Genomic DNA, 121,896 nt, shown 5'->3' on the forward strand with positions numbered 1-121,896 from the left:
AACAGGAGCAAAGGCTGTGATGCATGCTGGGATATGTGCATGCTCCCAGTCCTAATTGGGCTAATTTGATGCGGCCGAATGCGTATACTCATGACTTTTTAATATGAGCGCCATAAAACTTGGGAAAGGTGGGGGTTGGAATAACTTTGTGGGTCAGATGAAGCCGCTTGAAGATTGTGGACTCTAGAACTTTACTGTGATTAGTAATACAGACTCGCTGAAAACAAAGTGCCGTGGTTCGATGGTTCTCACCGTCCATGTGATTGCATTATATTTAATTGCATATAAATAATTGGGTTGACGTGGCTGTTGACATTCTGTGGTTTATGTAAAAAATGCTAATTCGAGGGCTCGTTTGCTTAGGACGCGCTCATGCGCTCTAAACTGCTAGCTGTAGTGCAATATTTTTTATGACATGCCCAATTAAATAGTTCAGCTTTGAAAATATTATGTGACTTTGGTGTCTTGTAAGTTCTGCCCCGTCTGGCTGTTTCTCAAGAACTTGCAATCGTGTATTAGCGTGGCAAAGATTCAAACCTCTAAAAATCACAAATATTTCAGCCCGATCTTACGAGAAAACGTAACTAAATTACAAGGTGCCAATTTTGTATAAATTCGTATAATCATACAAAAACATACAATTATTATTAGAGAAAACTAAAAATGAAGTGCCAATGCTAACCAGACCCCTTAACCCTTATGTATTGTTGGGGATGTTTTCATCCACTATGTGTTTTTTTAGTCTTAATTTGGTCACAACTTTCTCTGTGTTTCAGCAAATGGAATGATTTTTGGTGATATAATTTATATTGACACATATTTTGGAAAAATAAACTTGAAATTGTTCAAAAACGTAATAATACACCGTGGGCAAATTTACTAACCTTTCGTGTTGTTCGTGGATAAACAGCCACTAAATTAAACGTCTGTAAAAATGTATAAGATTCATATATATATATATATATATATATATATTTTTTTTTTTTGGGATAAATCTGTTAAAAACTACCAAATCTTTACAAAAAAAATCCAGGATTTTAACTCTTTAAAAGTTCATAAATTATGTCACTGTGGACTGTGGACACATTGTGGACTGGATTTTTTTAAATAACTTTTTTCAGTCTTGGGCATGTCAAAGAGTGGTAAAAACATTTGCTTTCTTGAATTTTTAGTTTTTGTGCAGAATCAGTTTTTTTCTCCCTCATTTACTGTTCGTGGCTGTTTTTGTCCCATTGACTTCCAGTATAACGAATTTTTTTTAATTGCAAAGCCATGACACCATATAATCAAGCATTCTTGATTGTTGGTGGTTTTTCCTTTTGTAAAGAAGTAAAATTAATAATTTTTACTGTTGATCACCATGTAACACCATTAACCCTTTAGTTGGCCTGTGCAAAAAAAAGCTTAATTTCTGGCTTATGCATTGAGTTATATGGAGTATAACAATATATTATTGTGTGTGTGTGTGTGTGTGTGTGTGTGTGTGTTTGAGTAAATGGAATGATTTTTGGTGACAAAACTTATATTGACACACATTTTGGAAAAATGAACTTGAAATTGTTTAAAAACTCAACAATACACCATGGGCAAATTTACTTACCTTTCATGTTGTTCATGGATAAAAACATCCACTAAATTAAATGGCTGTAAAAATATTTCGGATTAATATTTTTTTCAATTTTTTTGGGGATAAATCTGTTAATCAACCTCAGTACTTATCAAAACTATCAAATGTTTATAAAAAAATCCAGGATTTTAACTCTTTAATTGTCAAGTTCAGAAATTATGTCACTCATTTGAGAAAAAACACACAAAATGACAGATTTTCAACATAAAAAGTGATTGATTTTTTAACCTTTTTCACAGTCTTGGGCATGTCAAAGATTAGTAAAAACATTGGCTTTGATGCGTTGTTGGTTTTTGTGCAGCATCGGTTTTAAAAAAAACTTTTCTCCCTTATCTGCTGTTCGTGGCTGTTTTTGGCCCATTGACTTCCATTGTAACGAAATTTTTTGATTGCAAAGCCATGACATCAATAATCATGCATTCTAGACTGTTGGTGGTTTTTCCTTTTGTAAAGAAGTAAAATTAGTCATTTTTATTGTTGATCACCATGTAGCATGATTAACCCTTTAGTAGGCCTGTGCAAAAAAAGCTTAATTTCTGGCTTGTACATTGAGTTATATGAAGTATAACAACATATTATTGTGTGTGTGTTTCAGCAAATTGAATGAATTTTGGTGACAAAACTTATATTGACACATATTTTGGAAAAATGAACTTGAAATTGTTCAAAAACTCAACAGTATACCGTGGGCAAATTCATAACCTTTCATGTTGCTTGTGGTTAAAAATATCCACTAAATTAAACAGCTGTAAAAATGTATCGGATGAATATTAAAAAAAAAAAAATGGGGAAACTTCTGTTAATCAACATCAGTACTGATTAAAACTACCAAATCTTTACAAAAAATTCCAGGATTTTAACTCTTTAATTGCCAAGTTCATAAATTATGTCACTCATTCGGGAAAAAACACACAAAATGACTGATTTTCAATATAAAAAGTGATTGTGGATTGGATTTTTTTTACCTTTTTCACAGTTTTGGGCATGTCAAAGATTGGTAAAAACATTGGCTTTGATGCATTGTTAGTTTTTATGCAGCATCAGTTTAAAAAAAACTTTTCTCCCTTATTTACTGTTCGTGGCTGTTTTTGTCCCATTGACTTCCATTGTAAGGACGTTTTTTGATTGCAAGGCCATGACACCATATAATGATGCATTCTTGATTGTTGGTGGTTTTTCCTTTTGTAAAGAGGTCAAATTTGTCATTTTTACTGTTGATCACCATGTAGCACCATTAACCCTTTAGTAAGCCTGTGCAAAAACAAAGCTTAATTTCTGGCTTATACATTGAGTTATATGGAGTATAACAGCATATTGTTGCGTGTGTGTTATGGCTTTGCAATCAAAATTTGTCTTTGTGGTGGAGGTCAGTGGGGCAAAGGCAGCCAGTTTACAGACGGTAAATGAGGAAGAAAAACAATCTGATGCTGCACATGAACTAGCAGTGCATTGGGGCAAATGTTTTTACTGATCGTTGACGTGCCCAGGAATGTGAAAAGGTAAAAAATAAATCCACTCCACAATTTTTGTATTAAAAGTTGGTAATTTTGTGTGTTTTTCCCAAATCAGTGACATGGTTTGTGAACTTGGCAATTGGGGAGTTGAAGTCCTGGAATTTTTGTAAACATTTGGTAGTTTTATGCACAAAAATAGTTATTAATTCATATACAGCCGTTTAATTTAGTGGATGTTTTCATCCATGAACAACACGAAAGGGTAGTAATTTGGACAATGCACAAAGGTTAACCAAATGCCATTTGGTGGGGTGGATCAAGCTAAAACGTACGAATACGCCATCTCAAATAATAGTTCCAAGTTGCCATGAGATAATTTTGGATACAACACTCTTTCTCTACATAATATTGCTTAATTGTGATGTTTCATCTGTAAACGAGCGAACGTTTCCATAAACATGCTGTAAATTTACGAGAGCTACCTGCAGCTGCTCTCCATAAATTCGACAGAATGCGTCTGTGAGTTATTATCGGCGAGATGTACAGTACCCGATGTGGGTGAACCATTTGAAATGAATGTCGATTCGCTCGAGGGCACAGTCTGAAACCTCCGTCTGCAGTTAGCCAGGCAGAAACGAGAGACCTCGCAGTCCCACGCAGAACACATTGAATCCAGTTATGTATGTTAAATAATGCAGAAACGCATGCGTTAAAGGTTATGATCTCCATTGCATGTTTGCATAATGTATACCGCTCAGCTTGTCTGAACAATGAGTCTCTGGCACCACGTAGCTCAATTCGGGTTCTTACCTAACACACTTTTGGCCCCACTGAACGTTTCCACTTTAAAAGGCAGCCGGTGAATGTGTTTGTGGATTTGGAGAAAACTGAGCAATGTGGAAAGGGAAAATAGAGGAAAGAGGGGTACGAGGAACAGGTCTTATGCCCGGGGACAATTCTTCACGGTGACACGAAACTAGGCCACCGCTAAAAATGAACACACTGAGCTTGATCTCGCTTACTCACAGATGTAAGGAAAATAAATGTTGGGGAAAATAAATGCTTGCTTGCTGTAGTAAATGGAAAACAGCCATCTGTTTTTGCAGGAAAGGTGCAAAACAGACACTTCAGTACTTAAAAGTACTTAAGGGGGTAAAAAGGGTATTACAAACCGAGCTGTTGCTTAAGTCAGGTTTTTAAACTTATTTACAGTTTATAAACAACTGAACTGATTCATATAATGATTAAAATAATTTTGCAATGTATTAAGATGTTATGATCTATACAGTAACAGACGCCTCGTAGGTGTGTGAAACGCAGAACCGGCTCTTACTTAGACCTTAAAGACTTGAAGTGAAAGATTTATTTGATAGTCACACCGTAAGCAAACTCCTCTAGAGATTTATACATCTCACATTAACACATCAGCAGAAGGCAGGAGTTTCTCTATTTCATGCACAGCATCCGCGTCCCATGTTTAATGCATGTTGCTGAGCACGGACGGCTTGTTATATTGCTTTCATGCTTTATTGCCTCTTTGATCGAATATGATAACACATCTGAATTTTACGGTACAAGGCAACGCTGGAATGTTAATATGTCAAGTTGAAGAATTGACCAGATATAATATCGCAACCATTTCCCCCCTAATTATTTCATTGGACAAAATTGGATTGAATATGCAAAATAACTTTCAACTTTTTGAATACGAGCCATTTGGTCGATTAAATATGCAACACTTTAAAAAATGCTGGGTTATATTTTTAACCCAGCGTTGGGTCAGAAAGATATACGAACCCAACCCACTGCACCGTATACATTTGTATGTTGCCTTAATTTTTTTTTCATTTCAACATTCTGTTTTTTATCTTAACGAGAGTTATAAAATGAAGTTGACTGATTTAATCCATATTTTAAGTTATAACAACTCATCTCTATTCAAGATAAATAAAAGTAAGTTGAAATTATTTGTAAATTTGAGTTGATTAAACAAAAAAAATGTAAATGTAATTTTTTTTTTTACAGTGGGGGTAGTGATTTAACATATGCTGTGTTGTTTTACATTAAATATAAATATTTTCTGCAGGTTAATTTAACCCTATACAGCTTGGTTTGTCCCTTTTGACCCAATGCTGGTTTGAAAATAGCCAAGCATTTTTGCAGAGTGAAAATTGTGACGTCTTGTTTCATACATTGTAAAAAAGTATATTATATTAGCATATACACTGTAAAAAATTTATTTTAATTTTTTACAAATTGTGTGTGTCATGCCATTTAACATGTTATTTCATGTTAAAATAAATGAAAGGGAAAACACAAGTTGTATTAAAAAGTGATTACAAAGTAATTCCGTTACTGTAATTCCACTACTTTTAGCGGTAATGAGCATGTAACGAAGTTTTTTTTAAATCAAGTAATGCAGTTTCAATTACTGAAATTTAAATGAGTTCATTACTCGCGTTACTCTATTTTGTGATAAATGAAAAGACAAGACATTTCTGATTACAGTAATGGAATTACTTTGTAACGCGTTACTCCCATCACTGTTTTTAACACAACTTGTGATGTCCCTTTCATTTATTTTAACATGAAATAATGCGTTAAATGGCATGACGCACACAATGTGTAAAAAAATCAACACATATTTTTTTACAGTGTATTTTTCTGTTATCTTAACTTTAAGTTAAACACTTGTTTTTCTATGTTATGTCAACTAATCACAAAATTCAATATAATAATTCAAACTTTAAAAAAGTAGGTTGAATTTGACTTGTTAAAACTTCATGCTGCATTTAGTTTACAACTTACGACAAAATGTTTTTAGGTTAATACTAAGGCTATCAATTGATTAAAATATTTAATCTGGATTAATCGCATGATTGTCATGAGTTAACTCGTGATTAATCGCAACTTAATCACACATTTTTACCTCTTCTATATTTACCTTAACTCTTTTCCCGCCAAGAAAAAAAAGCTTTCCTGCCAATGACGAGTTTTTCCGGCAATCCGTATTTCCGCTATTATCCACCAGGTGGCGCTTCTACCCAACTTATAAAACATGAAATCAACCGCTAAGGTCAAACTGTTCAAACTCTGTGTATGTTTTGATCATCACTCTGAATCTGATTCCAAAAACGCAATTATCTCAGCTTTTTGCTCAAAATTTGGTATTTTTGAAGAAACCTACCCATATTTGAGAGGTGATAAAAAGAGAACAAATAAATGTAAGATATGAAAGCAGAGGGTCTGTTCTTTCATTTGATATATTGTATGTTTATATCGTCGCTGTCCGATGAAAACCACGTATGTCCATTTTGCCGATTTTAAGATTTTTCGACGGATTGAATGTCCAGGTTCATTTCCGTATACAGTATGCTTCACATATCTTAATGGCCAATGAAAAGTTGTAAAATCATGTTATCTGATTTTTACGTATATCCATTTGATGTCAAAGCTGTCAATCATGCCGCGTATCTCCCGCCCTGTGTAAGCATCTCGCAAAGTTTCATCGAAGCTCATCACTGGATGTAGCCAAATAAACATAGCCTGGTAAGACAATATCTTTACGTCATCGAGGTAAACGTTCCCCCATCATATCTTAAAATCACTGGTAAAACTAATAGATTTGGCACAGGGGCGGACTGGCCATCGGGAGTTCCGGGAGCAATCCCGAACGGCCGGTCCATTTCAGGCCGAACCGGCCGGAGGTCAAAAAGTTTTTTTTTTTTTTTTAATGCCTGACCAGGCGCTCAGCTGCAGCGGAACGCTGTGTCTGTTTCAGACCGGGCCAAACCAATTCTTCAAATCTTGAGGGGGGATAAGAGCGGCCCCTCCCAACTTGGACTGATCCTCGTTTTTCCTCACATCCGATTGGCTCAAAGGCGCCGATCAAAAGAGGCAGCTAAATGCGCCAAATAACAGACCTTTTTCGCAGTTAAAAGGACGCTGTGGCAGGAAGTGCAGAAGAGGAAGGACCAGCAGCATGGACAGGACAGGTGCACAATTAGTGATGCATCTATTATACACTAAAATATTTTATATTTGCATTTAAATATAGGCATATATAAGCGCGAATACAACCCCGACAGGCTTATCAGGACCCCACGCAAAGCGGAGCTTGAATCAGCCACGGGGTTGTATTCGCTATAAGAACCGCCTCGCTCTACATTATCCCGCTTATGAAATTGATGAAATAGCCTGCGTGCACATTTTGGCAACAGAAGTGGTGTTGTTCCCCAGTGGTTTTAACGTGTTAGCAACTCAGTAAGTTTATCAAAACAGTTTCCCAGCATCAAAATGTCTGGTAATTGCGTTTGGTTGCACTAATAATATACTTTATATTTGGCCATCTGCTAACGTCTTCTATTCACTCCACTATAGTACACGGATCTGGTAGCTGTGTTGAAAAACTTGATAAAGCCAACTTTTAAATATAACTTTCTCTGTCTGTGTTGCTTCACTGCTGATTCTTGCCATACTTCCATTGCCAACATGCGCGTTCATACGTTTCCACGTCATCATTGTGTTCAAACAGTAAAATGGTCTAAGGAATCCCTGTATGTCTGTATATTAGCTGTTAAGGTCACTGATGGAGAGAGACAGGTTGATGATGACCCTTGCAGTCAAATTGATGAGGAAGAGGAAGGAAAGCAGAACAAGAGGAGGAGGAGAATGGAACCAGTACAAAAACAGTGATGGGTCAGTGTGCAGGGCTGGGTAGGCAATCATATTACCCTGCTGGAAAAACCAGCATACCAGCAAGACCAGCATATGTTGTGTTTTGGTGCTTTTATGCTGGTGACCACCAGCTAAACCAGCATCAAACCAGCATAGACCAGCATAATTCCCATGCTGGTTTGATGCTGTTTTTTCAGCAGGGTAGGCATATCAATCAACCAATCAATCAAAGGTTTATTAAGGACACACAAATAGAAAAACACAGCACAATATTACATATTTAGATATAGGATAAAATGCAATAGTTCCACTTACTAGATTATAACCTGACTAAAGCACAGATTGAATTAAAAAAAGGAATTATTCTTAGTCATATTTATGACTGATGTTCTTCTCATGCATATGTAGCTGTACAATCAGTAAGCAGAGGCAGGGTCCAGCACAGGGGAAGTGGAGCCAGGCAGAGTTGAAAGTGAGTACGTACACACACAATCTCTATTTTATGGGACTGTATTATAGTTTTTGATTGTCTGAGTGGGTATGTGTGAGTAATTGTAACAATTCTATCACTCCAACTGACTGTACACATGACATGCTGGTAGTTAGCAGTATACTGTGACTTATGTGTTCGAGATTGGGTTTTGCTGACCTGGTTGTGTTTAGTGCAGTGGTGACTTGCTTATACAACCTGAGGAGGCAGGTGTTATCCTAAAGTTTCTTTAAGGTCTTCAGCATAATCTGATTCTCTTCATACCATAAAAACACTACTAGAATTAAAATAACTGCAAAAAATCCTGCTCGTGCACCAAGGGCACTCGCGTAAAAGGCCTCTCCATCTTAAAGTCCCGGGCTGAATTTCAGTCCCACACTCAAAAAAACGATTCCTGGCAATATTTACTTTTAAGTATTTGGATCATTTAAATTTTATTTAAATACTCGTTTTTTAAAATATATGTAATCCGATTTATTAGAATATATATAAATCTGTTCAATGTAAAATCTATTAGATTTAATCAGTTAAAATGTATGAATATGAATTAAATAAAGCTAGACGTGAAACAAACCGCATAAATTCTATGAGATTGATTTACATACAAGTGTCAGGAAACTGACTTTAGTAGAAGCGGAAATGACGCCTTCCAGTCAGGAGGTGGCGCCAAAATCAAAAACAAACGCTACAGCACATGGACTTCGCCATTTTGTATTGGACTGGATCGTCATCTCACTAGTCTACGATCGCCAAATTGTAGGTGAGTAAAGTTAACAAGTTTGATGTGATTATCTTAAATATAATTGTCTGTTGTTTAATTACATGTGTGACGCGTTGCATGTTTCAGAGTAAAATACACCTCACTACACAGACGGTCTGTCTGAATGTAAGTTACCATGTCAGTGACTGTTGCTTTTATTGGTTATATTTTGTGGTTTAATGTTTGAAACCTAAGAAATAAATCAAGTCATAGGCTACTGTAGGCTAATCAGAATAAAATTATCATATAATCTCTGTGACTTTATTAACAAAAGAATGTTACAATTATACTATGTTGTTGAGTGCATTGTGTGTGTCTAACTAAAACTTTTTTTTTTTACAGATACAGCATCATTTCATCGTCTATATGGTGGGACAACCTGCTAGACAGGGTAAGTTATACTACAAATAAATTGATTTCTGTGATGCAAAGCTGGATTTTCATCATTCCAGTGTCACATGATTATTTAGAAATCATTTTAATATGATGATTTATTGTCAATATTGGAAACAGGTGTTTTTTTTTTTTTTTCAAATAAATGCAGGCATGATAAGCATAAGAGACTTCATTCCAAACATTTCACAGGTAGTGTACACACATGCTGGGACTCTTCGTCTGACAAAATCTTTATCTGTCTCTATAAAAACTATTACCGGTATCTACATAAAAAATAGTTAAAGAAAATCATTAAATAATGTGGGTTTTTTGTCTTGTTCTAGTTGAAGACATCTGTACCTACCTCAAAGAAGGCATGGAGAGACACATTAAAGAATATGTAGTAAGTGTATGCCAACCTACTCTATTTTTATATCTATCTATTTATATGTATGTGTATGTGTGTGTATATAAATATCTTATGGATAACTAGATGTTTAAACAAGGTGATTATCTGTTTTCAGGTCTTTTGATGGTTTTGTGACTAATGTTCTATTATTTTACACGTTTGAATTAGTCTACATATTTTAAATATCAGAGTTTGTAAAACAATTTGCCTGCACATATTTGAAAATTTCACTGTGTGACTGCTATTGGGACTGATTTTTTTTGTTGTTCTTCTCCAGAATTGTGAAATTGGTGAGTTGGGGATTGAACAGACAGTGGAAGTTTGGCAAAACCTACTTGGTGTCACACATTGGTGTGAAATTGTTTTTTGGACTTTAACACTTAAACTGAACTACCTGAAGAACCTCAAGTGCACCTTTGACCTTTCAAAAAATCCTAATGGAACTGGACTTGATACAACCAAGCAATCACTGAAAGATGCTTCAGTGAATACCTGACAGACACGCTGATACATCCCCCTCAAAGTGGGTACATTTTTGTACATTTATAAGTGACGTTTTTAACATTAAAGGAATATTGCACTTTCATTAAACAAAAATCCTGATAATTTACTGTCTGTCATCCAAGATGTTTGTCTTTTTTTGTTCAGTCGAGAAGAAATTAAGTTTTTTGGGAGAGGCATTCCAGGATTTTTCTTAATTTTAATAGACCTTATTGGACCTCAACAGTTTAGTTTCAATGCAGTTTAAAATTGCAGTTTCAAAGCAGCTTTAAGGGGCTCTAAACGGTCCCAACCGAGGCATCATTAGGCAGATTATCATTTTTGGCAAGAAAACTTTTAAAACACAACTTCTTGTCTTGCATTATCCATGTGACACACAGTGCGACATTGCGTACTATGTAATAACGTTGAATGGTTACACATCAAAAATGTGACACGCACATTTGTGGAACATTTTAAATAATAAATGGACCCAAAGACATTAATTAGTATCATTCCACATACAACACCATCTGAACGCTCCTCTTTCTCCTCACTTGTAAACACTAGAGCGGTAGTTTAAATTATGTCATGCTAGCGTGTCACACCGCTAGTGCAAAACGTTGTGATTTAAAAGTCCTCTTTTATTTTTATTTTTGAAAATGACAATCGTTTAGCTAGATAAGACCCTTATGCCTTATTTGGGATAATTTAGAGCCCTTTTAAATCTGCATTGAAACTGTAAACTTGAGGTCGAATAAAGTCCTAAATCGAGAAAAATCCTGGAATGTTTAACTCAAACTTCATTTCTTCTTGACTGAACAAAGTAAAACATAAACATATGGGGTTAGAAAATTATCGGGATTTTTTGTTTTATTAAATTGGATATTCCTTTAACAATTTTGAAAGTTGAAAAGTTTTTGAAAAATGTAATTGATGTATATCTAACATGTAATTAAAGATGCATGAAAATTGTTAATGGCACACAGCCACTAAAAACACTAAGCCATGTGCAATTTTTTCATTCTAAATTATTATTACATCATGTCACAGATTTCTGAAAATGTTAAAGTAATGTTGTTGTCCCTGATTTATGTCTACCTCAAGTTTTACAGGGTTTTTTGTATTTCTGCAGCCTGTTAAAATGTTTGCTCTTATTTGTGGATTGAGGTTGATTGTGGCTGAAATGTCTGAAACACACGTATTTATTTATTTTTGCACACAATACGAGGTGTATAAGCCATGGCTATCATGCTAGTTGTTAGCTGCTCTTTTTTGCTGCCTTATGAGTAATGCCTTGAAGTATTAAATAAATTGATAAAATGTAAAACCAAGTGGTCTGGCTATTCTTTTTTTTTGTGTTTTTTTGTTATAGCATATTGTGATTTAGGAGGGTGAATGGGGGAGGAATATATAAATGTATAAATGGTTTATTAGTAAGATACCTAAATGTAATGCATTTTAAGTGAATTGGGTTTATTAATAAAGAATACATAATCAATTTTTTTAATGCATTTAAAACACATTGTATTAAGTAAAACTATTACATAAATTTTATTGGTTTCATTTACATATATCTAAAAAGTATATATCATATAAAGTTTATTTGTTTATTTTAGATTAAAAGTATGTAATCCAAATGGATGGAAATGTTACATGTAATCAAAATACATAAATCTTATGAATTAGGCCTAAATATTTTTTTGAGTGCAGTACGTCCCTGATTTGGCAAAACCAAGTCAAAAACAATATCAATGGTAAACTGACTGCATTTATATAGCGCTTTCATAGACCCATGGCCATCCAAAGGGCTTTACAATTTGCCTCACATTTACCCATTCATACACCGACGGCGGTGTCAGCCATGCAAGGCGCCATCCAGCTCGTCGGGAGCAGCTGGGGTTAGGTGTTTTGCTCAAGGACACCTCAACACTTGGTCAGGTGGAACCGGTGATTGAACCACCAACTTTCCGATTTGTAGACAACCTACATGAACAACTGAACCACTGCCGCCCCTCAATATATGTTTAACTTTTTCTTTCTTTTATTGTTTGATTGACGTTGAGACACAGACAGTTTTAAAATCTACTGTAATGCAAGGATCTAATATAATGTTACACATTGGATATTTTCCCAAATAGTTAATCAAACATTTATTTAAGACATAACAGATTATATCTGCGTGAATTCCTTTGGCTGGGTGGTGGATGGGTTTAGCTAAGGGACCCCCATAATATTTGACATAATTTAAACACTGCATAAAATGTATAGAAACTTTCCCCATATCTTGCTGAAATGCAAATATATGATTTCTACCCATGACGTCATTTTTAAATCATTTATTAATGGTCATTTATGGCCATGTACCCATCTGAATCAGTGTCTCCTTGTGTTCGTGGATAGATGTTCTCTGTGACACTTCCATGGAACAAGCCACAATCTATCAGACGATTCATCGCTCTCGAACTGCTTTCTCTGGCACGCTCAGATTGATGGTCCACACTATTTAGGAAGGGCAGGATAAGTGATCAGACACATCCAATTAACAAAGACGCTAGACCGCCCTGGTACCGATCTCATTGTTGGAAATAATGGTCTCGGAGTTCTTGTCAATTATTCATGATCGTCTGACACTCGGGTAATCTGAGACAGACGGACATTTAAATGCACTTCATAATTATCAACAAAGGATCTGTGCATTTTTAATGCGTTGCTGTGATTTAGTCTGAATGGTTTATGTCTAATTATGTCACAACCACGCAGGCCTGTCACTTTCTATCTGGTTTTGCCAGGATGGGAGAACATACTTATGTTTTTGTTTCATTTTATATGAAATGATGGGAAGAGGGAGACGAAATGGGGTTTGAAAATGTTGCAAGCTAGATTCGACTCTCGTTCGACTGCAGTAAACATGAATTGAAAATGCACTCTGTTTACTTTAGTAGCCTACGATACATTTTATTGTAAGCAATTTATTTGTTTATCGATAAATGCCTACAGTCATCTGTCATATAGACTTCAATTTAATTTTCTGAGCGGTAAAGCCATGTCTTGCATATTTCTCTAGTGTTTTACTCGTACTGTACAGTCACATTATGGAAATAAAATTGTTATTCATATAGCAGATTCACATACACTACATTTAGATTGACATAAATCATACATTGCACAAACAAATAACATGACGTTTAACAAGTTAAATTAAGCGAGCGTTTTGGCAACACGGTAGAATACTAAAAATGTGAAAATGCTAAAAATAGTTCCTTGTTCAGAAAATATGAACTATACGTTAGTACTTTGTTTGAGTGTCTCTCTCTCTTTCACTCTCTCTCTCTCTCCTTCTCTCTCTCTCGCTCTCTCTCTCTCTCTCTTTCTCACACTCATCCATATAGGTTAAATATAGGCCTACTTTATAAAAGATGCACACATGAACGTTCTCAGAAATGTTAATATGCTATTAGGGTATTATGGTATTTTACCGCTTTTTTCTCTTATGTTTATTTCTGCTTATTTCTCTTGCTTTTCAACCCAAATATGGACCTTTTCTAGGTTAAGTTAAACCAATGGTTGGGTTTGTCACTATTTTTCCCAACCTTGGGTTTTAAACAACCCAGCATTTTTTACAATGTGTGAATTCAGCATGAGAAGTCAGAACCATGTAGGTGCGTCTCTCTCTCGCTCTCTCTCATCCATATAGGTTAAAATATAGGCCTACTTTATAAAAAATGCACACATAAACATTCTCAGAAATGTTAATATGCTATTAGGATATTACGGTATTTTACCGCTTTCTGCTTAATTTTTTTCTTATATTTATTTCTGCTTATTTCTCTTGCTTGTTTTAACCCAAATATGGAAATTTTCTAGGTTAAGTTAAACCAATGGTTGGGTTTGTCGCTATTTTTCCCAACCTTGGGTTTAAAACAACCCATTATATTTTACAGTGTGTGAATTCTGCATGAGAAGTCAGAACCATGTTTGTGCGTCTCTCTCTCTCTCTCTCTCTCTCTCTCTCTCTCTCTTATCCATATAGGTTAAAATATAGGCCTACTTTATAAAAATGCACACATAAACATTCTCAGCAATCTTAATTTATGCTATAAGGGTATTACAGTATTGTACCGCTTTCTGCTTTATTCTCTTAAGTTTATTTCTGCTTCTTTCTCCTGGTTGTTTTAACCCAAATATGGACATTTTCTAGATTAAGTTAAACCAATGGTTGGGTTTGTCGATATTTTTCCCAACCTTGGTTTTAAAACAACCCAGAATTTTTATAGTGTGTGAATTCTGCATGAGAAGTCAGAACCATGTTTGTACGTCTCTCTCGGTCTCTCTCATCCATATAGGTTAAAATATAGGCCTACTTTATAAAAATGCACACATAAACATTCTCAGAAATGTTAATATGCTATTAGGGTATTACGGTATTTTACCGCATTCTGCTTAATTTTTTTCTTATATTTATTCTGCTTATTTCTCTTGCTTGTTTTAACCCAAATATGGACATTTTCTAGGTTAAGTTAAACCAATAGGTGGGTTTTTTGCTATTTTTCCCAATCTTGGTTTTAATTGATCCCTTTATATTTTACAGTGTGTGAATTCTGCATGATAAGTCAGAACCATGTTTGTGTGTCTCTCATCCACACACATGAGTGAATACTACAGTCTACAGTAGCATTGCTCTGAGCGATTCCTTCAGTGTTGCATTACAGCGGTTGTATAATTTTCCCCTGGACCCAAGCATCATTCTGCTGTTTAAAAGCAAAACTTGTGAGAAACTGAAGGTCCAGCGAAAAAGAAAGGGAATTCCTAAGAGAGGTGCTGTATACAGCGGCAACTGGGAAGACGTTACAAGTTATGACAGCACAGAGAAGATCAAATAAGAGCTTCACCCAATCTTTATCTGTAGCGGTTGCCAAGCGTCCCTCTCTGACACCTATCTGACTGCGCATAAGAGTGCGCGAGCGAGCGAGCGAGAGAGAGAGAGAGAGAGAATGTAAAAGGGAAAAGCCACAGGCTGCACGCAGCACATTGCTCTGGAGTTTCAGAGGAAACCGGGATGAAATGAGAAAGATCTGAGGGCTGTTTCCAGTCAAGAGTATTCCTGCCAAGATCCCGGAAGGGAGGAGGAAACTTATTGACTTCTTTTGGCTTCGATCTCGATACGAAGGTGAGGTGAGAGTGATTTTCATCCAAAGGAGGTGCAGACTGTAACCTTTGTGGACTGCTTCTAATCCTTCAGCAAACAAAAGGTAATTTTCTTGTTGATAAACGTAATATGAATACTTTGAAATACTTACCATTTCAATCCACGTTAATTTGCTTCATCCCTAGGGAGACAGCTGCGGATGGATTGGGACCCTTGGGGTTTTAAGAGGTTTTTCTGCAGTTTGTTGTTTATGCATATGTAAACTGAACATCTGCAGATATATACGGATTACGGCTCAGCACAATCTGCTGTCATCGATTTGCGGCGACGGAGCACTCGGAGAAACACATCAGCTGTAGTCTCGTCCCTGACACTCTGAGAAATACTGCTGGGACCTGCAATTTCACTTCAGCTGTCAAATAAGAAATTTATCACAGCCTATCATTTCTGACACGCTGTGCCGTAAGACTCCTCCTTAGAAAATAACAGCCGACGGCTGTGCTTACAGTCCTGGGGATCTGAAATATTTAAAGCAGGGAACGATGCAATTAACGATTAATGAAAAATGAAGCAGCTGTTATCAGTATGCGAAGGCTGCCAGCATTCACTTGGAAAACTGCGGGATTGAGTTAAAAGAGATGTTTCTCAAACGATCGTGACTGACAGCACTACCCGGTTTGCCGTCTCACAAAGTGAATCCTGTGGATTACAGTGTTTGCTTTTGGTTGAATTGTTTCCTTTTTCCCATCTAATCAATTTCTCCTTGTTTCAAGAGCGGAATCCTAATGAATCAAAATTAGACCTTGGGGTCAAACTTCTCAGAATTCCCATTCCGGTGCATCCGATTGCTTTTATGGATCTTCGAAGCTCGGATAAATCCGCTGGCCTGTTTGATTGAACATTCTGTTGCATCCTTATTTTTTCGTCTCTGCTTATCAGTATGGTCCCACCTCCCCCTTCCAACAAGCCACACGTTTGCCTTTCGTGTGTGCTTATCATGAGCAGCATGGCACTGCTGGACGCCTATCTGGTGGAGCAGAATCAGGGTCCGAGGAAGGTCGGCGTCTGCATCATGGTGCTGGTAGGGGAAGTGTGTTTCCTCATCGTGCTCCGATACATAGCGGTCTGGGTGGGCGCGGAGGTTCGAACCGCCAAGCGAGGCTACGCCATGATCCTCTGGTTCTTCTACGTCTTCGTGCTGGAGATCAAAGTCTACTTCATTTACCAAAACTACAAGGCGGAGCGAGAAAGGGCGGACGCACTGACCTGCAAAGCTTTAACGGTTCTACTCTCAGTTTTCGTGCCAGGACTTTACGTCACGCTGGCGGCCATCGACCACATGGAATACGTTCGGCCAATCAAAAAGAGGGAGGAGCTCAGGAGTCGATTGTTTTGGGTTGTGGTGGATCTGTTGGATATTTTGGATATTCAAGCAAGCCTATGGGAACCTCAAAGGAAAGGGCTCCCTCTATGGGTGGAAGGTCTTACGTTTTTCTATTGCTACATATTGTTGCTCATACTTCCGTGCGTGTCGCTCAGCGAAATCAGCATGCAGGGTGTAAACATTGTGCCGCACAAGATGTTGCTGTATCCTATCCTCAGTTTGGTGGCTATTAACGTTATCACGCTGTTTATACGAGGAGGCAATATGGTGTTTTACAGAGACGTACGAGTGTCTGGAATACTCATGGGTAAGAACGTTCTTGCGATCGTCCTAAAGACCTGCAGCTTCGTGCAGTACCGCAGACATCTGCAAGAAGCGCCGGGGGGCGCTCTCGCACCGGAACTGCAGAGGGATGCGGTGCCGCAAAGTTCAAGAGGGGCGGTGCCGGTCGCAATGCCCATGCCTGTTACCATGACGACGCCACAGGTGGTCATACAAGATCTGACGACACTTCCAGAAGAACCTGAATTTGAGGACACATGACCACAAAGTCCAACTGGGAAAGTTGCGTAACGCACCCCGTGCACTACTTGGAGTTCTGCGTCGTGATGTTTGTGAGATGTGGCTAATGAGAAAAAAAAGCTTGATAAGATGATAACACATTTGTGTGATAATGAAACTGGAGTCATTCACAATTCAAAAGAATGCAGTGGATGGAACGGAAAACCATTAGTTGAATTAATTTGGAGAAAAATCACACTTCAGAGGAACTCAATGACCCTATGATTGTACAATCACAGATAACTGTGAATAATTCATCAAGGTGTTAAAAAATGTGTTTTTCATTACGTTCTGCATCTATTTTATTTGACTTCTCCAGTAAAAGTGGTGAAATGATGTATCAGAGAGACAACTCAGGCAGAAACGCCATTAATTTATAAAAGTGAATGTTTTATATTTAATGGATGTATGCCTTGTGTGTTCTTCGTTTTGATGTTTTATGAAAATTAGATAATATTTTGTTATTAAAATGAATTTTTGTTTATATCCGCAACAGTTTTTCTCTCTTGCTGTCTTTTGCTGTTTTTCTGTGGCTGGAATCAAAATTTCCAGACTATTGCTGAGGTTAAATGTTATTTTTGTCTGACGTGCAACTAGCGACATAAATAAAACCTTCAGCAACTCATGTTGTTTATAGAGACCCTAGCAACAGCTCAGCGGTGTGCTTATAACCACCCACAGCATCTTATTAACCTTACAGAAATGCCCTAGCAACCACCCGGCGAGTTTCTCACAGTTGCAGTTTTTCTCAGGAAAAATCTTTTATCTTCATTTGACGCAGTCATAAGCCTTTCTTCTTTGGGAGTAAACTTACCACAGTGCGCTAAAAGCAAAAGCGTGACACAAATCCAGATCGTGTTATTGGGTCTCATCATACTTTTGAGCCTCTGAGATACAGAAGAAACTTTAATCTCGTCTGGGCAAAGTGATGAAAGACAGCTTGTCTTGTTTCTGCTTTGCAAACTCGTCTGAGTAAGATTGTCAAAATCAAGCGACAAGTTCGTATATGTTCACGTGTCTTATAATGTAAGCCGCACACTTCAAATCTCCGGGCGCTTCGACATAAATTTGCAATTTTAGTATTTCAATAATAATGAGTAGAAAACGTCCGCCTAGGTTGAAATGAAAGACATGTTTTATGACATTGTATACCCAGAGCTATAATTTTAGCACGTTGCTAAGCTACCGTATTAGATTAGAGCCGTCAATAAATATAGCACAAAGGAAACGTACTGCTCACGATAAACACATCTGACAGATTATTATCGCTGAAATGACAGCATAAATCATATCGATTTATTTAACCAGTATAGTTATTTAAAAACAAATGGCATTCTTGGCAGTCATGAGTAAAATGACATGCACAATGTTTGGATCATAAAAGCGAGGCTTATTCTTAAGACTGTTTGTTTCCTGGACAGGGTTTAGATTAATCCAGGACTAGGCCTTGGTTATAGGACATTTTTACAAACATACCTAACAGAAAACAACTGGTGTGCATCTTGGGACAAAACAATGGCCATTATTTATGTTAAGATATGTCAGTGCGAGATGTTTTTAAAGGGGACATATCATGAAAATGTGACTTTTTTCATGTTTAAGTGCTATAATTGGGTCCTCAGGGCTTCTATCAACCTATAAAATGTGTAAAAGATCAACCCAGTAACTTAGTTTTGGTAAACCGTTCTCTGCAAGCATGTGAAAAAATAGGTTATTGAAATTTCGCTCCCCTTGTGATGTCAGAAAGGGTTAATAACCCCCTTAATCTGCACTATCCAACCACAGCACTGCCATTTAGTGCAGAGATCAACTCATTTGCATATCTATATGGTATTTTGAGCTAAAATTTCACATATGTACTCTGGGGACACCAAAGTTTTATTTGACATCTTAAAAAAGTCTTGTGAAATGTCCCCTTTAAATTAAGGGCCTATTTACACGAGAACGCTCGAGGGTGAAAACGTAAAAATATTTTATCGGATGTGCCTTTCGTTTACACGGTGATGGCGTTTTTAGGGCTTAAAAACGCAAAAAAGTGAAACCACCTCCAGAGTTAAAATCTTAAAAACGATCTACCCTCGCGTTCCCGTCTAAAGGATAAAAACGCAAAAGTCTGCTCACGGTGGCTCTCGTCGCGTACGCGTTTACGTCACAGGCATATGCCAGTTCATGAAAATAACAACGAACATGTCGGATTATTTCCATACGTCGCACCTTCAAGTTGCCATAACAGCTCTGATAAATATACAAGTCTTTCCAGCAGTTGTACGAAATATTCACAGCTAGTATTTCTAATCAGAGAATGCGCATTAATTACCTCCATCAAATTGTTGATGCGGCAGATCGTCGGAGGCAAACCAGATGGCTTTGGACGAGACCTGGGAAACAAGAAAGAGGGTTGTATGCAGGCGCGCACTTGGTGGTGTTGTGTGTCAGTGCTTCACATTGCCACCTAGCTGCCACATTGCCACATTGCCACCTACATCGAATATCACACACTTTTGGGTCACCATATGCATGCAGATTTCCTCCTCAAATGCTCATATAAATGTGGAACAAAAGTGATAACGCAACGCCACTTTTGCGTTTTCTTTTCAGATCGTTTTCATGTAAACGTAGCCTTAAGCCCGATTTATAGTCGTGCGTAAGTTTTACGCCGTAGCTACGGCATAGCTGACGTGCACCTTGCAAATTTTTTAACGGTGCGTCAGATCTACGCGGACCGCAAGCGCTGTGATTGGTCCACCAGAACACCTCCCGTCAGGTCAAAAAAACTGCATCATAGGTATTTCCGTTTGTGGCGGTAAAAACGAAGATGATCCAAGTTGTGGAGCAACTTAACTCAAACTGCAAGAAAAGTCACTGTTTATTTACTTCCATCAGTGCTGGTCATCTCAAATCATACACAACAAGTTGCTGTTTCTTCTTCGTTTGTGGGTTAACTTGCCAAGCTTCTTCTTCATTGACGCTCGTGTGTGGTTACTACGCCGTCGCTGCTACGCTGTAGGACATATGCACAACTATAACGAGCCCTTAAGACAGCACAAACATGAATTTTAGTCTAGGACTAAGATAAACCATGTCCGCAAAACTAAGGAAAAAACTGAAAAAGGTTGATGAGGATTTCTGCTTCCCAGAATGCTTTGCATGAGGATGTTATTTTATTGTTTTATTCTGTAAAGACGAATATTTGTAAATGTTTAATGTTTATTTAACTTTGAACAAACTGTTGCCAGTAAATAACATACATTTAAATCTACAGTAAGTTACTGGCAAACTACGGCATAGCTACGGCATAGCTACGGCATTTTTTTACTGTGATGTTATGCATAAATTACTTAAAAATCACAATAATAAGAATCACTACTAATGAGAATTACACCTTTTAGTGCATTACAGTAATGAGAATTTGGGAAATGTGCACATAGTGGTTCATAAATGCATTTTCTTTCAAATTTCTTTTGATATTTTGTAAGCCTCACCCAAACAGTTAATAATACAGTGACTTTGTGTATCTACTCTTGCATGTTATTCCCATCTCGATACAGAAATCCTTTGCGTTTGATGAATACAGTATCTGTGCATATGATGAATATCATCATCTTTGGTTTCTCCTTGGCCTCCTTCCCCATGCAGTTCTTTTAATATATCATGATATGCTGCTGATCAGGAAATGAGTTTTTATCAAGCTCATCATCACTGCCGTTTCGCTCACCACCTACTGTAGGATCCTGGATCGAAATCCTTCTTGGTCCTGGATTAAATACCTATCAGCTTTATGCTCGTAAGTAGGAGTTATCAAGATATCCCACATCTGATTTCAAATGAAACACAGCATGAAGTAGCATTTTGACTGGTTTTTATTCAAATCCCATAGCTCAATTGGTAGAGCATTGCACAAAGATCAGCGGTTTGATCCCAAGGGAGCACACATGGGGATAAAAATTGTATACCACTGTAAGTAAATTCGGATTAAAGCGTCTGCCAAATGCGTGAATGTAAAGTTATAGCATTGTCAACAAAAACATCTAGCAATGAAAGGTGAACCTATTGCTCTATAAGCAATCATTGGCTGACCATTGAAAAACCTCCAAATATGTGAAAAAAATATTCTCAAAAATCCAGACCTCATACCACAACGATAATGGTGCAATTACGGGAACACAATTGTGCGAGTAGTTATTTCGGACAGAGGGCTGTACGAGTTCACTGCTATTTGCCAAGAAAATGGAGGGCACTTTTGTACCAGGGGATTATCTGTCAGTCAGTCCTAATGTGGGGTAAAAATGAAAAAGTGGTCTGTAAAGACGCGAGGCCGCTGTCGGCTGTGCTCCATTGCGGTTTCATACTTACCCACAGTTGATAAATGCGTCCTGTGAGAGGCATGAAAGTCAAATTAGGAATAGGGGAACGCATAAAATATTGCACTCCATGCTTATTTTGGATTGGGATGTATTAGTGCATTACTGGGAGAATTTAAATGATCCCAAATCGGTTGGGGATATGAGGATGATAATTGGTATATTAATTGTGATGGTGGTTACTTGTATTTCAAATGCTCTCAACAGTAAAGGTGCTTAAAGGATAGAGAGGACTATTTTGGGTTTTCCAAAGAACCTTTCCGTTAAAAAAACATTTAAACTCCAGTATATGGGTGATTCTCACGAAACCATTGAAACACCACGGCACTAATGATTTTAGCTTTAAAATGTGTAATATAGTAACATTAAAAAGCATCAGAATTAACCCTATACTGTGTTCTACCTTGCACAATGTGTGATTTCAACATAATAATTTATAATTGGAAATTTTATCTAATTTTCTGCTGAAATTTTCATTACCGCAATGTGTCCGGCTGTGTTTGAACATGCGTTAGGTTGTAATTTAATCAAATTAAAACAAAAATATTAAGAAAAAAAAATAAATGGATGTTTTGCTAGACTACTTTAGATGACAGAAAAAATATTTACTGAATATTCATGTATAATAATAATGAAGAAAAATTAGGAAAATGATGTGTCCATGCCTGATGTTCTCATCCTCCGCAACACTTTTTGAGAACAGTTTAAGCACACATACAGAATTTTAATAAAGTTTGATTTTGAGCGACCAAGCACATGGACCAGTTACTTCAAGATGTCTACCAGGTAAGATCATTTTTTACAGTTAATTTGAAATATTGTCTTGTCAGAATGCTTACACGACATTTTGATTATCATTACCGCAACAGATGCTTATTAAATGTTAATTTAATTAATAGAAGCATAATACTTTGATTTTAAATGCATGTGCAGAATCTCCAAATTATGTTCTTTCAGGTTTGTCATGTCATTTTGAAAATATGTCAGTGTTGATGTTTTCTGACTGTTGCGGTAATGAGATTTTTTTAGGACGAATTATGTTACAAAAAGTGTTAAATGATAAGTAAAAGTTTTTAAATTAATGTTCCCATTTACTCCAGATTTTGTTTTTCAATGTCTGGTGGGAAAAAAAGTAAATTTAAGCAATTTTTACATTTTCATGCTTGACATTTTTAAAACCAAGTTTTCGTGAGAATCACCCATATAACAGTAGGACGCTCTTGCTTTATCATCATCAATACCGATCCTACCAAGTTCTCTGCATGATGTCTTTCTTTATCTTTGATCAAGACCTGGTTTTGATCTTCCAAATAAAAATACCAATACCACAACGTTTAAAATTCTGGACTAGCTTAACATCAAACATTATCCATATGTTCCCTCGCCGTCTTTTTAGCACCGTTAACTAAAACTGGACTGCTATTTTACCCAGAAAGTTGCGTAAGGTCTAAATAAATAATGAAACGCTAGCAGCACTCATTTTTCTATCGGACTTCAATTGACTGGAGAAAACAAAGCTCTTTAATCAATATTATATTGCATATTAATTTGAATCAAGCTAATTATTTGTGAAAATAAATAAATTAACAAAGTTATGGCTGATATTACAAACAAGCGCTACGCAATGGGGTTTTATTTGGATGCAGTTATCTAAATATTAAGAAAATCGCCTTTTATTTCCCTTCCGACCCTGCGTCCACTGGAATGGGCATCATATTGTGGTTTAAAACAAATAAAAATGCTGATAAACAGGTATAATATTTTTTTATATATATTTATGGTAGGAACTTTACAAATATCTTCTTGGAGCATGATCTTTACTTAATATCCTAATGATTTTTGGCATAACAATCGATAATTTGGATCCATACAGTGTATTATTGGCTATTGCTACAAATATACCTGTGCTACTTATGATTTTTATGAGCCTGATTCACAAACTTTCAAGGATTTCAAGGACCAGTGGGAACCCTGTAAAAGTTAAAAAAAAAAATATATATATATATATATATATATATATATATATATATATATATATATATATATATATATATATATATATATATATATATATATATATATATATATATATTCTGGGGGGAATAATTCAAGGCCATGGGAAGTTTGTGAAAATATACATACATAGATACAGGTCATTGAAAGTTCTTGAATCTATTTTATGCAAGAAGTTTTCTGGAAATTCATATTATTCTCTGTGTAGTGCAGGATAATAGCATAAAAATTCTAGATTTTTTAAGCACACGTGCCAAACTGTTGACTTTAAATGCTTATATCTTCTGTATGCGAATGTTGATTCGTACCAAAATGCTTTTTTGCATAGTTGTGTTTGACACATGAAAACGTCTTGGGTTACGTATTTAACTGTTGTTCCCTGAGAAGGGAACGAGACGCTGCGTCTCCCTTGCCATACTTCCTGCGTCTCTGTAACGCCATCTTTGGCAATATTTCAGAAAGGGAAAGGGAAACTGTAACAATGTATCTTAAAAGGTAACACAATGTAACCTTGCTCTCACTTGAAATGTGTCCCCACATTTCGTCCTTGAATTTGAGGGTATTGCACCTGGAAAGTCCTTGAAAGGTCCTTGAATTTGAAGTTAACTAAGGTGTGGGAACCCTGCTATTACTTTTACTTTTTACTATTATTATTATTATTATAAATAAAACAATAACGAAGCCCCACCCTAAACCCTGCCCGTAATCCCAAGATCACTAGGGTTAAAGCAGGTTGAACAAAAACAAATAAGATTGTATGCATTCATCAGCCTGATCTCACGAGAATTCATACGTATTTTTACGAGTTGGCTAATTCGTACATAGTGAATCGTACAAAATGTTTAAATTATTATTAAAAACAAATAACGAAACACCACTCCTAACCCCAACATCACAGGGGGAAATCGTACAAAAATGTATGAATGTGGTCGTACGAATTAGCCACCCTCGTAAAATACGTACGAATTGCCACGACATGGCATTGAATCATGGGCGTCCAAACATTTACTAGAGTAGATGCTATTTTCTTGTATTCTGGTGCCTTTTACTTAAACAATTGACTGTATAGCCTAAAAGCTATGTTTACCTTGTTTTTGTTGTGGTCGTTAAGCAGGAGAAAGTATTGAAAACACGAAAAGAAGTTTAATTTATGGACTCCAAATGAGCCAAGTGAAATGGATTTGACTGATGGTGCTCTGCCAAGTGAGTGGGTCCAAAAGTGGGTGGGTCCAGTATCATTGGCCTTAAAAAGTGGGTGGGCCTTGTCTTTATAATATATTTAATGGTTCCAATGCCCATGCATTAAGTTAGTCACCTTGTAAAATAGTTACAAACTCCTACGAGATCAAGCTAAAAACTTTTATCACACATGTCGCAATGTGAGAGTTTCGCTCTTTCGTCAAGTTTTTATTCCAGTGGACCTCTCCAGATCCGAAACGCGGTCGAACATCTATGTACCAACTTAACTTACAATCTGTAGAAAGGCTTTAACACGCATCTACCCGCTGTGATTCAGAGCCTTTGGCACCTGTTGACAGAACTCGTGGGTGGCAATTAATCTGTGTTTGGAGGAACCTGGCACTTCAACACATTTCTCTTGCAGTCACACTGGCACAGGCTCAGTTGCATTTAATTGGACACATCATTATCTGCTGGCCCCGCTGTTGGATTCGTGAATTATGTGATTGCATATTGTGCTCCCGGCTCTGAACTACAGAGATTTTCTGTTTTTACTTCAATTAGCTTAACAATGTATTCATATAACTGTCATTTCACGGCAAAGTCCTAAACTTCACACGGGACCGTAGCAGCACGAATGTGTCACACAATACTCCGGCTGTCTGTTCGTTAGTCTGGTTAATGACTAACCAAACTTTTTGATGTCAGACTCCCTCACAATATTTTGGATATTTAAAAAAAAATCTTGCATGTTTTATAATAAGTATTTTGGTAGTCAACCGTATATTCATTCCGTAGCAGTCGAGTTACTAAATTCCAGTTTTATTCCCAAATCCACCTAGCTTTGAGTTTATCCGTAATGTTTTATCTTTCTTTTATTAATCCGTTTTTTTTCAGTTTAAGATACCAAGAAGTTCTTTGCTGGAAGTTCATCTGAGAGCACCATCACCATCGCAACACTAAGACGGTTGTCACTGCTACCTCACACCTGAGACGGTTACTATGGAAACGTGTGCCACAGGTGATATCTCCGATGCTTAAAAAAGAAATGTAAAGAAGTCAACAAAAAACTACGAAACCATTGTCTCTATTCAAAATCCTTAAGTGTAATTCAAGGAGAAGCATTTTTCAAATAAAGCCCAAGGATCTGCTATTGTTATATTGCTATCATGCCGATTGTAAGATAATGTATCTCGTACTCAAGGTGAGTGGCTTAACAATTCAGTGATGTCATAATGACATCAGAGACAGTCACTTTGTATTGTTAGCATCTCCTCTTACAGAGTCTGTTTTACGGGTTATGAAACTAATTTAAAATGGCTTGAATCATTTCAATCGTGTATTTTCAAAAAGCTAGAGAATTACTTTCCTCCAGGTACAAAGGGCGAAATAAAATTTTAATGACATTTGGATATGCAGTTAAAACCGATTTGTTTAGCAACCTAATGAAATGTGAAACATTTCTTGCCTGTGAGAAAGTTAAAAGAGCAGCTGTATATAAATATATAAGCTCAAAGTATGTCACAGAGCTGTTTACGCTGTCGGTGCTTCTCACCCCCCGTTTTTGTTGTGTATAAGATGTATTTTACACTTGTCTGTCATAATCAACCCTGTTCTTCAAAACAAAACCGAGATGAGGCATTGTGGGAGATCTTTCTTAAGATTTTTTATAGCTGAGATGTCATTTGCTGTGTAGTAGTTGCTTTCACGCAAATCAAATCTTGAGTTTTTCTTTCAGACACAAACTCTGTTTTCTGCTTTTTTTAATCTGGAGAAGTGAAGTCTCGAGGCCGAATCCAAGAATCATTGAACCGATATTGACTGCATTTGGACTTGTTTTTAAGAAAGTGTCTCCCTTTTGTAGGACAGTTGAGGTGAACCTGCTTTGTACTGATATATATTCGATATCTATTCATTTATTGTTGGGAAGAAGGTCTGTTTTTAAATTAATGTAATATTAAAGCCACAATATGTAGGATTTTCACCACTAGAGGTCGATATTACAATAACACAATAACGGGCGAATCACACGGAACGCATTTATGGCAGTGAGAGGCGCCTTTTTTGAATCGTTTACTATTTTTGCCGCCGTTTTATCAGAGAATGTGAGCGGAGTTGAGCGGTGAGAATTCCGCTCCCCGCTCACGTGGGTGTTCGCTCAAAGTCGAACCAGACAGCTTTGTTTGATTATGCTCCGTGCTCACGTACAATTTCATCCTGCTCCAGTGAAATCGCTCCACGCTCGCTCAAATGTAAAATTCCATCTGCCGTCTTCAACCGAAGCCTTACGGCTGGGACACACTTATTGCGTGGCCGACGTGGAGCGGGTTTTTTGCTTGACTGCTGTGAAAAAAGCTTAACTTTTATTCTGTTGCGGGGCCGCGGTTGCTGTGTGGTTGGACCGCACCTTATACGCGTGTATTCCGCAGGCAGTGTGTCATAGCGATGCAATTGTGCTGCTGTTTGCGAGCTGAATGAACGTGTGCGCTGGACAGAACTGAGCGGATTACACACTTTTCAGTATGACGCCAACGGTAGGCTACTCTTTCTAGTTTTACATGATCTAAATCTCTATTCTGTGTCTGGGACTCCTTCACAATGAATGATCTTTGAAGTGTATGCTGGCGGTTTTGTTAATTGTTGAAGGCGCAGGTGAATTCTGGGTAGATTTGTGCATGCCCTAGACTCGTTGTGTGACTGGTATTAGAGCGGCTCCGGAGCAAGACAAAGCGATCAATCCCGCCTTTGGATAAATCCCGATCTGCGCTCCGACTATATTTTGCACGCTATGCTTTTCGCTCGCTCCCTGCTCCGCTCCGCTCACATGCTCTGGCCTGAAGCTGAAAAAAGTCAACTCTGAGCCCAATGTCATTCGCATAGAGAGGCGGGCCTTCCTTTGTGGTGATAGAGCGGTACCGGAGCGAGACAGAGTGATCGATCCGGCCTTTGGATAAATCCCGATCTGCGCTCCAACTATATTTTGCACGCTATGGTTTTCGCTCGCTCCCTGCTCGGCTCCGCTCACATGCTCTGGCCTGAAGCTGAAAAAGTCAACTTTGAGCCCAATGTCATTCGCGTAGAGAGGCAGGCCTTCCTTTGTGGTGACAGAGCAGTGCCAGAGTGAGACAGAGCGATTGATCCGGCCTATGGATAAAAACGTGCTCTCCGCTCCGACTATATTTTGCATGTTACGCTTTTCGCTCGCTTCCTACTACGTTCTGCTCACATGCTCTGGCCTGAACCTGAAAAAAGTCAACTCTGAGCCCAATGTCATTCGCATAGAGAGGCGGGCCTTCCTTTGTAGTATCAGAGCGGCACCAGAGCGAGACAGAGCGATCGATCCGGCCTTTGTATAAAAACACGCTCTCCGCTCCGACTATATTTCACAAGCTACGCTTTTCGCTCGCTCCCTGCTATGCTCTGCTCACATGCTTTGGCCTGAAGCTGAAAAAGTCAACTCGCGATGTCATTCGCATAGATCGGCAAGCCTTCCTTTGTGGAGACAGAGTGGCACCGGCGCGAGACAGAGCGATCGATCCTGCCTTTGAATAAAAACCCGCTCCGACTATATTTCGCAAGCTACGCTTTTCGCTCGCTCCTTGCTATGCTCCGCTGAAGCTGAAAAAAGTAAACTCTAAGCCCAATGTCATTCGTGTAGAGAGGCGGGCCTTCCTTTGTGGTGACAAAGCAGAACTGGAGCGAGATGGATCGATCGATCCGGCCTTAGGATAAATTCCGATCTGCGCTCCAAGTATATTTTGCACGCCAGCTTTTTACTCGCTCCCTGCTCCGCTCCGCTCACATGCTCTGGCCTGAAGCTGAAAAAAGTAATCTCTGAGCCCAATGTCATTTGTGTAGAGAGGCGGGCCTTTCTTTGTGGTGATAGTAGTTTACAGTGGCTTGGACTGCTCTCACTTACTGTCTCCCGTGTGCACCTCTCGCCCTCAATCAAGGTCAAAACAAGCGTCTTCTTTTTAAAGTTTCTGCTAATATGACAGTTAACAGCAAACCAAAGTTTAAGAGACAGGACAGCTGACTCTGTGATTGCCTAGCAATATAAAAAACGCAGCGCACTGCTCTTTTCTGGCAGTGTGGTCCGCCTGGCTTTTTTTAACCGTAAAAATTATTTTGGGTGATCGGCCGCTAACAAAGGCGAACTTTAATGACGTTATGAAGGAGAGTGGAACGACAGTAGATGTTGTTTTCACAATCCAGAGACGTATGGAATTCGCTAATAATGTTCACGGATGTGGTAATGAAATCAGTTTTATTATTAGTACTTTTAATTACATCATTTTATGTCATCGTATAATGAATTGGCTGCAAGGCACAACAGCTGCATGTTAGATGCTACGCATTTGTCCACTCCACAGTTTCTACAACCGAAAACTGAGGCATAGTTCACCCAAAAATGAAACTTCTGTCATTATTTACTCACTCTCATGTTGTTACAAACCTGTATACATTTCTTTGAACACGAAAGAAGATATTTTGAGGAATGTTTGTAACCAAACCATTCGTGAGCCTCATTCACTTCCATAGTATTCTTTTTTCCTACTATGGAAGTGAATAGGGCTCATGATTGATTTGAAACAATCCTCAAAATATCTTCCTTCGTGTTCACTATCAAAAACATTTATACAGGTTTGTAACAACATGATAGCGAGTAAATGAATTTTCATTTTTGGGTGAATCCATTTAAGTCACTAAAAGGGCAACAATTACAAGGAAGACAAGGAACGAGATATTATTTCAAACAGGAATTTCTCAGGATTTAACTTTTGGGATAATTTAAGTACGTAGCATTAAATATATCGCACTGTGCAAGTGGGTTTTGTATATTTCATTACATATTCAGACTGTGAACTGTGCTACAGACAGAAAATCAATTTTGCATCTGTGCCTAAATATTCATTTGATACGCTGACATTGCCATGACTTTTTCATGTGGTTTGATTGATGGGTGAAATAATTTAAAGTCATATCCCATCATGCAACATGTCTTTGTCTATGTCTGTTATAAGTATAAAATTCAATTTCACACTTTTGAGTGTGTTAATCAAACAAAGTGGAGGGAAAAGGTTTTCCTTCTAATTTCCTGAAAGTAATTTGGTTAAAGGTTGGAGTTTAATAAGACGTTTTGCGAAAACCCTTTGAACTATAAAATGGATTTTTTTTCAATGTTTAAATACGTTCTGCTCTCTCAGTTTAATGAACGGAGATAAGTAAACCATTCGTAGACGGGTTCCCTCGAAGACTGATTTTGTTATGCTTTCATTATATTGTTTTGAGCAGCCTGATATGTCAACTTGTTATAACACAATTTGGGGCAGTTTGACAAATAAAATACTGAGGGCACGACAAAAGTGTCAGGGTTTGAAAACATTGAATACTTTAGCAATTTCATTTGTGTGTGCTGACACAAATTACAAGCATCACCTTTGTAATTTGGTGCTTGGGGCCATTAAAATGACACAAAAATGCATTCACAGTCTATTTTTCTTTGTATGAATAGCTAAGTGAAACTGAATATTGAACAAGTCAAATATTTGGTGGATTGGGATTTATTTATCAGGACTTTAGGGCTGTTCGCATTATAACAATAACTATAAAAATATAGTTTTGAAAATCGTTTTTTATATTAAAGACAAAAGCGGAGTTCACACCACAACTTTAACGATAAAGATACAGTGAACGATATCGTTGGGATCCCTTTCCGAGCGATTTTCCCCGACCTGAGGAACGATAACCATTGACAGCCAATCAAATCGTAATGCTTTTTTCCTCCCACACTGACTATGCCAAAAGGTAAGATAGTAAGCTTGTTCGACTTTGTGAGGCGCCGCAAGAAGTGACAGAAGGATGACACCAAAATACAGCGAGAGCGATTCGAAATTAGACTTCTCCGTATGATTTCTTGAATTGCTCTCGCGGTACCTCAACGTCATCTGTCTGTCCGTTCTTGTGCCGCATGAATTCGAATACACCTTTTATAACACAAACTACAGATTCACTGTTACTGTGGGTTCACACCAGATGCGAGTTCAACGATTTGCGCGAGTAGATTACATTCTGTACAAAGTCAATGCAAAGACGCGATCAGACACGTCCTAGCGTGGGGCGATGCGAATGATGTGATATGGGCTGCGCATTTGCCGCTATTCGTCTCAAACGTGTCTTCACCCACGTTGAAAATATTTAACGCGAGTGAAAAATTTGCATGACACAAAGTTAAATCCGGCAAGTAATCTAGAGCGAGTAACAGCCCTGCTCTTGGTGTGACGTAGCATTAGAGTTAAGCAAAACACAGCGTGTTGAAGACATCTGCTGGTTATTCACTGTGTAAGTGCAACAAGAACAGCATATTTACATATTCAGTGACATATAAACAATTGCAAAAGTTTTTATTTCAAGAAATATCCAATATTAGTTAATGCTATAAAGGCAAGTGCTTTGCGCGTGAGCAAATTAGCAATGCTATGTACATACCAAACGCAGGGCATCGCGTTACTCACTCTAGATTACTCGCGGCGATTTAACTTCGTGTCATGCTAATTTTTCGCTCAAGTTAAATATTTTCAACGTTTGAGGCGAATAGCACGTGTTTTCGCGGCAAACGCGCAGCGCATATCACGTCATTCGCATTGGCCCACGCGAGGACACATCTGATCGCATCTTTGCATTGATTTTGTATGTACTCTACTTGCGCAAATCGTTGAACTCGCGTCTGGTGTGAACCCACAGATATGATCTAGACGTAATATATTTATCGTTATAAAAGTGGATGTTAAATGGTGATTTAGAGTTATTCGAATAAAAGATTACAAAGACAAACAAGGATCATTTTTAAAATAAAGATGTGTAGGCTATGATTGTAAACAGTAAAAATGTTATTATTAGCAAAGCAAATTGAGTCCATTAATATATTACTTTAAATAAAAATATATTAAATGTTGTTACAGAGCAACTTCTGCAATACTTTATATTAAAGTATAAACTTTATTTAATTATCTATTCACACAAATACAATACAAAATAAATACTAAGTATTTTATATCTAAGTTATATACAAAGAATGTAAGAATCACTCATTATAAATCTAAACTTTGTTTCATAAATCTATAAACTTACAAGATTAATATTGTTATAAATAAATCAACGCTATCTAACGAGAATATTTTACAAGTTGGCTAATTCATGTGAATTAATACGACCACATTTGTAAGTTTTGGTACGATTTGCCTTGACCCCTGTGACATTGTGGTAAGGGGCGGGGTTAGGTTTCGTTGTTGTTGTTTTTTCATGAGAATTGTACGATTTTGCACAATTAACTTCGTATGAATTGATACAAATTAGCCAACTCGTAAAATATGTACAATTTCTTGTGAGATTAGGCTGAATAAATTACATAACGTTTTTTTTTTGGTACGAGCCTGTCCATATTCTATTCTAATGTCTTTATATTTGTTTTTCTTTATTTTTTGTTGCTCTCGAGGCAAAAGAGATGCAAATTCAGACCTTTGAAAGTCCACTGCAAATGGCATTCATCTCATTAAACCAAAAACTTTATAACCTTCAAATGTGTCTGAAATATCTCTTTTCTTTATAAGAAACCAGTACACCCACGTTCAAATCTTTCCCATCTCATCCCACCCTGTGTTTCATACCTAAACGTGTCCTTGGTCCCTTTTTGCCACCTTATTTGTAAAACCAACCCAAGCCTTGGAGATAAAAAAAAGTTTTCCTTTCGAAGGTCTGGAGCAGCTCATCAGATGGTAATATGACGGTACAAAGAAACGGTGAGGTAGGGTAACTCAATTCAAACTGCAGTTCGGTTCTCAGCACTCAGTTGGCTAATGTCATTACAGATTGGACTATGGTTATGTGTCAGGGGACATCAAGTTGCAAAGACAGCTCCCGTCTCATTTAGTGGTAGATTTCCCAGCAGGCCACCTCAGAAATGGATTGCTTGATCTTGGCAAGGCGACCCACGTTTTCCTTGGTCTTTTCAATGAGAACAAAACAAAGGAGTCTTTTTCAAACATTATAGTGTTAAAATGTCCACTTGGTGAATTATTTGTAATGGGGTGGTGTAGTTTATTAAGATTTGGGCTGGAAACTAAAAAGCTGTATGTTGAATCTTTCTATGAAGCATCCATGAACATCATTAAATTAATACATCTGCTAAATTGGTCCTATTTAAAATAAAACTCATCTAATGCAATTCTAAAGAAGTCTTTTATAAACATTACAGTGGTGTAAGGTGTTAAAATGTCTGCTTGATGAATTAATTGTATTGTGGTGTAGCTTATAAACATCTGGGCTGGGAACTGAGCGGTTGTAGGTTATAAATTGATAAATAATTAATCAAGTGCAAATCTGTCCTCTGTGTTTATTACAAACATCTGGATGGAGTCTTGGGTTATCTGGTGTTCATATATCATAGTGACTAAGCAATAGCCAACTCACACTCATATCCTGCATTCGAAATTGGATACTATGACAGTATAAGATGAAGTATCTACACTTTAAAAATGATTAGTTGACTAAAAAGAAACCCGTTGCCTTAAAGAGCACCTATTGTCCGATTCACGATTTTACATTTCGTTTGGTGTGTAAGTGTGTATTAGTACATGTTAACGGTATGCAAAGGGTACAAACCCAGGGCCGGCCCGAGGCATAAGCGAACCAAGCGGCTGCTTAGGGCCCCGCTGGCCACCAGGGGGCCCCCGCCCCAATCGTTTTTTAATTTTTATTTTTTATACAATTAAATAACTTAAACAGGTAATATAAATGGATGAATGAATGAATACGAATTTATAAATGAATAATTAAAGACAAGAAAATTTTGATTTGCAGACAACTATGTGTCTGCAGTGCTAGCGTTTTAGTCAGGCGCAACATAGACACCTGCGCCACCTGCGCGTCAGCGCGCAAGTGCACGACGTCGTCACTCACTGTAAACAATGATGAGCCATTTGACATGTCACAAAAAAGGATATATCCCTCTGGGGCCGAAAAGAGAACAAAGAAAAGGACCGAGGATGAGGAAAAAAAGAGCAAGATAAAGGTATGTTTGCATGATTATATACAGTAACGTTATGTTTAATTTGTGTTAGTGGTGTGACAGATCGACGTTAATCCGTGACCGTGATCGACCCACGGTTCGGCTCGCATGCGCTCAAATAGCGAAAGTTTATCATTTGCACGTGTTTCAAAGGCTTGCAAAAGTTAACATTTCAAGTGATTTTAAAAAATGTATCCCGCAAAAAGGCGCTAAAGTGAGCAGTATTCTGCATGCCCATGCGGTTTAAATTGTCCAGCCCAGCTCCCTTCAGAGATCAGAACACTAACACTTGATGTTTAAACTTTAGAGAGAGTTACGCTATTTTGTGTCATACTGTAGTCCATTAACATACATTTGAGGAATAGAGCACTGAAAATAACATAACGTTTTTATGCTCCGCCGTCTGTATTTCCGTCTGTGTGAGCGCGCCGCGTATAAGTGCACTTAGTAGGGCACACATGGAGAGACGAACATAAAATCTTTCTGTTCTTGACAGGGCACATACAAACAAAGTGATCTCCACAGTACTCTTTTCCAATAAAAACATTTGTTTATGTCTTTGGGCGGTTTATGTATAGATTAGGCAGAAACCAGGTCCGTGCTTCTATTAAAGAGACAGTAACCTTAATTAACCTACTTAAATCTGTGTCATTAATGTTAATCAAACCTTCCAAGACAAAGAGAAAATCACTTCTGTAGCTCTAAAAAAGAATAATTATATTTAATTCATACAATAAAGTGTTATGATTCATTTGATTTGATTTCTGTACCTAATGCTAATTTTAGCCCTTATTTAATGTGCAACTTTGTTCTTTTTATAAATGTTTGTAAGTAATTTCCTCATTTTTTATTAGTTTTTCCAACCCCTTATTCTGCTGATCCGAAAAATGATCAGATCTGTGCCTCAAAAACCATAATGTGATCCGAACCGTGAGTTTTGTGATCCATCACACCCCTAGCTAGCATTGCTGTATGTGTTGAAGTGAACGTTCCAACATCGGTAACGTTCCAGCTTCATAGGCAAAGCACATGCGCTCTCTGTCTAAGATCTTTGGTAAGAGATGGTATTGGACTTTATGAGAATATATACCAATACCATGTTGGGTAGGAAGATTTCTGTGATGAAAATAGACTTCAATCTTATTTATATGGTGGGTAGTGATGTAACAGTGCTATCCTCATATTTATTTATTTATTGCTTGTTGTGTAAGTAATGAAAAATTAGCAAAATAAACTCATTCTGCTCGATCAACTATGCACTTATCCAATGCTATTTTTTTCAGGAACACTGTTGAAGTACTTTGGAGCACAACCAACTCTACCCGCCCCTGATGTTTCATCAAGTGTCAGTGCCTCCACAGCTGATGATGCAGCAGATGAGGTTTTTCTTGCTGGCCAATGTTAACATTCCATAGCCTGTTAATATGACATGACACATTGAAGAATAAAGTATTTTATTTAAGTATAGATTTTTTTCATTATTTAACCTCACTGTATTCATTTATAATGTACCATTAGAGCGTGACATTTGTGTCCGCGGGGTGGGAGGGGGGCCCCCAAACACATTCTGCTTAGGGCCCCCAAGAGGCTCAGGCCGGCACTGTACAAACCCCAAAGTAAACGATGACGCAAGTTATCGTTTCCAACGTAAATCTCTTTTCTTGGACAACAACAAACACACGAATTGTAGGCAACAGTTTACATCCTGGGATTGGTGACGTAGACACGGCCGACATTATCATAATTCCTCCCGCTTCAGACTCACAACCTGTAAGTTAACTCCTGTTAGCATTGCATTGTGAGCGAATCTTTCAAACATTGTAAGGAGCGTTACATTTCCTGCTGATGTCAGAGGTATTCAGGCCAATCAGAACATACAGATTAGCTGGCCAATCAAAGACACTAAGCTTTTCAAATCGATGAGTTTTGTACAAAATCAATCCGTTTTAGGAAGACAGTATATCTGGAACTACAAAAATGTACGGTATGTGGGAAAACAACGTGTTTTTTAACCATAAACCACGCGAACACATTGTATTATACCAAATACACAAAATAACTTTGTTTTTAGCAATGAAATTGGTGCACTTTAAAAGAATTAAGCAAGCAATTTCTATACTGTTATACATATCCTCTACATAAGATTGTTTTGACGTGTATTGTTGCATATGTGCATAAATACGTAACACTATGGAAATCGCTTGCTTATTTTTTTTAAGGCAGCAGGTTTTCAATTTTTTTCACCTGGACTAACAACAACCACGAAAGTCAGGTTTTGTTAAAGTACAAGTTCGGTATTTTACACTTAAAGTGCTGTTTTCAGATTGTTTATGATGAAATAGAACGGTTTTGACTGAAATTTCGACATATGCGGCTGCCCCGAGAATTTTAGGCTGTTTGTGTTTCACCTCACACCTCTACAATGGGTTTAATGGTGCACTGGAACAATCCTTCCCAAAATGCACCAAACCCTCGTCCACAAAGACGCGAAACTCACCGAGTGGTCAGGTGCGCTCACCGATATGCTCACACAAAAATCGCCGCAAAAGACGCCTTCCAACAGCTGTTTTAGCATTCGTTGTTAACTTGTGGACCTATTTTTCCAAACGCCTCACACGTGTACGTTCTTCCACTGAGAGCTTGAATAATGGACACTCCAGCCCAGGTGGTGGCGCTAATCGGCCAATGCCAATTGCAAGAATAGAAACAACGTTCCCGGCGCGGAGTAATACCGTACCTCACAGCACATCTAATACAAGTCATTGGAGTTGGCAAAAACTACGATAAAACCTGTTGGAGTGCGTATTTTGCAGCGATTTTTGTGTGAGCATACCAGTGAACACCCCTGACCACTCGGTGAGTTTCACGTCTTTGTAAACGAAAGTTTAATGCATTTTAGGAAGGATTGTTCCAGTGCACCATTAAACCCATTATAGAGGTGGGAGTTGAAACACAATCACCCTAAAATTCTCGGGGCAGCCGCATATGTCGAAATTTCAGTCAAAACCGTTCTATTTCATCATAAACAATCTGAAAACAGGGCTTTAAGTGTAAAATACTGAACTTGTCCTTTAAACAAATACAATTTAACCATAATGAATTGTGTGATAACTATCATTTGATCACATTAAAAAAGATCTGCCCAGCTCAAAGTATTCTGGTATTTTATTGATTAACTTTTAGATTTTGGCTGCTCCTCCCGACGCCTCGTGGGAGTGAAAAGTGTTCGTCTGACGCATACTGAGAAATCTCAGCAGAAACAGGAGACCATCGTTTTTCATACTTTTTCTAAACACGATGTTTAAATATTAATGTCATGTTATCCTTAATTTATAGTAGATTACTTTAGTGTCTGTACAAACACTAATAATGTACATTAAAATCTGAATGATAAGAATAATAAGCTTCAATTCTAAGAAAAACACACTTACTTTAATTTTACATTTATTTATTAGCCCAAAAACATCTAAGTTATTACTAAGTTACATTTAAAACCTGTGAAAATAATATTAATTGTCTTAAAACATAATATTGATGTTATTTCAAATTATGGTCTTTTTTTAAGGGTAGTATTTTTAATTACAGCAAATACCTGTAAAATAACAGGCATACAATTCATACGAATACTGTTTTTCGCAAACTACAGTGTGGAAGTAGGCGATTTTGCTAATACTTAACAAGTAAGGTTGCTAGGTAGGTTGCCAAGTAAATGCTAGGGATGCACCGGTATGATTTTTTGGGGGCCTATACGGACTACCGGCACATCCGGGAACTTGATTGTAAATTTCGTCACCGCCCCTTTTCGGGGTCTAAAAAAAGCGCTTCCATTGGCTTCCATTCAAAATAGCGGAACAAAGCAACGTTTTTACATCCTGCCTGCCATAGAGCGCGAAAGATACATTGGCACGTTTGATTTGGTCAATATGAAAACATGTCCCTTTGATTCTCACAGCGTCAAATTTTGTGTAACAACGCCATCCAGTGATTGCTGGAAATATCGCTAAGCCAGTTAGTTGTATGGCTGGACGGAAAAGTGCACTCATTACTCTTAATATAAAGACATAATAAATAAATACGAAGTAACTTTAAAATACGAAGTAAAATCATTCACTTGCTTCCCTGTTGACTCGATGAGGTACGAGTAAATGTCCGGGTAAGACACCTCTGGCCAATAGGGAGCGTTGTTACACAAATTTGATGCTGGGAGAATGAAAGAGACATGTTTTTATATTGACCAAATTAAATATGTTAATGTATCTTTCGCGCTCTATGGCAGGCAGGATGGACAGATAATTACTCAACATGTTTAATCTGAGTGATTTCTTAAGTTATTTACGCCTGCCGGCTGTGTACGAAGGTTGCTTTGTTCCGCTATTTTGAATGGAAGCCAATGCAACGTCTAGTGTGATTTCCCCCAAAAGTGGGCGTGAACCTGTTCAGAGACATTCTATGACGTTGCGCCGGTTGTGCGTATACCGATTTAAATGGACAACTATTGGCTGATGCCGATATTAAACAGTTGTATACAAGTTAGTTTATTTCTGCATCAAATAATTTTTACTGAACATGGACTGGATCTTTAACATTCAATTGACCAACATAATAATAAGAGAGGCACAAAGTAAGAATTGGTTTATTTCAGTGGCGGCTGATGACTTCTTTTTTTGAAGCTCACGATGGGAAGTTCGTCACAACATGTATGTAGCTTCTCATGTGTGTGGTTCATCATTTCAAAATATGTGTTCTGCGCTTTGAGAGATTGTGTGTGCATCACGTGTCATGCCAAAATAAGTGCCTGCTGCCTTGAACTTGAAAGGAGACGCTCGCATGTGCCAGATATTCGCACAATCTCATGCTTAATCAAAGTTTACTGTTAAGGGAGTGTATTGCGTGTATTTAGGGAACGCAAGCGTCTCTTTTATCATAAACGGTTTTGACGCGTCTCCTGCAGGCACTTATTTTGACAAAACACGTGATGCACAAGATCTCTCCACACGCATGACACATATTTTGGAAAAGGGAACCACACACGTGACAATCCAAACACTTATTATGAATTAGCGCATCCTCGGAAGTGTAGTCACGAGCCCCCACTGGTATATTTTTTTGGCAATTTTTGGTCTTTTTCTGAGACCGCAGACAGTTTTTGAAATACCGCATGGCTCACGTGAATAAGTAATCTCTCACGTGATTAACTACGTGATTTACTATTTTTTCCCCATTGCACGTCTGGCAAGCTATAATTTGTACAGATTTTATTTTGGGAAGTATTTAATTATTTTGATACTTAGTTTTTTTTAAAATGCTGGATTATGCAACAGACATGCAACTTATTGCGTTTACGCAGTTAAAGCAACAGTATGTAGGATTGTGGCCAAAACTGGTTCTGCAATCACACAACTTGTGGCTAAAACTGGTACTGCAATCATACAACTGGTGGTCAATACACAAAATGACAACATAAACATCAGTTGAGGGCTGCAACTCCACTTTTTAAATGACAATATCCTGACCAGACCACTGTTGTCAGTGATATAAGTATTTGAAATGAAAATGATTTCTTAATGTCTAGTGACATATCAGCAATTTTATATTTTATAATTAATTGATATAAATTTCTTACATAGGCTACTGTTCCTTTAATTAATAAACAATCGGTATCAGCCTTTCTCATGCTATTACCGAAATGCCGAGGTTTCAAAATCTTTAAAAATCGTCCGATACATATCGGCTGCGGATCCATTGGTGTATGTGCAATATAGTTTTTTTTTTTTAGCATTTATTAATCTTTGTTAAAGGGGACAAATCACAAGACTTTTTTAAGATGGCAAATAAATCGTTGGTGTCCGTATGTGAAGTTTTAGCTCAAAATATAGATAATTTATTATAACATGTTAAAACTGCCACTTTGTAGCTTTGAGCAAAAATGTGCTGTTTTTGGGTGTGAGGCGGTATTATACCCTTCTGACATCACAAGGGGGGGGGGGTCAAATTTCAATGACCTTAATTTTTCACATGCTTGCAGAGAATGGTTTACCAAAACTAAGATACTGTGTTGTTGTTTTCTAGGTTGATAGAAGCACAGGGGACCCAATTATAGCACTTAAACATAGAAATAGTCTGATCCAATTCAGTTCATGATATGTCCCGTTTAATGGCAGTACAATTATTTATGTCCTAATGGTTTCTCATTTAATTACCAATAATCGCACCAACCCTTTGGGTGGTCCACTGAGCATCGTGACAAACGCTTTAATTGTCTTTTTAGTCAAAATGTCTAAATCTTTGTCATTATCACTGTAAATCCATGGGTATTAACAAGACGCATTGGAGATAAAAGACACAGTATTGTTTGCTTCAGATTCTGGAGACAAGATTTCTGCAAGCCCTGAATGACCCAAAGAGAAGGATTAACTACAAAGAAACCATTCTGACAAAAAACCTCAGGTTAAGGAAGACTACTAATCCATCGCTCTGTATTCAGCGGGAATAGTCGCAAACATGCTACGTGTACAAATCTTAGCTGGAGTGAAAAGCCTTTCTCTAAATTTGCAGGAAGCATTTAGGAGACTGATGGTATAGGGAACAGCGAGTTCAGAAGATGTAGCATAGCCGGTCTCATCCTTTACACAAGAGAGTAATTAAATGATTAATGGGCACTTTTATGTTTGTCTGTCTTGATTTACCAAGAAGTGCTTGCAAGGTTTAGGAGACCCAAGCTGTGGTGGCTTTAATCCAGAGACACAAGAAATAACTACTGTATGAAAACTGTTTGTATCTATAAAGCTGTTGAACATTGACAGCATCAAGGCAAACCTTGGATTTATAAAAAAAACAAGCTCAGCCGCAAACAGGCTGTGTTTAACTGGGTCATGATGAGTTCGACGGAAAGGAAGTATTTCTGGGTTTTGAAAGGATAAAGACTGCGGAAATATCTTTGTCTGAAATTGGATTTTTTATGTCTAGTGGCCTTGAGGTCGCAAAACGGATTAGTGGCAATTCAGATATTTAATATTTCTTCATATTAAACTCTAATGGTTTAAATTCCAAAGGTTTGCAGAGGATTTATGCAAGTTTTTTTCCAAGAATCACAGCTCCATCTAGTGGCAATGTATGAAAAGTGAAGCAAGCATTGCATTTCTGAAATATGACATCAGTTTTAATAATAATAAAAAAAACACGAAACATCAGACTTGTTAGCAAATTGCATCTTTAACTGGTTATGTGCATGTGGGTATGAAATAAAAAAAAAAACGTCACACACGCATCATGTCACGTTTTTGCAAAAACGTCTTATTTCCAATAGATTCTTCTTTGTTGTGTCGCACAGAGACGAATAATCGACCCAAAAGTGTGGCAGATGAGAGATGAGCCGCGATTGGTCCGTATTCATCTCGCCTTGTGCTGATAGGGCAGCTTCCTGCGGTCTTTGGTGGCGTTACGTTTTCTCTTCTTACTCAGGAAGTTCTCAAGTTTTCCGCTCTTCTTCAGTTCGCTGTATTTGTCCGCCAATTCCAACTTCTTCTTGTCGGCTATAAAATATTGAAATATAAAATTAGTTAGTTTCCGTAAACTAAAATGCATTCAGAAATGCACAGAACTAGGAAATAACCGATTTAACTCTTTGACTTAATATAAAGTATTCCTTTAATTTTTAATGGTCTGTTATGGACCCAGTACCACCAGAGGTGTAAAGTACTCGAGTAAATGTACTTCGTTACTGTACTTAAGTATTTTTTGGGCTTCTTTGTACTTGTACTGAGTATCAAAAATATAGGCAACTTTTACTCTCTACTCAATTACATTTTTGACTGGGTATTTGTACTCTTTCTTTACTCCACTACATTTGAAATGACACTTAACGTTACTCGCTACATTGTTTATTCGTCAAATAAAAACGAGACGAAAGTGTCAGAGGGTGATGATGGATAGAATCTGTGGTCGCGAGGTTACACGCACACACACAACTGAGTGACTTCATTTGGCGTTGCGCAGAGCAAACGTATGAAATCAAAGTACTGCGAGACCGAATCAAATGCATATGGAGAAGTCTGGTCTCGCGGTATTTTGATGTCAAACACTGAATGGCTTGCGTTGAGCCACCGTAGTGGGACATCTGCGTGCTGCGTATGTCATAAACTGTAGAGAAAAGTTCGCGTCTGGTCTGAGAGAAGAGATAAAGAGCAAACATATGGATGCATATCACATTTGCTTCTGTCAAGGGACCCTTTGTTAAACATGTGATGCTACAATCAAAACAAAAGTGATGCGCGATCGCAGGAGGGTCATCCCGCAACTCAAAGGCAAGCACAAATGTTTATATACTCTGACGCTACTGTATCAGCTAACCTGAGCTGGTTACATAACTTGATATAACTTACTATATAAGCCAAAATAAACCAGCGAGGTCCTGTACTGATTGCCCGAGTAACTTAAGTACATTATACGATTGATAGTAAGTGTACAATTTCACTGTCCTCACATTTAATCAAGTATGATGTAATGTATTTACTGTAAAGAGGGATGCATGACGGAAGAAATCTAGTGCACTTTATGTGAGATAGTGGTGTTACGTACTACATGTGTTTACAATTAATCTTTCAAATGAACAACTTCACGTTTTTAATATGCATTATCATATTTCTGTTAGTGTAATTTTAGTTTACAGGAATTTTTTAAATATTAAAATTATATATTTTTTAGGATAGGCCTATATAAGAATATTTGGTAATGTTAACAAGATTTTAATAAAGAATTAGTAATTGTTGAAATTAACATTAACAAAGATGAATAAATGATGTATAAGTGCAGTTCATTATTAGTTCATGTTGAGTAATGTAGCTAACTAATGTTAACTAATGAACCTTATTGTTAAGTGTTACCATATATCACAAAGTTAGGCTATATATTTTTCAGCATGGCACATTCAAGTACACAATGACACTAGACTAAAATTAAATGGGTTTAAATTAAATTGAATGTAGATTTCTAGACTAAAATCTCATGGCATTTAGTTGAATAAAATTAGACTAAAACTAAATCAATTCAGATGACAAAAATATGACTAAAACTTAATTCAATTTTTGTCAAAAGACTATGACTATGTTTAATCTGTGTTTGTTCTGCCAGGTCAAAATTTTGAGGATTTCTTTTCTATATTAGGAAATAAAACCTCATAAATAAACTTTCTTAGTTTTCACTGCCCAGATCTACAATGTCTCTTTGTGTTGATGACTAGTGCATCTTTGAGCCAACATTCAGTACGAGTAAAAATACTTGAGTACTTTTAAATTGGGTTACTTTAATACTTTTACTCAAGTCGTATTGAAATTGGTAACTTGTAACTTGTAGTGGAGTAATTTTTACAGTAGGGAATTTGTACTTTTACTCAAGTATGGCTTTCAGCTACTCTTTACACCTCTGAGTACCACATATGAGATACTGTTTGAAAGCTTAGAATCTCTATATGCAACACTTTGAGATATATGTTACTGTAAGAAAGTTATTTACACTTAATTTACACTATCACCATATTTTTTATATAATTTAATAGTCACATATAATATTTTTTTTTCAAGTATGACAAACATGGGCAAGTCTTATATCAAATGAAAGCTCACACTATCATTCGTTATTTTTGTTCTATTATCATCACATATCCAACAATTGTCAAATGAATAATGAGGTAAAAAATGGTCTTTTGTAAACGTATGTGAAACTTGAGTGTGAACTGCCTCAGATAGCACAGATAGCTACAAGGGTGATTCTCACGAAACCATTGAAACACCACGGCACTAATGATTTTAGCTTTAAAATGTGTAATATAGTAACATTAAAAAGCATCAGAATTAACAAAATACTGTGTTCTACCTTGCACAATGTGTGATTTCAACATAAGAATTTACAATTGGAAATTTTATCTTATTTTCTGCTGAAATTCTCATTACCGCAACGTGTCCGGCTGTGTTTGAACATGCGTTATGTTGTAATTTAATCGAATTAACACAAAAATATTAAGAAAAAAAAATAAATGGATATTTTGCTAGACTACTTTAGATGACAGAAAAAATATTTACTGAATATTCATGTATAATAACAATGAAGAAAAAATAGGAAAATGATGTGTCCATGCCTGATGTTCTCATCCTCCGCAACACTTTATGAAAACAGTTTAAAGGGGGGGGGGGGGGTTTAATGGTATTTCAAGCATTCTGACTTATTAACACAGTTATAGAGTTGTTTCCTCATGCTAAACGTAGGCAAAGTGTCAAAAATGCAGTTGGGCGTGTTTCAGAGTATTTCTGTGCCGAATGCACTTCGCCAGGGTTCGTACAAGTTTCGGCTAATTTTTTTCGATTACGGTTCTAACTGACGTTTCAGGGGTTTTCGATACGTATCACTTCTTTATATGGGCTTCCGCCGGAAAACTTCCCCCCGGAAAACCCCGCCCAGCCGTCAGTCAGCGGGAGACGCTAGAGCTTGCTAACAGCTTATCACGCCACTCAGCTTTGTTTAATTTCAAAAGTCAACAATGGCACAACAAGAAGTGTGTTTTTGGATGTAAGGAGAAGACATCCAGCCTTATGGAAACAATGGATATAGTTTATTATCCGGATTAGCAGCGGAGTTTTGCGTGTGTGTTTGATGCGGTGGATTTTCAGAACCGGGTCATGACGGGTTACACGTGGTAAGTAAGACTTCTGTCTTATGTTGGAAATAGGCGCGTGTATATTATATAAATGACACGAACATGTAGTGAATCATAAGTTAAAACAGTGTTATATAGTGTTGCATGACTCGTACTCGCTCCTCCCGTGTTATAACTCCTCCTTCTTCATTTTTTCGTACGTTATCGGAAAGATTCTGTAAAGCTAATCTTTCTTTTATAAATCTGATTAAACTAAAGACTCTTCAGAGATATAAAGGATGTCATACTACTCTATAGGTACTCCAGATTAATTTCAGAAATGCAGAAACAGCGTGTGTTACGTGAGCTTTAAGCACACATACAGAATTTTAATAAAGTTTGATTTTGACTGACCAAGCACATGGACCAGTTACTTCAAGATGGCTACCAGGTAAGATAATTTTTTTTACAGTTAATTTGAAATATTGTCTTGTCAGAATGCTTACACGACATTTTGATTATCATTACCGCAACAGATGCTTATTAAATGTTAATTTAATTAATAGAAGCATAATACTTTGATTTTAAATGCATGTGCAGAATCTCCAAATTATGTTCTTTCCGGTTTGTCATGTCATTTTGAAAATATGTCAGTGTTGATGTTTTCTGACTGTTGCGGTAATGAGATTTTTTTAGGACTAATTTTTTAAATTATGTTACAAAGTGTTAAATGATAAGTAAAAGTTTTTAAATTAATGTTCCCATTTACTCCAGACTTTGTTTTTCAATGTCTGGTGGGAAAAAAAGTAAATTTAAGCAATTTTTACATTTTCATGCTTGACATTTTTAAAACCAAGTTTTCGTGAGAATCACCCACAAATGCTACACCATCTTTTATCTTAGGTCCTACTCTAAACAATGAGTCCATTCATAGCATTTTCTTTGGTTGTGTGCATGAAAAGTCATGAAAAATTTATTTTCACACCCTTTAGTTTAGTAAAATAAGAATAACTTTTGAATTCGACATGCTTTGGGTGTTTACTGTCTGCTGCTGGTAACAACCAGAACTGTCTGCAGTCTGCTAGAGCACACAGAACCAGAGCTATCCACTTTTAAAAACAGTGTTTACAACATAAAAAAAGAAAATGTGGTGTTTCATCATATGAAAAACATAAATAACAATATTTGGCACAAACAGCAGCTTTTTATGTAACTTCAAAGAGTTTTCTGTAAAATGCTATAAAGATATTGCATTTATTCCACTGTATGTGGTTATGGGGACACTTCAAATAATTTAGGCGGAAATTGTTTACAAAAAGGGTATTATTCCTCCCATCAGTTGGAGTAAAATAACTTTTGCATAAATTATGATAGAGAAAAAAAATCCTTTTTCCTCTGTAAGCTGACAAAAGCTGGAATCAAACAAAACTGTCTGCGGGTTTTGTGACCACTCAGGGCCAGAGTTATACACTTTTAAATACAGACTTAAAAAAACATCAAAAAGCGCCTATTTATTTTTTTGTTTATTAGAGGACTGACAACACATACAACCATGTTTAGCACTTTTTCAACAGTGTTTAATGTAATTTCAAAGAGTTTCCTGTAAAATGATACCAAACTTTTGTATGTAAACCTCTGCATGTGAGAATGGGAAGCTTTTGACTTTGGGTAGGCCAAATCCAGGCAGAAATCCCCACAATAGCCCCAGAGTGTAAGAAAATAATATTAATACTACGAATACACTGAAGGTATAAAAATGTATGGACATACATTTCTTCAGGTAGAAAGGTTTGTGTCCTTGGCCAACCAATTCTCTTTGTTTCCTCTTGAATTGAAGCTCTTTCTCTCGGTCCTGTTCTTGTCTTTGTCGAGCTCTCTGCTGGTTCTCCTGTTAAACACACAGAAAAAAAAACGGTGAATAAGACATCATAAAGAAAGATGTAAAGGCTTTTCACAGTTGTAAAGATGGTTTATATAGTTTTCTGTAAGCTAGGACCGTTTAAAGCCATTTTTATTCAAGTGATACTTCAGTGGAAAACAAAAATCTTGTTATGGTTTACTCTCCTTCATGACCTTTCAACCCCATAGGATTTTCTTTCATACATGGATCGCAAAGAGCTAGAACTATATCTCTATTTGTGATTCATGCAATAAAATGGAGGAAGTCATATAGTTTTGAAATGACATGGGTGGTTTAAATCAAGGGTTTTCAAACTTTATGATGCTCAAATATGATACTACCAACCTATACCCATGTCAATTTATTTATTTTATGTTTAACAAATATATAATTGGCTACACTATGCTTGATGTATAAACAAATCCTGTCAGTGAGTAAGATAAAGTGGACTTAAATAAGGAAAACACAGCAGAAAGATACAAAGCAAATATAAATGATACTGGAATGCATGAAACGAAAAAAGGACATATAAGTTATAATAAATGTAAAAATATTTTATCCTCGTATTTTATACGTACCATTCTCTTAAGTAAGGCTTTCAGTTCTTGCTTTTTTTCATCGGATTTTGTTTTTTTGAGCTTTTTCCTCACCATCTAAAGGAAACAGGAGTGAGCATAAAATGCAAATAACAAAACAAAGCAATCCATGAGCGCTTTAATAAACTGGCTTTTTGCAAACCTGTGTTTCTTTCTCTCGGAGGTCATTGATGAATTTGTACGTCTGGTTAAAAACTTCAGGCTTGTATTCTCCTGAGAGGTCATCAAATCTGGGATCTCTTGCAATCTAAATTGTTTACAAAATAAACGTTTTTAAATTAATTTTAATGTCTTGTAGATTTAATATTAACAACCACTTTGTATGTAGTGTTCAAATAAAGTGTTCTACACAAATGTAAATGCCGACATTAAAACACATTCCCCTCAAACGTACATTTTTTTTGACAGGTACCACTTTTCTGAGGAAAGGTGCACGTTTTTTTGAAGAAATCTCCTGAGGTCTGAAACAAAACAAATACTGTTAGACAAAACAGGGATAGGGATTAATCGTGTGAAGAATACAAGTTTTAGTAAATTAAAAAAGTGTTTGTACGGAGTATAATAATTATGTATAAATACACATATGCATGTATATATTTAAAAAATATTTGCGAGTGTATATACATGTTTATATTTATATATAATTTATATTTAGTGACAAAAACGGTTTGGCAAGATGAGATATTAAAAAATATTTAAAAAACTTGTTTTAAAAGCACGCATCAGGTTTGTTTTAATGCACATAGTGTATTTATGTTAAAACTGAATGGAACTGAAAATGTCAAATGGTGTAACCGCCAATTGCCCCAAAGGATGAGAAAACCTTGATGGCATGTAAGCGTTATCAAAAAAAAAAAAAAATTTTAAAGGGACACTCCACTTTTTTTTTTAAATATGCTAATTTTCCAGCTTCCCTAGAGTTAAATATCTGAGTTTTACCGTTTTGGAATCCATTCAGCTGTTCTCCGGGTCTGGCGGCACCACTTCCAGCACAGCTTAGCACAATTCATTTAATCCGATTAGACCATTAGCATCGCGCCAAAAAATAACCAAAGAATTTCAATACTTCTTCTATTTTTCTATTTAAACTTGACTCTTTGGTAGTTACATTGTTTACTAAGACCGACGGAAAATTAAAAGGAATTTGCTGCCGTAACATGGCTGCAGCATGTGCAATGATATTATGCAGTGCCTGAAAGTAGTCCCCTGCTTTTGAAAGTAACCAAGGGGACTATTTTCGGGCAGTGCGCAACATCACTACGCCCGCCGCAGCCATGTTACAGCAGCAAAATCATTGATTATTACGCCAGAATAAGAGTATAGTTCCTAGCCATATCGGCCTAGAAAATCACAACTTTTAATTTTCCGTCAGTCTTACTAGACGATGTAGCTACAGAAGAGTCAAGTTTTAAATAGGAAAAATATTAAAACTCTTTGGTTATTTTTAGCGTGATGCTAATGGTCTAATCAGATCCAATGGATTGTGCTAAGCTATGCTAAAAGTGGTAGCGCCAGACCTGGAGATCAGCTGAATGGATTCCAAAACGGTAAAAATCAAATGTTTAACTCTAGGGGAGCTGGAAAATGAGCATATTTTTTTTTAAAGTGGAGTGTCTCTTTAAAATGTAATTTATTAATTATTTTTAAATGTAAATTTAAATGCGTTTTTGTAATATTTGTCCTGACATATGCTGAAAACAGCTAACAAGCTAAACAGCATGTAAAAATATATATATTACACTAAATTATTATATTTAATTTCACATTTTTTATGAATATATTTATATTTTCATTAAAAAAAAAAACACTAGTTATACCAATTGACACCGACCAGTTACACCACATTGACATTTTACCCAAATATTTTTTTCAAAATGAAATAAGTAATTTTTGACTTGGTCCTCAAAAAAGAAAATGTAATCTGCAAATTTATTTTGAAATTTTAACCCTTTTACATTTTATTGAACCATACGGACACAAAATAATTAACGTCATTGACCCAGATATAAATAATTATTATATACAAAATCCTAAAATAATATATATACATAATTATTATACACAGAAATTTTTGTAAACAAAAACGATTAGTCACGACTAATCGTTAGGCATCCCTACAAACAATAAGCAAAGATAAATAAAACGACCGGCATGTGAGAAGAGCATTAAAAGAAACTTTAAAGTTACAAAAGCCTAATCTTACATACTTGTGTTTGTTAAGTCGTTTCATGGGCTGTGTGTTCTGCTGCTTCTGTTTCGTGTCCCCGTAAGCGATTTTATTGTACACTTTAGTTCCAACTTTATTCTGTAGCTTCATGATTTCCTCGAACGACATGCTTGATAATTCTGAACACACACAAATAGGGGAAGCAAAGTGGATATGGGAAATATGTACATTTAAATTTTATTGTATATTTGACCCTGAACCACAAATCCAGTCATAAGGGTCAATTTATTGAAATTGAGATTACATCAAATATTTATAAAAATAATTCTAATAAAATGTATACCTTGAATGCACCGTTTAATACAATTTGTCAATTGTATTTACCTTTCTTAATATCATCTTTTGAATGTGATTCTTCTTTCAAAGTTTCTTCAGGAGCACTGTCTAACTCATCTTCATCACTTCCTGAGACCTCTTCGTCCTCCACAGCATCGTCTTCATCACCTGCACCCTGCTCAGAAGCGTCATCGTCCTCTGCTAATTCCTCTTCGTCTCTCATTTCCTCATCTTCATCATCTGCTGACATCTGCATCATCCCCTTTTTACTGAGCAGAGCAAAGTTCTTCTCCATCTCCTCTTCTTCATCGTCTGAGCTCTGATCTTTCATCTTGGTTTGTTTCTTTTCTGATTTGGGCATTTTTCTTGGTTTCTGAAAGATGTGGGCTGAGACTTTTATTCTGTCTGTCTGTTACTGGAAGCTTTTACAAACTGCAGAAATTATAAAAAAGTGTATTAGCATATTATTAGTCTTATGAAGCAATACTGTACAGTAGCATACTTTAGTATTTCCTAGTAAAGTGTTAAACACCATAACATACTAAAGTAATTACTATACTTTGTTAATATATATACTATAGTATCCTGTAGTATTAACATAGTAAACTGATAAACTGTGGTAAAAACTGTAGTACACTTTCATATTTACTGTGGTTAAAAACCTAGTTGCAATAGTGTTTTAACTTTGATAGTAAATATTAAAAGTACTCTTTACATTTCGTCAATTCACTATAGTAAATATCAACAGAATACTATAGTAGTACACTTACCACGTGTAGTAATTACTATAATACACTAACGTTATAGTATTTTTGGGTTGGTAAAAATAGGTTTTCACTAACAATAAGAATAATATTAGATGTTATATTTGCGTATTAGTGATTTGAATAGCTCTTACCGTGTTTATTTCATGTAGACGGCAACATTTCGATTTAAACGCACAGTTATCGTAACATGACAGATATACTACAGATTAAATGCAATGCCAACAGGGGAAGATCAAGTGAAAACAGAATTTAATGTACAAGATCCTCTGAAGGCGCATGTACGAGTAAACTGCTCTTTCCGTAAACACGTGGATAAGCTGTGGGAACGGAGGCTGCGCGTCACAACACGCCTATCAAAATAAAAGTCCCCAGACATGTATATAGATTTGTCTCGTTAACTTGATGCGGATGACGCCAAAGTACCGCGAGAGCAATTTGAGAAGTCATACAGTAAAGTCTAATTTCGAATTGCTCTATCGGTACTTTGACGTGATTCGGGTATCAGTTCTAGCGTCGCCGCATAAAGGCAAACAAGCCTTTTTAACTTTTCTTTCAAAGTAAGAGTTGAATTTTGTTAGATGCCTTAAAAATCAATAAATCTAATCATTATGAATTTTTGATCTCATAGATTTAGAGTAGGCCTATTTTTATTATTATTAAATATCAAATTATTATAAAACATATAAGCAGAGGTATGTGAATTAAATAAGAAAACTTTTAAATTATACATCTTAAATTGAATCATTCAGTAAAACTGACTGGTGGTTATGTATGCCTTTGTTTATTTGTTTCACATTACAAGATAAAAGTCTAAAACATAAAAAGTCTGAAAATGATGTTTAGTACATTTCAATGTTTTTCATATTATACATAATATTTGTTATGTTTACCTTACTAAACGCTATTGAATAAATGTTTTGTTATTTGTTGTAATAGTATTCTCTTATCTTACAGATTTTTTATATGGATGTATAACTAAAGCATGCAGTCACATGATGGTCACAATGCGTACTAGATCACATTTTATTGTAGATTTATAACATTTTATGGCATAATTTCAGCCATGTAGGTCCCAGTTAAAATCAAGATGAAGGTCTTTCATTCTGTCATGGTAAACCTGGTCAAAGCGTTCACTTTGAGCTACGGTTAATGAGTTCTTCCAGTCCCCAACTGTTCCTGTAACACAGCAAATAAAAAAATTAGCACAATTTTCCACTGATAAAGATAAATAAACATATGATACATATAAAAATTTAACTACATATTACTAATTTTCTCTGACCTTTGCGCACGAATAGTGCTTTTGGATGCTCTGTGACGTTCTCTGGCAGGAATTCGTAATTGGCTTTGGGGTCTTTCTGCATGTTGTTGAACGTTGCTTTTTCCACAACTTTATTAATCGCTGCGTCTGACAGATTCTTCCCCACAAATGTACAGATTTTTACAACGGCAGATCTGAGGTCCTGAAAAAAGATAAAAGCAATGTATTCAATATTTATATATACTTAAAACTAAAGGTCAGATATACTAAAATATCTTGATCAGAAACGAGTTTTCACCTTGATCATCTCTTCATAAGTCAAGAACAAGATGTTGTATTTGTCTTTATTTGATATCCATCCTCTGATGTGATCAAACCAACATCCACCGACCACTACAAACCAAACACATTTTCTAAAGCTGAAAAAAACAAATTTCTCAGAGAAGTTGTATAACATTGAATGATTCAGTAAAGATCTTCATGGCTCTTACTCCATCCTGTGAAAAACTTATCCAGCAGGTCATCGTAGTTCTCTAAAGGTTCCAGGACCTTCATCTTTTTTGCAAAATGAAAATAAGACACCATGATATCTTTTGGGTTTCTCATAACGTAGATGATCTAAGAGCAAAGAAGTGATGCATTAAAAACCATAAATGATGTCAACAGCTCATTGATTGATTGATTGATTGATTGATGTATACACACTTTTCCTTTATCTTGCAACTCATTAGGCACCATGTGCTCGTGTAAATGGGAAGCAAAGAGTCTTGGAGACGGACGAGACTCGTAATCTTTGTCTTTTTCCCGAAACTCCAGCCAGGGCACCAGCTCGTACGTGGTTTCATTTGCTTTGTCTGGAAAATCTTCCTCAAATATTAAAGTAAGTATGCGTTGGGTCCATACCGTACCTTAGAAAGAGGACAGGAAAACATACACTGGGGTCTATTGGTGCTTTGTACATACACTGTAATAAATGCAGCATGAAGTTAAAACAACAGTTTTGCAATTTAACCTACTATTTAAAGTTTTGACTTATGATAAGTTGACATTACTTATAAAAAACAAGTAGAATTTTAGGGATAGCATAGTCCATAGATAACAGTTCAGATACGTTGTTATTTAGTATGGTGACAAATCATTATAAATGTCATTTTTTAATATAAATTTATCCATAGCAAATAAAAGTAGGAATTTCTTTTAAAAACGTTAAAAAGCAACTTACAGAAACTGTAAATGTTTGATCAAAAAATTGCTTTATCTCTATACCTCTGATTTTTCTGTATATTCCATCAGCATGATCAGGTTAAAATATTTGTTTACTAACAATACTAAAACTTTATCTCACCATCTACAGTAACTTACCAGATTTTGGAAAGGTAACGAGAAAGAGATCATCGTCCCTTATTTGGAAATCCTTCAAGCTGTCAATAAAATCTGTGGTAATAATATTTGTTTCATCTATTGGAAACACCATTCCTTTGTATGTGAAGAATTTGTCACTAAGTTTTTTGTATTCATGTTGAGCCATTTCACACTTCTTGCTGTGCCGAATCAAAGACAAGAGAGTAAAGATTCATTGAGAAAACAAGTTAATAATGTCTGTTGGTTTATGGCCAAACTTTGGACTTTATACGTCAACACGACTTTTCCGGTCTTATCTGTCTTTGTACAGTTCAAATAAGACATGTAGTATTAAAGATCAGCTGACATGACCAAAACAATTAAATGTACATAAACAATATGCATTTTTAAAAAAAAATAGTTTGTTCAATCAACTTAATTTAAGTAAGAAAAACTTTTCGACGAAATTAGTTCAGGCTTGTGCAACAAGAATAGAATGAGTTCATTTAAACAAATAATCTTTTGTTGTACCAACTTAATACATTTAAATGTCTAGGTCATAAAAATATCTTGTTTAATAAACTTATATAAATCCACGCAATTAGTTCTGGTCTGTTCAACAAGAACAAAACAAGTTAATTTAAACAAAATTTTTTTTGTTAAACCAACTTCATAAATGCCAGTTTCTATACTAATTAGCATAAGCAGATGTTAGCATACTAATAATAGTAATAGCATATGAGGATGAGCACATAAGAAGAGACTGATGTCCAAACAGTCATTAACATTTGTTGGTTCAACTTAATAATGTCAGTTACCTGGTTGGCTTAGAATTTTGAGTTATTTCAACTTAAAAATATTAGTTGGAAAAACGCGGCAACTGCTGACGTTTTTGAAAAGCGCAGCGCTTCCATTGGAAGCATTGGCAAACATATGTCGGCCTCAGTCGAAAACGGACAGGTGTACACACCCCCTCAGCGCGAACAAAACACGTTAGCTGTTGTCGTTTTTGAAAAGCGCAGCACTTTCGTTGTAAAAACAAATTTAATATGGCGGCCGCATGCGAAAACACCTTAGTGTACACGCCTCCTAAGTGCATGCAAGCTTTTTTGGCAAAAACTCTACTTCTTTTGACAAGACATAGTAAATAGTAGCAAAACATTAAAGATGCAACTAGAAACATTGCAAATGATGACAGTCAAAATGTAAAAATTAAGAAACTGAACCATCAGCCTGATCTCACGTTAATTCGTACATATTTTGTGAGTAATCATTCAGTAAAACTGATTGGTGGCGTACTGTATGTTTCACACTCATTTTAAAAATACAATTCAGTTTTTTTCACACTACAAGATAAAAATCTAAACATTTTATTTAGTAAATTTCAATGTTTTCCATACTATACAGTATCTTATAGATGTATGGATGTATAACTAACACATGCAGTCACACGTTGGTCACAACGGGCTGCACTAAATCCCATTTTATTAATGATTTATAAATAATTTCAGCCATGTAGGTCCCAGTTAAAGTCAAGATGAAGGTCTTTCATTCTGTCATGGAAAACCTGGTCGAAGCGTTCACTTTGAGCTACGGTTAATGAGTTCTTCCAGTCCCCAATTGTTCCTGTAACACAGCAAATGCATTTTTTATAACATACATGTAAAAAAATTCATGTTTAAATATTGAACTACTTCAAAGTCTACAAGCGACACGTCAAACTTATGCTTATTTCATTTTCTCCATACCTTTGCGCACAAATAGTGCTTTTGGTTGGTCTGTGACGTTCTTATCCAGGAATTCGTAGTTGGCTTTGGGGTCTTTCTTCATGTTGTTGAAAGTTGCTTTTTCTACCACTTTATTAATCGCTGCGTCTGACAGATTCTTCCCCACAAACTTACAGATTTTTACAACGGCAGATCTGAGGTCCTAATAAGATGAAAGCAATGTATTCAATATATACATAAAACCAAAGGTCAGATAGACTCATATATCTTGATCAGAAATGAGTTTTCACCTTGATCATCTCTTCATAAGTCAAGAACAAGATGTTGTATTTGTCTTTATTTGAGATCCATCCTCTGATGTGGTCAAACCAACATCCACCGACCACTACAAACCAAACACAACTTCTAAAGCTGAAAAAACTAATTTCTCAGAGAAGTTGTATAACATTGAACAATTCAGTAAAGGTCTGCATGGCTCTTACTCCATCCTGTGAAAAACTTATCCAGCAGGTCATCGCAGCTCTCTAAAGATTCCAGGCTCTTCATCTTTTTTGCAAAATGGAAATAAGACACCATGACATCTTTTGGGTTTCTCATGACGTAGATGATCTAAGAGCAAAGAAGTGAAGCATTAAAAACCATAAATTATGTCAACAGCTCATTGATTGATTGATTGATGGATACACACTTTTCCTTTATCTTGCAACTCATTAGGCACCATGTGCTCGTGCAAATGAGAAGAATAGAGTCTTGGAGACGGACGGGACTCGTAATCTTTGCCTTTTTCCGGAAACTCCAGCCAGGGCACCAGCTCGTATGTGGTTTCATTTACTTTGTCTGGAAAGTCTTCCTCAAATATTAAAGTAAGTATCCGTTGGGTCCACACCGTACCTTAGAAAGAGGACAGGAGAACATACACAGGGGTCTATTGATGCTCAGTGCATTATTTATGTAAAAAAATGCAACATAAAGTTAAAACAACTTGGTTTTGCAATTTATCCTACTATTTAAAGTTTTGACTTATGATAAGTTGACATTACTTATAAAAACAAGTAGATTTTTTTTAACGTATTTAAGTTAAATGAACAAACTATACAGTATGTTGATCTTACATAAGTTTTTTTTACAGTGTAAACATTAAAACAGTATGATTGTTAATCATTTGTTTTTTTTTTGTTTTTTTAAGAGAGAAACATTTATTTGCATAAAACTTTGTGTAAAGTTCAGATACGTTGTTATCTAGTATGGTGACAAATCATTATAAATGTATTGACAGTAATTTTTTTATTTAAATTTCTCCATATCAAATAAAAGTATGAATTTCTTTTAAAAACGTTAAAAAGCAACTCACAGAAACTCTAAATGTTTGACCAAGAGTCTTTATCTCTATACCTCAGATTTTACTGTATATGCCACCAAAACAATCAGGTAAAAATATTTGTTCACTAACAATAGTATAACTTTGCTAACTTCATCTCATTGTCTACAATAACTTACCGGATTTTGGAAAGGTAACAAGATAGAGATCATCATCCCTTATTTTGAAATCCTTCAAGCTGTCAATAAAATCTGTGGTAACAACATATGTTTCATCTATGGGAAACACCATTCCTTTGTACGTGAAGAATTTTTCACTAAGTTTTTTGTATTCATGTTGAGCCATTTCACACTTCTAGCTGTGCCGAATCGACTGTACCTGAGGCAAGAGAGTAAAGTTTCATTGAGAAAAGAGGTATATATTGTCTGTTGGTTTATGGCCAAACTTTGGACTTTATAGGTCAACACGACTTTTCCAGTCTTATCTGTATTTTATACTTCAAATAAAACGTAGTATTAAAGTTCAGCCTGCATTGCAAAAACAAATTAAATGTACATTAACATTATAAATCCAGACCATTTATTAAAAAAAGTTCAATCAACTTAATTTAATTAAGGAAAACTTTTCCATAAAATTATTTCAGGCTTGTACAACAAGAATAGAATAAGTTCATTTAAACAAATAATCTTTTGTTGCACTTAAAAACTTAATAAATAAAAATTTCTAGGTCATAAACAGTTTTTGTTCAAAAAACTTCTAAAAATCCATACAATTAGTTCTGGGCTGCGTTCCCCGAAACCTTCTTAGCTCTACGTCGTTCTTAAGTTGTACCTTAAGCTGTACCTTATCGTTAATACGTGTTTCCCGAAACGTTCTTAGTTACGTATCACTTCTGTAAGTTGTTCGTTCGGAAGGTTGGTCTGGAGCACTCTTAGCTTTACCTTATCCCACTTGACTCCGCTAGGGGCCATGACTGTGATAAAAGCTTGTGTATATTGCAGTCTATAACTAAATATCTATAAAAAAAAGTTGAAGTACACTCCGTGTTAAATTAGGCATTTTTTATTTAAAGAATAAAACATTCACATAATTAGACATTATTACACTGATGGTTGTACGATTTTTAATATTTTTTCCAAAGGAACATCAGCTGTGAACTATTATTACAGGCTAAAGAAACTATTAAAAAAACATTTTGGGTGAAGGAGTTGGTGAAACTATGGCAGGTAGCTATACAGCGAATCTTACTTAGTGCATTTCAAATCCGTTAAATCTTTAGTTTACCGGCTATTTTAGCTGCAATAAAACAAATCAAGTAAAATCGCATGCCACGGGAGCACATTCATCACAAAATCATAATTGTTGATTTTCCTAAATATTATTATTGATGTAAGGTCGACTTTGCATCAAAGTTTTTAATGTTAGGCAGCTGCATGCCATATTCTTTATAAACATTCAAAAGAAACTGCTCCACTTGATTATTGCTTGTATAAGGTCAACAAATTTCAACATTAAAACTAATCAAAGCTAAAATCTAAAGCAATCATAATATATATTTATATATCACATATTTTATGTTATACAGTATTTAAGATAAACAGACAGGCGCGGCTCCAGAAATGCGTCCATTAAGCATTACCCGCATTGTAAACCGCTTGCGCATCCACTGTCCAAGCACATAAACGCGTGAACTGATGAACAACAATTTGTTTTTATTTAAGTGTAATGCCAAGCCAGGTGACTTGCACGATCCACCTTATTCCCCAGGCAACGCATTTATTGGGAACTTATCCTTTAAAGTGAAGGAATAATGGATGCATTGGAGCAGTTTATGCATTATACTTTTGGACATGAAGTTGCGAGTTTTGCATGGGTTTGATATAAAATAAAATATACAATGTTTATATTTAGTTGTTTGCAATTTGAAATATTTTTACCAGATATTCCTAATAAATGTAACTTGAACTATTTCTGAAATGTTTCTTTAATAAATAACACCGCTCTCTCATAACGCAGCGAAGTACCTATTGCATAAAGTGAACAATTGATTGTCGAGCAATCGATATCAACCTATTCAGCACCATCGCCATGGACAGCACCTGGTAACGTCGTACGTAAGAAAGTATACCTTAAGAAACCCGCTAAGGTACAGTTCGGGAAACGCGCCTAGAAAAGGTAAACCTGTAGTTAAGGTTTAACTTAAGAGTCTTCGTAGCGCGCTAAGGGAGAACGTTATCGGGAAACGCAGCCCAGGTCTGTTAAACAAGAACAAAACAAGTTAATTCAAACAAAAATGTCTTAAAAATATGAGTTGATACAACATATTTTACACAGTCTTTTTTAAGTCGACTACTATTTTTAAATTAAATGAACTCAAAGTTTTAAGTCAATCACGTAGCTTACTTTTTTAAGTTAATCCAACAAATCTTTTTACAGTGCATCTTTATAGCTTTCATTTTCAATGCATTTGTAAATATTAACAATTAAAACAAGGAGTTCATATGCAAAACCCTCTAAGTGCGTCTGACATGTTTTTTCTATAAATTTGCATTTTTATCAGGCTCTTATCTTTAGGTTGAGTAATTTCACTTTAATGGCAATGATAAGATTAGATTATTAGTCAGTAACTGATATGCCTTATTTTCACAAATGTCACTTTAGTCATTTTATAACAAATTATTTTGTTGCAAAACCATCTAAGGGGTTGTGTACACCGAAGCGTTTAAACACGGCTGAAAAGCCAGGCGTATGCCAACTGTGGGCGCTTGCCAGGTTTTCTTCAGCTAAGTGTTTTGATTTCTGTGATACTTCTGTTTTATTTATTTATCAGTTGTTGTACGATGCGCCGATTGGTTGTTGTGGTATTTGTGACGTTGTGGTTAGGGATGGGGTTTCAGTATTGTTTTTATGATAATCGTACGTTTTGCACAATTATAGGTATGCACGCCCCCTAAGTGCATGTAAGCTTTTATGGTAAAAACCCACTGCTAAAAAACCTCCACTGCTAAAAACCCTCCACTTCTTATAACAAAACATAGTAAACGCAACGAGAAACAATACAAATGATGAAAGTCAAAATGTAAAATTGGAAGAAACTAAACCACCAGCCTGATCTCATGATAATTCATACATTTTTCGCGAGTTTGCTAATTCGTATAAATTGTACGAAGTCTATCGTGCAAAAACCTACGATTATCACAAAAACAATATAAAGAAACCCCATCCCTAACCCCAACGCCACAGGAGTCAAGGCAAATCAATGTAAGAATGTATGAATGTGGTCGTACTAATTAATACAAATTTCTCTCATCATTCTCACGGTACTTTGACGGCATCTGCGTATCAGTGAGTGAGGCCGCATGAAGTTGAACAACCCTTATGACTCTTCTTTCAAAGTAAGAGTCATACCTTGTTAAAAAGCAATGCAAATCCATAAAACGTATAATTATGAATATTTGAATTGTATTATTTCAAATAATTATAAATGATATAAGAAAATGTATGTGAATAAAATAAGAAAAAGTTTAAATTGAATCATTCAGTAAAACTGACTGATGGTGTATGTTTGTCTTTGTTAATTTGATTCACACTAATTTTAAAAATACAATTCAGTTTTCCACATTACAAGATAAAAGTCTAAAAATTAAATTTAGTAAATTTCAATGTTTTTCATATTATACATAATGTTTGCAGTGTTTACATTACTAAACGCTTTTCAACAAAAGCTATTTGCCACAACAGTATTCTCTTATACAAATTTTCATATGGATATATTACTTCAATGTTTTCCATACTATTCATAATGTTTGTTATGTTTACATTACTAAACGCTATTAAAATGCAAATGTTATTTGTCATAAACATAAAAGTATTCTCGTACTGATTTTTATATGGATGTATAACTAACACATGTAGTCACATGGTGGTCACAAAGGGCTGCGTATTGTATATTTATAAAATGTTATGTCATAATTTCAGCCATGTAAGTCCCAGTTAAAGTCAAGATGAAGGTCTTTCATTCTGTCATGGTAAACCTGGTCGAAGCGTTCACTTTGAGCTACGGTTAATGAGTTCTTCCAGTCCCCAACTGTTCCTGTAACACAGCAAATAAATAAATTTGCATTTCCACTGCCAAAGATAAATCAACATATGATACATCCACGTTTGAATGTTGAACTACTTATGCTTATTCAATTTTCTACCTTTGCGCACAAATAGTGCTTTTGGATGTTCTGTGACGTTCTCTGGCATGAATTCGTAGTTGGCTTTGGGGTCTTTCTGCATGTTGTTGAACGTTGTTTTTTCCACCACTTTATTAATCGCTGCGTCTGACAGATTCTTCCCCACAAACTTACAGATTTTTACAACTGCAGATCTGAGGTCCTGATAAAAGATAAAAGCAATATATTCAATATATACTTAAAACCAAAGGTCGGATATACTTATATATCTTGAGTCCAGATAGTTTTCACCTTGATCATCTCTTCATAAGTCAAGAACAAGATGTTGTATTTGTCTTTATTTGAGATCCATCCTCTGATGTGGTCAAACCAACATCCACCGACCACTACAAACCAAACACAACTTCTAAACAAATTTGTATAACATTGAATGATTCAGTAAAGGTCTGCATGGCTCTTACTCCATCCTGTGAAAAACTTATCCAGCAGGTCATCGCAGCTCTCTAAAGATTCCAGGCTCTTTATTTTTTTGGCAAAATGGAAATAAGACACCATGACATCTTTTGGGTTTCTCATGACGTAGATGATCTTAGAGCAAAGACGTGATGCATTAAAAACCATAAAAGATGTCAACAGCTCATTGATTGATCGATTGATTTATACACACTTTTCCTTTATCTTGCAACTCATTAGGCACCATGTGCTCATGTAAATGGGAAGCGAAGAGTCTTGGAGACGGACGGGACTCGTAATCTTTGCCTTTTTCCCGAAACTCCAGCCAGGGCACCAGCTCGAATGTGGTTTCATTTACTTTGTCTGGAAAATCTTCCTCAAATATTAAAGTAAGTATCCGTTGGGTCCATACCGTACCTTAGAAAGAGGACAGGAGAACATACACGGGGGTCTATGTCAGTGTTCCCCAACCTTTTTTCTGCCACGGCACAGTTTTATAAGGAAAAAAATCATACGGCACACCACTATAACAAAAAGCATTAAAAGAAATGCACAAACCTCTATTGCAATGCTTAAATGACTTGTTTAACTGGAAAATTGTACTATATTAAATGTAGAACTCACATTCAATGCAAGTACACTTGTTTTGATGAACACAAAGATTATATCCTGGCTGGAATTCATGACATTGACATACGCAGTTGTGATTTTTAATTTTTCCACGGCACACCAAACAAGCTGTCACGGCACACTCTATGTTTTAACTTGTGATAAGCTGACATAACTTGCTGAAAACCTAATTTGTTAAGTTTACATTTAATTGCGCAAAAGTTGTTCTTTCAAAAGGGATGTCAGTAATATTTCATTTAACTTTATTTCAAATGTTTCTCCTAAATTAAATTGTCAAATTGTGTGTATATATATATATATATATATATATATATATATATATATATATATATATATATATATATATATATATATATATATATATATATGTGTGTATATATATATATATATATATATATATATATATATGTGTATATATATATATATATATATATATATATATATATATATATATATATATATATATATATATATATATATATATATATATATACAGAGCTATACAATGAAGTTAGCATAGTCCATAGATAAGTTATTTTTTTTTATTTAATTCATCCATAACAAATAAAAGTATGAATTTCTTTTAAAAACGCTGAAAAGCAACTTACAGAAACTCTAAAAGATTGACCAAGAGTCTTTATCTCTATACCTCAGATTTTACTGTACATGCCACCAACACAATCAGGTAAAAATATTTGTTCACTAACAATACTATAACTTTGCTAACTTCATCTCACCGACCATCAACAGTAACTTACCAGATTTTGGGAAGGTAACGAGAAAGAGATCATCATCCCTTATTTTGAAATCCTTCAGGCTGTCAATATAATCTTTGTTATTATTATGTGTTTCATCTATTGGAAACACAGTTCCTTTGTATGTGAAGAATTTGTCACTCAGTTTTTTGTATTCATATTGAGCCATTTCACACTTCCAGCTGTGCCGAAGCGTATCTACCGGAGGCAAGCGAGTAAAGTTTCTTTAAAAAAACGGGTTAATAATGTCTGTCAGTTTATGGCCAAACTTTGGACTTTATACGTCAACACAAATTTTCTGGTCTTAAGTATAGTAGTATTAAAGATCAGCTGACATTACCAAAACCAACGAAATGTAAAAACTTTCCAGAGGTGAAGAGGTTGGGACATCAGGCAAGGATGGAATGCAGTATTTGGGACCGAAGCTCAGTTCCAGCCTTTCTGTTTCCAGCACAGTTTTTATGCATTGCCTTGTCACCCTGCTCTTATAAAGCAATAAGCCAGTGAAGCAGTGAGTTACCAGTGCATTTTATAACAGCTAAGGGGCGTTGTTAGGCACGATGCGAAGCGGAGTGCCTAAACTGCCTTAGCTGTTTTAAAATGCATTGTAACCCACTGCTTTGCGGGGCTTATTGCTTTTATAAAATGGTTACTTCATATGCATAGCAGGGTTTCATAAAATAAAACATAGCAAATAAGTTTATATTAATTATATTAGTACAAATATTACTCTTCCGCCAAACAAAGTAGTTCCTCAGAATCAAGTGTGGCTGCAACATAGCGCAGTTCCCAAGCATCAAAGACAGAGCAAAGACTCAATCTCAAATTCTCACGGTACTTTGACATCATCCACCTATCGTTCTAGTGGCGCTACATGAAGAAGGACAACCCTTATAACTCTTCTTTCAAAGTAAGAGTCTAATCTTGTTAGAGGCAATAAAAATCAAAAAATTTTATAATTATGAATCTTCAAATTTTATTATTCCAAATTATTATACATTATATAAGCAGATGTATGTGAATAAAATACTAAAAAGTTTGAAAGTTCATTCAATAAAACTGACTGGTGGTGTATGTTAGTCATTTGTTCATTTGTTTCACACTAATTTGAGAAATACAATTCAGTTTTTTTCACACTACAAGATAAAAGTCTAAAAAATTAATTTAGTAAATTTAAATGTTTTCCATACTATACATAATGTTTGTTATCTTTACATTACTAAACACTATTAAACAAATGTTATTTGTCATAAAACTCTTACTGATTTTTATATGGATGAATAACTAATACATGCGTTCATATGTTGGTCACAACGGGTTGCACTAGTTCACATTTTATTGTAGATTTATGACATTTATTGTCATTATTTCAGCCATGTAGGTCCCAGTTAAAGTCAAGATGAAGGTCTTTCATTCTGTCATGGTAAACCTGGTCAAAGCGTTCACTTTGAGCTACGGTTAATGAGTTTTTCCAGTCCCCAACTGTTCCTGTAACACAGCAAATAAATAAATGAGCACAATATTTCCACTGCCAAACGTCAAAAATTCACTCTTGAATATTGAACTACTTCATAGTCTACTAGCAACATCTCAAACGTATGCTTATTTAATTTTCTCTGACCTTTGCGCACAAATAGTGCTTTTGGGTGGTCTGTGATGTTTTCTGGCATGAATTCGTAGTTGGCTTTGGGGTCTTTCTGCATGTTGTTGAAAGTTGCTTTTTCCACCACTTTATTAATCGCTGCGTCTGACAGATTCTTCCCCACAAATGTACACATTTTTATAACTGCAGATCTGAGGTCCTAATAAAAAATAAAAGTATGTATTCAATAAATATACGTAAAACCAAAGGTCGGATAGACTCATATATCTTGAGTACAGATAGTTTTCACCTTGATCATCTCTTCATAAGTCAAGAACAAGATGTTGTATTTGTCTTTATTTGAGATCCATCCTCTGATGTGGTCAAACCAACATCCACCAACCACTACAAACCAAACACAACTTCTAAAGCTGAAAAAACTAAGTTCTCAGAGAAGTTGTATAACATTGAATGATTCAGTAAAGGTCTGCATGGCTCTTACTCCATCCTGTGAAAAACTTATCCAGCAGGTCATCGTAGCTCTCTAAAGGTTCCATGTTCTTCATCTTATTTGCAAAATGGAAGTAAGACACCATGACATCTTTTGGGTTTCTCATGACGTAGATGATCTAAGAGCAAAGAAGTGATGCATTAACAACCATAAATGATGTCAACAGCTCACTGATAGATTGATGTATACACACTTTTCCTTTATCTTGCAATTCATTAGGCACCATGTGCTCGTGTAAATGGGAAGCGAAGAGTCTTGGAGACGGACGGGACTCGTAATCTTTGTCTTTTTCCCGAAACTCCAGCCAAGGCATCTGCTCGTATGTGGTTTCGTTTGCTTTGTCTGGAAAATCTTCCTCAAAAAGTAAAGTAATTATCCGTTGGGTCCATACCGTACCTTAGAAAGAGGACAGGAGAACAAACAAAGGGGTCTATTGGTGCTTTGTGCATTATATATACACTGTAATCAATGCAGCAGTTTTGACTTTTCAAGTTGGCATAACTTATACAGTCCCTCCAGAAAAACGTGATTGTGCGGTCGCGCGATATATTGCATAATCAGCCAAAGTCCGCATATTTATGCGGGGCTGCATTTTTTCCAAATACGACGCACTTTCGCCGCATTAATTACAAATTTCCGCGCACAAAATATGCGGGGCTTGCATGATTTCATAATCTCCGCATTTTCGTAGCAAAAAGTCACATATATATTAGCAGAAAGTTGAAAAATGTTGCATTTACTTCCCAAAAGCGTAGCCGTGTCCTCTATTGCCATGGGAACGTTATGAAGTGACGTGATTATGTGACGTGAACATCATTGCAGCTTTTGCAAGTTTCGTCAGTTTTTGCAAGTTCCACAATTTTCACAATTTCCATCGCATAAATTGCATAAATATCCCGCATATTCCATCGCATTTTTTAAGAAAACGTGCGGCAAAATCGAGGATTTTTGCCCGCAACAATCACAAAAAAACTCTTTTTCTGGAAGGACTGCTTATAAAAACAAGTTGAAATTGTTTAACTTAAGTTGTTAAGTTAAATTAACATAAAACTAGATGTTGATTTTGACATAATTAACTAAACATTGCAAGACTATGATTGTTGATCATTTGTTATTTTTTTAAATACCACACTGCAAAAATGATCTGTTAATTTTTTACACATTGTGTGTGTCATGCCATTTAAAGCTTTATTTCATGTTAAAACAAATGAAAGGGACAACACAAGTTGTGTTAAAAACAGTGATGGGAGTAACGCTTTACAAAGTAATTCCGTTACTGTAATTCCAATACTTTTAGCGGTAATGAGCATGTAACGAAGTATATATTTTTTAATCAAGTAACGCAGTTACAATTATTGAAATTTAAATGAGTTTTTTACTCGCTTTACACTCTTAGAACGAATGTGTTAAAAACAACACATTATTGTTGATTCTGGGACAACACACTAACTGCGTTGTCCCAGAATTCACCCATCTTTTTGTTATTATTGAAACAACATATTTTGTGTTACTTTTAACACAACATGTGTTATACTGTATTTTAACACAAAATCAACACAAAATGACACATAATGTGTTAAAATTACACATAATGTGTTAAAAGCTTACCACACAATGATGTGTAAAAAATTAACACATCCTTTCTAAGAGTGTACTCTATTTTGTGAAAAATTAACACTTGCAGACAACGCGTTACTCCTTCATCTCACCATCTACAATAACTTACCGGATTTTGGAAAGGTAACAAGAAAGAGATCATCATCCCTTATTTGGAAATCCTTCAAGCTGTCAATAAAATCTGTAGTAATAATATTTGTTTCATCTATTGGAAACACCATTCCTTTGTATGTTAAGAATTTGTCACTAAGTTTTTTGTATTCATATTGAGCCATTTCACACTTCTTGCTGTGCCGAATCAAATACCGGAGGCAAGAGAATAAAGTTTCATTGAGAAAAGAATTTAATATTGTCTGTTGGTTAATGGCCAAACTTTGGACTTTATACGTCAACACAAATGTTCTGGTCTTATCTGTCTTTGTAAAGTTCAAATAAGACATGTATTAAAGATCAGCTGACATTGCAAAAACCAATTAAATGTACATTAACAATATAAATCCAGACCTATTATTTAGTTATGTAGTACACTGAAAAAAATTCATTCAATTTACTCATTTTTTTTTAAAGTAAGTGGTTGCAATCAACTTATTTAAGCTACATTTAAACAAAAAAGATTAGTAAAGTAAAATACAATAAAAAAACTTTTAATTGTACGTTTAAATGTAGCTTAAATAAATTGAGTAAATTGAATGAATCATTTTTTTTCTGTGTAATTTCAGTTTTATTTATTTATATTATGACCAAATCATTACATTGGTGTTTAACGCCTACATTTTCCCAGGTTGTGATCAACTCGTGATATATTTCTATGCAAAATAATTAGGTAAAGCCAGGGTAGGGTACACAACATTGAAACTTGATGTTAGTCTGTCCCAAGAAAACAAGCAACACATATCATTACATGCACTTTCCTAACTGTTTGAGTTCTTGCACTCCAAGAAAAGATGTTAATTTTTTACAAATTTACACATGCTGTGCTTTAAACACATTATGTGTCATTTTGTGTTGATTTTGTGTTAAAACAAAACACAAGTTGTTTTAAAAGTAACACAAAATGTGTTGTTTCAATGTTGTATTCTGGGACAATGCATTTAGTGTGTTGTTCCTAAACTAACACTAGCCTCTTTCACACAGTAATTCTGGTAAATTACCATGAATTTACCAGAATGAATTTACCAGTAAATACAAAAATGTGCTGTTCACACACGCAGTGGCGTTCCGTTATTTTACCAGTAAGACATCATTCACACATCAGTATCAAAATACCGGTAAATTCGTTGAGAAAGCGGAAGTACCTGTAGCACGCGGCGAGCTCAGTGTTGTATTTGTAAACAATCCATGTCGTTCATAACCACGGTCCGTATTTTGTTGTTTTCACGTCTGTGGTAAACAGTCGCGAAGTTGCTCATGACCAAACAACAATGAATGAGACGACGTCAAACCGAAAATGCGTTTTTAACAACAGTACTGTTTGCACTTTAGGCTTCACAGAGGGCAGACCCGTCGCCAGACCTCAGTCTTAAAGGGGGCATATGAAATGCATGGGAGGGCACACTTATTATTAGCCTACAGTACGTATACTTATATATACTGTATTCGCGCAGCACGTAATCATCACGTTAAACATAACCATCAGCAATATGACCAGATAGCCTATAGCCTACACCACATTACATAGAAACAATTTTATTAATATCCATAAATCTATACAACATATTATATGTAACACCAGAGGCATCTCTTAAACATTGCATTTTAAAGCAGTCAACAGAGGGATATGCATTGCCATAAGACACGTGCGCACACACACATATTCACACACACACACGCAGACTTTGAACCTACCGGCACTTGAGAGGAGGGAAGGGAGAGACGACAGCGCATCCTTCAGTCAGTACAGCGGCAGGCGGCGTTTCTCCGAGCAGAACCTCCTCATTAAAGTGTCCTTCCACTCGGAATTAAACCTGTGAGTGAGGTCCTTTTCAAAAGCAAGCTGAATCAGCTGGGCCTTGCGTCTGTGCAGCATACTGCGCCGATGCTCTGAGAAGATGCTTTTGAGCGTGGAAAATGAGTTTTCACACATCGCCGTGGAAGCTCCTAAAGTTAGGGCAAGTGTGTAGGCTGTGAGAACAGTAGGCATAGCCTGGAGTGCACAGCTGAATGTGCTGAGGATGTTGGCTATTGTCCATTTTCCATCTTCGGGGGGAACCGGGGTGTCAGTCATTTTCTTCACCAGGAACTCACGAGCCACAGTATATTCAGATTCAACCACATCAGTTCCAGCTAATACTAGGAGAGGGGTTACCTTTGATGGGTCCAGGAAATTATCCACGTCCTCTGGGTTCAAAGCAGCCAGTGCGCAAATGAGCTCGCTACTGCGCTCTCCAAAACGCGCATTCATCTCTCCTTGCACAGCATCAATAACACTGTAAAACAATCTCATGAACTCAGTCTTTTCGTCTATGTCACTTTGTGGCTGACCAACTGTTTCTTCAACTGCAAATCCGCGAAGGTTCTTGTTAATTGTGAGTCTTCTCTTGCTTGGACCAGGGTCGGTCACCGGCACAGTCTCGGTAACAGATGCTGGAGGAGCGCAGATATCCCACAGTCCAGAAAACTCGTTTTCTGTGCGCAGTGTCTTCACGCAGTCAGAAGCACTATTCACAAGTGTCACCGCAGTGAACAAGTCCATATCTTCTGACTGTAGCAGTCTGTTAGGCGGCTCGAAAAGTGACAACAGTTTCATAACAAGGTGCGCAATGAAAAGAAAACTGCGCTGCGTAATGGCACGAAGCAGCCCTGTTGCCTCGACGCGCACCTCCGCTCCAAGGCCTCGTGTGTTTTCCACCTCGGTCAGTAATGTGGAAATGTCGTGAAAACTCTTCACCACAACTTTGACCGTTGCCAAGTGGCCAGTCCATCTCTGATCCAAGAGACGTTTCAGGGTATCACCTTTGTACAGAATCGCCACGGTTGGCTTCCTGATGAAGTTGTACAGCATGTTGCATACTCCAAAAAAATCCTCGACAGCTGCTTCACTGGACATGGCATGAATTACAACCAGATGAAGCTGGTGATTAAAGCAGTGAATATATGGTATGTTACGATCCAGCTTGTTTTGGAGCAATTTCTGCACACCACCATGCCTGCCAGACATGAGTGATGCGCCATCATAAACCTGACTCAGGATTTTGTCCGTGCTGAGTCCGGCGCTGGTGAGCTCATCAATGATGACACCTGTCAGAGCCTCTGCATCACCTTTCTCAGATGTGGCCATTACCAAGAGGCGCTCACACACACAGTAGTTTTCGTCAACAAAACGCAAAACTACAGATATATTTTCTTGGCCTAAAGAATCCCGTGTGCCATCCACTTTAATTGAATACCAGCTGTCACCGATTTGTCTCACTATCTCCTCTGTCACGAGTTTGCTCATCATTTCGATAATCTCGTTTTGAATCTGTGGGCTGGTATAGCGTGCCTTCTGTGGTATTGTTTTTGTAATCTTTTTCAGTTCAGGATCTTTGCGCATGGTGTACTCAAAAAGAGACAAAAACAGCCCCATGGAGCTATTATCATCCTCTAGCAGCACACTGGCAAAACCAGCATTATCTCCACGTAATGGCAATTGATTCACCACTAAAAACTCTATCATATCAATTACAGCTGACATGTAGTATCTGTTGCGAGCCAGTTGCTCTGAATTTAAGAGACTGGAAATCTCTTTTCCTGTCTCTCTACGTTTTTCTGAATCTCTCCACATTGTTTCACAGGCTAAATGTTCTTTTGAGGCTGCATGCTTATTTAAAACCTTGCCTGTTTCAATCGCATGTTTCCAATCGTTAAATCCCTTAATAGAGAACTTTGCGTCCGATGATACAGATTTGAATTTCCTGCAGGCGTAACAAAATGCGGAGTCCTTTTCCACCGAGTATTCAAGCCAGTCCCTGTTAAAATACCAGCTAGAGGAAAAGGATAGTTTTTTTGAACCAAACATTTTGACTGGAAATTTGCTCAACACAACCTGTTTGGGTTTGTCCGTGCCGAGGTCACTCACACGCGCTTCATCAGGCAGTTGTTGTGGCCGAAATGCTGCCCCAGTCGTGGTTGCACTTGACCCGCAAGGCCCGGGGTCGGGCTCCACGGAGCTGGCATCGGGCTCAGGCTGTCGTCCAGGGTCTCCTTCTCCAACATCAGGCGTCGATGTCGTTTTAATTTTGGCAGCGGAGACTGTTGGTGGGCTTTTAAACCATTTGCGGATATCCATTTTGAAGCAGCAGCTAAGCGTCCAGTTTAAAACTCGTCCAGTTTTTTAAAAAAGTGCGGTAACTGTTGAGCGGCTATACTGACGTAGGCTACGTCACGTTCCCATCAATCAAACAAAATCACACCATTGTTTTTTTTATATTTTTAATGTTTTGATGTTTTAATGATAAAGAATACAACATTAATGCAACACAAAATTAGCAAATATGATAATATAAAATTACAGTATTTTTTAAATACTGGGAGGGGGGCACAAGGGTCGTTGAGGGCGGGCCCGGCCCCCTGTGGCCCGCCCATAGCGACGGGTGTGACAGAGGGCGTGCTAAGGACGTCGGCAATTCGGTGGTAAGCTGTTTTAAACAACTTTGGTTAAGAAATGTGGACGTAAACTTCAGGTGTGCTCAACTTTCAAGCAGCATGTGTGTGGAAACGTCAGTAAACACTGCGGGGGTAAACACGTTATCTGTATTGGCCCGAAGCTGTCAGCACGGTCTGACGTTGTCCGTTCTAAATGCCGGTAATCCTATAATTTTCGTTCACACACTGCGCTTACCGGTAAATTACTGGTAATCTTACAACCTGTCTTACTGGTAAATTGGGAGCACTGATTTACCGGAAAGGTTCTGTTCACACATGACATGTTAACGGCAATTTACCAGTAAATTACCAGTAAAGACTGTATGTGTGAAAGGGACTATAGATTGTGTTATTTTTAACACATCCATTCTAAAAGTGTATGATGTTACTGTCACAACATGATAGATAATAACAAACAGTATGTTAATCTTGTTGTTACTACAGTACATACAGAAAATTTGTTGATTTTCAGTTTTGTATCTCAGTGATGTCCCAGATGAAGTAGACGCGGTCAAAGCATTCATTCTGAGCCACAGTTAATGAGTTCATTCCAAGCGTGCCGCACAAGCTCTGAAAAGTGAAACCAAAATGTCTCGATCGCCCCCCAGTGACTGGTCCCAGTATAGGTCATGAACCCCGCCTCCCCCATGTTATTCAATGGGACTTGAGACTAACTAAACTATTTAATGACACTTCAGTTATCTTTTTCCAAAGCAGTTTTTTTTACAGTTTTTTTACAGTCTACACTGTAATAAATCCGTAGAAATTACAATGCTATTGCAGCTGGGTTGCCGGTAAATTACCGTAGATTTAAATTTATGTTATTTACTGGCAAGAGTTTGTTCAAAGTTGAATACATTTTAAATATTAACAAGCCTTTATCTTTACAGAATAAAATTATAGAACAACAGCCTCATGCAAAGCACTCTGGGAACCAGAAATCATCATCAAACTTTTTCAGTTTTTTGCTTCAGATTTTGTTTCCCAGAATGTTTAGCTTGATGCTGTTTTTCTAGTTTTATTCTGTAAAGACAAAGACTTGTAAATGTTTAATGTTCATTTAACTTTGAACAAAATGTTGCCAGTAATAACATAAATTTAAATCTACGGTAAGTTACCGGCAACCCAGCCGCAAATTTCTACGGAATTTTTTTACAGTCTATGGTACTTCCAATCTCCAACAGTTCACTGATTAGTTGTTGTGGTGTTTGTCCCGCCCCTCCTTCACTATAATTGGACGGTTGAGTAAAAAGTGACATCGACGAGCTAAGCTTTTATGGCAAAAATCCCCACTGCTTAAAACATAGTAGTGGAAAGACCAAAATCACTAAAGAGGCAACTGGAAACACTGCAAATGATAAAAGTCAAAATCTAAAAGTGAAGAAACTAAACCACCATCCTGATCTCACAAGAATTCTTACATATTTTGTGAGGTGGCGAATTTGTATAATTTGTACTAAGTTAATCATACAAAAAAACGTACGATTATCATAAAAGCAATAACGAAACTCCACCCCTAACCCCAACGTCACAGGGTTCAAGGCAAATTGTACAAAAAATGTATAAATGTGGTTGTAGTAATAAATACGAATTTCTCGAATCGCTCTCGCGGTACTTTAACATCATCGCGTTTCAGTTAATGGCGCTGCATGAAGTCGGACAACCTTATAACGCTTCTTTCAAAGTAACAGTCTAATCTTGTTAGAGGCAATACAAGTCCATAAAACTTATAATTATAAATCTTTAAAGTTTATTATTCCATATAACATGATGTATGTGAATAAAATAAGAAGTGCATATCTTTGTTTATTTGTTTCACACTCATTTTAGAAATACAATTCAGTTTTCCAAAATAAAAGTCTAAAAATTTAATTTAGTAAATTTCAATGTTTTCCGTACTATACATAATGTTTACTATGTTTACATTACTATACACTATTGAACAAATGTTTTGTTTTTTGTTTAGATTTTTAACATGTCATGGCATAATTTCAGCCATGTAGGTCCCAGTTGAAGTCAAGATGAAGGTCTTTCATTCTGTCATGGTAAACCTGGTCGAAGCGTTCACTTTGAGCTACGGTTAATGAGTTCTTCCAGTCCCCAACTGTTCCTGTAACACAGCAAATAAAAAATTCACTCTTGAATATTAAACTACTTCATAGTCTACTAGCAACCTCTCAAACGTATGCTAATTAATTTTCTCTGACCTTTGCGCACGAATAGTGCTTTTGGTTGGTCCGTGACGTTCTCTGGCATGAATTCGTAATTGGCTTTGGGGTCTTTCTTCATGTTGTTGAACGTTGTCCTTTCCACCACTTTATTAATCGCTGCGTCTGACAGATTCTTCCCAACAAACTTACAGATTTTTACAACGGCAGATCTGAGGTCCTAATAAAAGATAAAAGCAATATACTCAATAAATATGCATAAAATCAAAGGTCGGATATTCTCATATATCGAACAAGTTTTCACCTTGATCATCTCTTCATAAGTCAAGAACAAGATGTTGTATTTGTCTTTGTTTGAGATCCATCCTCTGATGTGGTCAAACCAACATCCACCGACCACTACAAACCAAACACAACTTCTAAAGCTGAAAAAACTAAGTTCTCAGAGAAGTTGTATAACATTGAACAATTCAGTAAAGGTCTGCATGGCTCTTACTCCATCCTGTGAAAAACTTTTCCAGCAGGTCATCGTAGCTCTCTAAAGATTCCAGGTGCTTCATCTTATTTGCAAAATGGAAATAAGACACCATGACATCTTTTGGGTTTCTCATGACGTAGATGATCTAGGAGCAAAGAAGTGATGCATTAAAACCCATAAATTATGTCAACAGCTCACTGATTGATTGATGTATACACACTTTTCCTTTATCTTGCAACTCATTAGGCACCATGTGCTCGTGTAAATGGGAAGCGAAGAGTCTTGGAGACGGACGGGACTCGTAATCTTTGCCTTTTTCGCGAAACTCCAGCCAAGGCATTTGCTCGAATGTGGTTTCATTTACTTTGTCTGGAAAATCTTCCTCAAATAGTAAAGTAATTATTCGTTGGGTCCATACAGTACCTTAGAAAGAGGACAGGAGAACATACACAGAGATCTATTGTCGCTCTGTTTGGACGTATCATAAGTTGACATAACTTATAAAAACAAGTTGAAATTGTTTAACTTAAGTTGTTAAGTTAAAGTAACATAAAAATACATGTTGATTTGACATATTTTTTACAGGGTACTAAACATTGCAAGACTATGATTGTTGATCATTTGTTCATTTTTTAAATACCAGAGATAAAAGTTTATTTACGTAAATTTAAGTAACTGTGTGTCAAATGTTTCTCCTAAATTAAATAAATTGTCAAATTGTATATGCATACAGAGTTATACAATAAGGTTAGCATAGTCCATAGATAACAGTTTAGATATCAGTTCAGTTGTTATCTGTGACAAATTTTATAAATGTATTCACAGTCATTTTTTCAATTTAATTCATCCATAGCAAATAAAAGTATTAATTTCTTTTAAAAACTTTGAAAAACAACTTACAGAAATGTTTTAACAAAAGTGTATATGCTTTATCTCTATATACCAGCATGTACTGTATACCACCAGCGCATCCAGGATAACATTTTTAAAGAGTTTTGTTCCAAATATTTTTTTACAAAAATCTAATTAAATCTAATTAATATCAATTCCAATTAATATCAATCAAACTGCATTTGGTTTATTTTGATGTAAGCCTACATAACAAAAAATACAGCTTAGTAGCACAATAAAAACATGATAACAAAAATTGTTTTGACAAAAATCATTTTGGAACCAAACTCTTCATTTTTTTTTACTAGCAATACTAAAACTTTGTTAACTTTAACTCACCGTCTACAATAACTTACCGGATTTTGGGAAGGTAACGAGAAAGAGATCATCATCCCTTATTTTGAAATCCTTCAAGCTGTCAATAAAATCTGTGGTAATAATATTTGTTTCATCTATTGGAAACACCATTCCTTTGTATGTAAAGAATTTGTCACTAAGTTTTTTGTATTCGTGTTGAGCCATTTTTCACTTGTAGCTGTTCCGAATCGACTCTACCGGAGACAAGAGAGACAAGTTTAATTAAAAATAAGGGGTTAGTTAATATTGCCCGTTGGTTTATGACCAGACTTTGGACTTTACGTCAACAAAAACATATTTGTCTTTGTACAGTTCAACTAGACATGTATTATTAAAGATCAGCTGACATGGCAAAAAACAATAAAATGTACAATAACAATAAATCCAGACCTTTTATTTAGTTATAAAGTAATTTCAGTTTTATTTCTTTATATTATGACCATATGTGGTCATTACATTGGTGTTTAACGCCTACATTTTCGCAGTTTGTGAACAACTCTATATTTCTGTGCAAAATTATAAGCCAGGGTAGGGTAAGGGCCCATAAAGGCCTCTTGATGTTAGTATGTCCCACGAAAACAAGCAACACATCATTACATGTACTTTCCTAATTGTTTGTGTTCTGCACTCTCAGATGAAGTGAAGTTAAAGTCCTTTCATTTTCTCTTGGTAGACGCGGTCAAAGCGTTCATTCTGAGCCACAGTTAATGAGTTCATTCCAAGCGTGCCGCAAAAGCCCTGAAAAGTGAAACCAAAATATCTTGATCGCCCCCTAGTGACTAGTCCCAGTATAGGTCATAAACCCCGCCTCCCCCATGTTATTCAATGGGGCTTGAGACCAACTAAACAATTTAATTACACGTAAGTTATCTTTTTCCAAAGCTGGTTTCTGTCATTTACTGTAGTTTTTATCATGCTGATGTAAATTCAAGTGTTTGTTTTTAAAATAAGTTTGTTTTTAGTTAGTTATTTAATGCTATAAAACGGTGGTGTCACGTCATGATTGACAGCTGTGATATGCGCATTTTGCGAGAGCAAGGGCGGGGCCTTGATTTCAGTTCGGTGATTAGTTGTTGTGGTGTTTGTCCCGCCCTCCTTCACTGTAATCCAGGGATGCACCGAATTCAGGATTCGGAATCGGCCGAATACTGGCCTTTTTGACGGGGTTCGGGTTCGGCCGAATCTTAGACTTATGCTACGCTGGTTGACGTCACGCGGCCGTTGATTACACGCATCGGGTGCTGACGGAGATAAAAAAAATTCCGGTGAGCCTTAAGGGCGGTTCACATTTGTGGACGCACCTGGAAAAAAACTAGCGCATCACACCCCATCGCTTTCATTATGCTTATGGTAATTGTCAAAATAGTTTTTCCCACTTGTCATCCTGGCATAATGTTGCCTATCCTTTTTTTTTTACAATAAAATGAAAAATACACTGCTGTGGTCGTTGTTTACTTCATTAATGTGTTTTACTGTTTTAATGGAATAAGGATGCGAGTAGGATTCGGTATTCGGTTTCGGATTCGATTTTTCAAAAATGGCAGTAGCTGCCGCATTTTTTCCGTGTACAACTTTGGGTCAAACGTTGAGCTCGTCAATGTCACCTTTTACTCAGCCGTCCGATTACAGTAGGAATGCACCGAATCCAGATTTTTTGGGTTCGGCCGAATACCGAATCAACTGTTTAAGATTCGGCCGAAGTCGAATAACCTTATAACTCTTCTTTCAAAGTAAAAGTCTAATCTTGTTAGAGGCAATAAAAATCCATAAAACTTATAATTATTAATCTTTGAATTTTATTATTCCAAGTTATATAAGCAGATGTATGTGAATAAAATAAGAAAAAGTTTAAATTGAATCATTCAGTAAAAGTGACTGGTGGTGTATGTATGCCTTTGTTCATTTGTTTCACAGTCATTTTAGAAATACAATTCAGTTTTCCAAGATAAAAGTCTTTTTAATGTCATAATTTCAGCCATGTAGGTCCCAGTTAAAGTCAAGATGAAGGTCTTTCATTCTGTCATGGTAAACCTGGTCGAAGCGTTCACTTTGAGCTTCGGTTAATGAGTTCTTCCAGTCCCCAACTGTTCCTGTAACACAGCAAATAAATAAATTAGCATTTCCACTGCCAAAGATAAATCAACATATGATACATGTAAAAAAAAGTTTTGCTAAAACTTATGCTTATTTAATTTTCTCAGACCTTTCCGCACAAAGAGTCCTTTTGGCTGGTCTGTAAGTTTTTGTGGCATGAATTCATAGTTGGCTTTGGGGTCTTTCTGCATGTTGTTGAACGTTGTTCTTTCCACCACTTTATTAATCGCTGCGTCTGACAGATTCTTCCCCACAAACGTACAGATTTTTACAACGGCAGATCTGAGGTCCTGATAAAAGATGAAAGCAATGTATTTAATATATATATACGTAAAACCAAAGGTCGGAAAGACTCCTATATCTTGATCAGAAACTAGCCAGATAGTTTTCACCTTGATCATCTCTTCATAAGTCAAGAACAAGATGTCGTATTTGTCTTTATTTGATATCCATCCTCTGATGTGGTCAAACCAACATCCACCGAGCACTACAAAACAAACAAAACTTGTAAAAGATGAAAAAACACATTTTTCAGAGAAGTTGTATAACATTGAACGATTCAGTAAAGTTCCCTTTCGAAAACTGTCTCTCGACATTGCGTCATTGCCTTGTTCAAAAAAAGCGCACTTTGGCTGATTCTCATGGGTTTCGGCCACAAACGGGTCCTGTTCATAGCGGCTGGCCTCCCTTAGCACATGCTTCCCTTGCCACATACTAGCCGTTTCACAATGTCAAGAAAGGATCCTCGGAAGCTAGAATTTCGAGAATGCTATGTCATCGACGTCCGTCGAAGGACTGTTCCAATGTCGAGGATCCTCGAAATTTCAACCAAGGACAGAGTCCTTCATTCGAGAAATATCCCATATACAGGAAAGGATGCAAATTTGTATCCTTTGCGCTCTTCACGCGCTGAAATCACCCACAATCCTATGCGCGCAGCACCGAAAGCACACCTTTCAATCACGCAATGACGTAATGACGTGCACTTGCTAGTCTGTTCCATTTAACGTGTTCTCCGAATGCTTAAAAGGAGCCTCGCCTAGCCCCTGAAGGAAGCGACTTGTAAGGACTAGTACTGCCAAGGAAGTATCCTTGACATTGAGAACCGGCTGATGTCTTCCCGCCTCGAGCGCAGCTGCGCTCAGTGTACGTTTCGGCCACATCACTTACGTGGGCGTCAAATGTGTGGTCAAAAGTATTAAGGGATTTGCTGTTGCAACTTGGCTATCAGCTAAGAACAGAGAGTGAACATTGGCTTTAGCATCTGTGGCTCATATAGCATGTATTCCTTAATCAATCAGTGAAGGAATCCCTAGCGTCCCCATGGCTGTTTTGGGTGACGGCGGGAAATTTCGTGTTAGCTATGTTGGGCTCCGAAGTGTTGTGTCAGCTGGTGCACAGCGGAATGTCGTAGACTCGAGCAAGCACACAGTTCAAAGTTCACAGCACATAGTATGTAACTGGCAGGGGCGTCGGACTGGGGGTAAAACCAGTACTGATTACCAGGGCCCCTAAGGAAGAGAGGGCGCTTGAAAAGTCTGGAATATATTATGGGGGTGGGGCATGGGGTCCCATCAGGACTGCCTATGCATAGGGCCGAGATCTTGTGCAACGCCCCTGGTAACTGGCTGCGCTATGCTCTGTGCAGTACAGTTCAGGAGTCCACAACGTCTCGGTGCTCCGGTGACATTCAGCCACAATCCGAGCATAGTTCACAGCACACAGTATGTAACTGGCTGTTACTACGTGTTTCTGTGTATAAGAAGATGTCTCTCTTTTCTGCTTGGCTTCTGTATCCTTTGCAGCCCAACCAGCGAGTAGCTGCAGACCCTGGGTCAGTTTTTCTACTGCTCTATGTATCTATGACACAGCATGTAATGGGCACCTGGATGCGTGCGGTAAGCCATTTCTGGACATGTTCTAATGGGGCCCCAACACCCCAAGCATTTGACAGTGTTTATCCCTTTACCCCTGCTTTGGGAGTATTCTTGGATCCTATTACTCTATTGCAGGATTCTACTTTTATACACTATCCAATCTAAGAGTGGGCAGTTGCGCATCCTACTCCTGGATATTCCCTGTTTGGAGAGTGTGCTGACCGGCCACAGGCGCGTTCTTTTACTTTGGATTGTGTGTGGGCATAGGAGTATGGTCTGCATGCCAGCTATATGACATGTTCAATTGTGCAAGACTGTGGTTCAGACTCTCCTTGTTGCACTCTAGTAGGGGACACGCTATGCTTGGCCAAGTGCCAGCAGTTTGCGTGCCCCAATTCGATTCTGCTGCTGGTAAGCGTGGAATTGCGGTGAGGATGGGGGGTGAATACTTATGACCCGGTGATCTGTCCAGAGTCGAGTGTTCTGCCTTTACAGTAGCCGTAGTTGACCACGATGCAGGTTGAGGGTTTCAACGCCGCTCCTGTGGCATTTGGCACCTCTATGTATTGCTACGATAAGACCTATATGCTGGCTGTGTCTGTATGTACTCTATCCTGGCTCAGGACTTACGCCGACTCAACGGGGACTGTGCTATGTGAGGTTACGATAGTAACCGAGATGTTCTGCATGGCTCTTACTCCATCCTGTGAAAAACTTTTCCAGCAGGTCATCGTAGCTCTCTATAGGTTCCAGGCTCTTCATCTTTTTTGCAAAATGAAAATAAGACACCATGACATCTTTTGGGTTTCTCATGACGTAGATGATCTAAGAGCAAAGAAGTGAAGCATTAAAAACCATAAATGATGTCAACAGCTCATTGGTTGATTAACTGATGTATACACACTTTTCCTTTATCTTGCAACTCATTAGGCACCATGTGCTCGTGTAAATGGGAAGCAAAGAGTCTTGGAGACGGACGGGACTCGTAATCTTTGTCTTTTTCCCGAAACTCCAGCCAGGGCATCTGCTCGAATGTGGTTTCGTTTGCTTTGTCTGTAAAATCTTCCTCAAATAGTAAAGTAATTATCCGTTGGGTCCATACCGTACCTTAAAAAAGAGGACAGGACAACAAACACAGTGATCTGTTGGTGCTTTGTGCATTATTCATACACTGCAATAAATGCAGCATGAAGTTAAAACAACTTGGTCAATTCATTCTAGTATTTTAAGTTTTGACTTGTGATAAGTTGACATAACTTATAAAAACAAGTTAAAAATTGTCGGTGCGTTGCTATTTTGAGGCAACTAAAGGTTTTCATACAAAAAATAACGATTTCAATACAAATATAAACAACACAATTTTAAACATCAATTTCAAACTGGGGGTCTTCTTCCTCAATTTTTCAGTTGACATATTTTGCCATCTAAATAGGGAATCAGCATGGGGCGAGCGCAACTGGCTTTTAAAGGGGATGAGAGCTAAGACTCTCATTGGTTTATTGCATGTTATGTCCAAAACACACCCATTATTCATTACAAGAATAGGAACAACCCTTTTAGACGGTGTGCTTGGCGCACACACCATTTTTCCTGTCTTTATATTAGCAAAAGTTTCATTAAATGTATCCATGTAAACAAAGAAAATGTACTTAGGAAATGTTTGTTTTACGTACTAATAGCTGAATTTTCCTTTTAATTAAAGGGAAGACATATCATGACAATCTGACTTTTTTATGTTTAAGTGCTATAATCGGGTCTCCATTGCTTCTATCAACCTAGAAAATGTAAAAAACATCAACCCAGTAACTTAGTTTTGGAAAACCATTCTCTGCAAGCCGGTTAAAAAAATAAGGTAATAACTTACCGGATTTTGGGAAGGTAACGAGAAAGAGATCATCATCCCTTATTTTGAAATCTTTCAAGCTGTCAATAAAATCTGTTGTAACAGCATTTTTTGGAAACACCATTCCTTTGTATGTGAAGAATTTGTCACCAAGTTTTTTGTATTCATGTTGAGCCATTTCACACTTCTAGCTGTGCCGAATACCGGAGACAAGAGAGTAAAGATTCATTGGGAAAAAGGGGGTTTATATTGTCTGGCCAGAAGACTTTGGACTTTATACGTCAACACAAATTTTGAAGTCTTCTCTGTCTTTTTACACTTCAACTAAGACATGTAGTATTAAAGTTCAGCTGACATTACAAAAAACAATGAAATGTACATTAACAATATAAATCCAGACCTTTTATTTAGTTCTAATTTCATTTTTTTCCTTTATATTAAGATCATATGTGGTCTTTATTATTTTTTAATTATCAATGGATGGTAATTTTGATCATTCTCTTTTGTCACACCTATGTATTTTTTTCACCTTGATCATCTCTTGGTAAGTCAGGAACAAGATGTTGTATTTGTCTTTATTTGAGATCCATTCTCTGATGTGGTCAAACCAACATCCACAAGCACTACAAACCAAACACGACATAACTGACATTAAAATTAATATTATGTGGCTAAAGTACATCTATCATGTATTTATGAACAGTACATGCTTTGTATAAATTTTCTTTTTAAAATTTTTCAAGCCCAGAGACAAGCAACTTGTTGTTTTGAATGGTTCAGTAAAGTTTGAATGTTCAGTAAAGTTTTGGCACTTACTCCATCCTGTAAAAAACGTATCCAGCATTTCATCGAAGCTCCAAGGACAAAAGTATTAGTAATTGTTGAAATTAACATTAACAATTCTTACAATGCGACGTGAATATATTTCCATGAATTTAACTATATGGAGGGCTAAATTTTTAATGCTTTATAATTTATATATTTAAAAAAAAATCAAAATATACAAAAAATGCACAAAATTGTTTTTGCTGAAATATATTTTGGAACGTGTTTATAATAATATATTTTTCACCTATATATTTATTTTTAATTATTACACGGCTCTCTGGAATGCTTGATTCTGATTGGTCAGTTGAGACATTTGCAGGTTCGTTCTTTTCAAATAATAACCGCTCCAAAGTAATAACGCATAGCCGGTACTACTTGTACGATTAAAATCGCTCCGCGCCAATAAAGACCAATAAAGATTACTGTTTGGCGCCATCTTGTGACAAAAACTGGATAACCACAATTAAGAATAGAAAATTTTGACATTAATTTTAACATGTACGGAAAAAACAAAACATTTAAACAGTGGATAGAAGAACGAACAACGACAAGACACAGAGAGCTTACTGAGACTGAACTTGACAAAATAGAGCATGACAGCTACGAAGCCAACACACAAAAAAATACAGAATACATTAAAACTTCTCAAAGACTGTCTAAAAGAGAAAAAAATGGAGACAGACAAGTATGAAGCAGAGGATCTTAATAAGGTATTACGATCATTTTATGCATCTGTGCAAAGTTTCGCGGAAGGATAAAAATGTCAATTTAAAACAAATATGCCAATAAAATGTTTCAAATTCATATTCATGTCCGTTTTTTTATGTGACAAGTAGCTGTGTAATAAGCGGGATAATGTAGAGGCAGCCGGTAGTTATCGGGAAAATAAGCCCCTTCAGTGTGATACAAGGACCTCCGCTTTGCGTCATTAGGCATTACAATACAGTATATTAAGCTTTCTATATATTTAAATCCATGGAAATATATTCACATTGCATTGAAAGAAAAACTTTATGTTATTAACCTGTAAACATAACAGTTTTAAAAAGTTTAAAATTAAATATATTTTCAATTTCGAACAAGTACTTTATAAAATTAACTTATTATTAGTATTTAGCAATAGCTTTTTGTAAAGAATATATTTTTTGCAATATGGAATGTACAATTAGAAATGTATTTGCTTACCCTTGAAATACATTTTAAAACATATATGTTGATATATGAAGGTTAAAACTAAATATATATAAAAAAATATCAATATCTATATATATATATATATATATATATATATATATATATATATATATATATAAAATTGAGCATTATTTTCTAGAAAATTAATTTATAGCATATATTTAAAATATAGGTTCAAATCCAAGGGAGCACATAAATAAAATAAAACATATAGGATGAATCTAGTGGAGGTAAAAAGTAAAAAAGGTGAAAAGTTGGATCAACAATGTCTTTTCCGTGTCATTTTATGTATTGTGTTCTCATTGCCCCCCAATTCTAAAATAATTGTCGTTTGGGGTTGGATTTAGATTTGGGGTTTGGGTTAGGATGTACTTTTATGTATTGGTTTATTCGTGTTTTTCTTCTGCTTTTAAAACTATTCTATAGAGTTGGGGTTAGAAAAGTGATTCTAGCCCCAACCCCAAGCGCCAATGGTAATAAAATAGGAAAAACCACTGAGAAAACAATACATAAAGTGTCACGAAAAAGAAAGTCGTGCCATGGACAGAAAAACGATTTAATGAAATTCGTGAAAAATACATTTGTGCTCAAGGCACAAAAAAGCTGAATCTCGCGTCATGGACACAAATAAATTAATCAAATGTTTTTATATAACACTACGTTCTATACTATAACAATACATTCCGTAAGATCAGTCTGTAAGTACATAGTAAACTATTGAAAAACTGTGGTGTTTTTCTTTAACCTTGATTGTTGCAATTGACAAAAGGTACACCCATTGGCATGGACAGAATGTTCTACTGTAGACTTTGATCATTGGTGAATGCCACGTTACTACCACACTAAAACTGCGGACAGTTGATACAATATTAAAATGTTGTCGTGATTTACTTACTGAGTATCCCTGTCACGTTGTTTTGTGAGGGAATGGAGTTTTTTTGTGAGAGGAACATATCCAAATATGGTATAAAGACTGGCCATACGTTCCATTTTTGGCGGACGCGTCCTGGACAGGATTTCGGGTGCATCTTCGGAAGTCGCATTTGTCGACCGCATACGTCATTGAGGTTTAATAGTTCATGTTCTATTTAAAAAAGCAACGTTACATTTTAAGGTAAGAATGAAACTACAATGATTGTATGTCTTAAGAGAAATAAATCTTAATTTTATAATGTATTCAACTGAAATGTGAGGCCAGGACACGTCCGGTGAAAATGGCACGTATGGCCACCCGATCTGGCAACATGAGGGTGAGTAAATGATGACAGAATTTATATTTTAGGGGGAACTATCACAGTCTAAAAACAAACAGTGCTAAAAAGCACAAAAAGTGCTCGTAATCTTAGGGGAACCATTTTAAGTGGCATATAGCACGTATGTACAGTACTACCTGTGTAGAACCACATTCTGCTATATAGAACCATATGTAGTGCTACAGTATATCACCCCCGGATGGTTCTTCATAGGTGCTTTATATGTGCTATATAGCACCTATTAACTTCTTCCACCCTGAAGCTATTTTGGGGATTTTCGCCTGGATTTGGCCTACCCAATTTCAAAAGCTTCCCATACCCACATGCAGAGGTTTACATACAAATGTTTGGTATCATTTTACAGGAAACCCTTTGAAATTACATAAAACACTGTTGAAAGTGCTAAACATGGTTGTATGTGATGTCAGTCCTCTAATAAACACAAAAATAAATAGGCGCTTTTTGATGTTTTTTTTCTAAAGTTTTTATTTAAAAGTGTATAACTCTGGCCCTGAGTACCTCAGCTCCCTGCAGACAGTTTTGTTTGATTCCAGCAATTGCCAGCTTACAGAGGAAAAAAGATTTTTTTCTCTATCATAATCTATGCAAAAGTTATTTTACTCCAACTGATGGGAGGAATAATACCCTTTTTGTATACAATTTCTGCCTAAAAACATTTGAAGTGCTCCCATAACCACATACAGTGGAATAAATGCAATTGCTTTATATCATTTTAAAGAAAACCCTTTGAAGTTACATAAAAAGCTGCTGTTTGTGACAAATAGTGTTATTTATGTTGTTTTTCATATGATGAAACACCAAATTTTCTTTTTATATGTTGTAAATACTGTCTTTGATAGTGTATAACTCTGGTTCTGGGTGCTCTAGCAGACTGCAGACAGTTCAGGTTGTGACCAGCAGCAGACAGTAAACAACCAAAAAAAGAATGATCTCTTTAGCATGTCGCATTCAAAAGTTATTCTCATTTTACTGAAGTGTCCGAAAATACATTTTTCATATAAATATTAATTTTTTGTTTTGGACATATAATAAATAACAAGGGATTATTCATGCACACAACCTAAGAAAATGCTGTGAATGGACTTATTTTTTAGAGTAGGACCTAAGAGAAAAGATGGTGTATCATTTGTGGCTATATGTGCTATCTGAGGCAGTCCACACTCAATTTTCCCATATGTTTACAAAAGACGATTTTTTACCTTATTATTCATTTAACTATTGTTGGATATGTGTTGATAATAGAACAAAAATAACACTGCAGCCTTATTCCTGAGAGTGAGAGCTTTCATTTGATATAAGACTTGCCCATGTTTGTCATACTTGAAAAATATGAAATATGTGAATATTAAATCATATAAAAAATTATGGGGGGGGTGATAGTGTAAATTAAGTGTAAATAACTTTCTTACAGTAAAAGATTTCTCAAAGTGATGCATATCTGGAGAAAGTAGAGAGTCTAAGCTTTCAAACAGTATCTCATATGTGTTACTGGGGTCCATGATGGACCATTAAAGATTAAAAGAAGATTTTATTTGAGTCAAAATACGAAATTTTGTCCCCGGGACTGGGTCCTCACTATTTTTATAGAGTGAACAGGGTAAAGGCCCTCACGTGTTCCCAGTTTTAAAGATCTCTCACAACCACCATACTCTTTATATCACTTACTCATCAAGCATTATGCCAGTAATACCAAGGTCATGGGTTTCATTATGAATTATGAAATGTTTAGAAACTTGAATGTACTGTAAAGCTTCTTAAAAGGTAAGACCCAGTCACCCAGAATGGCACCCAAAACACTGTGAAATATTTTTGCATAAGGTAAATTTGTCATAATGTTTTTACCCCCCTCTCCTGGACACATTACAGCACTGTGCTGACAATATACTTCTACCTAACCCTGGCATCGCTGATAAATTCATGTGTGCAGTTGTGAATGTAGAAATAAATGGATCTTTATAGTGATGCATGTATTATATAACCACACAACCTGATTTAAAAGAGTGATTTGTGGAGAGAAATACAGTGTCTTTGAAAGGGTCCGTGTTTAGCAAAGCAAACAACGATAACCTAAATGGAAACTTTACAGAAAAATCAGTAAAGCTAAAAGAGCTTAAACCACTTCGACTTTTTAAATAACAAGTATTTAGATTCCTATTAGTTCTTATTCTTGGATAAAATATCAAAATTAAAATTTTGATGAAATTTTGTGAATTAGTGGATTAGTGAAACTAATGGGATTGCATAACCTTACATAGTCAAAACACAGAGTCACATACGAGGCCTTGATTTGATCTTTATTTGTATTCATCTAGAAAACCAGTTACAGTTGTCGCATATTGTAACAACTAAAGAGACAACAGATAAAAATAGGCGTTAAGATTTTAAAAAATATTTTCTTTATGCCCTAACCAATGCCGAACGTTGATACATTCATGTAAATTTCCAGTGACTTCTCTTCTGAGGGGCGCAAATTCATTATGCGTAAAAGAGACGCTCACGTTCAAAATATATTTCAAAATATACAAAAATTGCCAATAAATTATAAGGGTGAAAATTTCAAAATGTATCATAAAATATATTCTTTACATATAGACCCCTTCAAGGTTTGTAAACATTGAATGACTATCGGGTGCGCGCGCAGCACGGGGTCGAACTGTTCATACCATTTAGGCTTTATAATTTAATCTAACAGTGCTGAAAAATGATGACTGACCTCAAATGAAGTGAGCACCCCAAACACAAGCCTCTTTGATCTTTGCATTGTCCCAGTCTGCACGTTAATTGCTTGTAGACGCAGATGTTGTATTTTTTTGTTTTTGAGATTCTGCATGAATCGCGAAAACTTAACGGAAGACCTGGTGCGATTTTCACAGCCCACGACGTAAGTAGGCATTTTTGACGATACCGAATAATACGCAACTCAATCTGTTGTAATGACTTTTCTGACCCCAACATGCGCAGTGGGAACCGCCTGTGACGTGAACCGTGAAGGGGTCTATATTAAAGCAACACTATGTAGTTTCCATGTAAAAATGACTTAGAGCTCCCCCATGTGGTTGAAAAGCGCAACAGTTCCTGGTATCAGACACATTTCTGCAGGCAGGGGGCGGGGCTGTGTTTCCTACCCTCCACCGCCACTTTCTGAGTGTGCTTGTAGCAGCTAGGAGGCTGCTCAGGTTGCAGCAACAGTACAATTTGTCCAGTTAAAAGTTGTTCTATCACTGAAATAATTTTAGAGACATTATTTAAAGGTAAAAAACTACATAGTGTTGCTTTAAGTACATATATTTTTTGTATATTTTGTAATATATTTAAAACAATATTTGAAAATATATTTTTTGCCATTTTGGAGAGTTGCTGTAAATTATAAAAATGAAGTTAAAATAACTTAAGCTAATTCAACTTTATTTTTTAAGTTACAGCAACTCTTAAGAAATAATAGTTGAAATTTCTTAAGTTGATTAAACTTACAAATCGAAGTGCAACACAGATTATTTTGTACATACTATTCAGAAAATTGTGTTGCTTTTCAGTTTTGTAGCTCAGTGATGTCCCAGATGAAGTTAAGTTGAAGTCCCTTCATTTTCTCTTGGTAGACGCGATCAAAGCGTTCATTCTGAGCTACGGTTAATGAGTTCTTCCAATCTCCAACTGTTCCTGTAACAAAATATGTTAAGAAAAGATTACATTTTCCAGTTAAAAGCTACAATCAGAGATTAACTTTTACACAAAAACCTAATTTTTGTAACACCTGGAATAAAAATTGCATTAATAATGACTGAGTTTTATTGATTTAAAGTTGAATTTTGGAAAAGATGATACTAGTTCGCTTTAATGTCCAATGGATTTAGGAGATAATGCTTTAATTATCAGTAGATAAATGCATTTGATTATTGACTTTCGTCTGACCTTTACGCACAAATAGTCCTTTTGGGCGGTCTGTGACTTCTCCAGGCAGGAATTCATAGTTGGCTTTGGGGTCTTTCTTCATGTTGTTGAAAGTTGCTTTTTCCACAACTTTATCAATCTTAGCATCTGACAGATTCTTCCCAAGAAACTTACAGATTTTCACAATGACAGATCTGAGGTCCTGATAAAAGAAGCATTAGATGCAAAAGATATTTGTATTTTTATAAGAATATATAGCGAGTGAAATAATGAGGAAGCTTGATGAGAAACTGCTCAGTCGTCACCTTGATCATCTCTTCATAAGTCAAGAACAAGATGTTGTATTTGTCTTGATTTGAGATCCATCCTCTGATGTGGTCAAACCAACATCCACCGAGCACTACAAACCAAACACAAAATTACAGTAATACTATATGGCTTAATTACTTCTGTCTATCTATTAATGAGCATTAGATGTTTATGCTTTGTATATATTTATTTGAATTTGTTCATCCCCAGATTTGTGTGGCTCTGTAAAGTTATGACTCTTACTCCATCCTGTGAAAAACTTATCCAGCAGGTCATCCAAGCTCTCAGAAGATTCCAAGGGCTTCATGTTTTTGGAAAAATGAAAGTAGGACACCATGATGTCTTTTGGGTTTCTCATAATGTAGATGATCTAAGAGCAAAGAAGAGATGGATTAAATATCAATCATGATGTCAGGGATGCTTATACTGAAATAACACAGCCCAAAATTAAATCAAATCTCTCACAAACCAAATTAAGACACATATATTCAGGGCCGGAGTGGGACTCATTTTCAGCCCTGGATTTTCATGCCTTAGACCGGCCCACTTTAGTTCACGACTGAGTATTAAAATAATATCTTTAAACCCTCAGTAGTGTAAGTCTGCAGTAGTGCACTGTTCTCTGCAGCCTTGCAATTCACTGTATTTTTCAAATATATAATTTCATATTCCGTGCAAATGCAGTAAACAATTATAATTTTTGCCATAATCATGCAGCCCTACCATAAGACCATAATATTACTAAAGTAAACTTATTCAACTAAAGGAAACAAATGTGTTTGTGTTTTCCTCTATATTTCTATTTCTAAAAAATGGTGAGTCTTGAGATTAACTGTTGGGTTGATAACGTTTGGAAACCTCTGATATACAATACACAAGCAAGATTTATCAAGTATGCATTGGAAACAAATGGAAAAAAGTCTTTTAGTACTTAGATCATGTCTATTGCTAAATAACGTAGGCTAAGGTAGGCCTACATTGTGTTAAAAAAAGAAAACATCATGGATATACTTTTGAAACTACTTTTTTAAAATAAACTAATTTTTTTGTTCCTCTTGCAATAAACGATGAATAATGACTATTCATAGAGAATTAATCTATGACTTGGATAAAAAATATGTTTTGTAAATTGTTTTCCTTTTAGAGGCCAGCCTGTTTGTATTAAGACGCGCTCAAGTTTATTTAAAATATAATAGACGCGCGGCCGGCAAGCGCACTCAAAAGACGCGCTCAAGTTTATTTAAAATATAATAGACGCGCGGCCGGCAAGCGCACTCAAAAGACGCGCTCAAGTTTATTTAAAATATAATAGACGCGCGGGCGGCAAGCGCACTCAAAAGACGCGCTCAAGTTTTTTTTAAATATAGACGCACGGCCGGCAAGCGCACTCAAAAGACGCGCTCAAGTTTATTTTAAATAGACGCGGGGCCGGCAAGCGCACTCAATATAGACGCGTCTGAAACAAAACTCGTGTTCAAATAAGCGCTTTGAAAACCAGAAGACAGCGGCACGTCCTGCGTTTCCCATGCGTTTTAGATGCCAATGAACCCTAATGCAAGAATTCTTCCAATAAGTGGTCGGGACTCGGGACACAATCAACTTGTGCATAAAGCGGCGGGGACATCTCTCACCCGCAAATACGCTTCATCCCGGTGGCATGACAACACCGGCCCTCGTGGCCAAAAGAAACAGACCGGCCCACCGGGAATCCTCCCGGTTCTCCCTATGGCCAATCCGGGCCTGCATATATTTATTTATTTAATTGATGTTTGGATGTCTTTTATGATAGATGTATGGGCTTGTGTGATGGATGGATGTGTATGTGATTTGGGACATTTGGGATTGCATAAGGGTGAGTAAATTATAAGAGGATTTTTCATTTTTGTTTTGTTTAATTCATACACACTTTTCCTTTTCCTTGCAATCCTTTGGGGACCAGGTGCTCATGTAAATGGGTAGAGAAGAGTCTTGGGGATGGACGGGAGGTGTAATCTTTCCCCCTCTGTAAAAGCTCCAGCCAGGGCATCCGCTCATACGTGGTTTCATTTACTTTCTCTGGGAAATCTTCTTCATACAGTGAGGTCAGGATTTGCTGGCTCCAAACCGTTCCTGTCATAGAGGATCACATACACTGGGGTGTTTTGTGATTCCTCACAAGGTGTTTTCTCTTAACAGCTTAGATTGTTGTAATTGACAAACATTACACACATTGGCATGAACACAATGTTCTACCTGAGATGTTCTCTTTTGAGGGAACGCAAGCTGCTTCACCAAAGCAACGCTTTGGGGAACAAGATGCCCGCGCTTCCATACTACCAAATGCCTGTAGCGTGTATAACCTGAACACAGGCAACAGTACCTGGGACCCTAAGAAGGGACCGAAGCCCCTGACCCTAGATTGGCACCTCACTGCGACAGATGACTGTATGCCAAGATGTTATAAGCAAGTGGGACAGTATCCACTATCCTACGGCTCAAAGTATGCTTTGTCGCTGAGAAACCTTCCTGGGTAAACCAAAGCCTCCACTGAGTAGTCCTGTGAACATATGATTCCAGTGCTTGCCCAGGACACACCAAATTAGCTTTTCCAGAACTCCACACTCCAGAATGGAGGGCGACAAAAGGCTAGCCTGAACACCCTTCTTGAAAAGCGCCAGGTGGAAGTGCATACACAGTCACTTACTGAGGCCCAAAAAGCGAGTGTACTTTTTGGGATGCCCTCTTATATCCCTGGTATCCCGCTCATTATGGCTGCGTCCAAAAACTCAAGGCAGTGACTCGTTGCCTCGCTGCCTCATGAGGAAATGACTTCCGAGGCATGAAGGGAGCTCAGAGAAAGACTTTTGGACACACGTCAAAGGCAGCGTGTTTGAAATATACACTCCCTGACAAAAGTCTTGTTGCTTATCTATTTTGTAGAAACACCTGCTATTAACCTGACTTTTAATTAATCAATTGGTGTTAAAAATAGCTCATTTGAAAAGCTAAAACCCTCCCAAATGATGTTTAATGCACTGAAATAAATTAGTTTCTTTGAAAAAAGATTTATTATTTAATCAAGACCGAAAGGTCAAATTTTGGCATGACAAAAGTTTTGTCGCCTATACAGAAATTGAATAAATTTACTGCAGATACAAAAATATGTCAGCAAATGAAGTAGTGGTGCTGTGAGATCCAAATTTAATATCTTGTATGACTTTCATGAGCTTGAAGGACTGCATCCATGTGTTTGGCAAGAATTAATACAATGTATTGAACAAGTTTCTGTTTTAAAGATCATATGGAGGGCCCCATAAATAGACTTACCCTGGGCCCACACATTTTCTAAAATCATCAACTATATATAATACACTTAACCAGCAATAGTTAGCCTGTCCGGAACAGAGCTGACTTAAACCACATCACTGTGTGACACTTGCTTTACATGTGAACGGCCCCTACGCTAATAAGATTTTGTTTCTCTCTTCCTGTCTCGTCCTCGATCCCGAGGACAATGAGACAAACAGATCCAGTTCCGGTAAATGTGAAAGTCGGCACACCTCTGATCTACTGGCTGTTCCCTTTCAGTCGGTCACTACGACGTCACGTCGTGACCGACGAATTGGGAGCTCGCTTAGAGAGACCAATCTGCTTCGAATACTACTAAAACGCCAATGAACTTGGCATTGAGATATTTGCATAATGCTGGCGCCGCCCCGCCAGGTGCGTATATAAGGCGCACGTGCAAATAGGGAAATCAGCTTTTTTCGCTTCGAAAGCCGGCTTTATCTGACTGAGAAGCTACTATCTGCTCTTCTGGGAACGGTTGCTGAAGTTGATTGACAAGCAGTACTAACACAGCGGACGCTCGCAGTATTCCACTGCTCTGCATATTTTTTGTTTTGAGTTTAGTGTGTGCGTTGCCTTTCCCTGTGCGCATCATCAGCTGAGCACCTAAAGAGTGATTTCCCTAAAGAGTGATACGTGAGAGCTCTGTGTCTTTTTAAAGACAGCCACTCTCTCGTATATTCGGAGATCAGCGTCCTTTTCAGGATTGCTTTTCGTCCGTGCGATCTTGGATGTGAGAGGTATAAGGGTTCCAGTTACGGTCACGAGCGCTGTCTTCATGCTTGGGCATCAAGCACTCTGAGGCTGCGCTCGTGGAGAGTTTTTGTTCTCTCTGTGAGAGCATAACCCTCTTGGATTGCGGAGACGACTGACGTTTCTACGGGAATGCTGTCCGCGTCTTTGCAGTGCTGACACCGCCATGGTGCGGCTGTCAAGCGCTCGCATGACGCTCTTCGCATCACTACGCTGAGGAGGACGGAGGATGCGTCCTCCACCTACCGGCCTTTCATCCTCAGCCGGTTGAGGTTCCGGTGGAGACGGCAGAGTCGTGTTCTACGATGTCTGCCGAATCCATTGGACCTCCTTCTGGTCCCGTTCACTTCTGCAGCATCAGAGGGGTGTCCAATTTTCCTCCGAAGTGGAGTCGTTCCGGAGATGGCGGCCGTGCCCGCTCGAGCGGCGGTAACGGTAGAGTTGGAGGGGTTAACCCCTCTCCGCCCGAACCGTACCGCCCACGTGATTGGTATTTCGGAGCTGCTCGGGCCTCTCGGTCCTCTGCTCCTGTGCCTTTCTTCCCGACGGCACGAAGAGCTGACGTGGTTTGCGGCCATCCGGCCGTTCAGCTTCAGCTTTCACCCCTCACCTCCCTCACCAATGGAGCCGCTAAGGGCAGGGACCCTTCAGTGGAGCGGGGGGTTGCGATGCAGCTGCGTTCCTGGAGGGACCACCCAACCCTTCCCTCCCGTGTTTGTAGATAGTCGTCCGGTTACGGGCGCTGTCCGTCAGGCATGCGGAGAGGCGGCTTCAGCCCTGCACGCAATAACGTTGCTACGGGTTCACCAAGGATTTACGAGGGAGGCCGCGACCTTCAGTCGTGCGATGTTCACGACAGTGGTTCAAGATCGCCACCTTTGGCTGTGTCTGGCTGACGGACGCAGGCGAGAACAACTTCTTGAATGCTCCTGTCTCACAGACCGGCCTCTTCGGCGAGGCCGTGGAGTCGTACAGCTCCGCTGCGCAGACTGAGGCGATCTCTGTGGTCATGCCCCGGCGAAGGAGAGCTGCCCTTGGTAAAAACCACCACGCCGGTTCCTCAGTCTGCCTCTCGCCGTCGGCGTCCTGCGGCGACCACCTCCGTTCCCCTCTTCGGACCCCATCTCGGCAGCGCGGGGGAACCGGTCGTCAGCAGCTCGCCCCGCCCGCTTAGCCGCTTCCCGTGAGATCGGGAGTTTAAGTGGCCAGTAAGCGGGCGACCTGGATTGGCAGAGGATCACTCTTCAGGAGACGGTGATTCGCTCCTTCCCCCGATAGAGGGTCGGGTGGAAAATTCTTGGTTTGCATATGTTCCACCGGCTGTTTAGCCGGTGCCCACTAACCACACACAGAGTGCATTCCTCTCCCCTCTTCAGGTCTCCAGAGGATCGAGAGAGCCGTGAGCGGGCACACACCAGCTCACCCTACCTCTCCTCTATCGCCAGCGGGTGTTCTGAGGAGTCCGAGCCCTCCACTCAGGAGACCGGACCACCAGCAAACCCGTCGGAGTCTGCGTCCTCAGCTGAGGAGACCGGACGACCGTTTCCCTCAGCGGGCTCAGGTCAGTGTCACACACACACATACTGTAGATGCTTATGCTGTCACGGCAGACGCACCGGCAGTCCCGCCTGTCCCGCCTCGCTGCCCCGCCGCGGGTACACCGGTAGTGTCGTTATTCTCCTCGTACGGTGCCGGGGTGCTTGGCGTCAGGTCCCAGCCCGTTTCGTTGGGTTTTACGCGCGATCCGCCTCGGTTACGAAATACAAATACCGGCACAACCCCGAAATTCTCGGGCTTTCGTTTCACTAAAGTGAAAGTATCCGATGCACATGTACTGCGTGCATAAGTCGATGTCCTGCTGGCGAAGGATTATCGAGCCGGTCCCTCTTACCGAGATGATGATATGATGATAGGGTTTTTCCAGCCTTTATCTCATAGTACCCGAAATACGCGGTGGGTTACGATCGATTTGATTTACGCCCGGCTCTACGGAGGTGGTCTTTTTTGGATGATAACGCCGAGGCTCGTATTTCAATATTCAGATCGGTTGCAGCTTTAGACCTGTAAGACGTGTACTTTTGTGTCCATCTCCCCTCGGCTTAGACCGTTTTTTCGCTCTGCGTCGTGGGGTGGGCATATTAATATTAAGTACACCATTCGAGCTGTCTCTCTCTCTCCGTGTCTCCATGAAAGTGTTAGTCACGGCATTAAAATATCAGAGAGAGAGCGTTGTTCGCATTCTGCTTTATTTACGTTGACTTATAATAGCCCGTTCTTGGCAGACGTGCGCGAACACAGAGTTAATGCTTCGGCATCTCGCTCGTTTAAGTCATCAGGTCGACTGGGAAAGAGCAACTTTGCCCCGTGCAGAGGATCCTTTTTCTCAGTATGGAATTAGACTCGATCAACTAATTGGCGTGTTTTACAAGAGCGCGCAACTAGTCAGTTCTGACTTGCCTCGGTTTAATTCGAGGGAAGTACGCGGTCCCTCTGATACAATTTCAGAAGCTCCTGGACATATGACAGCATGCTGCAGCCGTGACACTGTTCGAGCTGCGTCATATGAGACCGCTTCAGCGTTGGCTTTACGATCGAGTCTCGAGGAGAGCGTGGCGCACCGGCATACATTGTGTAAACACTACACCTGCGTGTCATTTAAATTTCCCCGTAGTAGACCCAGCATTTCTGATAGCAAGATATGCCTCTGAGGGGTCTCCTGGCATTCTGTAGCATGCGATGCCCTAAGCACGGGATGTTCAGCCACGTATGACGGGCCTGCAGTCTGGGGTGTGCATAGCACCCCAACTGCCGCGAGCGGTGCGCTGTATATCTGGGACTTGTACGCTCCGCTATGGAGATGCGAGGGAAGGATGTATTTGTCGACACCGATAACTTTGCGACTGTTGCGTTATTTACCGTTAAGGCGGTTTTTGCGCTCTCGTCACCTGTCGCATCTCGCTCGTCATCTCCTCCTTTGGAGTCAGAAGCATCTGAGGTCCCTTCGTGCCATTTACATCCCGGGATCGCTCAATACAGCGGTACGCGCTTCCGAGCTGCGCCCCCGGCGAATGGCGACTCCACCCCCAGACGGTCCAGCTAATTTGGAAGAAGTTCGGTTGTGCGTAGATAGATCTGTTTGCGTCGCCGGACGATACCCACTGTCGCCTATTTTATTCACTAACCGAGGGCAGCCTCGGCGTGGATGCGTTGGCACACAGCTGACCGCGGGGGGTGCGTAAATACGCATTCCTTCCAGTGAGCTTTATTGCGCAGACACTGTGCAAAGTCAGGCAGGACGAGGAGAGCCTTTTATTAATCGTCCGTACTGGACGACCAAGAATTGGTTTCATAGTTAATGCTCCTCGCGACAGCCCTCCCTGGCGGATTCCCCTGAGGAAGGACTTTCTTTCTTAGGAAGGGGCACATTTGGCACTCGCGCCCCGACCTGTGGATATCCATGTACGGTCGTTGAGCGCGCGCAGGGTTTAGGTGATTTATCGCAAGCGGTATCTAACACCATCGACGCGGTTCGAGCACCGTCCACAGGACGGGCTTACGCGCTTAATGAAACCTTTTCGTCACCCGGTGTTCTTCGCAACGCGAGGACCCCAGAGAATGCCCTTTAACATTATGCTTTTATATCTTTAACATGGGTTAGATGGTAGGCTGTCCCTCCGCCATTAAAATTGATATCGCCGCTATTTCTGCTCATCACTCACTTATCTACGGCAGATCAGTTGGCCAGCATGATTTAATTATTACATTTTAAAGAGGCGCTCGCAGGCTAAACCCCTCGCGCCCTCCCTCTTTTTTCCTGAGACCTGTCCATGGTGCTGAAGCCTTCAGGTCTCCGATTTAGCCTTTGCAGTTTGCGAGTCTGAAGTTTTTATCAATGAAAACTCTGACCCTGCTAGCATTGGCCTCCATGAAGAGAGTAGGAGATTTACATGCATTCTCTGTTGACGATTCGTGCCTTTAGTTTGGTCCTGCTGTCTCACTGAAGACCCAGACCAGGCTACGTGCCCAAAGTTCCCACCACTCCCTTCAGAGATAAGGTGGTGAGCTTGCAAGCGTTGCCTTTGGAGCAGGCAAACCCAACCGAGGCTTTGTTGTGCCCCGTACGCGCACTGCGATTCTACGTGGTCCGCACGCAAAGCTTCAGGACCTCAGACCAGCTCTTTGTTTGTTATGGTGGCCAGCAGAAAGGGAAAGCTGTCACTAAGCAGAGGATGTCTCATTGGATAGTTGATACTATCGCCCTGGTTTATAATTTGCAGGGCATTCCTTGCCCCTTAATTTGAGAGCGCACTCCACTCGGAGTGTTGCCTCATCTTGGGCATTAGCTCGTGGTTCCTCGCTAACAGACATCTGTAGAGCTGCTGGTTGGGCGACACCTAATACGTTCATTAGATTTTACAATGTTCGTATCGAGCCTGTATCCTCTCGTGTTCTGTCCTCACCAGGGAGGACACGGAGGGCAGACTCGCAAGTCGGCTTGCAGCCTCCGACTGAGGCTCCAAATTGAGTTTCAGTATGGAAGGCTAATAGAGCAAAAATGCGTAATGGTTTGATTTGCTCTCTCCACTGCCTTGACAGCCTTTGTTGCGGAGCATTGGCTGTCAGCCTTTCACTAGCTGTATTCTTACGAACCTACGTGTTTGGCCAGGGCCCCACATTGTGTCCCAACGGGTTCCTTTGTGAGTATTATTCCGTGGGGTTAATCCTACCAGCCCACGTTTCCCTTAGCAGAGCACTGCTTTGCTTACACAGTCACGGCTGTCATTATACCTCAACTACGGTTGACTTTCGCCCACCAATAGCCCTTAACGGGGCGGTGGCTTCCGCAGCGTCCCTATACCGCTCAGATAGGGCGCTTCCCAGTCGCTGGCACTACTGTGGGTTAAAGGAACATCTAGTGCCCGGCCTTCTGCCTTAAAACCTAATTCTCCTATCCTTAAGTGGAACCGGAGGGCTTTTTGCAGACACTGGAAGAGGTCAGCCCCTAGTGGCGTTTTAGTAGGGTTTCCCAATTCGTCGGTCACGACGTGACGTCGTAGTGACCGACTGAAAGGGAACGTCTCGGTTACGGATGTAACCCTCGTTCCCTGAAGGAGGGAACGGAGACGTCACGTCCCGTCGCCACAGGTGCTGCCACCTGCTGTTTAGGCCGGTCACCTTCCGGCTTTCTCAGCGAACAGAAGCTGATTTCCCTATTTGCACGTGCGCCTTATATACGCACCTGGCGGGGCGGCGCCAGCATTATGCAAATATCTCAATGCCAAGTTCATTGGCGTTTTAGTAGTATTCGAAGCAGATTGGTCTCTCTAAGCGAGCTCCCAATTCGTCGGTCACGACGTGACGTCTCCGTTCCCTCCTTCAGGGAACGAGGGTTACATCCGTAACCGAGACGTTCTTCAACGTGATGCCCAGCTGATTCATGACCAATGACCACCGGCAGAACCCGCTTAATCTCCTTATCCGTTTCAATGTATATATATATATATATATATATATATATATATCCCAAGGGTTTTTCCCTCCTAGGACTTTTTTTACTTCCCAGGCTAAAAAGTCCGGGTTTTTTTCTTCCTGCCTTGGAAAGCTGCCTCAGAAGGCAGCAATTTAGAGTTTTTGGACGCAGCCACTCTCAACATTAGTTTATTAGAATCACATGCTTCAGATCAGTCACGCCTAGGCGTTCCCCAAACTGTTGCTATGGCAAAGCAGCTCGAGTTCTCTAGAAAGGGAACAGATTATTTCGATATTGCAACATCAACAGACATAAAAAATTTTAAGTTGCCTGAGAAAATATTTGAACAATGCTTTAGTTCAAACAAACTTTATAGACTAATAGGGTTATGGTTTATGGAGTCGCTATTTATGAAAAACAGGGAACAGATCATTTGGATATTGCCACATCAACAGACATAAAAATATTTAAGTTACCTGAGAAATTATTTGAACAATGCTTTAGTTCAAACAAACTTTATAGACAAATAGTGTTATAGAAGTGGTTCTTAAACTTTTTCAGTGTGTGGCCCCCCTTGTGTACAGTGCTTTTCTTTGCGGCCCCCCAAAGAAAATGTATAAAAAAGTTTTAAAACGTATCAGTTTAATTAAACAAAACATTTTGGGTCAGTTTCCCAGACAGGGATTAGACTAGTCCTACACTAAAATAAATGTAAGAGCTGTCCAAACTGCAAATAACTTGCACTGACATATACATCAGTGGCTTTTGCTTTGCCTCACAATGCACACAAGTAATGTTTTCAGTAAGGAATGTTTGTTAAAACTAGTTATATTTTCTAATCAAACTAGTCCTGGCTTAAGCTAATCCCTGTCCAAGAAACCACCCCTTAAAGTATACAAAGCAGTACTGTTGGTTAGTAGCCTTATTTTTTTAGGTTTAATTACCAAAATTTATGATAAATTTATGTATTTTATAAAATGTCATAAAACTGAGACCCTACCATCTCGCGGCCCCCAGTTTGAGAACCACTGGTTTATGAAGTCGCGATTCATGAAATACTCTGCAATCGTCAGAAATCTAAAAATCAAACTTACCGGATTTCGGAAAGGTAACGACAAAGACATCATCATCCCTTATTTCAAAATCCCTCAAACTGTCAATATATTCTGGAGAAATGAAATGAATGTCTTTGACAGGTAACACCATTCCTTTGTATGTGAAAAGTTGGTCACTAAGTTGTTTGTATTCATATTGAGCCATTTTACACTTCTACTGTAGCTGTGCCGAATCGCATCTACCGGAGGCAAGAGAGTAAAGTTTCTATGAAAAAACAGGTTAATATTTTCTGTTGGCTTATGGCCAGACTTTGGACTTTATACGTCAGTATGAATTTTTCGGTCTTATCTGTCTTTTTACACTTCAGCTAAGACATGTGGTCTTAAAGTTCAGCTGACATTGCAAAAACCAATGAAATGTACATTAACAATATAAATCCAGACCCTTTATTTAGTTATGTAGTAATTTCAGTTTTATTTCTTTTAATTATGACTGGGTGCATTGGTGCAATAGCTACATTTTTTCAATTTGTGAATAACTCAATTTGTGAATAACTCATCATATATTTCTATGCAAAATTATAAGGTATAGCCAGGGCCCATAAAGGCATCTTGTGTTAGTTTGTCCCAAAAAAAATCAAGCACACTGAAAAAAATGATTAATTGAATTCAATACATTCTTTTTAAGGCAAGTGGTTGCAATCAATTCACTCAAGCTACATTCAAACAAAAGTTTTATATTTTATTTTACTTTACTAATCTTTTTTGTTCAAATGTAGCACAAACAAATTGATTGCAACCATTGATTAAATTCAATGAATCATTTTTTTTCAGTGTAAGTGATTTTGTGCATAAAACAAGCAAAAAAACCCGCCAGCCAATGGAGTAAGCAATTTTTTCTAGATTTTTTCCTAAATTTAGTGTTTAAGAAAAAAAAATTGCTTACCCCATTGGCAGATCTTTCTGCTTGTTTTATGCGCAAAATCACCTAAATTTGACATCCCCGGTCCAAAAACTAGACTTATTTTCTTGGGTCGTTTTGCTCATCAAGAAAAACATCCCAATTTAAGAATCTCTAGACATCCTGACTGAAAACAAGACAAAAATACTTAGAAAATGTTTTCTTGAAAATAATCTTTTGCAGTGTAATACTGTTACTACAATACATACAATTCAGAAAACTGTGTTGCTTTTAGTTTTGTATGTCAGTGATGTCCCAGATGAAGCTAAGTGGAAGTCCCTTCATTTTCTCTTGGTAGACGCGGTCAAAGCGTTCATTCTGAGCTACAGTTAATGAGTTCTTCCAATCTCCAACAGTTCCTGTAACAAAATATGAAAAGTTTCTCATTAAAACATAACAAAATAAGAAAAGTTTAAAGCTGAGCTTATAACATTTAAAGATGAACGAATTATTTTAAAGCCATTATTTATTAGATTCAATAATTTCAATTTAATGACAATGAAAATGTTATTAGTCACTAACTGATATGATATGCTCTTATTTTCTGCTTGCGTTTTTGAACGAAAAAAATGTAAAACATATGCCAGCTGCAGGCGAAAACATCATGCAAGTATAAGCTTTTTTGGCAAAAACCTTCACTTCTAAAACCTCCACTTCTTTGGACAAAACAAAATCAATAAAACAGTAACAAAATCATTAAAAATGCAACTAGTGCAAATAATGAAAGTAATTCATACAGTTTTTGCGAGTTGGCTAATATGTATGAATTCGTACAAAGTGCAAAAACGTACAATTATCATAAAAAAAAAAAAAGTAATGAAACCCCACTCCTAACCCCAAAATCACAGGGGCCAAGGCAAATAGTGCAAAAATGTATGAATGTGGTCATACTAATGAATATAAATCAGTTGCCTTGTAAAATATGTACGATAGCATTGGACCACATATTCTGAATCACATGATCCATGTGGCTACCACATGGGTTGTATTCAGGTCTAAGCATGCGGTTGTTCATCTAATTCATCTTCCGTGCACTTAGAGGACTTTGCTGAAAAATCCAAAATCCATCTCATTTTGATGGAAGTGAGGTTTAGCGGCATTTGCATCTGAGCTTCTCAATTTGATTTGATTAATTATCAATGGATGGCAGTTTTGATGTTTGATTATTCGCCTTTGTCACACCTTTGCGTACAAACAGTCCTTTTGGACGGTCTGTGGCTTCTTTAGGCAAGAATTCATAGTTGGCCTTGGGGTCTTGCTTCATGTTGTTAAAAGTTGCTTTTTCCACAACTTTATCGATCGCTGCGTCTGACAGTTTCTTCCCCAGAAAATTACAGATTTTCACAATGACGGATCTAAGGTCCTGATAAAAGAAGAATTAGATGCATATTTTATTGGTCTTAAAATATTAACATTTATTTCTTTTATTTATTTATTTTCACCTTGATCATCTCTTCATAAGTCAGGAACAAGATGTTGTATTTGTCTTGATTTGAGATCCATCCTCTGATGTGGTCAAACCAACATCCACCGAGCACTAAAAACCAAACACAACATAGCTGACTTTAAAATAATATTATGTGGCTGAAGTACATCTGTCATATTGACGTACAGTATAAAATTTTTTTATTTGTTCAAGCCCAGGGACAAGCAAGGGTATCTTCATACTTTTGTTGTGTGGTTCAGTAAAGCTTTGCCACTTACTCCATCCTGTAAAAAACTTATCCAGCATTTCATCCATGCTCTCAGAAGCTTCCAGGGCCTTCATTTTTTTGGAAAAATGAAAGTAGGACACCATGATGTCTTTGGGGTTTCTCATTATGTAGATGATCTAAAAGCAAAGAAGAGATGGATTAAGTACTACTAATTTTTAGTTTGGATGACTTTTATTATATATCTGTGTTTTTGGGATGATTGGATGTGTATCGGATGGGGGTTTTAAACTAAATACAAGACATTTGGGATTGCATGAGGGCGAGTAAATTATAAGACAGTTTATTTTTTATTTTTGGGTGATCTATAAAGAATACACACTTTTCCTTTCCCTTGCAGTCCTTTAGGTACCAGGTGCTCGTGTAAATGGGAACAGAAAAGTCTCGGAGACGGACGTGAGGTGTAATCTTTCCCCTTCTGCAAAAACTCCAGCCAGGGCATCCGCTCCTGCGTGGTTTTATTTACTTCATCTGGGAAATCTTCTTCATACAGTAAGGTCAGGATTCGCTGGCTCCAAATCGTTCCTGTCATAGAGGATGTAACGACTGAGCCAGATCAGTCACACAGTAACCACTTATATTTCATAAATATAACTGCAGACCCTCAGTCAACAACAGGCTAGGCACTGGGGTCTGTAACGCTACCACCAAACTGCTTTTAACACTCAGAACCAAAACAAGATCTCTTGTGACTATGGCAACACATCAAGATTAGAGTTTTACGACCACTTTGAAATGTTAGGAGAGTCACTCTCTCTTCATCCAATTTTGAGACAGACAAAGAAACATCTCGGTTACGTACGGCTTCCCTGAAGGAAGGGAACGGAGATGTCACAGATTTTTGCTGAGAAAGCCGAGCATCAGTTTTGTTTGAGGAACGGATCCAAATTTTGGAAGGAGTAGATAGACATTCTTTAAGTTAAACAAATTTTATTATGAAAGAAGTGAGATGAGGGTAAGAGACTTTTCGTTATTCTATGTTAAAACAATTCTTACAAATTTGACTAAAGATAAATCTGTGTTGTCTTATGTTTTCAAGACATGTAAGATTTAAGTATTGTTTATAGTTAGCTACAGCAAGGGTCATTAAGCATGAAAAATGTTGTAGTCTTCAGAGTTCTGAACATCAAACTCACCCGATTTCGGATAGGTAACGACAAAGACGTCATCCTCCCTTATTTCAAAATCCCTCAAACTGTCAGTATATTCTGCAGACATCAACTGAATGCCTTTTAGAGGTAACACCATTCCTTTGTATGTGAAGAGTTTGTCACCAAGTTTTTTGTATTCATATTGAGCCATTTTACACTTCTATCTGAGCCGAATTGACTCTACAGAAGTCAAGAGAGTAAAGTTTAATAGAGAAAAAGGGGAATATTGTCTATTTGTTTATAGCCAAACTTTGGACTTTATATATCAACACGAATTCAGCTGACATTGCAAAAAACAATGAAATTTAAATCCAGACCCTTTTTAAATTTTATAAATGTAACCATGTATAGTGTTTTATTTTTTACATTATGACCGTAAGAGGGCATTGCATTGGTGTATACAGAATAACATCTACATGTTTAATAGGGTAAAGGTCTCTTGATTTCAGTTTGTCCCAGGAAAACAAACACCATTACATCCACTTTCCTAACTATTTGTGTTCCGACAACCCCCCCCCCCCCACACACACACACATTCTGGTTTCCATGTTTTGTGGGGACATTCCATAGACAATTGGTCCCCACAACGTGATAATTACCAGGTACACACACACACACACTCTTCAAAATATACAAAAAATGGCCCAAAAATATATTTGCTAAATCATTATGCTCTTTCGCAAACTTTAACCGAGCCTCAACATGCTTTTTGTTCAGCAATGGAGTCTTGCGTGATAAGCGTGCATGGATGCCTTGACGGTTCAGTGCATTGCTTATAGTTTTCTTTGAAACAACAGTACTTGCTAATGCACAGTCTTCCTGAAGTTCTTCCTGAGTGGTTCTTGGCTCTTGGAAAACTTTTCTGATTGTTCTTTGGACTCCTCGGACAGGGATCTTACGTGGAGCCCCTGATCGTGGCCGGTTTATGGTGAAGTGATTCTCTTTCGATTTCCGGATAATGGCCCCCACAGTGCTCACAGGAACATTCAGCATTCTGGAAATGTGCCTATAAACATTCCCATCAAAATGCTTTTCAACAATAAGATTACGAAGATCTTGAGAGAGTTCTTTTCTTTTACCCATCATGAAGTCTTTCCTGTGTGCCCCCTGAGTAATGAGAAGCCTTTATAGGCCATCAATTAGGACTAAAGCAGCTGATAATTAGTACTGATAGGGGGAAGGGTTTCTCTCTGAATACTGACAGATTTCAAGTGATCTCCTTGCTTTTTATGCCATTTTGCACCTTGTTCTCTTTATGTGTTCAATGCTTATTCCCGGTGTCATTTTTATTTATTTATTATGACTCAACTTGTATACTTAAATGTTCTGATTTCTTTGTATGAATTCAATATCTGGCTTGATGGCTACATCTGGTGGAAATTTTGTGTCAATAGCCCACTTAAAAATACCCTTATTAATAAAAATGCTGAGGTGTCAAAACTTATTTTCCCTGGGGTACAAGGCTGACAAGATCATGACAGTTACTGTTACAACTTGATAGATAATGACAAACGGTATGGTAATCTTGTTAATGTTTACTGTAAATTTCCTTGTTGCACTTTCATTATTTACATGTTATACATGTTTACATGAATAATCTAAACATACAAATCATAATTTTAACTGAGTAGTTCCTATAAATTATACAAAATAAAGTTGAAATAACTTAAGCTACCTTACAGTTACAGCAACTCATGAAAACAAAACTTAGTTGAAACGACTTGTAAATTCAAGTTGATTAAACTTACAAATTTAAGTACTACATAGTTTTTTTACATTGTACATACTATTTAGAAAATTGTGTTGCTTTTTATTTGTGTTGTTCAGTGATGTCCCAGATGAAGTTTAGTTGAAGTCCCTTCATTTTCTCTTGGTAGACGCAGGCAAAGCGTTCACAGTTAATGAGTTCTTCCAATCTCCAATAGTTCCTGTAACAAAATATGTTTAGAAAAGTTTAGTTCCCAGTGAAAAGCTACAATCAGAGATAAACTTTTATATGACAAATTATTTTTAAAGTCTTCTGTAACACCTAGAAATTGCATTATTAATGACTGAGTTTTATTCTTTTATCTTGAAGTTGAGTTGAGTTCATGTCCAATGGATACGGATTAACAACTGGATTTTATAGGATTATGCTTTCATCATTTTTTGTTGTAATAATTAATCACTTTTGTCTGACCTTTGCGCACAAATAGTCCTTTTGGACGGTCTGTGACTACTCCAGGCAAGAATTCGTAGTTGGCTTTGGGGTCTTTCTTCATGTTATTGAAAGTTGCTTCTTCCACAACTTTATCAATCACAGCATCTGACAGATTCTTCCCAACAAACTTACAGATTTTCACAATGACGGATCTGAGGTCCTGATAAAAGATGCATTAGATGTTTATATGTTTGGTTTTAAAGATATTTGTATTTTTGTAAGATTATATAACGAGAGAAATGATGATGAAGCTTGATGAGAAACTTTTCAGTCGTCACCTTGATCATCTCTTCATAAGTCGAGAACAAGATATTGTATTTGTCTTGATTTGAGATCCATCCTCTGATGTGGTCAAACCAACATTCACCGAGCACTACAAACCAAACACAAAATTACAATAATACTATGTGGCTTAATTACATCTGCCCATACAATATATGCTTGGTATACATTAATTTGAATTTGTTCATCCCCAGATTTGTGTCGTGTGGTTCATTAATGTTATGGCACTTACTCCATCCTGTGAAAAACTTATCCAGCATGTCATTGAAGCTCTCAGATGTTTCCAGGGACATGTTTTTGGAAAAATGAAAGTAGGACACCATGATGTCTTTTGGGTTTCTCATAATGTAGATGATCTAAGAGCAACGAAGAGATGGATTAAATATCAAGTGTGATATCAAGGATGTATGTGTATATGATTTGGGACATTTGGAATTGCATGAAGGTGAATTATAAAAGGATTTTTCATTTTTGGGTGATGTGTTCGTTTAAATCATACACACTTTTCCTTTTCCTTGCAATCCTTTGGGCACCAGGTGCTCCTGCAAATGGGAACAAAAGAGTCTTGGAGACGGACGTGAGGTGTAATCTTTCCCCTTCTGCAAAAGCTTCAGCCAGGGCATCAGCTCATACGTGGTTCAACTTTCATTTACTTTCTCTGGGAAATCTTCTTCATACAGTGAGGTCAGGATTTGCTGGCTCCAAACCGTTCATGTCATAGAGGATAACATACACTGGGGTATTTTTAGATTCCTCACAAGGTGATTTCTCTTAGCAATTAATATTTTTCTTAACAAATAACAATAACATTACACCTATTGGCATGGACACAATGTTCTACTGTAGACTTTGATCATTGGTGAGTGCCATGTAACTACCACACTAAAACATTTGATCATAAAACAATAAATGGCAGTTTTTTCTATTTGGTTTTATTTTATATTTGGTGCCTTGGAACTATTCATTGGAACCAAAACTATTTTTTATATTAACAAGTGGAATATGTGATAAATGAATGGTTTATTCTTCTTTGTTCCCGTTTTGAAGACAAAATGAATAAACATATTATCTGAAGGTAGCTACACAGATGGTTATTCATGAAAAAAACTGCAATCGTCAGAGATCTAAAAATCAATATAGATGTCATTGTCCCTTATTTCAAAATCCTTCAAACTGTCTATATATTCTGGAGAAATGAAATGATAGTCTTTTATAGGAAACACCATTCCTTTGTATGTGAAAAGTTGGTCACTTAGTAGCGTGTATTCTTGTTGAGCCATTTCTGAGTTGTGCTGTTACCAGGCCCGGATTGGCTTATAGCAAAGGCCGGTGGCCCAGGGCTATCATACCAACGGGTTGACGGTTGCTGCATGCACTCACAGCAGCCACAGCTTTGTTATTTGAAAGTGGGAGTGTCCACACCGCTTTATGGCCAAGTTGGCCACTTATTGGAAGAATTCTTGCATTAGGATCCATTAACATCTAAAACGCATGGAAAACACAGGACGCGCCACTTTCTTATGCTTTATACTAGGTGTGATGACAAAATTTTCAAAAACCCCAAAGCTCAAAATTTATCATATGACTAGACAGAGCAGGCATTACCATTTACAACGATTTCTGGATTGTAGGAATCCGTTGAGGATTTTTTAATAGAATATTAGAATTAAGAGGAAAAAGTTATATATGGATGTTAATGGAAGGTGTGTCACCGAAAATGCTGCTCATTCACATGTTTTTGCTTATAACTTTCTCATTTTACGTTCTGACAGGACGTTCACTGTCTATTACCAGAAACAGAGGTGGTCTTAACATAGAGGCATAGGTAGGCGGCTAGGCGCTGTTTGGGGCCCCCTACCAGCGGTCATATTAGGGGGGCCCCCAACTAACCTATAAAATATATTAATTAATAAACCCTTATCATCATGAACACTTTAAAAGCATGGTAAATTGTATGAATTTTCTTAAGAAATACGCTGAAACTTTGAAGTATTAGTTAAAATATCAATTTCATGTTTATCTGCTAGTAATAGCCTTAGCCCTACACTACACTGATAAAAATGATTTTGTGGTGACGTTACTGCAGAAAAACTAATTAACCCTAACATAAAATGTTATGTTAGGGATGTTTTCCTCCACTATGGGGTGCTGTTGAGTCTAAAACTTTCTCAGCAAATGGAATGATTTTTTGTGACAAATCTTATTTTGACACATATTTTGGGAAAATGCTTTGAATATTTTTCAAAAACTCAACAGTACACTGTGTGCAAATTCAAAACCTTTTTGCCATGTTGGTTTTTTGCATAAATCTGTTAACCTCAGTCCTGATCAAACCTGCTAAATGTTTAATAAAAATTCCAGGATTTTTACTCTTTAATTGTCAATGAGTTTTTAAAAAATTCATTCAAAACTGATTTGGGGGAAAACACACATTCTGCATTGCAAAATAATGATTTTCAAGAAAAAAAATCGTAGTATATTTGTCTTGTTTTCAGGAAAAATATCTAAAAATTCTTAAATTAAGACGATTTTTCTTCATGTGCAAAACAACTCAAGAAAATAAGTCTAGTTTTTAGACAAAAAATATCAAATTTAAGTGATTTTGTGCATAAAACAAGCAAAAAAAAAAAAAAATCAGCCAATGGGGTAAGCTAATTTTTCTTGAATTTTTCTTGAATTTAGTGTTTAAGAAAAATATTTAAGATTTTTCTGCTTACCCCAATTTGGCAGATTTTTTGCTTTTATGCACAAATTCGCTTACATTTTATATTTTTTGTCTAAAAACTAGACTTATTTTCCAAGGTCATTTTGCTCATCATGAAAAAGCATCTTAATTTAAGAATTTTTTTATATTTTTACTGAAAACAAGACAAAAATACTAAGAACATTTTTTCTTGAAAATCATTTTTTTGCAGTGTGGTTTCAATGTTTTGTAGGGACATTACATAGCCGTAATGGTTTTTATACCGTACAAACTGTATTCCCTTCCCCTAACCCAAACCCTAAACCCAACCATCACAGAAAACTTTCTTGTACTTTAGATTTTCAATAAACATCATTCTATTTAATTTATAAGCTTGTTTCCTCATGGGGACCTCAAAATGCCTCCAAAAGGTCAAAAAAAATAATGGGTTTCCTATTTTTGTGGGGACAACTGCCCCATTGACTTATTCTCTATTGGGTTCCATTGTGACTATTAGTTTGTGTAGTGCTACACTTTGTGTGTTTCAATCTTTATTTTGGAGTAACAAAAAAATTCCATTCTCTTTTAAAGACTGGATAGGGGAGCCCCATACATACCTTCGCCGTGGGCCCCCAATTTACTAAATCCGCCACTGCTCATATTAAAACGAACTAGACAACCACCTGAAAGGGTTTTTAAAATATTTATTTAATATTTAATAAAACTGTATAAATCATCATGCAGAGCGGATTGGACACCTTTGCGGGCCGTGTTTACCCCCACAGCTTTAAAAGGGAAGCTTAAGCATTGTCCCAGCAACACCAAGGTCATGGGTTTCATTCAGGGTACATATGACTTAATGAAATGTTTAGAAACTTGAATGCACTATAAGCTTCTCATACTTAAGAACCACAATGACTCTTAAAACACTTTGAAATATATTTGCATAGTAATTTTGTCATATCAATATTATACTCCTGTTTGTCTAAACTTGATCTCTGATAAGGTCATATTTACCTTACTCTACAGGACATATTACATCCCTGTGCTGACAATAGTACACTTCTATCTGAACCTTGGCATTGCTGATAAATTCATCTTATTATTGTGGAAATGAATAGGAAGCATTATAATTATGCGCTATAAAACCAAAAGTAACTCATTTACTTGATGAATTAACTTGTTGTTGATGTCTCTGCCAAACATGTCTCTGTTTTTTGATTGATTGTGTCACACCACGCCCTGTTTTAGCATTAGGTGCCAACTGATTCATTAAATCGAGGATACAATGTTATTGTCACAACATGATGGATAATAACAAAAAAATTACATACACAACAGTGTACTCATTATGTACATAAATGAGCGAAGTGTACTCAAATCGGTTTTATAGTGTACTAATAGACACTGTTTGTGTTCACTTATTTAATTCAGAGATGTCCCAGATGAATTTAAGTTGTAGTCCCTTCATTTTCTCGTGGTAGATGCGGTCAAAGCGTTCATTCTGAGCTACGGTTAATGAGTTTTTCCAATCCCCAACTGTTCCTGTAACACAATATTAAAAAAAAAAGTTTAGTTAACCTAACATTTTCCCACACTAAGCTACACTTTTAAACTTTTAAAGGTTAACTTTAATATAAAATCACCTGTTTTACACAAAACGTGGAATATATATTGCAATGATAATGGCTGTGTTTATATCATAGCCAACAATGAAAGGCTTTGAATTGAAATTAAATTGTTTAAGCTAAAAATTAATTTTTATGAAGTTTAGTTTCATTTCTAGCTTTAATTATCAATGGATGGCAATTTGACAACAAAGTTATAGTATTTTATCTGACCTTTGCGCACATAGAGGTCTTTTGGATTCTCTGCGACAGTCTTTGGCATGAATTCATAGTTGGCTTTGGGATCTTGCTTCATGTTGTTAAAAGTTGCCTTTTCCACAACTTTATCAATCGCAGCATCTGACAGATTCTTCCCAACAAACTTACAGATTTTTACAATGACAGATCTCAGATCCTGATAAAAGAAGCATTATTTATTGGTCATATTAATATAAGAATAAGTGATGAAGCTTGATGAGAAACTTCTCAGTCGTCACCTTGATCATCTCTTCATAAGTCAAGAACAAGATGTTGTATTTGTCTTTATTTGAGATCCATCCTCTGATGTGGTCAAACCAACATCCACCGACCACTACAAACCAAACACGACATAACTGACATTCGATTTGTGTTGTCGTGGCATTTTATATTTCTAAATTAAGCTAAATGTCTCAGTAAAGCTCTATACGTACTCCGTCCTATGAAAAACTTATCCATCATGTCAGCGTAGCTCTCTGAAGGTTCAAAAATTTTCATGTTCTTGGAAAAATGAAAGTAGGACACCATCATGTCTTTTGGATTTCTCATAATGTAGATGATCTAAGAGAAAAGCGTAAGTAAATTATAAGATAATTTTAATTTTTGGGTGATGTGTTCGTTTAAATCATACACACTTTTCCTTTTCCTTGCAATCCTTTGGGCATCAGGTGCTCCTGTAAATGGGAACAGAAGAGTCTCGGAGACGGACGTGAGGTGTAATCTTTCCCCTTCTCCAAAAACTCCAGCCAGGGCATCCGCTTAAACGTGGTTTCATTTACTTTTTCTGGGAAATCTTCTTCATACAGTGAGGTCAGAATTTGCTGGCTCCAAATTGTTCCTGGAGGAGCGTCACAGAGGCAATGATAACATACACCTGGATATTTATAGATTCCTGAGGTGTTTTTATCTTAATATATATTTTTTAGATTGTTGCATTACATTTACTGGCATGGACACAATGTTTTACAGTACACGAAAGGATGGGTTCATTTTTAACACATTGTTTTTTGTTATGCTATTTAACTCATTATATGTCATTTTATGTTGATTTGTGTTTAAACATATTTTTACATTTTTGTCAAAACATGTTTATTATTATGTTATCATGTTATTATTTAGTTTTATGGTGCTACTTAGCTGTATTTTTTATGTTATGAAGGTTTAAATCAAAACAAACTAACTGCAGTTGCATTGAAATTAATTGGAATGCACAACCAAAAAATAAGATTTCTGAACAATTAAAAAAAAAATATATATATATATAATGTCAGCTTTATATTTAAGACATGTTCTAAGCATCAAACTTACCAGATTTCGGGAAGGTAACGACAAAGACGTCATCATCTCTTATTTCAAAATCCCTCAAACTGTCAATATATTCTGGAGAAATGAAATGAATGTCATTTGTAGGTAACACCATTCCTTTGTATGTAAAGAATTTGTCACCAAGCATCTTGTATTCTTGTTGAGCCATGTCTGATAACTGAGCCAACTGAACACTATACGTCTTGAAAAGCTTTAGATAATGATTAAACGTGGGGTCCAGATGTCACGGGGTGACGAAAAGATGAAATAACGACAACGAAAGTAAAAGAGAGAGAGAGAGAGAGAGAGAGAGAGAGAGAGAGAGAGAGAGAGAGTCTGAAAAGGACGGAAGTGTGGCGGAAAGATAGAGGAAGAGGATGGGCCTACAGTGCTCTTTATCAGGCATCATGATAAGCACAGTTGTTATTAATTATATCTTTATTATGGGGGGTTCTCCGCTATTTTTGACCCTGACCCCATGATGTCACTTATCACTGTCAGACAAGGCTTGTTTGAGATGCAGCTTGCCTTGACTGAAATTTAGATGAGAGCAGACGGGTGCAGTAAGGGAAGGAGTGAAAAAACTGTAGGCAAGCCGGACGCTTCATGAATCTCTATGTGTTGTGGACTGCAAACGTCAGCAATGGAAGAGATCCCGTTCGCGTATTTTATCGCGGATTAAATAGATGCAACTGAAATATCAACAAATGCATTTACACAGGGGCGCCGCTAGCAATTTTGGGCCCTTTGTAAAAATAGGGGGTCGGGCCCCCACCATACCCATTTCGCACCAAACATACAATCTAATACTGTAGCTATTCAAAATCTTTGTCTGTAATTTAATAATACTGAACTATTTGTTTTGCTATTGTTTTGACCACAATTATCAGTATTTATAGATACCTAAAATGTCTGCAGCTAAAATAATTTATTGTGCAATGTAAATTTAATTGAAAAATACAGTACATTAATAAAATATTCAGAGAAAATGTAACATTCTTTAAGATTAAAGATAAATGTGACCATGCCTGTGAAAACCCAGCTTACAGTTTTTTACGATTGCTATGACACTTTTTTCAATACTTTTAACAAATTTTCTAAACTCTTAACGCACCAACACACCTAAAACACACAACTGGCAAAACAATTAATTTTATCCTCAAAATCACACATTGTAAACTAAACTCTTACACTGTTTACAAAAACACTTTAAATATGTTTCAGAATCAACTAGTTATACCAGATCACCAACACATGCTCTCTTCCAACAAAAACATTTAGTCAATCATAACACAATGTCATGAAAAACACAAACATAAGGTGGAAAAACAAAAACTGCATAAGTTTATGTGTAAATCTGTCCTTATAGACTATAGATTATAGGTTATAGAGTTTTTTTGAAAACTTTTTATATTTTTGTTTAGTTGGGTTTAGTAAATGCATGTATTATGTTTGTTTTGCTGCAGCAATTCAAGACAAAAATGAATCATCCATCTTAGAGTATGTTTTATAAAAAAAAGTAGACATAATTGTTGCAGTAAAGGACTTACAGTATTTACAACAGGACATTACTGCAAGATATTCAATATTACTTACATTTACAGTAAAAAAGTAAAAATAAACAAATACAAACAGAAAAAGCCACTGAAGAATAAAGCAAAAAAGAAAATCTCATCATCTAATCTATTGCGTTTCTATTTGGCCATATGTTCTCATTCACATCACACCTGATATCTACTAAGAATCTTTTGCCATGTCTTATCCATCCCTGACAGTGTTCAGGTGTGATGTCTGGGAATGCACCATCTATTGCATCCAGGTGGGACTGAAGGGAAATCTACCCCTTGACCTGGTGGTCTTCCATTGACTTGTGCAGCCATATATCTTATTTTTTGTGTTGCTCATATTGTTCCTTTTACAAACAAGATCGACCTAAAGAGGTCCTCCTTTACTCTATTGTATACCATATAGTCATGCAATTGAAAGAACCTGAGTGTGTTTCTTAGGTGGGAATCAGCTGTGATTTATATATTTTGCATTGGTACAATAAGTTGTTTTTCAATCCCAATGGAATAAAATACAGGGGATATATTTATGTTTCAATTCATCATATAAACAGCTGTTTACTTTGACTATAAGTGAGATTTAGCACATGATGTTATCTGTTTTGACATGCTGTGTGAAAGCATTTGTAAATTTGACATTTAAAATCTATTGTTTTGGTCTTGTTTGAGCTTGTCTGTAAAAGAAGTTAAAGCATCTTACATTTTTGTTAATTGTATGCATTTTGTGTTAAACCAACAAGAAATGTGTTAATAGTATAGCTTACATAGGTGGATGTAGTGCTAACTGTGTTAAGAGTTTTGAAAACTTGTTAAAAGTATTGAAAAATCTGTCATAGCAATCGTAAAAAACCGTAAGTATTTCTTTGTGATTTACTGTTTTCCACATAAAATCATCCTATATAATGTAAAGAACATTTCGTGAAAATATAAACTTGATATCTTTAATATTGACTGAGTAATTTCATGTCGGCGATTGAAATCATAGTGAAATTAATGCTTGAAATCAAACTGTGATGCTTTTCATCTCACAATAAGATTTGAGACTTTAGTTTGATTTTCACAGGCAGTCTCAGTGACATACTGTATACTTAAGCTGTTACACACACCAATGACATTGTAACATTTAAAAATGGCGAACAACAACAATGCATCTTTTCTATACATTTACATTCTGCCTCAAATAAGACTGGGTCAAAAATGCTTGACCAAAGCCTGTATTATAATTATTAGCATTATTTATAAGGTAAAGAACAAGTTTCACAAACCAGCAGCTTCAGTAAAGCAAAAATAACAACAGATCATTGAAACCGTGAACTCGAGAAAACAGCTATACTCTTAAATTATTCTTCAGACTGTTTTTTAATCAACGGGACTCTAAAATCAAATAAGTGACAACAATAGCAGTTTACGACAGATTTCGTATTCACGGCTGCATAAAAATACTTCCTTGCATTGCGTTACAAAACATTGGAGTGTGTAACAGATCTCATTTCTAGTTTATGTTAAATAGCTTATACGGGCTACGTTAATTAAAACAGCTGGAGACGGAACTCGGTCAAGGTAGTGGGATCGAAGCCTTATTTCACTGTGAGTATTTGGATTTCGGCGTGTGTGCTGTGGATAACTAAACGTGTGAATAGCTGTAGAATGGCTTGACGACTGCCAGAGTATGAGGAGCACGTGTGCTGCTGATGTCCGTCCGTACCCTTGGCCGTGAGTACTGGTCGATTGGAAAGGTGAAGCGTATCCTTAACTAGCATTGGATTATATACTGCAGGACTGGACGAGACAGTGGAAAGCCCCCTTATGAATACTCACTCCTGCCACCTGCTGAAGAAAGCCCCCTTTCTGCAAGCCCGCCTGTTGTTCATTCGTCGTGTTTGGCCTGAAGGAGAGAGGCCGCAAGGAGGACTTTTAAAGGAGAGAGACTATTTTTAGACTGTTTTAACTAATTTAATAAAAATCTAATTGTTATGTTTTTTAATTCAGTGTCTGTTTTGTTGGGAACCCCAGGGTCTCCTCGAGGTGGTACTTGAGACAGGGGTAAAACTTAGAGTCAGTAGCCTGCCCCGACCTGTGACACATATATCAAACAAACGTTTCTCATGAATTTAACTGTACATTAACAATTTATAAGCAAATCTTTTATATATTAGTTAGGATATGTGCAAAATAGTTTCATTTCTATGATGTTTATTTGGTTTGTAACTTTGTTATTTGTAAAAGTCTTTTATATCATTGTACAGCTTATTGGTCAACTGTAGTTGTTTATAATTGTGGTTAATAAATAAATTGGCTTGAGACTTCTGAGTTTGGTTCCAAACACGATAAACGCCATTTAAAAACATTTTGTGTTACCACCAAAATCAGTAGGCCTATTGTATCAGATTATTAAAAAGTAAATTAATAGTACAATTATGTAGTAAACAATTCTATTATATATATATATATATATATGTGTGTGTATATATATGTATATATATAAAACTTAACCCTCAGTGATGGATATTTCATTCTAAAAATGCAATTTTGATGAAGTAATCTATGATTTAGTTTAAAATCTTATTTGAACAGTTTGGTGAAATAATATGAAAGGGATGCTGACATCTACAGGTCATTCTTATGTACTGCAGCTTCTCTTCAAAATAGGCCTAAAATAGTAATAGATTCAGCTTAACTTGATGTTTCATAGATATTTAATACACCTTAAAACATATATTGTCTGCAGTGTTGTGGAGGTGACAGGAGATACACATAAGCTTTGTCAGACTCAAGCTCTCTAGCAATGCTGTGATCTCCATGGCTCTTTTCCCAAAAAAAAGGTTGCTTAATTTTTCCTTTGGAGACTACCCACACAGAATGACCATCATCTAGTCAACTTAATTTTATGAGTTGTAGTAACTCATCTATTGTCACGAATCACCATAAATAATAGTAAGTTGAAATGACTTTTAAAATTGAGTTGATTGAACAAAAATATTTAAGGCAGCAAATAATTTTTTTACAGTGTAAAAATGTTTTGTTGAACTTATTTTTTTTTTAATAAATTTAACAATTTATTTAAACTTTCTTGACTAGTGAGGACATTTAAGCATTTTTTTATCCAAAGCGACTTACAAAGATAAGGAAACAGAAGGAGTTGCTATAAGTTAAAAATAAAAGTTGAAATTACTTAAGCTATGAAGAGTTTGGTTCCAAAACAAGAAAACTAAAATGTTTCAAAAATCTTGTTTTTTGATTGTGCATTCCAATTAATATCAATCAAACTGTAGTTGGATTTAAGCCTTCATAACAAAAGAAATACAGCTAATAGAGACACATTTATTTACTAGTTACAATAGATGTATGTGCTTTTGTGATGATGGAATGTGTATATGATTTGGGACATTTGGGATTGCATGAGTGTGAGTAAATTATAGAGGATTTTTCATTTTTGTTTTGTTTAAATCATATACACTTTTCCTTTTCCTTGCAATCCTTTGGGCACAAGGTGCTCATGTTAACGGGAACAGAAGAGTTTTGGGAATGGACGTGAGGTGTAATCTTTCCCCCTCTGCAAAAGCTCCAGCCAGGGCATCCGCTCATACGTTTCATTTACTTTTTCTGGGAAATCTTCTTCATACAGTGAGGTCAAGATTTGCTGACTCCAAACCGTTCCTGTCATAGAGGATAACATACACTGGGGTGTTTTGAGATTCCTCACAAGGTGTTTTCTCTTAACAGCTCCTTAGATTGTTGCAATTGACAAACATTACACACATTGGCATGAACACAATGTTCTACTGTTGACTTTAATCATTGATGAATTCCATGTAAATACCACACTAAAACATTTGATCATAAAACAATAAAATGCTTGATTTTCGATTTGGTGTTATATTTATTTGATGCATTAGAACAAATTATGACAATAACAACTCTAAAACAATTGTTTATGTTTACGAGTGGAATATGTGATTAATGAACGGTTTATTCAGTTTTTTTATCCTGTCGATCCCGACCACTTATTGGAAGAATTCTTGCAATTCTTATATATATTAAACAGTGGGTCTTAAGATTACATGTTGGGTTGAAAAAGTTTGTAAATCCTTGATATACACTCACCTAAAGGATTATTAGGAACACCTCAATTTCTCATTAATGCAATTATTTAATCAACCAATCACATTGCAGTTGCTTTAATGGATTTAGGGGTGTGGTCCTGGTCAAGACAATCTCCTGAACTCCAAAATGAATGTCAGAATGGGAAAGAAAGGTGATTTAAGCAATTTTGAGCATGGCATGGTTGTTGGTGCCAGACGGGCCAGTCTGAGTATTTCACAATCTGCTCAGTTACTGGGATTTTCACGCACAACCATTTCTAGGGTTTACAAAGAATGGTGTGAAAAGGGAAAAACATCCAGTATGCGGCAGTCCTGTAGGTGAAAATGCCATGTTGATGCTAGAGTTCAGAGGAGAATGGGCCGACTGATTCAAGCTGATAGAAGAGCAACTTTGATTGAAATAACCACTCGTTACAACCGAGGTATGCAGCAAAGCATTTGTGAAGTCACAACACGCACAACCTTGAGGCGGATGGGCTACAACAGCAAAGACCCCACCGGGTACCACTCATCTCCACTACAAATAGGAAAAAGAGGCTACAATTTACACAAGCTCACCAAAATTGGACAGTTGAAGACTGGAAAAATGTTGCCTGGTCTGATGAGTCACCATTTCTGTTGAGACATTCAGATGGTAAAGTCAGAATTTGGCGTAAACAGAATGAGAACATGGATCCATTATGCCTTGTTAAGACTGTGCAGGTTGGTGGTGGTGGTGTGATGGTGTGGGGATGTTTTCTTGGCACACTGTAGGCCCCAATTGGTGCCAATTGGGCATCATTTAAATGCCACGGCCTACCTGAGAATTGTTTCTGACCATGTCCATCCCTTTATGGCCACCATGTACTCATCCTCTGATGGCTACTTCCAGCAGGATAATGCACCATGTCACAAAGCTCGATTCATTTCTAATTGGTTTCTTGAACATGACAATGAGTTCACTGTACTAAAATGACCAGATCTCAACCCAATAGAGCATCTTTGGGATGTGGTGGAACGGGAGCTTCGTGCCCTGGATGTGCATCCCACAAATCTCCATCTGCAAGATGCTATCCTATCAATATGAGCCAACATTTCTAAAGAATGCTTTCAGCACTTTGTTGAATCAATGCCACATAGAATTAAGGCAGTTCTGAAGGCGAAAGGGGGTCAAACACAGTTTTAGTATGGTGTTCCTAATAATCCTTTAGGTGGGTGTACTTTATGAAATTTAGTATGAAGTATGCAGGGGAAACAGATGGAAAAATAAAAGTCAGTATATTTTTCTATTATCTATTATTTTTCTATTATTATCATTTTTGAAGCCTTCTTAAATCATATATACTGCCAAATAACACAAGGTGTCAAAAAATAACAAATATATATAGACTTTAAAAATGTGTTTCACTTGAGAAAACATTATATTCAAACATTATATGAAACTTACTTTTTCCAATAAATTGATGAGTTTTGCATCAAATAGATTTTTGTTACACTTGCAGTACAGTAATGACGATTCATTCACTGAAAAAAATGATTCATTGAATTTAATCAATTTTTTTAAGGTATGTGGTTGCTACATTTAAACAAAAAAGATTAGTAAAGTAAAATAAAATATAAAACTTTTGTTTAAATGTAGCTTAAATAAATTGATTGCAACCACTTACCTTAAAAAATTTTATTAAATTCAATGAATCATTTTTTCAGTGTTGTTACATCTTTGACTTTTTAAATTACAAAATCCTTTATCTCTAAAATGAAAACTCTTTAACTCTTTAAATTAATTTTTATTTTCTTCCTGTAGCTTAACAAGCATTGTGCCGCAACACCAAGGTTTCATTCAGGAAACGTATAAATTAATGAAATGTTTGAAACTTGAATGCATTGTAAGTTAGAACCACAATGAAGGCCAAAACATTGTGAAATATATTTGTATGGTAAATCTGTCAACAATATTGTACTCCTGTTTGTCTAAACTTGATCTCTGATAAGGTAATATTTACCTTACTCTCCGGGACATATTACATCACACTGTGCTGACAATAGTAGGCTACAATAGTACACTTGTTTTTATGAGTAGCCTACCTGAACCTTGGCATCGCTGATAAATTCATGTTATGATATCCCTGCTAAAAAAACAATATACACCTTCACAGAAATTCTATTGGTTTTATTGGGAATTTTATTGGTTCTAATGGAATATGGCCCAAAACACACTACAGTGTAGTGTTTTTTTATGGTAAAAGCTAATGATTCATATTGGTATTTTAATGGAAACCATTAGAATTTTCTAAATATGTTTGTGTGAAAAAATTGATGGGATTGCATAACCTTACATAGTGAAAACACATGTCACATAAGAGGACTGTGTTTTTAGCATTACATTCTTCACCATGCAGTGTAAGAAAGCGTGTTTTTGATTGATTGTGTCACGCCACGCCCTTTTTTAGCATTGCGTGCATTTTTAGCATTAGCATGAAACATTTATTTACAACTTTAGAGTCATTTTAACAGATTCATTTGAACAAACTTTGGTAGTTGTAAATAATTACAAACGTTTGATGGTTTTGATCAGGTTTATAAATCAACTTGTTGGTTGAGGAGGATTTCCAGTTCCCAGCATGCTTTGCATGAGCCTGCATTATGAGAGCGTTGAGATATTTTATGTGGTTTTCAGTAAAGAGAAAGACTCAGTAGTGTTAAACGTTTATTTATGTTGGAGATTTTTTTGTGGTTGTCATTGTTTATAAGTATAGTTCCTGTGCTTAGGCTGTGTGTTGGATGTGTTGCTTTAACATTTTTAACAATAACTGAGTGAAGTCAATACTAAAACTGAGATCAGTTTCTTCACATTTACATACACATCTGTTTCAGTAATTAGTGAACAAAACATAACATGGTAAACACTAAAAAGTTATTTTAAACATAGTGTACTTAAATATTAAATACGACGAAATATAAACTTTTAAGCTTGGATTAATTGTAATTTACAAATATGATTCACTTAAAACATTTTACGTTGTTTACTTAAAGGAAAACATCACAGCGGAAAAAAATTAGAATGCTTTAAAAAATCACCAGGTTTTATTTTGTGCCACCATACTTACTTTTGTAACTACTCATGTAACAGTCTTTAAATAACGAAAACATGGAAGTGTTTGGTGGCTTCTAAATTCATCCCTGTTTGGATCCTAAAGAATGAATGGGGCTAGGCTAAATGCTAACATATTCACAAGGCGCTGTACAAAGATTAAGTGCACGCATTGAAAAAATATAGGTATGTATTAATTTATCTGTGGAGGTAAGAACATAGTAAAATATTGAAAAACTGTGGTGTTTTCCTTTAAATGATTTTAGATAATCGGTTTCCACAAAAGAACTTGAGGGTTTGATAGTCTACTAATAGACACTGTTTGTGTTCAGTTATTTAATTCAGTGATGTCCCAGATGAAGTTAAGTTGAAGTCCCTTCATTTTCTCTTGGTAGACGCAGTCAAAGCGTTCATTCTGAGCTACAGTTAATGAGTTCTTCCAATCTCCAACTGTTCCTGTAACACAATATTTAACAAAATAAAGGAAGTTTAGTTATACATTTTCATACAGTAAGCTACACTAATAACTTTTATGCGACACCTGGAATAGATATTGCAATGATAATGCAAAATACTTTTTTTATCAATGGATGGCAATTTTACAACAAAGTTTGAGTATTTTATCTGACCTTTGCGCACAAATAGTCCTTTTGGTTGGTCTGTGACAATCTTTGGCATGAAATCATAGTTTGCTTTGGGATCTTGCTTCATGTTGTTAAAAGTTGCCTTTTCCACAACTTTATCAATCGCAGCATCTGACAGATTCTTCCCAACAAACTTACAGATTTTCACAATGACAGATCTCAGATCCTGATAAAAGAAGCATTATTTATTGGTCATATTAATATAAGAATAAGTGATGAAGCTTGATGAGAAACTTCTCAGTCGTCACCTTGATCATCTCTTCATACGTCAAGAACAAGATGTCGTATTTGTCTTGATTTGAGATCCATCCTCTGATGTGATCAAACCAACATCCACCGAGCACTACAAACCAAACACTTTAAAATGAATATTATGTGGCTCGATTACATCTCTTCAAGTTCCAGGGACAAATATTAGATTTGAGTTTAATGTCTTAGTAAATCACTATACGTACTCCGTCCTATGAAAAACTTATCCATCAAGTCAGCGTAGCTCTCTGAATGTTCAAAATTTTTCATGTTTTTTGAAAAATGAAAGTAAGACACCATGATGTCTTTTGGATTTCTCATAATGTAGATGATCTAAGAGAAAAGCGTAAGTAAGTTCTAAGATAATTTTTTATTTTTGGGTGATCTGTTCATTTAAATCATACACACTTTTCCTTTTCCTTGCAATCCTTTGGGAATCAGGTGCTCATGTAAATGGGAACAAAAGAGTCTTGGGGACGGACGTGAGGTGTAATCTTTCCCCTTCTGCAAAAGCTCCAGCCAGGGCATTCGTTCATACGTGGTTTCATTTACTTTCTCTGGGAAATCTTCTTCATACAGTGAGGTCAGGATTTGCTGGCTCCAAACCGTTCCTGGAGGAGCGTCACAGAGGCAAGGATGTGGTATTTTTAGATTCCTCAGGTGTTGTTGCATTTCAATTACATTTACTGGCATGGACACAATGTTTTACAGTAGACTTTGATCAGTGCCCAGTAACTCCCACACTAAAGCCGATTCCAACAGTTGTTATTTTAAAAGAAAAGTTTGCATGAAAATGAATTAAAATGTCATATTTCTTTAATGAGGTTGTTTTGTGAGAAAATTGAGCTTTTAACATTATCATACTAGTCCACTGTCAAATAGGAGCTCATGACAGCTTTTATGTAGTTTTATATTTTAGGTCAACAATACCATGCACAATAAAACTTTATTGGAAATGAAATGTCATGGATCTAAGCATCAGACTTACCATGCAGATTTCGGGAAGGTAACGACAAAGACGTGATCATCTCTTATTTCAAAATCCCTCAAACTGTCTATATATTCTGGAGAATTTATATGAAGGCCATTTGTAGGTAACACCATTCCTTTGTATGTAAAGAATTTGTCACCAAGCATCTTGTATTCTTGTTGAGCCATGTCTGATAACTGAGCCAATTCAACACCAAGTGTTTAAAAAGCTTGAGATAATGATTAAACTTTGGGGTCAATATATCAAACAAATCTTTCTCATGAATTTAACTGTACATTAACGATTTAAAAGCAAATCTTTAGTTAGGATATATATGCAAAATTGTTTCATTTCTATAAAATATAGGAGGTCTGATGATATTTATGTATATACGCAAAATCCATCTGAAGGTGAAACCTCCAGAAACTTCTTGATAAAATGACATGAGTATGTTTTGCAACTGAATTTTGATTTATTTTGGATACTTTTAGTCACAACATAATTCCCACAGTTAAATTGGTGTTATATGCCATAGTTTGTATGAGTTTATTATTATTATTATTATTATTATGTGAAAAAATAAATCAATAAATAGAATAAAAATGAATAATGAACAAGTGTTGAGATGTCTATTAAAATGATCAGGTCAAAACAACGTAACAATGTTAACACGATAAGTAAAAAAGGTCCCTTGAATTTAATTTCTCTCAAAAGCAGCAACAAAAAAATCTTATTTGAACAGTTTGGTAAAATATTATAAACGGATGCTGACATCTACAGGTCATTCTTATGTACTGCAGCTTCTCTCCAAAATAGGCCTAAAATCTTAATAGATGCAGCTTGACACCGAGTCTCGCAGTTAAGAGCCACGCAAAGGTCTTTGGATAGGCCGGGGCGAGAGTCTGAAAAGGTCTGCCATTATTTAAAGTTGGAAGCAATGTATTTGTTGTTT

At 36.9% G+C, this 121,896-nt stretch overlaps 11 protein-coding genes and 2 long non-coding RNA genes across 19 annotated transcripts; 3 read left to right on the forward strand and 10 right to left on the reverse strand.

The window, feature by feature from the left end:
- The first annotated feature begins 14,876 nt into the window (after nucleotides 1-14,876).
- On the forward strand, nucleotides 14,877-19,108 carry tmem264 (transmembrane protein 264). 2 transcript variants are annotated; one of them, XM_055217923.2, is made up of 2 exons: nucleotides 14,877-15,524; nucleotides 15,607-19,108. In XM_055217923.2, exon 2 carries the CDS (start codon nucleotides 16,362-16,364, stop codon nucleotides 17,346-17,348), a length of 987 nt encoding a protein of 328 aa, XP_055073898.2. In that variant the 5' UTR covers nucleotides 14,877-15,524; nucleotides 15,607-16,361; the 3' UTR covers nucleotides 17,349-19,108. The 2 variants fall into 2 exon arrangements, with proteins under 2 accessions (XP_055073898.2, XP_055073899.2); XM_055217924.2 differs by having other exon boundaries at nucleotides 14,877-15,442.
- Nucleotides 19,109-33,581: 14,473 nt separating this feature from the next.
- LOC129446331 (uncharacterized) lies at nucleotides 33,582-35,453 on the forward strand. Its single transcript, XR_012366012.1, has 2 exons — nucleotides 33,582-33,989; nucleotides 35,270-35,453. It is a non-coding gene; the product is annotated as an uncharacterized lncRNA (long non-coding RNA).
- A 5,670-nt stretch (nucleotides 35,454-41,123) lies between these two features.
- rrp36 (ribosomal RNA processing 36) lies at nucleotides 41,124-49,974 on the reverse strand. Its single transcript, XM_055218253.2, has 7 exons — nucleotides 49,661-49,974; nucleotides 49,317-49,455; nucleotides 47,504-47,570; nucleotides 47,252-47,356; nucleotides 47,092-47,166; nucleotides 46,384-46,501; nucleotides 41,124-41,518 (listed from the first exon to the last, which is right to left on the reverse strand). The coding sequence occupies exons 1-7, from the start codon at nucleotides 49,971-49,973 to the stop codon at nucleotides 41,376-41,378; spliced, it is 960 nt and encodes a 319-aa protein (XP_055074228.2). The 5' UTR covers nucleotide 49,974; the 3' UTR covers nucleotides 41,124-41,375.
- Nucleotides 49,975-50,016: 42 nt separating this feature from the next.
- Nucleotides 50,017-53,315, reverse strand: LOC129453874 (amine sulfotransferase). The gene is made up of 7 exons (XM_055218263.2): nucleotides 53,003-53,315; nucleotides 52,346-52,548; nucleotides 52,132-52,258; nucleotides 51,939-52,033; nucleotides 51,662-51,842; nucleotides 50,511-51,555; nucleotides 50,017-50,044 (listed from the first exon to the last, which is right to left on the reverse strand). Exons 1-6 carry the CDS (start codon nucleotides 53,166-53,168, stop codon nucleotides 51,437-51,439), a joined length of 891 nt encoding a protein of 296 aa, XP_055074238.2. The 5' UTR covers nucleotides 53,169-53,315; the 3' UTR covers nucleotides 50,017-50,044; nucleotides 50,511-51,436.
- A 697-nt stretch (nucleotides 53,316-54,012) lies between these two features.
- On the reverse strand, nucleotides 54,013-56,410 carry LOC129453875 (amine sulfotransferase). The gene is made up of 6 exons (XM_055218264.2): nucleotides 56,206-56,410; nucleotides 55,397-55,599; nucleotides 55,191-55,317; nucleotides 54,999-55,093; nucleotides 54,730-54,910; nucleotides 54,013-54,607 (listed from the first exon to the last, which is right to left on the reverse strand). Exons 1-6 carry the CDS (start codon nucleotides 56,369-56,371, stop codon nucleotides 54,489-54,491), a joined length of 891 nt encoding a protein of 296 aa, XP_055074239.2. The 5' UTR covers nucleotides 56,372-56,410; the 3' UTR covers nucleotides 54,013-54,488.
- A 3,058-nt stretch (nucleotides 56,411-59,468) lies between these two features.
- Nucleotides 59,469-62,273, reverse strand: LOC129453873 (amine sulfotransferase). The gene is made up of 6 exons (XM_055218262.2): nucleotides 62,049-62,273; nucleotides 60,875-61,077; nucleotides 60,669-60,795; nucleotides 60,499-60,593; nucleotides 60,229-60,409; nucleotides 59,469-60,119 (listed from the first exon to the last, which is right to left on the reverse strand). Exons 1-6 carry the CDS (start codon nucleotides 62,212-62,214, stop codon nucleotides 60,001-60,003), a joined length of 891 nt encoding a protein of 296 aa, XP_055074237.2. The 5' UTR covers nucleotides 62,215-62,273; the 3' UTR covers nucleotides 59,469-60,000.
- Nucleotides 62,274-62,996: 723 nt separating this feature from the next.
- LOC129453866 (amine sulfotransferase) lies at nucleotides 62,997-71,156 on the reverse strand. Of its 3 annotated transcripts, none has more exons than XM_055218251.2 (6): nucleotides 70,830-71,156; nucleotides 64,332-64,534; nucleotides 64,130-64,256; nucleotides 63,938-64,032; nucleotides 63,667-63,847; nucleotides 62,997-63,533 (listed from the first exon to the last, which is right to left on the reverse strand). In XM_055218251.2, the coding sequence occupies exons 1-6, from the start codon at nucleotides 70,900-70,902 to the stop codon at nucleotides 63,415-63,417; spliced, it is 798 nt and encodes a 265-aa protein (XP_055074226.2). In that variant the 5' UTR covers nucleotides 70,903-71,156; the 3' UTR covers nucleotides 62,997-63,414. The 3 variants fall into 3 exon arrangements, with proteins under 3 accessions (XP_055074226.2, XP_055074225.2, XP_055074227.2); XM_055218250.2 differs by lacking the exon at nucleotides 70,830-71,156 and adding an exon at nucleotides 65,865-66,095; XM_055218252.2 differs by lacking the exon at nucleotides 70,830-71,156 and adding an exon at nucleotides 65,747-65,851.
- A 1,008-nt stretch (nucleotides 71,157-72,164) lies between these two features.
- Nucleotides 72,165-74,499, reverse strand: LOC129453872 (amine sulfotransferase). The gene is made up of 6 exons (XM_055218261.2): nucleotides 74,272-74,499; nucleotides 73,245-73,447; nucleotides 73,043-73,169; nucleotides 72,851-72,945; nucleotides 72,586-72,766; nucleotides 72,165-72,488 (listed from the first exon to the last, which is right to left on the reverse strand). Exons 1-6 carry the CDS (start codon nucleotides 74,435-74,437, stop codon nucleotides 72,370-72,372), a joined length of 891 nt encoding a protein of 296 aa, XP_055074236.2. The 5' UTR covers nucleotides 74,438-74,499; the 3' UTR covers nucleotides 72,165-72,369.
- Nucleotides 74,500-76,045: 1,546 nt separating this feature from the next.
- LOC129453876 (amine sulfotransferase) lies at nucleotides 76,046-80,312 on the reverse strand. Its single transcript, XM_055218265.2, has 6 exons — nucleotides 80,108-80,312; nucleotides 79,148-79,350; nucleotides 78,942-79,068; nucleotides 76,759-76,853; nucleotides 76,476-76,656; nucleotides 76,046-76,362 (listed from the first exon to the last, which is right to left on the reverse strand). The coding sequence occupies exons 1-6, from the start codon at nucleotides 80,262-80,264 to the stop codon at nucleotides 76,244-76,246; spliced, it is 882 nt and encodes a 293-aa protein (XP_055074240.2). The 5' UTR covers nucleotides 80,265-80,312; the 3' UTR covers nucleotides 76,046-76,243.
- A 2,500-nt stretch (nucleotides 80,313-82,812) lies between these two features.
- LOC129453878 (uncharacterized) lies at nucleotides 82,813-105,129 on the forward strand. The gene is made up of 4 exons (XR_008647602.2): nucleotides 82,813-83,222; nucleotides 83,302-83,358; nucleotides 101,198-101,812; nucleotides 105,027-105,129. It is a non-coding gene; the product is annotated as an uncharacterized lncRNA (long non-coding RNA).
- Nucleotides 85,658-105,138, reverse strand: LOC129453871 (amine sulfotransferase-like). Of its 3 annotated transcripts, XM_055218256.2 has the most exons (6): nucleotides 98,224-98,880; nucleotides 89,486-89,688; nucleotides 87,823-87,949; nucleotides 87,576-87,670; nucleotides 87,292-87,472; nucleotides 85,658-87,039 (listed from the first exon to the last, which is right to left on the reverse strand). In XM_055218256.2, the coding sequence occupies exons 1-6, from the start codon at nucleotides 98,387-98,389 to the stop codon at nucleotides 86,912-86,914; spliced, it is 900 nt and encodes a 299-aa protein (XP_055074231.1). In that variant the 5' UTR covers nucleotides 98,390-98,880; the 3' UTR covers nucleotides 85,658-86,911. The 3 variants fall into 3 exon arrangements, with proteins under 3 accessions (XP_055074231.1, XP_073717369.1, XP_073717370.1); XM_073861268.1 differs by lacking the exons at nucleotides 89,486-89,688; nucleotides 98,224-98,880 and adding an exon at nucleotides 104,994-105,138; XM_073861269.1 differs by lacking the exon at nucleotides 89,486-89,688 and having other exon boundaries at nucleotides 98,224-98,889.
- LOC129453877 (amine sulfotransferase-like) lies at nucleotides 99,241-102,159 on the reverse strand. The gene is made up of 6 exons (XM_073861270.1): nucleotides 101,994-102,159; nucleotides 101,180-101,382; nucleotides 100,850-100,976; nucleotides 100,588-100,682; nucleotides 100,328-100,508; nucleotides 99,241-99,504 (listed from the first exon to the last, which is right to left on the reverse strand). Exons 1-6 carry the CDS (start codon nucleotides 102,157-102,159, stop codon nucleotides 99,377-99,379), a joined length of 900 nt encoding a protein of 299 aa, XP_073717371.1. The 3' UTR covers nucleotides 99,241-99,376.
- Nucleotides 105,139-107,864: 2,726 nt separating the features above from the next.
- On the reverse strand, nucleotides 107,865-121,136 carry LOC129453870 (amine sulfotransferase-like). Of its 2 annotated transcripts, XM_073861266.1 has the most exons (7): nucleotides 120,963-121,136; nucleotides 110,347-110,514; nucleotides 109,674-109,876; nucleotides 109,473-109,599; nucleotides 109,278-109,372; nucleotides 109,015-109,195; nucleotides 107,865-108,718 (listed from the first exon to the last, which is right to left on the reverse strand). In XM_073861266.1, exons 1-7 carry the CDS (start codon nucleotides 121,000-121,002, stop codon nucleotides 108,591-108,593), a joined length of 942 nt encoding a protein of 313 aa, XP_073717367.1. In that variant the 5' UTR covers nucleotides 121,003-121,136; the 3' UTR covers nucleotides 107,865-108,590. The 2 variants fall into 2 exon arrangements, with proteins under 2 accessions (XP_073717367.1, XP_055074229.2); XM_055218254.2 differs by lacking the exons at nucleotides 107,865-108,718; nucleotides 109,015-109,195; nucleotides 109,278-109,372; ... (2 more) ...; nucleotides 110,347-110,514; nucleotides 120,963-121,136 and adding exons at nucleotides 118,685-119,537; nucleotides 119,711-119,891; nucleotides 119,974-120,068; nucleotides 120,181-120,307; nucleotides 120,383-120,868.
- Between the last annotated feature and the right edge of the window lie 760 nt (nucleotides 121,137-121,896).

This window comes from Misgurnus anguillicaudatus, chromosome 23 (genome assembly GCF_027580225.2).
Source record: "Misgurnus anguillicaudatus chromosome 23, ASM2758022v2, whole genome shotgun sequence".
Classification (NCBI taxonomy): domain Eukaryota; kingdom Metazoa; phylum Chordata; class Actinopteri; order Cypriniformes; family Cobitidae; genus Misgurnus; species Misgurnus anguillicaudatus.

What these genes read in the sequence shown, in the direction of transcription:
- tmem264 (XM_055217923.2), top strand. Translation starts at nt 16,362, where the DNA reads ATGGTCCCACCTCCCCCTTCCAACAAGCCACACGTTTGCCTTTCGTGT.
- rrp36 (XM_055218253.2), bottom strand. Translation starts at nt 49,973, where the DNA reads ATGCCCAAATCAGAAAAGAAACAAACCAAGATGAAAGATCAGAGCTCA. An exon ending in TGGTACCTGTCAAAAAAAAT is followed by an intron (nt 47,357 to 47,503) that starts GTACGTTTGAGG and finishes TAAACAATTTAG; the next exon opens with ATTGCAAGAGATCCCAGATT. An exon ending in TCCGAGAGAAAGAAACACAG is followed by an intron (nt 47,167 to 47,251) that starts GTTTGCAAAAAG and finishes TGTTTCCTTTAG; the next exon opens with ATGGTGAGGAAAAAGCTCAA.
- LOC129453874 (XM_055218263.2), bottom strand. Translation starts at nt 53,168, where the DNA reads ATGGCTCAACATGAATACAAAAAACTTAGTGACAAATTCTTCACATAC. An exon ending in CGTTACCTTTCCAAAATCTG is followed by an intron (nt 52,549 to 53,002) that starts GTAAGTTACTGT and finishes CCTCTTTCTAAG; the next exon opens with GTACGGTATGGACCCAACGC. An exon ending in AGCACTATTCGTGCGCAAAG is followed by an intron (nt 51,556 to 51,661) that starts GTCAGAGAAAAT and finishes GCTGTGTTACAG; the next exon opens with GAACAGTTGGGGACTGGAAG.
- LOC129453875 (XM_055218264.2), bottom strand. Translation starts at nt 56,371, where the DNA reads ATGGCTCAACATGAATACAAAAAACTTAGTGAAAAATTCTTCACGTAC. An exon ending in TAAGTTTTTCACAGGATGGA is followed by an intron (nt 55,094 to 55,190) that starts GTAAGAGCCATG and finishes TTTGGTTTGTAG; the next exon opens with TGGTCGGTGGATGTTGGTTT. An exon ending in CTTATGAAGAGATGATCAAG is followed by an intron (nt 54,911 to 54,998) that starts GTGAAAACTCAT and finishes TCATCTTATTAG; the next exon opens with GACCTCAGATCTGCCGTTGT.
- LOC129453873 (XM_055218262.2), bottom strand. Translation starts at nt 62,214, where the DNA reads ATGGCTCAATATGAATACAAAAAACTGAGTGACAAATTCTTCACATAC. An exon ending in CGTTACCTTCCCAAAATCTG is followed by an intron (nt 61,078 to 62,048) that starts GTAAGTTACTGT and finishes CCTCTTTCTAAG; the next exon opens with GTACGGTATGGACCCAACGG. An exon ending in CTTATGAAGAGATGATCAAG is followed by an intron (nt 60,410 to 60,498) that starts GTGAAAACTATC and finishes ATCTTTTATCAG; the next exon opens with GACCTCAGATCTGCAGTTGT.
- LOC129453866 (XM_055218250.2), bottom strand. Translation starts at nt 66,030, where the DNA reads ATGGCTCAATATGAATACAAAAAACTTAGTGACAAATTCTTAACATAC. An exon ending in TGTTACCTTTCCAAAATCCG is followed by an intron (nt 64,535 to 65,864) that starts GTAAGTTATTGT and finishes CCTCTTTCTAAG; the next exon opens with GTACGGTATGGACCCAACGG. An exon ending in AGCACTATTTGTGCGCAAAG is followed by an intron (nt 63,534 to 63,666) that starts GTCAGAGAAAAT and finishes GCTGTGTTACAG; the next exon opens with GAACAGTTGGGGACTGGAAA.
- LOC129453872 (XM_055218261.2), bottom strand. Translation starts at nt 74,437, where the DNA reads ATGGCTCAACACGAATACAAAAAACTTAGTGACAAATTCTTTACATAC. An exon ending in CGTTACCTTCCCAAAATCCG is followed by an intron (nt 73,448 to 74,271) that starts GTAAGTTATTGT and finishes CCTCTTTCTAAG; the next exon opens with GTACTGTATGGACCCAACGA. An exon ending in CTTATGAAGAGATGATCAAG is followed by an intron (nt 72,767 to 72,850) that starts GTGAAAACTTGT and finishes ATCTTTTATTAG; the next exon opens with GACCTCAGATCTGCCGTTGT.
- LOC129453876 (XM_055218265.2), bottom strand. Translation starts at nt 80,264, where the DNA reads ATGGCTCAACATGAATACAAAAAACTTGGTGACAAATTCTTCACATAC. An exon ending in AGTTGCAAGATAAAGGAAAA is followed by an intron (nt 79,069 to 79,147) that starts GTGTGTATACAT and finishes CTTTGCTCTTAG; the next exon opens with ATCATCTACGTCATGAGAAA. An exon ending in AGGACTCTTTGTGCGGAAAG is followed by an intron (nt 76,363 to 76,475) that starts GTCTGAGAAAAT and finishes GCTGTGTTACAG; the next exon opens with GAACAGTTGGGGACTGGAAG.
- LOC129453871 (XM_055218256.2), bottom strand. Translation starts at nt 98,389, where the DNA reads ATGGCTCAATATGAATACAAACAACTTAGTGACCAACTTTTCACATAC. An exon ending in CGTTACCTTTCCGAAATCCG is followed by an intron (nt 89,689 to 98,223) that starts GTAAGTTTGATT and finishes CCTCTATGACAG; the next exon opens with GAACGGTTTGGAGCCAGCAA. An exon ending in TAAGTTTTTCACAGGATGGA is followed by an intron (nt 87,671 to 87,822) that starts GTAAGAGTCATA and finishes TTTGGTTTGTAG; the next exon opens with TGCTCGGTGGATGTTGGTTT.
- LOC129453877 (XM_073861270.1), bottom strand. Translation starts at nt 102,159, where the DNA reads ATGGCTCAATATGAATACAAAAAACTTGGTGACAAACTCTTCACATAC. An exon ending in TAAGTTTTTTACAGGATGGA is followed by an intron (nt 100,683 to 100,849) that starts GTAAGTGGCAAA and finishes TTTGGTTTTTAG; the next exon opens with TGCTCGGTGGATGTTGGTTT. An exon ending in AGGACTGTTTGTACGCAAAG is followed by an intron (nt 99,505 to 100,327) that starts GTGTGACAAAGG and finishes ATTTTGTTACAG; the next exon opens with GAACTGTTGGAGATTGGAAG.
- LOC129453870 (XM_073861266.1), bottom strand. Translation starts at nt 121,002, where the DNA reads ATGATCACGTCTTTGTCGTTACCTTCCCGAAATCTGCATG. An exon ending in ACCTTCCCGAAATCTGCATG is followed by an intron (nt 110,515 to 120,962) that starts GTAAGTCTGATG and finishes CTCAGTTATCAG; the next exon opens with ACATGGCTCAACAAGAATAC. An exon ending in AGACCTCTATGTGCGCAAAG is followed by an intron (nt 108,719 to 109,014) that starts GTCAGATAAAAT and finishes ATTGTGTTACAG; the next exon opens with GAACAGTTGGGGATTGGAAA.